Source organism: Rhinatrema bivittatum, chromosome 7, assembly GCF_901001135.1.
Source record: "Rhinatrema bivittatum chromosome 7, aRhiBiv1.1, whole genome shotgun sequence".
In the NCBI taxonomy this organism is placed as follows: Eukaryota; Metazoa; Chordata; class Amphibia; order Gymnophiona; family Rhinatrematidae; genus Rhinatrema; species Rhinatrema bivittatum.
Window position 1 is genome coordinate 268219664 of NC_042621.1, and position 144179 is coordinate 268363842.

Below are 144179 nucleotides of genomic sequence, written 5' to 3' on the forward strand. Positions count from 1 at the left end.
CCTGCCCGGGTCTTCGGGCCGGGGCCGGGGCCGCCGCTGCCGCCGCTCCGGGTCTTCGGGCCGCCGCTCCGGGTCTTCGGGCCAGTGCCGCCGCCGCTCCGGGTCTTCGGGCCGCCGCTCCGGGTCTTCGGGCCGGTGCCGCCACCGCCGCTCCCGGTCTTCGGGCCGCCGCTCCTGCCGCTCCGGGTCTTCGGGCCGGGGCCGCTCCCGCCGCTCCCGCCGCTCCTGCCGCCGCTGCCGCCGCTCCTGCCCGGGTCTTCGGGCCGAGGCCGCCGCTGCCGCCGCTCCGGGTCTTCGGGCCGCCGCTCCGGGTCTTCGGGCCGGTGCCGCCGCCGCTCCGGGTCTTCGGGCCGGTGCCGCCGCCACCGCTCCCGCCGCTCCGGGTCTTCGGGCCGCCGCTCCGGGTCTTCGGGCCGCCGCTCCTGCCGCTCCGGTGCCGCCGCCGCTCCGGGTCTTCGGGCCGGTGCCGCCGCCGCCGCTCCCGCCGCTCCGGGTCTTCGGGCCGCCGCTCCAGGTCTTCGGGCCGCCGCTCCTACAGCGCCATTTTTATTTTTAAGAGGCACACTGTGACCGACGTGCTCGCATGCCCGGTAGAGCTGCTCTCTACTGCGCATTTGCGGCACGTCGGTCAAGCTTCGTTTATTAGGTAGGATACTGCAGAATGATGAGGGGGGTGTGCCTACTCTTATATGAAACCCGTGCTTGCAAGCTCGTGAAATAAACTTCTAAGAGATGTTTCACTGACATTTGTGTTCACTGACTAATTATTCCCAAAGAATGTGTTTGTTTCTTACATAGGGAACATCAGACTCTATCTCTGTATTATATTTATTTCGTTCATTGTATGTTTACAATTCTACCAGCTTACCAGTGTTTGTTAATTTTATGTACTTTTTTTAAACTCACTAACTGCTGCTCAACCAGCCTGATGTCTTCTATAGTACTCTACATCAGACGGTTCTACTTTGTGTGTAGTCATATTAAGGTTAATGGTATAGAAAACTATTACAGAGATATTATGTATAGATGAGACCTTACCTGCACCGGACAGCGTCCAGTTTGATCTTTACACGATAATAGTGCTTTGGTTTTTTTTTTATTCTAATAATACACAAATTCTCTATAAAGGTTCAGCGTGATACTTTTTATGGCAGTATGAATAAATTTTCTGGCAAAGCCTGGTGGCATTTATAAGGCAAGTTATTTGCTTGCTACCTTGTGAAGTAGTTATGAACTGTTTTTTTTTCATCCCTGAAGGTGAAGATGTTGCTAGCCATAACAAAATCAGTTTTAAGAATGTAGAGGTTTTTACTGCTCTACTTCAGTGTTCTCTATTTGGAAGTTAACTTTTAATGTTGGTTCGTGGCACCCTATGTGAAATAAGTTTTGATCTATACTGTTCTCAGTGGCAGGTGTCACGACACTGTTACATTAGAAAATGGCACCGAACAGCATCATTCCCTTGTCTCTTCGTCATACTTATGTGATTTAATTTCTGATTGATTTTACAACTGTAATTTCTGAAAGGTAGCGTATACATATTGAAATTATAAAAACCTTCGGAAGAGAACCTTCAAAGTTAACTCGTGTCCGAACACATAAAGTTCAACGTTACAAAAAAAAAAAAAAAACCAAGCACGTGTGTGGGCAGCCCGTCCTTACGTCTACGGGTGATGTAAGGGGCGGAGTTTAGCCAGTCACAGGTTGGCGGTTGGAGTCGGAACTCGCTGGTTTACTGGTAATGCTGGTGTTGCTCTCGTGCTATGGCTACGTTCGTGGAGCTGGAGAGCCGTGAGCATCCCCGAACCCGGGGTCGGCTCACCACAAGTGCCCATAGCTTTCTTTTCGGTAAGTGCTAAGCTTATGTAGCTAGCGGAGAGCTAGAAGAGGCGCACGTGGGGGCAGCGTGGTGCGGCGGTGTGCGGACCCTCGCACGTGTACCGAGGAGACTTCGCTCTGCACAGACCCCTCCGCTCCCCGTGCTTCGCCCTTGTCTTTTGTTCCCTTTTCTCTGGGTGTGTCGTGTGAGTATAAATAACTAATCTTACTAGTTTACTACAAATGCTTCTGGGTTACTCCAATCATTCAACTTTGTTTTCTTGAGTCCTATTTTTTTGAAGGAACTTAGTAGGACTAGATTAATAACTAGTCTCATAGGGATCGATGAAATAAGATGTGCTGAAGCTACCGCGGGTTTGTACGCACATGTATGCGTGTTTTCCTGCGCAAAGCCCTATATAGGGATGTAATAAGGATTTTGTGCTCATGGAAAAAAGTGCATACAAACACACTTATTGACCCGTGTTTATTTCTGTGCAAGTGGATGCTAATGGCATGCAAAGGAAACCATTATCTAATCATGGCCATGCAGGGAGCTGCGCTAATGCTACTGTGACTTTTTATCCTGTGGCTTTGCCAAAGGATGATAGCAGCAGAAGATTTGGCAGCTGACCGAGGTCAGGGCAGGAGAGAGAAGATCCGGAGGGAGCAGGTGGAGAGGAGGGATTGTGAGGAGCAGGCTGTTCCAGCAATATTTGTGCTTAGCTATGTGCCTTTCGGAGCACCTGTGTCCAGATTCATGCCCAGCTGAGCACCAATCTTGGCACCCATGAAAATATTTGCCATGTTTTCCGCAGCACTCAGTTTCTTAGCCTCCAGTCAGATGAATCCAGAACAAATGGGTTATGTACTCTACTAACAGGTAGAGATGGAGTCTGACGTCACAGTATATATAACCCTGCAGTGACATCAGCCTGCCAGTATTCTCCTTCTCCAGCAGATGGTGGACATGCATCTCCCTACTGGGAAATGCTTCGGTTTAAAAAAAAAAAAAAAAAAAGAGAGAAATAAGGAAAATAAATTTGCATTATGCCTTCCCCGACCCTACCCCTGCAGCCGGAGACCATCTCTGCATTCGGCTGAGGCTGAGCTCCGGGAAGTTAAAAAAAAAAAAATACAGAGACAGAGAGCGAAGGAGGATTTTTTGGCGTAGGGCCTCCTCCCAAAGTAGATCCTATGCTACTGATGCCAGTAATAGCAGTGGCTATTCCCTATGTCAACTTGATTTAATAGCAGTTAATGGACTTCTCCTCCAAGAACTCATCCAAACCTTTTTTAAACCCAATTGCACTAACTGTACTAACCATATCCTTTGGCAACACATTCCAGAGCTTAATTGTGCATTGAGTGAAACATTTTCTCCGATTAGTTTGAAATGTGATACTTGCTAACTTCATGGAGTGCCATGAAGGTGAATGGTAGATCATCCTGATGTGGCTCGTTTTCCTGAAAGGAGTGAAACATCTTCATCCTCCTTTGCAGTTTCCGGTGCCCTTATGGAGTCTTAATTTGTTTTTGGCTTTCTTAGCAAGTCCCACGTTTAGACCAGTGTGTAATCTGACCTTGCGATTACTGACCTTGAAAACAGTTTCTTTTGGCAATTTCTACGCATAGGGTTTCTGAACTGCAGGCCTTGTCTTGCCGGGAGCCATTCCTCCGGGTTACTCCAGGGGTGGTACAGCTGCATACTGTTCCTTTCTTTCTACTGAAGGTGGTCACTGACTTTCACTCGAATCAGTCCATTTCCCTGCCATCTCTGGACAGAGAAAGAGATATAGAGAAATACCAACTGTTGCGACTCTTGGATGTCAAGAGACATATTGTCCAGTATCTGGAGGTTACTAAGCCTGTACGGAAGACGGATCGCCTGTTTGTCCTTCATGGTGGTACTAAGCAGGGAGAGCTGACTTCGCGGGCTACCATAGCTGGCTAAGTTATGGAGTAGTCACGGTTGTAAACATTGATGCTGGGCTCATTCCACTAGGACTCAGGCAGTTTCATGGGCGGAAGTGAAATTGTCTCCCATCGACATTTGCAGAGCTGCAATATCCTTGTTATACGCTTTTTCCAGGTATTATTGTTTGGATGTGCAGGCCCGGGAGGACACAGCCTTTGCATGTGCAGTTTTGACTGGACTGCGGGCAGCCTCCCACTGTATTCGGGAGTAGCTTAGGTACATCCCATTTGTTCTGGATTCATCTGACTGGATGCTGGGAAATGAGAAATTACTCCTTCCTATTAATTACCTGTTCCTTAGGAGTCAGCTGAATCCAGCTTCCCTACCTTGACTGTGGAATGGTTTATTTTGGTTCTCCTCCATGGCTAAGTGTTACATGGATTACTGGTAGTCCTGGGGGAATTCTGCGCTACTGTGAAGCGCAGAATTTGCGCATAATTCCCCCCCCCCCCCCGCGTAGAATTGCCATTTTCTGCACAGAAAATGGCAGAGGAGACCCTGGCATGACGCAAACAGAGCGTGCGAAGATGAAGGCTCCCGGGTGCTGTGGGATGCGCTTCACTCGCGGCGACGACGAAGGCCCCTGTGTGCCGTGAACGGAGTGTGCTCTGCTCGCTGCGAAGATGAAGTCCCTGGTGAGAGTGAATGTGTGTGTGTGTGAGAGAAGAGGCATTCTGAGCATGGAAAGTTGAAAAGGCCGAGGCATTTGACGCATGGCGCATTGGAGCAGGGCGCAAGACATGGCGCATCAAAGCACGACGCAAGGGCGCACGGCGCTGTGGGACACGGCACATCAGGGCAGGCCGTATCACCATCTGGAGCATCACAGCATGACGCACCAAAAATGAGTCAATCAAAACTTCACAGGTCCAAACATAGTGACGCAAAATGTGCGAAACACTCTACTCAACCTAGAACTCCAGCACCTGCCTCAATACAGGATCAACACCATGCTAAGAAGACGCAAAAAACAAAACATATCCAGCTGTCTACATCTCCAAGGTCAGATTCTGAAATAGAGGGAGACCTCGATTCAGACCACTACTGAGGGGGAAAAAAAAAAGTGCGAAACTTGCTGGGTAGACTGGATGGGCCGTTTGGTCTTCTTCTGCCATCATTTCTATATTTCTATGACTCTTCAAGTGCAGAAGGTTCTCATTCTGATTGGTCTTTTCTTTGTCGACCTCATTCTCTCCATCTCCCAGAACTGCGCCGGCCTTCTCCAGACTTGCTTCTAGGAGCACCTTCACAGCATCGCCTCGCATCTAAAGTGATGTCGCAAATTACATTGGGGTTAAATACCTTTTTTCAGGATCTGGAGGCTGCGCATCCTCAGCTTCCAATTCCTTCTCCACCTCTACCACCAGTGGTACCAAGTCCTCTACTTCCACCTCAGTCGGTGGAACCGTCTCCAATTCCAGATCGACATTCACATTGGTCAACATTAGGGATGTGAATCGGATCCGATATTGGATCCGATTCACATCCGATATCGGATCCGATTCACATCTATAGAGATGTGAATCGGAACCAGAATCGGATCCGATATCGGATCCGATTCACATCCCTAGTCAACATCGCCGTCTTCATCCACTGGATTCCCATCAGATCCTCCCGAGGGTCTCCCAGAACCGTACTCCCCTCCCAAAGACTTATCCTATGCAAAGTTCATCGAAAAAGTAGGATCTCTATTAAATATTGTAACGGGAAGGGTCCCCGACCCTCACTCAGAGGTTCTTGGAATTCTCAAAATATTTGAAATGCCACCAGAGCCCACAGCTCTGCCACCTCATGCTGTTCTAGATGCAGTTCTGCATAAAATGTGGGAGAAACCCTTTACCACCACAACTGCATCTAGAAAAACAGACTTACAATACTGGATGAGAAACTCAACGATCTACGAATCCACACAATTACCCCATAACTCCGTCTTCGTGGAATCTGCATTACTACGAGCTAAAAGATCAAAACTTTATGCAAATTCACCACCAGGAAAAGACCACAAATCATTGGATGATTTCGGTCGAAAGGTGTACCACTCCTCCACGCTAGCCACAAAAATCCAACACCATCAATTTTACTTCATTCAATATTTATTTGAATGCCTCCAGAGGTTATGTCCCATAAGTCTAGCTTCAAATAAATCCTTACCACAGCCATTTACAGATATGGAGGAAAGTCTTAGACATTTACTTCGTTCTATTTATGAATCATTTTAATCTTCTGCTAGATCCTCGGCTATGGTAATAGCACGGTGTATGGCATGGTTGAGAGTGAGCTCCATGCGTAATGATGTCCTTGACAAGTTGGTGGATATATCTTGTCTCGGAGACAATCTTTTTGGACATAAGTTTGGGGAAACTGTTACCCTTTTAAAGGAACAGAATACTGCTGTACATCTTTGACATCACCAGTAGACCCCCCTGCCTCCTCTAGGAGATTCTGTTTTTCCTCCAGGAGATGATCTTATGCAAGGGCTCCTTTCAAGCCATACCACACCTATCGGGTGCAGTATTATCCCCACCAGCGTTATCAACTGCAATCTCATCCCTCCCGTGGACGATCTCACCATCCACGCGCTCAAAAGCAGACTCCAGCAGCTCCTCCAAAGCAGACTCCATCTTTTTGAGCTACCCCGAGCCACCTCCACCACTATACATAGAGGGTCGCCTCCAGCATTTTTATGCCAATTGGGAGGCGATTACTTCAGATCGCTGGGTACTGAACATTAGAAAAGAAGGTTACCAAATACATTTTGTAACCCTTCCACCTCTCCCTCATGAACCCCTTCTAAGGAATACATCAAAACCACTCCCTGCACCTTCGGGAACAGTTACTCAGTCTACAGGAACAGAACTCAATTCAAGCGATCCCAAGATCATTGGGAAATCAAGGGTTCTACTCCCACTATTTCCTCATTCCAAAAAAGTCCGGAGGTCTTTGACCAATCTTAGACTTGCTAAACCTCAACAAATACATTCAAAAAGAAAAATTCAAAATGACCTCTCTCAAGAGTATTCTTCCCCTTCTACAACCCAGCAATTGGCTACAATCGCTGGGTTGTAGCAGGAGGAATAGCCTAGTGGTTAGAGCAGTGGGCTACAAACCAGGAGACCAGGGTTAAAGTCCCACTGTCGCTCCTTGTGACCTTGGACAAGTCACTTTACCCTCCATTGCCTCAGGTACAAACTTAGATTGTAAGCCCTCTGGGGATAGGGAAATACCTACAGTACCTGAATGTAAACCGATGTGATATCTCAGATCGAATGTTGATATATAAAAAAAAAAAACCTGAAGGATGCTAAGAAGACTAAAACCTCCTATTAACGATTAACAATTTTCGCACAGTTCTACAAGCAATGATATTCGCTAGCACAGATTATTGTAACTCCCTGCTGTTAGGACTACCTCAATCTACAATTTGGCCTCTGCAAATATTGCAAAATTCCGCTGCCAGAGTTTTGACAGGCAAAAAAAAAGAGTGATCATATTACGGGAACACTTGCTGAACTCCACTGGCTTCCAATTGAACAAAGAATACAATATAAAGCACTTTGTATAATCCATAAACTAATCCACGATGATAAAGCCGACTGGCTTAACACGTCACTGCGCGTGCATGTACCACAAAGAAACCTGAGATCTGCAAATAAAGCTCTACTAACTGTCCCTTCTGTCAAATCAGCACATCTCACACAAGTAAGGGAAAGAGCACTGTCACTGGCTGGTCCTGTACTCTGGAATACCATGCCACTCGAAATAAACTACAGACAAATCTGAAATTATTCAAAACTAATCTGAAAACCTGGCTTTTTAAACAAGCATGTTATAAAGATAAAGAAAAGGAGAAAAATAGTTGAGCGATAAGGATGCACCAAGCTAGAAGTTTTTAGTGACCTACATAAGCATATTAATGTTAAAATCAAACTGCCTAATTTGTTCCTAACAATCAGGTTTAATTTACACACCTAGTTTATTATTTTACATTGTTACCATACTATGATGGCACACGAGTAATTTGTAATCTATACCACCCATATTTCTCTTTATCGTGCCCTTCTGTAAACCGTTGCGATGGTATTTAACTTAACGACGGTATAGAAAATTTTTTAAATAAATAAATAAAAGATGCTTATTCCCATATACCCATGCACCCTTCCTCCTGGCACTACCTTTGTTTCCAAGTTCAAAACAACCACTATCAATTCAAAGTTCTACCCTTTGGCCTATCCTCAGCCCCGAGGGTATTCACAAAATATTTAGCGGTGGTGGTGGCTCACCTCCGACAGCTCTTGATCCAGATTTTTCCCTATTTCGACGACTGGCTTTTGGTAGCCTCAGATCAGACTACCTTGAAGATTCACATGTTCCAAACAATCAATTGTCTTCAGACATTAGGATTTATAATCAATTACGAAAAGTCCAATCCATATCCGACCCAGTCTCTACAATTCAATTGGGTGCTCATCGATACAGCCCAACAAAATGCATACTTTCCACAAGACAAGATTCAAACTCTGTCCTCACTTGCGCAGCATCTATTCAATCAATCACATGCATCGGCACGCAAGATCCTTCAGCTGCTGGGTCATATGGCGGCAGCCATCCATGTTGTTCCCTACATGAGACTGCACATGCGCCGCCTACAATGGGGACTCAAGAATCAATGGTCTCGGTACTGGCAACCACTCTTGACCAGAGTGCATCTTACCACACAAATGCTCACAGACATTCATTGGTGGCTAGATATCAGCCACCTGAACTCAGGAGCACCATTTCAGTTACCTCCTCATCAAATCACACTCACAACGGATGCATCCAGGAAGGGCTCTGGAGCCCATTTAGGCATCTTAAAAACTCAGGGTCGCTGGTCTCCTCATGAGAACAACCATCAAATCGAGCCATTTGGAGAGCACTTCAGACCTTCTCTTTCCAAATTCGGGGAAAATGTCTCATGGTATACATAGACAACCACAGGTGGCCATGTTCTTCGTAAACAAGGAAGGAGGGTCAGGTTCCTGGATACTCTGTTGGGAGGCACTTCGCATACTGACCTGGGCAATATCAAACGAGGTCTTGATACAAGCCACTTACCTTCCCGGGTTAGACAACGTAACGGCGGACCGCCTCAGCAGCATTTTCCATCCCCACGAATGGACCTTGAATTGGGAAGTTGCATCAAGCCTTTTCCAACAGTGGGGCTTCCCAAGCACTCTTTGCCACAGAGAGCAACCGTCAAACACAGATATTTTGCTCCATCTACCCAAGCCAACTTCGTCATGCTCCGGATGCTTTCCTCATTCCAATGACAGAGGGCTTATTATACGCTTACCCTCCCATTCCTCTAATATCCAGAACGATACAAAAATGCATACGAGACACAGCGGATATGATCCTCATAGCCCTATCATGGCCAAGGCAGCCATGGTATGCGTATCTCATGCGACTATCCATTCGCCCACCAATTCTACTGGAGAACCATCCACAACTATTAACCCTGCTTCATCCAATGCATCGATCCCTTCACCTAACTGCATGGCGGTTGAACGGCACGTATTAAACCATCTAAGACTTCCATCTCAACTGGAAGACATTCTCATTGCATCCAGAAAACCTTCTACCAGGCGTAACTACGCAGGAAAGTGTCGTCGTTACTCGGAATGGTGCAAACCAAAAAGGTTGGACCCTTACTCTACAACAGTAAGGCATCTCCTGGAGTATTTCCCTACTCTCTACTTGGCTGGTTTGGCTTCGGTTCGAGTACATATCAGCGCCATTGCAGCTTTTCATCCCTCTCACAATGGACTTCCCATTTCTAACCATCCTTTAATTTCCAGATTCATGCGTGGCATGTTATGTCTTCGACCACCAGTCACAAAACTGCCTATACTATGGAATCTCAATATTGTCCTAGAACAATTAATGCTGCCCCCCTTTGAACCTCTAGATTCCTGCCATGTTAAATACCTTACCTGGAAAATGATATTCCTGGTTGCCGTAACATCAGCAAGGGAGAGTAAGTGAACTTCAAGCCTTGGTTCATTATTCCCCTTACTTATAATTCTACCATAATAAAGTCACGCTTTGTCCTCATCCTGCCTTCCTTCCTAAAGTGGTCTCAGCTTTTCACATCAACCAGTCCATTACACTTCCAGTCTTCAAATCTAAGCCTCATGATAATGACAAGGATAGACTTCTCCATTCCTTAGACTGTAAGTGAGCGCTGGCTTATGACAAGCAAAGAACACATTCTGAATCCAGACCGTCTAAGCTGTTTCTCTCCTTTAATCCAAACTCTCCGAACCAACCCGTCTCCAAGAGAACTCTGGCCAGTTGGTTATCCCAATGCTTAACATTCTGCTACAATAAGCATGATATGCCATTGAACACGATGAAAAGCACACCAAATTCGTGCAACAGCGGTGTCTGTTGCACATTTAAGAAATGTTCCGCTGATAGACCTTTGCAAAGCGGCAACTAGGTCTTCTCTCCACACTGTCTCGAACAGCAAACTTCTTCTGATGCAGCCATGGGTTCGGCAGTCTTGTCAACCCTTGCACCTACGTAAGACTGTCTACCTTTGTTGAAGGGTAGTGTTCTCACCTAAAGAACATAATACCTGGACACCACCCAGGACCTTGGGAGTCCCAGACAGCATGGCTAATTCAGCCTGCTATCGATGGGGGGGAAAAAGCAAGTTTGCTTACCGTAAATGGTGTTTCTATAGGATGAATTAGCCATGTGTTCCCGGCCTTCCTCCCTAGACAGTCTACAACTAAGCAAAACCTATTTCCACGTACATCTCTCTCAGTTACAAGAGACTGAGGTAAAACTGCAGTTGCGTGAGAACCTCACTGCGCAGCCGTTCAGAATTCTCTGTACTATCTGAGAAAACTCCGCCTACTGACCCGGTCGCGACGCACCCAGACAGCATGGCTAATTCATCCTGCTATCTACGGAAACACCGTTTACGGTAGGCAAACTTGCTTATCACGCTTAGGTCCATGCGTTTCTTCATGTGTGCATGGATTTTCGCACGCAAACTTGCATAATTTTTATTTTTTAACATCCTGTGGAGGCACCAGCTTTAGCCGTGTGTGTGTGTGATGATCAAAATCCGTGCTCATAACTAGCGCTTGTTTTGCTGTGGGTCTTATTACATTGGCCCCATAAAGAGGAGACTTTGGCGGCGCTGATCACACTTTTTGTAAGAAGTGTTAAAATATTTAGAAATAAGGGTTAACAAACAAGATATACCTTTTTGCTGGGCTAAGTCATAGAAAGATAACATGAGGCAGATAAATATGCAGTCCATCCAGTCTGCCCAGACAATCTCACCACGCTCAGCTTTAGTTATATTATAACATAATTAATTTGGACACCTAATTTTCGTGTTCATAATGAGAGATTCTATTCAGGTTTTTTTTAAACATTCACAGATGTCTCCGTTTGCAACAAATATTTGTGTTGAAAGTTCCTCTTAGCCACCTCATACTGTTAACAAATCTTAAGTAAATCTAATCAATGCATGACTAGAGGAGAAAACTTGGGAAAGGAGATTTCTAAAAGCTGGACAATAATGCCACATTTTAAAAGGTGCATACCTTTTTATTATGTAATGTGAAAATTTAGAGGTTAATATTCAAAGCATTTATCTATCTAACTTTTTGGCGTTAACCAGAAAAAACACAGCATTTAAAAATTTCTTAGTTCACCAGCTAAATTTTAGACAGATTAAAGGCATGGAGCAATCCATGTTCATGACTAAAATTTATCCAGCTAACTTGGTTGAAAAAATTGTTGTCCTAAAATTAGCTGAATAACTAAAAACCCTATCAGTTGATCAGCAGTCGAATCCCCTATTCCATTCCCTATCATCAAAAAGTGTAGTGAATTTTACCCCCTCCCCTTACAAACAAACCCAAAAATGCCCTCAGAACAGTAGGAGGAGAGGCTCCTACCCTCTACTCTCCTGATGTCTAGTATTTATTTGTTCCCTTCAGAACTCTGTACTGAAAGGAAACTGGCTCCTTCTCTCTGTAAGTTCTGAAGGGGAATTGGTCTGTACATGCTGAAGTGAAAGGAATACATTTTAATACTAAGTACTGGAAGCTGTTGGAGCTAGCCACATTTAGTATTCGGTGGCAAGAGCCTATTCTCTACTTGTTCTGCTTTGGGGACACTTTTCTGGGTTGGGGTTTGTGCCCACACTTTTTTGAAGGATGGAGATGGAGGAACAGTGCCACTTTGCTACTACATTTATTTTGAAGATACATTTTTTGAGGAGTGGGGGGAGACCTGCTACTGCTTACCCACTACTTTTTTCCCCCAAAATATTTAGTAAGACTGTAAGTGGCAAAATTACCCAGATAACTATTCAAAGAAAAAAACATGATGGCAGGTGAAGACCAGACAGCCCATCCAGCCAGCCAGTCCACATTATCTGCTCAGCTTTATAGTCCGTCCTCCCTTTGGAGGTCCTCTGTTTGTCCCATGCTCTATTTAATACTAATATTATCCTTGTCTCCACCACTGCCACAGAGAGGCTGTTTGTGTCCACCACCCTTCTGTAAAGAAGCATTTCCTTATTTAAAATCTTTTCTATACCGTCGTTAAGTGGGTGCCATCAAAACGGTTCACAATAGGGCACAAAAACTATATGTTGTATAAAGTGTCTAGAATTCTAACTCTTAAACAGGTGCCATCAAAATACTGTAATATAATTTCATAATAAATATTATTTGGTGGGTGTTATGTCCAGTTTTTCTTACTCCGCTATAAGATTAGTATTACTTAACTTTAGTTCTTTGTTTAAAATAAAAAGAAGAATTTAGAATATAAAAAAGAGAAAACACACTTTAAGAAGAAAGGTGTGTGTGTGTGTTTGCCTGACCGCAACTAACATTTCCCTGGGTTCTACTCTCAATTCTCTTTGTGGTATGCTTGCTTAAATAGCCATGTTTTAAATTTTTTCCTGAAGGTTTTGTTGTCTCTTTGCAATCTGATTTCCACCGGCATGGTGTTCCATATTATAGGTCCTGCCTTAGATTATTCCGAAGTCCTTCACCTTTTACTCTCATCCCATGATCCCTTATTCTAGTTACCTTTCCCTTGAAAGAGACCCACCTCCTGTCTATTTACTCCTTGGAGGTATTTAAATGTTTATTTCCCCTTTTCCTCCTTTCCTTCAGGGGTATACATGTTTAAATATTTGTTTGTCCCCATATGCTTTATTATGAAGGCCATAGATCATTTTAGTAGGTGCTGTGTGGACAGTCTAGTCTGTTTTATCCTTTTCAAGTTGTGGGCTCCAGACTTGTATACAGTACTCCAAATGAGGTCTCTACAGAGGCATTAATACCACCTTTCCTAGCGTGTAGCAGATGGACTCAGGACCAATGAGTATAGTGTGCTCCTGACAGCAGTTGGAGACGGAGTCAGATTTCAGTCTGACGTCAGTCCTAGTACATATACCTCTGCAGGAAGTTCTGCTCTTCAGTATTTCTCAGTCTCCATAGCAGTTTGGGACTATATACACGCTTGCACAGCAATAGAGTATTCTAACAAAAGAAATCCAAAACTAAGAAGAAATCTTACATCTACAGACGAGCCCTGCTCTCCTGCGGTGATACCTATGGGTCCCTCCCCCAGTTGAGAATTCCTGAGGTGATTTCCGCGATCCTTCAGAGGTAGGCCTCTATCCCCCAGCCGGTTCCCGGTGTGGACTTAGCCCCCGGCAACGGGTGTGGCTGAGAGGCAGCGGGTGCAACTTCGAGCGCGGCAGTGAAGGTACCTTCCCCCCCCCCCCCCCCCCCCACAAGACAAGGTAAGGTAGAAAACTTCCTTAAAAGTCTCCGGCCTCCGAGGCTCGAATAGCCACACAGATCACCCGCCGGCTTCAGTGCTACCGGGTTGATCAGCCCCGTCTGGGCTAGACCCCGGTCCGATACGAGGGTCCTCCCACGTGGAGACCCTCCGTGGTGGTCGCCATATTGCTCGCGTGGTTGCAGGCGCCATTTTCCCTTGATCACCGCCCTGTCCGCCGATTTGATCCGTGCGCACAAATCACTTGTGTGCACATGGGCGTGCGCATAAGTGCCATGCGCACAACGACGTGCACGAGGGTGCTGGGTGCACAGCGACGAGCTCAAGTGTGCTGGGCGCATTCATAAATCTGTGTGCACAGTGGCACACGCATCTTATTGAGGGCGCATCCGACCTACATGCACAACTTCGGCATGGCCGGAGCGTATAACTAAGCCTCCCAACATACACTTGAACGTGCAAACCGGGGGTTTCTGCAATTCTACGCGCACAAGCCATGGTGCCACCAGACAAGAAGCTCAAGGCTCAGGTCTTGGGACCTCAACGTGATATTAGTTCAGCTGATGAAAGCTACTTTTGAGCCACTGCTCACCTGTGACCGGAAGTACTTGACCTGGAAGGTCATATTTTTGGTGGTGGTCACTTCAGCGTGCAGGGTCAGTAAGCTCCAGGCTTTAGTGACTTATCCACCTTACACTAAGTTTTATCATAACAGGGTGGTCTTAAATTCCTGACTAAAGTGGTGACTGATTTCCATCTTTTTTTTTTTTTTTAATTTTTTATTTATGCTGATTTTAACAATCTTACATAGAAGAAAATAAACAATTGGTTACAGATTTTCCATACTGTTATCAATAATAACTGAGGTATATATCTCTAATCTGCAATAAGAAATGTGAGAGGTAATGCTCCAGGATTGAGAAAGAAATTTGAGCGGTTTAAGGAAAACAGGAATACCTTTTACAATTGAAAAAGGAAAAGACAAACCTAGATATATATATATTTTTTTGCTTCGTTCCTGTTGCTAATTTTCACGAGGGGGAAGATTCAAGAAACTTTTTTAACTGTGTTATCTCAAAATAAACATATTTTTGACCATTTCTCCAAACTTCACACCTACATGGATATTTTACAATCATTTTCCTACCTTTACTTTCCACGTCTGTTCTTAATTCTAGGAATTTTTTTCTCCTTAATTGAGTTGTTCTGGAAAGATCTGGGTAAACCCAGATCTTTCCACCGTGGAAGAGTTCTGTTCTTTTCTTCATAAACAATCTGAATATAGCATCCCTATCTGTTGCAAAAACAAAACTAACATGTAGGGTAGTTCTATCCTCAATTTTTGATTCTAAGGTCATTTCTAACACTTCTGATAAATTTAATGGCAATCCCTCCTCTTTCTTTCCCTCGGCTATGTTACTCTTAATATCCACATAGTATATTTTAGATATAGTAGGCATTGATTTCTCAGGCCATTTCAATATACATGATAAATATTCCTTAAACATGTCCAAGGGTGAGACTAGATTGAGCTTAGGGAAATTGAGTACTCTTAGGTTTAAGTACTTTTGTTGATTCTCAATCATCTCTAATCTCTTGTTGTGTGTAATGTCTCTGTTTTTGTAAACCTTTGATGGCAGGTTTCAAGCGCATTCAATCTTAGTTCCACTCCTTGTTTTTCCTTGTTCATTTTTTCTAATGAAGATTCCACATTTTTTGTTTGCAGATTTGCATCTGTAGTTTGCTGTGTTAGTTTTATTATTGCAGTTTCGAGAGAGACAATAGCAGACCATAGGGAATCAAGTGTTATTTCGTTTGGTTTAGGTGGTAAAACTTTCAAATCTATTCCTGTGCCTGATTCTTCTTTCCCCTTATTAGCCAGGACCTCTCCATTGCCTTCAGTTAAAGATAAAGAAACTTTTGATACTTCCAAAGAATTTACTTGTGGCGGTGGAGGGGTACACGGAGCTCCGGGGCTCAAAGATGTTTCGGTCGGTAGATCAGGCGCCCGCTCAGTGCTTTGATCTACAATGACCACCTCCTCCGGCTCTATTCTAGGAGTGGATGAAAAGATTGCTGGTATCTGAGATTGATGTGGCTCAGATAGAGAGGGGGGTGTTGCCTCTCTTATCTTTGCCTTTCTTTTTGTATGCGGCATTTTATTAAGAATTGTATATAGTGATACCAGATATTACTTTTCTCCAAGTCTTCTCCAATTTAAAACTCTAACCTGGGCGGGTTGGGAGCAGGGAGAAAATATAAAGTGATTACTCACTTTACTTGTGTCCAATGAAGCCCAAAAATTCCCTGGTAGCGACACGCGCCGGGATGGCGACAAGCGCCGAGGGAGACTGGCTTTTAAGCTCCAGCCCAGCTGTTAACGTCGACGTGCTGTTCAGTGGGCGTCACCCCAGGAACCAGGAAGCAAACAAACAGTCTTTACCTTCTCCAGGAAAGTTCAGGCTCAGACGAGAGGTAATTGTTACAAAGAAACCTTTTTCCCCCTGCTCCTTCTCCCGACGGATTTCCATCTTAACCAGTCAATCGTTCTGCCAATTTTCTCTCTCAGACCCCACTCGCACCAAGGTGAATAAGCACTACACAGTTTGGACTGCAAGCGAGTCTCAGCCTTCTATCTGGAGCGGACAGAAACCCATAGACAGTCCACCCAACTTTTGTTTCTTTTGATAAGAATAAGTTAGGCGTTACCGTTGCCAAAAAGACAATATCCAATTGGCTAACAGATTTCATCTCCTTCTGTTCTACCCAGGCAGGATTGCATCTTGGGAGTCATGTCACGGCTTTAGAAGTCATCTCGGCGCACTATGGACATGATGAGACTTTGTGTCCGGGGCCGAGGCAAAGAACACATTCGATACGTGGATCGATTGTAGACATAGTACAGTGGCAATTCTGGCATTTTTTAAAATCGGTTGCCATTGTAAAAGGCCGGACAGCCATCCCTGCGGGTACCGAAAAAATAAAGGAACGGTATCGACTGCAAATATAATGTTGTCACCGATCGATTGGAAAAAAGTTACCCGAGACTGGGAGACCCCAATGAGGGGATTTGTTTTGAGAAGTTATTAGATTTTCCATGAGGAAAAATTGTGTGGAGACACACAGGGCTCCTTAACCGTGAGGCTAACTGCAGCGCGGAAAAAAGAAGATTGAAGGGAGACGAGAACCCTGTGGCTTGAGGGATCATGGCATGCTGGGCATGCTCAGTGTGCCAGTCAAACGTTTCTAGAAACTTTGATAGAAAGTTTTCCATGATAGGGCTCCGTCCAGTGATGTCACCCATATGTGAGGACTATCATCCTGCTTGTCCTGGGATAAAACCTGTTACAGGTAAGCAACTCTGCTTTCCTTTGGCATGACCTCAGTTTACTTCTACTCTTTGTAGCCTCCCACTCTACCAGTTTCTGTGACACTTTAGGGCCTATATCTAGACTGCTCTTTTTTTTTTTTTTTTTTTTTATAAGTCGCGTATGCAAAACTATGTCAAAGGTATTGCTAAAATCCACTGCATCAAACACTCTCCCTTGCTCTAACTCTGGTCACCTAGTCAAAGAAATTGATTAGATTCATCTGACAAGATGGATTCCAGAAACTGCCTTATCCTCTGTATTAGCAATGATTCCAGTAACTTACCACCAAGGTCAGACTAATTGGCCTATAGTTTTCAGGCTCTTCCATAGTGAAGCAATGTGACAAACTGGTCGTGCCATAGAGGTGCTGGGCTGCATAGAGAGGCTTAACCAGCAGGAAAAAAGAAAGAAATGCTCTGGTACAAGTCATTGATGAGGACTCACCTGGAGCATTGTGTTCAGGTCTGGAGAGAATATTTCAAAAAAGAACAAACAGGATAGAAGCAGTCCAGAGAGAGGCAACCAAAATGGTATGGGCTCTGCATGGAAAGAGTTTAGAGTTAAGACTACATGACCTAAAATATGTATACCCTAGAGGAGAGGGAGGGACAGGGAGATATACAGACTTTTAAGTACCTGAAAGGTATTAATAATTCACAGGAATCAAATCTTTTCCGATGGAAAAGAAGCTGTAGAATGAGGGATACTCGGAAACAGGAAGTATTTCTTCATGGAGAAAGTTGTGGATGCATGAAATATCCTCCTGGAAGAGGTAGTGAAGACAGGAATGGTAATGGAGTTCAGAAGGGCTTGGAATAAACAGAAGATCCTTATTGGCTGCAAGATAGAAATGAAGAAATAGGGTAACCTGTAATAACTTTAGCGGTAACATTTCCGCATGAGGGCAGTCTGCATGGAGTAACAGTTATGGCTGTAAATATTTTGCTGGGCAGACTGGATGGGACCATTTGGCTTTCTATCTGCTGTCATTTACTATGTTACTTTCACTTTTGTGAAGTAGAATCCCCCCTCCCCCCCCCCTCATATACCTTTCCAGCCACTTTAGAAAACCACTGTGGCCTCTTATCTTTATTTTTCTAGCAAAAAATGTTTTTTTGCCCTTACAATATCGACTTTTTAGTTTTGGCCACTGCAGAGGGAAGGTAGAGTGCCCTTTCCACATGTAGACTTCCTTTCTTTGTATATCAAATGTACATGTTATTAATTTGTGAAAAATATATAGCAATATGTTGATTGTTGAATTCTTAAGGCACTAGCCTTTGCTTTTTCAAATATACATTTTACCCAGTGCTTCTGACTTAAAAGCTGTGCAGAATTGTAGTAACTGTATTCTCCCTGTCTAAACTGGACTCTGCTTAATTCTTGGCCTAAAAAAAATGCTCTAAAATAATCATGCACCAGCCTTCAGGAGCAAAGGAATGCAATATAACACAGTGAAGCTTGTTGCTCGGGTTACTTTTGCACGATATTATTCAGAGCCTAGAGTTCCAGGGTTGATTTCCTAATATATTATCTTTCTTTTAACCAGGCTGTGAGTTGTCAGCCAGCACCACTGCCTTCACTTTTAAAGTAGAAGATGATGATGAGACACTGCACACCCTGGCCCTGCAGATGGTATGTACAGGTCATTCGATGGCAGAAGAAATGTCTCTCAAAAATTGGTTGTCATGCCAGTATATAGAAATAAAGATAAGCTAAAATGTAGGTTACTTTTTTTTTTTTTTTTTACTGTCTCAATGTTTGTAGTTGACTTTTCAGAGTTGTACTGCCTTGTCAAGTTAATCCTCTATTCACAAGTGTAGTAAGTTAGTCCAATAAAAGGATATTGCCTGCAGTATTATACTGATTCCTTTTTCTAAATATAGAAAACAGCCTTCCCTGTTAAGTGTTTTTCATAGTTTTTCAGGTATATTTCATTTGCCTCTCTTCGTGCTTGTGACTCACTGCCGCTTTGGGGAATCCCTACTCTATCGCGGTTCCCTGCCACTTTGGAAGCAGGAAATCCTGGCACAGCTGGCCTCTTTCTTTGTGGCTTGCTGCTGTGTTTAATTTCAGCACTTCCAACCTGTGGCAGCCACAGGGTCGGGTTTCTTTGCTGCCACGGGCCTGGACACTGCCACTCCTCCTAGCCCCCCTCAAACCACCCCACCCCCCGGGCTGTGAGATGCCCCCTTCTTCCTGCCCCACTGGCCAATCAGCAGCTTCCTCCTCCCACTGGCAGGATGAAGGGAAGAGGCTTCCAATTGGCCCGCGGGGGCAAGAAGAAGGGTAAAGGGAAGTATACCTGGGGCTGTAGGACTCCAGGAGCCGCGACACACCAGCTGGTGCTTGGCAAAGAAGTAATCTTACCTCTACAGACGAGCTCCGCTCTCCTGCGGTGATACCTAAGGGTCCCTCCCCCAGTCGAGAATTCGTGAGGTGATTTCTGAGAAACCTCAGAGGTAAGCCTCTGTCCGGTAGCCGGTTCTTGGCGTGGGCTTAGCCCTCAGGAACGGGAGCGTCTGAGAGGCAGTGGGTGCAAGACTACGCGCGGTGATGAAGGTACTTTTCCTTCTCCCCCCGCAGCCGGAGACAGCCCGGCCCAAGACCGGGAAACGCCGAGACAAGGTAAGGTAGAAATCACTTTTAAGGTCTCCGAGGCTCGGATAGCCGCACAGATCACCAGCCGGCATCTGTCCTATCGGGTTGATCAGCCCCGTAAGGGCCAGACCCCGATCCGGTACGAGGGTCCTCCCTTTTCCTGGGTAGAATTCTTCAAAGGACTGCAAACCTTTGTCCAGGCACAATCTGTGCCACCGGTGACACAGCCACAGTCTCCACCAGAAGACCAAAACCTTCCAGGCCCCTCTCTGCCTCCCCGAGACAGGCCCTCTCTGGACAAAAGCCTCCTCTTAGGGGACACGGACACCTCGGAGGAAGAACCAGACTCCCTGGAGGAAGGAGAAATCCCTCCAGGAACGGAATCATACTGTACCATATTGCGTTTCTTCTCCAGAGATGAGTTACCAGACCTCATGTCTCTGAGCCTGCGGGAACTGGCCATCCCGGGCACAAGTGCCACAGCGGAACCAAAGACGAACCCTCTTCTGGTCAGGCTCCGTCAGGCCTCACGCCATTTCCCGTTGCTACAAGCCGTACAACAACTGATCGATCTGGAATGGAATGCTCCGGAGGCCAGTTTCAAAGGAGGATGGGCCCTAGAAGCCCTATAGCCACTGGGATCCCTCAGCCAAAGAACTCCTGGTGTTTCCCAAAGTGGACGCCATGGTCTGAACTGTCGCGAAGCACACTACCATTCCAGTCGAAGGAGGAGCGGCACTCAAGGATGCCCAGGACAGACGTCAGGAATCCATCCTTAAAAAGTAATTTGATGCAGCAGCTTTATCACTACAGATCACTGCCTGCTGTGCCGTGATGACTCGTGCCTGCTTATCACGCGCCAGTAACGCTACCTCGCCCGTCGAAACATTAGAACCAGCGATATCCTTCCTCATGGATGTGACGTCCGACCTGGTGCGCACCTCAGCCAGGGGCGTCTCATCCATTGTGGCAGCCAGAAGGCAACTCTGGCTCCAAGGCTGGTCAGCCGATGCCACCTCCAAGACGAAACTCACGAGAATGCCCTTTAAAGGAGCCCTCCTGTTCGGAAGCGAACTGGAGAAGTTAGCTGACAAATGGGGTGAATCCCCAGTACCTCGGCTACCGGAAGACAAGAACAAAAGAAGTCACCGTCCCTCTCCCCGAACATCCAAGGGCAGAGGATCACAGCACTTTAGACTGTACAAGAATACATACTAAGCACCTCGCCCTGCAGGCAGGGGCCAGTCCTTTCGGAACAAACACAACAAGAGGGGAGCCGGCTCAGGTCCAGGCCCCAGCCGCACCCTGCAATGAGAATCAACAGACCCATCCACAGGAAGAAGCCATAGGGGGCAGGCTTGCCCTATTCTACCAAAGATGGGTCGAGAATAACGTCTGACAAGTGGGTCCTAACCATCATTCGAGAGTGATACTATCTGGACTTCCACAGATGGACTCAGTATCCTGCCCACGGCTGCCTCAAAATACGGAAACCTCGGGTGACAATCCCCGAGAGCAAGAGAAGCATGGGTAAGCCAGACATATCCCCAGTTGAGACACCCATAGTTACAGAGTGTCTGTGTTTCTCGGTTGATGGCCCTGGCGGTCTCCAGTTATAATTCACGTCAACTAGTTTAAGTTAATCAAGTTATCCAAACACACACACATCCACTATTACTTTTCGAGGAGAATACTGAAGAGCAGAGCTTCCTACATGGGTATATGTAGTGCTGACGTCAGATCCAACTGCTATCAGGAGCACACTATACCCATTGGTCCTGAGTCCATCTGTCTACAATAAGGAAAACGAAATTATCAGGTAAGTAATTTCTCCATTGTTTCAGGCCAAAATCACAGGGATGAGTAATACAAGCTGCCGTGCATTGAAGAAGCGGCATCATTCCCTGGGGCCATTGGAGCCAGTGTTGAAGAAGCAGTGGCCTCAGTGTGGCGCATCAGTACAGTCTATACATGGATCATCTGCACTGCCAACGTGACTAGCATTTACACCGTTGGTGTAAAATGGGTCAACAGACTTGGCGCACAACACATTGGAACATGGTGCATTGAAGTACATTTGAGATGTTGCCACAGTTTCTGTATGAACTATTGATGCACAGCACCAGAACACCCAGCATCATGACCTCTTCTAAACTAACAGTCCAGATGCAGTGAGTGCATGCATTGTTGAAACATCCTTGTTCCACATCGTCCTTTTCGACGTAACTTGGCAAAGATCCTTTGTAATGCCCAAAGTAACATTTCTCTGGAGCTTTCAGGCATTCAACTCCATCAGAGCATCAAGCCCTGAATCAGTCATCAAGCTGCATTGCTTACGCAGCTCTATATAGGCCACCCTAGATCAGGGCGGAAAGTGTTATTCCTGTCCCATCCAACTACCAGAGCCCTCACATCTTGTAAATTGCTGGTGGATGGCTTCTAGTTGGAGACTGTAGATCCAGTATGTTCAGTAGTGCTGCTTGCCTCCAGTAAGCATTTGTTGAAGTGCACAAACCTATTTTTGTCTAAGAAGAGGGTGTTCTGCCACCAACATCAGGTCAGAGGACACATCTGTCGCTCAACCAGATTGCAGGTTTGGTGAGAAGCTTTTTTACCACTTTGACTAAAGGGTCAGAGAGAACTATCTGACTGTTCCTCTCTACCATTACTGCAGCGATCCCGCAGAATGGAGGAGCAGTTTCACCTATAGGGCTAAACACAATATGGGAGCCCTTGGTACAGGAGAGTCAAGTCAGAGATGGTTGACCAGGGTATTTCTCTTCAGGGGCATGTGGAACAATCTCTTCAATCGCATTGTCATTGGGGTCCTGGATTAGTGAAGCCTTGCCATTGGGTTCAAAAGAAAGTTCTACAGGCTGTATCTTCTGACCCACCTCCTTATCCTTTGGTCTATATCCCAGAGGCCTTGACATATTCTAAGTTCATGGAAAAGATGGGGATGGTTTCTGGCATCAGTGTACTTGGAGAAAGACCCCTACTCGGAAGTTTTTGGGTTGGCTCTTTCAGAACATAATGTTCTGAACTTATTACAGATGAGAATGTAGGAAAGACCTGTGTCGACTGTTCTTGGAGCTAGGAAACTGGCACTAAAATAGTTTAAAAAAAATCTCTGGGGTTTCAGTTCGGGCAACTGCTGCACCAGTCCATTATTTGGCATCCACCCTTAAAGGTAAGAAAGACTAATTCATTCAAATTCAGGGGAGGACCATAGATTACTAGACCAAAAGAGTGTTTTTCAAGGTTCCATGGTTGCTGCTCGTATTACTACTTAATTTCATATGGTTCATTTCCTTCACGATTGCATTAAAAAAACAAACCTTTTCTACAACCTACAGAGGGTGAGAGTTATTACTCCCAGCCATTCTTGGACATGAAAGAAGATATTTGTTACCTTCCCCATCTGTCTGAGTCATTAGACTCAGTTTATGTACCTCTTCAGCTTCCATCGGTGCTCAACATATAGTGTAATTTAGAGCAAATAAGATATGAGATGACATCCATGACAAGCTGGAGGACCTCCCTTTTCTGGGAGACAAATCTGTTTGACAAGAAGCTCAGAGAAACAGTTGCTCAAATGAAAGAATTAAACAATTAAAAGGGTTTATAGAATCAAGGAAATTACCATCTTCTTCCCCTATCCCGAGTTAGTATAAATGGAAATATAGCAGGGATTATGAGAAGGGCCCTGTTTAAAGTAATTTAAGTGATATACACTCCCTATTGGTTTTCTTATCGTGCAATTAGCCCTCAGGTATTTTTTAATACTAATGAATTGGGGGTTTTTTGTTTTTTTTTTTTCATTAAAGATTTATGCTTATTGTATTTCTTGAGGAATATTTTCTGATTTAAAATAATGAAACCCAGTACATGTATTTCTATGCAAATGTTGATATGTTTATAATAATTGAAAATGAGAAATAAATTAAAAAAAAAAAAAAAAAGAACATATTCTCACAGACATCAGTTCTGGCCTGTTTCAAGAGTACCATCTGCTGCTTCCAGCTCAGTGACCAACCAAGCAGCAGGCACATCCTAAACCCAGGTCCAGTTTTTGATCCCTTAGAATAATCTTCACCCCTTCATTCCAGTGGAGGGCAGAATCCAAGCTGCTTTTGGAGGTGAGGCACTAGATAACCAACTATCTCTGGGTCTTCAGGATTGTGCAGCTGGAAACCATTTGTGTTTTCTCCCTGCTACGGCCTTTCTCATTGCTGAACTCTCAATCCAGATCCATCTCACTTGTCACAATTTTGCCTAGAAGTTCAACCACTAGTGATTTTAGAGCCAGTTCCTCAGTCCCAACATGGACAAGATTTCTGCTCCTAATAACTTCCTCATCCCCAAGAAATCGGGAAGATTGAGGCCCATTCTCAATCTGAGACACTTGAACAAACATCTACTCCAAGAACAATTTCAAAATGAAATCCATCAGCAATATTCTTCCCTACATCCAAAAGGAGGAATGGACGTGTGCTCTTGATTTTGAATTATCATATGCTAATATAGCCATTCATCCTTTCTACTGGCATTACCTTTGCTTCAACATGGATTATTTCTACTACCAATACAAAGTGCTCCCATTTAGCCTTTGGATAATCTTGCTACAAGTGAGCCTTTCTACCATCAGATCAAGCGAACTCCATCATTCACAAACTATTGACTTCTCAGTGCTCCTCAGTCAGAACAATCCTTGTTGCATTAGGTCATAAGGTGGCGGCCATCAATTTGGTCCCACTAACATGCCTTCATATCATTTACCTACAGTGGAGTCTACTCTCTCAATCTATAGTGCAGATTTCTGAGGATGTGTAGCAGGAATTGAGTTGAACTGGTGGTTAAACCTGCATGCTTGGTACGGAGCTCTGCTTCTCTCCCTCCCACCCCTTCCCCATTGAGTAGTGCTAGCAGTGGACTCCTCCACAAATGGGTGAAACACACAGGATCCTTCTAAACTTGGTCTTGCAAAGAGCCACTTTCAGATCAGTCTTCTGGAACTGATCATATATGCTATATCAACATTCACACATCTTTGGGAGAAGAATATCTTGATTCAGACAACCAAGTTGCCATGTTTTATGTGAACAAGCAGGGAGGCACAGGATCATGGCTACTCTGCCAGGAAATGTTGAAAACTTGGAACTGGGCAACCAAGAATTGGGCTGTCCTCTAGTCCACCTATCTTCCAGGAATCTCCAATAAGCTGGAAGATCACATCAAGAGTATTTTGCTCACATGAGTTGTCTTTGCAACAATCAACAGCCAACACTGTTTGGTTTATGGGGGTCTACAGTCGACTGACCTATTTGAGTCTGAGCAGAACCCAAAAACAAAATTAGTTCTGCTCAGTTCTTCCCAGTAACCTGACTGGCTCAAGACACTTTCCTTCTCAGTTGGGGAACAAGCCTCATGTACACTTCTACTGATACCATTGATTACCAGAACAAAACAAACTGCAAAATCACATTTGTGTGAACCTCATAGCTCCAGTGTGCTCTAGACAGACGTGGTTTGTATATCTAGAACAACTGTCCAGCAGTCCCCCCCCATACATCTGCAGACAACCCTATGTTAACTCAAGAAAAAGGAGTACTTTCTTATCTGATCCTTTCATCCCTCAGTCTAACAACTTGGAGATTTAATGCTGTGTAGTTGTGGGTCTTTCTCTGCCTTAAGCAATCGGACATAATGGTTTTGTCCAGAAGCCGCGCCAACAACAAAAACCCTATGCCCTCCAATGAAAGAGATTCCAAGTAGTGCTAGCATGCCTTGGACCCGTTTTTCATGCAAGCCCAAGCATTTGCTGACATACTTGCTCTGCCTTGCTTACTCAGCTCTTGCCATTTCTTCTGTACATCTCCCCACTATAGCAGCCTACCATGTTCTGGTGGATGCTAAATATATATCTACTCATGCAGTGGTATTGAGATTTATGAAAGGGTTATTGCATGTTAAACCTCTGGTACAAAGATTTCCAGTTCCATGGGCTTTTCTCAACTGATGAAGCCATCTTTTGAACTTCTAGACACTGCTTCTCTAACTTTCTTGAAATGGAAAGTAGTATTCCTCATCACAGTTTCCTCATCTAGAAGAGTCTGAGATTGCTAAGCTCCTGTACACTATCAACCATACATGCAGTTCTTCCACAGTGGGTCTTCGTTTTCACTCAACTAAAGTTTCTTCAAAAGATTGTTTTGGCTTTCAAAATCAATCAGTCCATCTTGTTGCCTGTTTCTTTCTAAGAACACATGTGCATGAAGGAGACAAAACCCTTCACACTTTGGATTGTAAAAGAGCCTTGGTTACTAAGAAGAGAACTTGACCACGCGCCAAACTTCACATCTATTTATGTCATACCATCCTAACAGTGTAGCAGTTGCCAAACATTCACTGTCTAACTAGATAGTGGATTGCATTCAACACTGCTACATCTTAGCAAGTTTACAGATCAAACCCAACTCAAGTGAATGCTATGAATTCTTCTGTTGCTCATTTTTGAGACCTCTTGAAGATATCTACAAATTTGCCACCTGGTCAACTGTTAACACCTTTTTGTCCCATTACTGTCTGGGCAATCTAACAGAGTGACAGTTAATTTGGACAGGCAGTTTTGCATAATCTGTTCTCTCAGTAATCTCTCCATAGTGGGGGTTGCTTACTCAGTAAATGTTCTGCTGCAACCCACAGTTTGGGACTCATCACATTTAATGGTTTAATTCAGCCTGCTTATTGACAAAAAAGCAATTTTGTTTTATAGTGTTTTCTATAGTTAGCAGGATGAAATGGCCAAAGAATACCTGCTCACTTCCTTGGAGCTAGAATTTCACTGTTATTGAAGGAGGAGACTTGCAAGGCAATGCCAGCGCAGAAATGCTCAGTAGGGCCTAAAGTTCTACTAGGTAGGAGAGAGAAGACCGTCCAGTGCCACCAGATGTCCCCTTGTGTAATGGCTAATTTATCCTGCTAAGGAATACATCCATTTACGGTAAGCAAATTTACTTTCTAATACGTAAAAACTGGTTTCTCAGGTGATTCAAGCGGCTAGGTCTACTACAGGTTTGTTTTAAAAGGGACAAAGAATTTAATTCTAGGAAGAATTTATTGGATATTAACGTTTGTAGTTTTAGCCTGTGTTTAATCCCTGCTTATAGCCAATATCAGCCTTCATCAAATTTGCTGTTTATTCAAACAGCATAGCCATTAGAATGGGCAGCAATTTAGTTCAGGTCCATTCTGGATTTTTCTGGTGACAGATGGATTGGTTTCCACTCCTGCAGTTACAAGTTATTCAGGGGTGAATAAAAGCCAAGCTTCCCCACTTTGCATCATGTAGCAAGCAAACTCAGCTTGAGCAGCAGCTTCTTGGCCTTCCTCTGCTCCTATATAGTCCTCTGGTTGTTTAAGTTCCGGTAATTAGAATTCAAATCACGTGAAAGTGCTAGAGAAGTTCAGGAACTCTACCCCATGGAGTTATGTCGAGACTTGGCTCATTGCCAACATAATTAAGGCTAGCTCCCAACTTTGCCTTTATCAGTATTGATTAGCTCTATGGGGAGGGTTTTTAAACTTTGTCACAAAGGGAAATTTCATAAAATAGAGATTGTTTGGATGCTATCCTCTATGCAGTCCATTATTTCTTATGTTGAAATCAATCTGGTTTACATTTTACACTAAATCTCATGAAGGAATAGCCCATTATTGGCTACTGTATCCCAGCTGCAGAAGTTACTTGCCTAAACCATTCTTTCATGCCAGCAGAAAAAATTTGTTTTGAAAAAGAGAATAAAATTTAAAGCGAGATTAGTAAATGAGTGGGGAAAGTGATTTAAAATTGATTTTGATTTGTATCTAGAAGAGGTGGAAGCATTCCAAAGACATTCACTGCTTTATTATAGTTCTGCATTTAGCCATATTTTACCCTTGTTTGTTTCTTGTAGGTTTGTCTTGGGGAAGGTGTAAAAGATGAATGTAATGTTGTCGAAGCAGTTGCTCTGAACCACCACAAGGAAATTGCTGTTCCAATTGCCAGCCTAAAGCTGTCCTGCCAGTCTATGGTAAAGTGATCTAGTATATTTCACCTTGTGATTTATGCAGTCCTAGTACTTACCATTTCTGATGGTAAGATATTTGGCATTAGGAAAGACCTGACTAATGCCATCGTTAACATGGAATTTCCATGCAAGGGTGCTAATTTAAATACATCAGTAAATTTTGCATACAAATTGTGTGAACAATTGCATATTAAACCATGTGTTCTGCCGAGCACATCTTAACGCATTGGACCCTTAGCAGGGGACGGTCTTGAGAGGATGTGTTCTATGCCTTTTCAATATGAATAAATTAAACACACCTACTTGCTTTGTAAGCCACACATCCCCAGCTTAACTAATAAGGTTACTTCTCATATAACTTTCTTACTTTCGAAATACAATCGAGAAAAATATCTAATAGCTCCTCTACATTTTGTGTTCCTGGTTGGAAGAAGCTTCTCCCAAAATTGTAGATGTTTCATAAAGTTAATGCATTACTAGGTGGTATGTAAGCTGTTTTTCTGTCGATAAACAGGGCATTTAGCCATGCATGCCAGGTGACGTCATCCGTGATGTCACAAAGGCGGAGCTTACTCTCATAGCTCGACGAGCTTTAAGAACATAAGAACATGCCATACTGGGTCAGACCAAGGGTCCATCAAGCCCAGCATCCTGTTTCCAACAGTGGCCAGTCCAGGCCATAAGAACCTGGCAAGTACCCGAAAACTAAGTCTATTCCATGTTACCGTTGCTAGTAATAGCAGTGACTATTTTCTAAGTCAACTTAATAGCAGGTAATAGACTTCTCCTCCAAGAACTTATCCAATCCTTTTTTAAACACAGTTATACTAACTGCACTAACCACATCCTCTGGCAACAAATTCCAGAGTTTAATTGTGCGTTGAGTAAAAAAGAACTTTCTCAGATTAGTTTTAAATGTGCCACATGCTAACCAGAGGTCCTCGAGCTTCCCTTCAGTTTTAGTTTTCCGCAGTACTACACGGACATGTGGCTACTCTCATCCTTGACAGGAAACAAAAACATCGAAGAAATTTGACGGAAGAAGATCTCCAAGATGCCAAAAAGCCCAGGATTTAAATATTGCTCCTGCGGTAAGATCATGTCTGTGACATATAGCCATAATTATTGTTATTTATGCCTTGGTCCCGACCATGATCAGGTTGCACGCAGGGACTGTGGAAGAATGTCCCCGCGGGTGAGAAGACAAAGGGCAGAAAAAATGGAGAGGCTGAGGCACTCATATGCCCCCTCTCCGGCTGATAAAAGGTCAACCAAGTCTTCCCCGGGCAAACAAAAACCCTGGTCTAAGACTCCTCGATGCGTGCATTTGGCTTCGGAGGGCCGTGCGCTGAAAATTGCGTTGGCAACCATGCATCATGTGTCGTTTAAGCCTGCATCGTTTCAAGCCTCTCTGCCTCATATGATGCAATCGACACATGCGTCGACACCATCAAAAGCGTCGAGATCTACGACGCGCCGCAACACATCTAGGAAGTCCATGATGCAATCCACTCATAAACATAAAAAACCTTCTCATCAACCAGAGAAGTAGACTACAGCACCTAAACTACAGGATAGACTAGTAAATCAACATAAAAAACAAAGCATATTACACCTCCATCTGCAGCACCATCTTTACCAGGATCTGCTCAGGAGCACACTACATCTCCGCTAGGTCATCATCCTCCTTCGTCAATATTATCTGATATTATAGTTGACGACCCAGTGGGCAGCTGGGATTCATCACCAGATCTGGTTTCTCTTCCTAAAACATCAAAGAAGAGGCAAAGATCTCCTCACTTATCACTTCCAAAAACACCAGCTAATCGGGCCAAAAATTCTGCCAGAATACCTGACCAACCTCATTGCCCAACAGCTCAAGAGACAATGTCTCAGATCACTATGCTGTTACACACCTTTATTTCAGATCCTAATCTTTTGCCACCAGATTCACAAGGTTCTGCATCTCCATGAGTTTCTCCTACTCCACCTCATGATCTACCATCTCTGCATCACTCCAATTCTCCTGTATCGTCTGTTCACATGATCTCTCCAGATCTTTCTCCTTTATCATCTCCGGGAAGTTCAACGGGTATTCCATCGGACCCTCCACAAGATCTTCCCCAGTCTACTTCACTGCGTACACTCACATTCCATTTCACAAGAAATTTTGGCGTTACCTCTGTTTTCAGGTGGCGAACCACCACAACCAATACAAAGTACTCCCATTTGGTCTCTCCTCTGCCCCACGCATCTTCTCAAAATGTCTAGCTGTTGTTGTGGCACACTTACGCAAACGGAGAATAAACATATTTCCTTAATTGGATGATTGGCTCATTGTATCTTCCAATGCTCAACTTCTAAAACAGCAGGTGGAATGCATGCTCCTCTGTCTAGAAAGCTTGGGGTGGATAGTAAATTACGAGAAGTCCCAGCTCCACCCCTCCCAAACCATTCAATTCATAGGAGCAGTTATTCAAATCCCACTTTCCAGAGCCTTTCTACCTCCGGACAGAATCAAAACTTTACAATTCCTTTCTCAGGCTCTTCTACATCAGAGGGTGATTCCGGCACGTCACATAATGGTACTCTTGGGTCATATGACTGCAGCAATTCATGTAGTCTAAAATATTCGTCTCCACATACGTCTTAAGTGGGGTCTAAAATCTCACTGGAACCAGCTGACGCAGCAGATATCTCACAAAGTACAAGTTACAAATTCCATGAAAAAAGACATCAGATGGTGGCTTCGTCTGTCCATCCTAAACGAAGGAAGCCCATTCCAGCATCCTCATCAGCTAATAATCACAACAGATGCAGCCACAAAGGGATGGGGGAGCCCATTTCTTATATCTAGAGACTTGACTGTGGTCAGAAACCAAACAGTGTCTCCAAATAAATCTGTTGGAACTCAGAGCAATCAGGAATTCTCTACTAGCATTCCACTCATGGGTACAAGGCAAATCAGTAATGATTCATACTGGCAATCAAGTGGCAATGTTTTATATAAACAAGTTAATGTTAATTCACCTTTGTTGGATGTGAACTGATGTGTGATATGACTGGCGTCATGAACGTCGGTATAGAAAAGAATTAAATAAATAAGCAGGGAGGATCCGGTTCCTTGACTCTCTGCAAAGAAGCGGTTCAAATATGGGAGTGGGCAGAACACAAGATCTTCCTGCAGGCATCCTACCTGCCAGGACTTGAAAACACAAGAGCAGACAAACTCAGCTGAGTTTTCCACCCACATGAATGGTCACTCAAACGGAAGCAGACAAGATAGACCTCTTTGCATCAGAAGAGAATCGGAAGGTAGAGAAATTTTGCTCTCTTCTTCCCAGTATATGCAGGACATCGCAGGAATCTTTTTCCTGATTTCTGTGGGGGAGGGGCCTTCTATATGCATTTCCTCCCATACCACTAATCTCACGCACGTCCAGAAATGTATTGCTGATAGAGCGAATCTAATCCTAATAGCTCCTGCATGGCAGAGACAACCATGGTATGCTTATCTTCTTCGTCTTTCAATCAGTCATCCAATACCACTGCCCAAGGACCCTTTTTCCTTTCACAAGACTGAGGGAGCCTGATTCACCCCATGCAGTCCTCCCTTCACTTGACGGCGTGGAGATTGAATGGCAAATATTGAGTTCCCTGAATCTCTCACCAAACATAATGGAAGTTCTCATAGCATCACGAAAACCTTCCACCAGAAGAAATTATGCTTTCAAATGGAAACAGTACTCGAAATGGTGCACTCTTCAGAAACTTGACCCTCTTTCTTGTCCTCCAGAATCACTATTAACTTATCTCCACAGTTTATCCCTTTCAGGACTAGCAGTGATGTCCATAAGAGTTCACCTTAGTGCTATTGCAGCTTATCATGTCACGGATAAAGGCTTCTCCATCTCATCCCATACTTTGATTTCCAAATTCATGAAGGGCTTGCTTTGGCTACACCTGTCTTTAAAAAAAAAAAAAAAAAAAAAAAAAACCCCAAAAAACAAACAAACACAGTAGTTCCATGGGATATTAATATAGTCCTCGAGGCATTGATGAATCCGCCCTTTGAACCCATGTCATCCTCTGTGCTTAAATTCTTAACCTGGAAAGTTCTTTTCCTAGTGGCCATCACTTCTGCAAGAAGAAGTGAGCTGCAAGCACTGGTAATCAATTTTCCATATCTTCAGTTTCACTATGATAAGGTGGTACTACAAACTCACTCTTCCTTTCTACCAAAGGTAGTATCTGCTTTTCACTTAAAAGAGACAATCTCCCTACCGGTTTTTTGCCCAAAACCACATTCGGACGATAAACAAAAACTACTTCTTCATACCTTGGATTGTAAAAGAGTTTTAGCCTATTAGAAAAACAGGACTGACTCAATCAGGCATTCCTCTCAATTATTTGTCTCCTTCAACCCAAACAATCAGAGTCAACCGGTATCAAAGCGATCACTTTCTAACTGGCTTACTGCCTGTATTCAATACTGCTATTCTACAAGGGCTGTGCCTCTTGCAGGGCCAGTGAAGGCTCATCAAATTAGAGCGACTGCAGCTTCCATTGCGCATATCCAGGGGAGTGCCATTCCAGGACATTTGCAGAGCAGCCACCTTGGTCGTCCATTCATACATTTGTCGCACTACTGCCTCGATCAGCCTTCTGCATCAGATTCCTCATTGGGATCTGCAATTCTAAAAGCTGTTTTAAAACCTTAATGGCTGTCCACCTTCCATAGGTTGCAAAAAAAAAACAACAAAAAAACAAAACTGTTTTCTTACATCATCTCTGCAACCTATGAGCTTGGGACTCCCAGCATGCATTGCTAAATGCCTTGCTTATCGATGGGGGAAAAAAGCAAGTTTGCTTACCGTAAACGGTGTTTTCCGTAGGTAGGGAATTTAGCCATGCATTCCCTCCCACCTCTCTGGACAGCCATCCATCCTAGCAACGACTACACCAGCACTTAGCTTGGAAAACAAGCTGAAGGGAAGCTCGAGGAGTGCAGGAACCAGAGGTCATGCGCACTTCAAAGCTCTTCGAACTATGAGAGTAAGCTCCGCCTTTGTGACATGGATGACATCACCCGGCATGCATGGCTAAATTCCCTGCTATCTACAGAAAACACCATTTACGGTAAGCAGACTTGCTTTTTCAGACAGGCAGAGATGAATTGTCCATTATGGGGTACATTTAAAAAAAAAAAGCAAGAGCGTGTACTTTTGTTCACGCATCAGGCGCAAACAAAAGTGCGCCGGATTTCAATAGATAAGTGCGTAGCTGCGCGTATCTTTTAAAATCTGGGGTCGGCGCGCGCAAGGGGGTGCACATTTGTGCACCTTGCGTGCACCAAGCCCTGCGCGCGCTGCCCATTCCCTCCGAGGCCGCTCCGAAATTGGAGCAGCCTCGGAGGGAACTTTCCTTCTGCCTCCCCCCAGCCCTACCTAAATCCCCCTCCTAACCTTTATCCAGGAAGTTACGCTTGCCTCCGGGCAGTCGAAACTTGCGCACGCCGAATGTCTGCTGGTGCGGCAGGCCCCGACACAGGCCGCTGTGTCGGGGCACTCGGCCATGCCCCCGAACCGCCCCTTTTTGCAAGCCCCAGGACATACGTGCGCCGCTGAGCCTTTGCAAAATAGGCTCGGTGCGCGCAGAGGCAGATTTCCTCAGGTTAAGCGCGTAGCCTTTGAAAATCTGCCCATATGTGTGTGGTGATATCTGACTGCACTGCATGGACTCAGCTCTCAGACTTTACCGATTATGTGCAGGAATTTCCCTGCGTGCAAGCTGATTCATGAGTGTCTTTTTTTTTCATCCCAGAGCTACTACACAAATTTCTGTCTCTGAATTTTTTCTAAGTTGTTGCCTAGTGCTCCTATCTGACTTGCAGTTTTTAAGTGTTTGGAGTGTGTTGTGTTTTTTTGGGATTTTTTGCTGCTGTCAGCAGCCCCTCAAACAGGAATCTTAAGTTCTAAAAAAAAAAATTACAGAAAATTAAAGATGTCAGCATGGAGAAGCCAAAGGCTAAAAAGCCTGAGGGAAACAGGCTTAAGACCATAGAGCACCTTTTTAAACTTGATGATGGGGAAAGCCAGCAGTTGCTCAGAAATGCATGGTTTGGAATGATGTATCTCTGAAGGATTCTAACAGGGCTGTTAAGGCATCCTGAGAGAGGTTTCATTAAATGCTAAAATAACCCAGCAGCCTTTATATAGAGAGCAGACCGAGCAAAACGATCCCAAATTACTCCTATCAGCTGATAAGCAGATTATTAATGCAAACAAAAAACATACTTTGAATTGTTTGAATATAAATGTTAGAAGTATGAAAAAGAAGATGAGACTATATAGTGCTGAATGAAGAGGTAGCTATGTGGCATCTCAGAGACTGTGATACCAGAATATAAATTATATTGCAATGATAGGATGGTTCAAATTAGGGGAGAATTATTTTATTTACTTTCTCTTTTTCCTATCATCAATCTAGGTGGTTTACAAATTTTACATACATAAAATTTTAAAATAAAGTAAAATAAATAATATAAAACATACAACAGGAATAAGCGACTCTTTACCTTTCCCTCTAAGTCCCCTGGCTGCTTGACTCTTCAGCCCTTTCTCTTTACCTTTAGATATCATTATAAGCCTCCTTTAAAAAGCTAGGTTTTTAGTGTTTTCCTAAATAGTTTGTGTTCTCATTAGCCATAACTCCTCCAGCATTGAATTACACTACCACTGTATGCCTTCCCACCATGGCCACTACTGGGCAAGGTCATCCGCAAGATAGAGCACCACAGGGGACTAGTTCTATTAGTGGCCCTGGATTGGCCAAGACTCCCATGGTATGCAAACATGCAAAGACTCCTTGCGGGGAGCCTTCTGTGCCTACCTCCACACAGGGACCTTCTCCAGCAGGGCCCGATTCTTCACAAAGATCCATCTCTATTTTCTCGTACTGTCTGGCCCTTGAGAGGACTCGCCTGAAGAAGCGCGGTTACTCAAAGGCCGTGATTGACACCCTACTCCACGCTCGCAAGTTCTCAACATCTCTGGAGAATATTCGAAGCCTGGTGCGAGGACCGCGAGATACTCCCACGGACGGCCAAGATCCACATGATTCTGGAGTTTCTACAGGACTGTATGAAGAAGGGATTGTCACTCAACTCCCTCAGTCCAAGTAGCAGCCCTCTCCTGCTTCAGAGCCGACGTGAACGGAATCATTTATCAGCTCATCCGGATTTGACCAGTTTCCTAAAAGTGGTTAAGCAACTTCAGCCACCTCTAAAGTGGCCAGTGCCCCTATGGAACCTCAGTCTGTATAAGACTTCCTAGAGGGAGTTTCTTTCAGACCAATTCGCAGTCTATCACCACGCCTCTTAACATTGAAGACGGTATTCCTAGTGGCAATATGTTCAGCTCGTCGTATCCACGAACTACAGGCACTATCCTGCTGGGAACTGTTCCTTAGGTTCTTTCCTGGAACCATAAAGCTGCACACCGTCCCCTCTTTCCTACCGAAAGTGGTTTCCGAGTTTCACTTGAATCAAGCCATCTCCGGATGAACATAAGGACTCAGAAGACTCACGTCTTTTTTGCCATCTAAATATCAGCAGACTGCTGGTGCGATGCCTAGAAAGATTGGAACCGGTGCGCAAAACAGATCGCTTGTTGGTTCTCCACAGCAGGAAGAATCAAGGTGAAGCGGCCTCGCGGGCGACCGTAGCTCGCTGGATCAAGGAAGTAATCAAGGTGGCCTACATAGAGGCAGGAAAGCCCTTACCCCTACATGTTAAGGCTCATTCTGCTAGGGCCCAGGCAGTACTTTGGGCAGAAACCAAGCTGCTGTCGCCCGCCGACCTTCTGTCGGGCGGAGATATGATCCTCCCTACACATCTTCGCAAAGGCAGTACTAAGTGGGCCACAGGCAGCCTCCTGCCCTGTCGGGAGTAGCTTTTGTACATCCCACTGGTCCAGAGTCCATCTGGCTACACGCTAGGAAATGCAGAAATTACTTATCTGATAATTTCGTTTTCCTTAGTGTAGACAGATGGACTCAGCATCCCGCCCACGGCTGCCCTAAAGAAGGAAGACCTCGGGAATCGAACCTCGAGATCAAGCAAATAAGGGTAAGCAGTTGCCTACCCCTGTTCGACACCCGCAGTTTGTCCGATATTGGCGTTAATTGGTTGATTGCACTGGCGGTCTCCAGTTTTTTAAATCAGTTCAATCAAGTTTAAACTATGGAACTCTATACCAAGTGGAATAAGAACTCAAGCATGAAAATGTTCTTATCCCAGGACAAGCAGGATGCTAGTCCTCACATATGGGTGATGTCACTGACGGAGCCCTATCGCGGGAAAAACATCTGTCAAAGTTTCTAGAAACTTTTGACTGGCAGCCTGAGGCTACTGAGCATGCCCAGCATGCCATGATATTCTCTGCCACAGGGTTCTCACTCCAGTCTTCGTTTTTCCGTGCTGCTCTCAGCATCGCGGTGACAGGAGCCCTGTGAGTTTTCCTCACCTTTTTGACTAAAAAAGTCAGTTATTTTTCTCATATTACTCCCCATTTCGGGTCTCACTTCACATTTGTCACCGGACGGTGACAAAACTGATAATGAATTTTCGCTTTTTCATTACTTCTTTTTTTCTCATCGACGGCCTTCGATCCAAACATGGCTTCGGGCTTCAAAAAATGCCCGGTCTGCAACTGAACCATAAGAACATAAGAAAATGCCATACTGGGTCAGACCAAGGGTCCATCAAGCCCAGCATCCTGTTTCCAACAGTGGCCAATCCAGGCCATAAGAACCTGGCAAGTACCCAAAAACTAAGTCTATTCCATGTAACCATTGCTAATGGCAGTGGCTATTCTCTAAGTGAACTTAATAGCAGGTAATGGACTTCTCCTCCAAGAACTTATCCAATCCATTTTTAAACACAGCTATACTAACTGCACGAACCACATTCTCTGGCAACAAATTCCAGAGTTTAATTGTGCGTTGAGTAAAAAAGAACTTTCTCCGATTAGTTTTAAATGTGCCCCATGCTAACTTCATGGAGTGTCCCCTAGTCTTTCTACTATCCGAAAGAGTAAATAACCGATTCACATCTACCAGTGTCGGTAACAGATCCACATCTTGAATGTGTGATCTGTTTAGGAGAGAAGCATGATGTTTCATCATGCCAGCAATGCCAGGAGATGACCCCGAAGGGTTGAAAACTTCGGCAGGAAAAGATGGCTCATCTTTTCCATCTCCAGTTCGTTCCCTCACCATCTACTTCGAAGTCATCTCCAACAGGAGTCACGAAGAAACTCCTGCTTAAAAAACGGCACCTTGAAGGATCCGGAGATGCTTCATCGCCAGCCCCGTTGACAGCATCGACCAGGTCAGTCTCGGAACCGAGGCATAAACATAAACATAGGCATCGTAGAGCCTCGGCGTCCCCGTCGCTCCCCCCCCCCCCGAGAGAACTGACTGCAAAGTGGCATAAACCCACCGATGCTCCGCCAACCTCCGTGTCTACGTTGCCGTCGTCTACACCATCGACACCCACATCGACCACTCAGGATTTAGCCGTTCTTATCAAGCAGATGGTGATGGAGGCCTTACAGGCACAAGTTCCAGCGACATCGCCGATGCCGGCGGTCACACCGATGTCAGTCATCGAGCCGATGCCATCGATAACACCGATAACCACCCCGATACAGTCTTCAGCCATGTCATCGGTACAATTACCATCTCTATCGGTGGTGCCTCTCTCCATATCAGACCTTCCACCGATGACAAGTCCAATTTCGACCCCAATATCGATGTTTTCATTTCTCACATCGACAGTTCTATCAGTTCCACAACCGATATCCATGTACACTATGGCACCCACCATACCTCCTGCAAAGAAAACAACGGTATCGAGACCAAAGTCATCGACTAAGTTGCAACTCTCGATGATTCAACGTCTACCAACATTCTCTGAACGGCCAAGGTCTGAAGAATCAGTACTGCATGGTATCCTTACCAAGAGATACCATGACTTACTGGCCTCCCTTCCATCCAACCCAGTAGAAGAGCAGGTAGAGGACGTTACGCCTGATGACCCTTTACCAGGACCCTCTGGTGTACCTCCCCCTAGTAGGACTACACCTCCTCAGCACTAGCCTACAGATTATGATACTTGGTCTGACACTGATTCAGATGTCTCATCTGAGGCATTTATGTCTGATCCGTCACCGCCTCATGCCAGGAAACAATCACCTCCAGAGGACTTTGCTTTTCCAATCTTCATGCAGGAGATGGCAGATTCCATCCCTTTCAAGCTGCAAGCTGAACAGGACGCCAGACAACAAACTTTGGAAGTCCTCCAATTTGTAGACCCTCCTAAACATACAGTAGCAATTCCTATTCATGAAGTCCTCTTGCAAGTACAGCAACGTCTCTGGGAGCATCCCTGCACGGTTCCTGCGGTGAATAAAAGGGTAGATACCACTTATCTGGTACAATCAACACCAGGATATCAAAAGACACAATTGCCACACCACTCAGTGGTTGTAGAATCGGCTCAGAAGAAATCTAGAAGAACAAGGGCCCATTCATCAACACTTCCCGGAAAAGACAACAGATTCCTGGACCAAATGGGCTGCAAGGTATTTCAAGGAGCAATGCTGAAATCTAGAATTTCAGCATACCACCTATACATGACTCAGTACCAGAGGAACCTCTGGAAACAGAAGAGTTTGTGCCGTCACTTCCCACACAATATCAGGAAGCTGCACAAACTATTATCAACAAGGGATTAGATGCTGGCAAACATGAGGTTAGAGCCGCTTATGATGGTTATGAGACGGCTTCACGAGTTGCTGCATCAGGCATTAGTACCAGAAGTTGGGCCTGGCTCAAGGCCTTGGATCTACGACCAGAGGTGCAGGATAAACTAGTCGATCTTCCTTGCCTTGGGGATAATTTATTTGGCTCCAAGGTGCAGGATGCAGTTTCACAGTTACAAGAACACACGGAAACTTTGTGACAGTTATCCTCCCTTCCACATGACTCTTCCACGCATACTGGCCGCAGGCCCCCACGAAGAGAGACTAGGTGTCCTTTCTACAGGCAAGGCAGATATTATCCCCCTGCATCTAGATCGAAACCTCCTAGATCCTAACAGAGACCACAACAGAGAACAGCTAGGGCCCAACCAGCCCCTCAGACTGGACCTGCTACTGGATTTTGAAAACACATCCAGAGAACAAAGCCGATACGCGAATCCTCAGTCAGCACTACCAGTAGGAGGCAGACTGTCCAACTTTTACATCAATTGGACATCAATAACGTCGGACCAATGGGTCCTATCAATAATACACCGAGGATACCAACTCAAATTTCATCTCAATTCCCACAGATTTTCCACTGAATCATTCTCATCTCAGTGAAAATCACATACTTCCACTACAATTGGAATTATCCACCCTTCTGAGAGCCAGGGCTGTAGAGCTTGTGCCCAGGTCTCAGGAAGGAAGAGGATTCTATTCACATTATTTCCTCATTCCAAAGAAAACTGGAGGCCTACGTCCCATCCTAGACCTCAGAAAGCTCAACAAATTTCTGAAAAAAGAAAAGTTCAGGATGGTTTCTCTAGGCACCATGCTTCCACTTCTGCAAACAGGAGACTGGCTTTGTTCTCTGGACCTTCAAGATGCTTATGCTCACATTCCAATATTCCCTCCTCACTGCAAGTATCTGCGCTTCATGGTGGGTCATCAACATTTCCAGTACAGAGTACTGCCATTCGGACTTGCCTCTGCTCCCAGAGTATTCACAAAATGCCTAGCAGTAATAGCAGCACATTTACGCAAGCAAAGTGTGCATGTCTTTCCATATCTAGACGACTGGCTCATCAGAAGTCACTCTCAAGAGGGAGCACTCACCTCTCTCAGTCGAACAATTTCCCTACTTCACTCCATGGGTTTTCTCATCAATTATCAAAAAACCCACCTTATTCCATCTCAACTACTTCAAGTCATAGGTGCAGTCTTGGACACTATCCTCTCAAGAGCCTTTCTACCCAAGGATCGAGCAGACACATTATCCCTGTTGGCAAGCTCGCTTCGCTCAAACAAACAGGCAACAGCTCATCAGTTTCTCACTTTACTAGGCCACATGGCCTCCACAGTTTATGTCACTCCTATGGCAAGGCTCGCCATGAGAGTAACCCAATGGACATTGCGCTCACAATGGATCCAAGCCATTCAACCACTATATTCTCAAATTCAAGTAACCCACCAGCTACGCTCCTCTCTGCTTTGGTGGGCAAACAGGGACAATCTGCGCAAGGGCCTGCCCTTTCAACAACCAGTCCCACAGATAACATTAACTACAGATGCATTCACCTTGGGTTGGGGAGCTCATATAGACAATCTCCAAACTCAAGGGACTTGGACAAAACTCGAAGCAACATTTCAAATCAATTTCCTAGAGCTTTGAGCTATACGTTATGCGCTTCATGTGTTCAAGGACTGCCTTTCACACAAAACTGTTCTCATCCAAACGGACAACACAGTAGCCATGTGGTACATCAACAAACAGGGAGGTTTGGGCTCGTATCTCCTTTGTCAAGAGGCTGCACAGATTTGGGCTTGGGCCCTGAACCACTCAATGTTCCTCCGAGCCACTTATCTGGCAGGCATTCTAAATGTAGTGGCGGACCGACTCAGTCACCAGTTCCAACTACACGAATGGTCCCTGGATCCCTCAGTAGCGACCAGGATATTTCAACGTTGGGGGACAACTGACAATAGACTTCTTTGCGTCACATCTGAATCACAAAGTAGACAATTTTTGTTCTCTACACAAACAGAAGAACCAGCCAGCCAAGGACGCCTTTGCTCGCCCTTGTAACTCAGGCCTACTATACGCGTATCCTCCAATACCTCTCATAACCAAAACTTTGTTGAAGCTACAACAGGACACAAGGGGTCCATGATACTCATAGCCCCGTATTGGCCTCGACAAGTGTAGTTTCCCATACTTTTAGATCTTTCAGGGTTCTCATTCATCTGGGAATAGCTCCCACTCTCATAACTCAGGATCAGGGCCGGTTGCGCCATCCCAACCTTCAATCCCTGTCCCTGACAGCATGGATGTTGAAAGCTTGATACAACCACTGAATCTTTCAACCAATGTCTCTCAAGTGCTTATAGCTTCATGTAAACCTTCCACACGAAAGTACTATTCTTCAAAATGGAGAAGGTTCACTTTCTGGTGCAGGCAAAAGAATATTGATCCTTTTACTTACCCCATTACTTCTCTACTGGACTATTTATACCATCTCTCAGAATCTGGTCTCCAGACTTCATCTGTAAGAGTACATTTAAGTGCGATCTCAGCTTACCATAACAAAATAAGAGATGCACCAGTCTCCACACAACCTCTTATCAGTAGGTTTATGAGAGGTTTAACTCAACTTAAACCACCAATTCGGCCACCAGTTACAGAATGGGGCCTGAATTTGGTATTAACAAGACTCATGCGTTCTCCTTTCGAACCCATAGATTCCTGGGATCTTAAATTTCTTACATGGAAGACTATTTTCCTCACAGCCATTACATCAGCTAGAAGGGTTAGTGAGTTACAAGCACTTGTAACATACGCACACTACACAAAATTCCTACATGATAGGGTGGTTCTCCGCATACATCCAAAATTCCTTCCCAAGATAGTTATGGAATTCCATTTGAACCAATCCATAGTCTTACCCACATTCTTCCCAAGGCCTCATTCTCACCGAGGAGAACAGGCTTTACATACCTTGAACTGTAAACGTGCTCTATCCTTTTATTTAAACCGCATTGCAGTCCACAGGAAATCCAATCAACTTTTTGTTTCTTATGATCCAAACAAACCAGGGAAAGCAGTGGGTAAACATACTCTATCCAACTGGTTAGCAGATTTCATACAGTTTTGCTATGAAAAAGCAGGCCTTCCACTCCAAGGGCGAGTAAAGGCGCATTCAGTAAGAGCAATGTCAACTTCAGTAGCACACTATCGTTCTGTGCCAATCATAGACATATGTAAAGCAGCAACATGGAGCTCACTTCACACCTTTGCAGTTCATTACTGTTTAGACAAAGAAGGACAACAAGATTCAGCCTATGGACAATCTGTCTTAAAGAACTTGTTTCCAGCTTAAACCCAACTCCTTCTGCAACCAACCTGCTGTGATCTTTGGCTGACTCATTTCAACAACAATACTTCACTGTTGCTTCAATACAAAATGACTCAGCCTCTAGCTTGCTAATCACCCATATCTGAGGACTAGCATCCTGCTTGTTCTGGGATAAAGCAAAATTGCATACCTTGTAATAGGTGTTATCCCAGGTCAGCAGGATGTAGTCCTCACGAAACCCACCCGCCTCCCTGCGGAGTTGGGTACGATACATTTTATTATTTTATTTTTGCTAAAGCTTATTGCTACATACGAGACTGGAGTGAGACCCCTGTGGCAGAGAATATCATGGCATGCTGGGCATGCTCAGTAGCCTCAGGCTGCCAGTCAAAAGTTTCCAGAAACTTTGACAGAAGTTTTTCCCGCGATAGGGCTCAGTCAGTGATGTCACCCATATGTGAGGACTACATCCTGCTGTCCTGGGATAACACCTATTACAAGGTAAGCAATTTTGCTAAAAAAAAGACCTAAAAACCTGGCTGTTCAAGAGAGCCTACACAAATTGCAAATTCACTCAATCAACCAGCATACAAAGCAAACATGCAACCCAACAACATAAAAAAAAGGATACATCCCCAGTTAAGTAACAACAGTGTGTAGGAAATAGCTTTTCAGTAAGAAGTAACTTGCCGTATGTAACTTTGCAGTATTTAATAACTTGATGCGCAATTAATAACTAATAGATGTAACTAACCTACACTACATGATATGATTCTATGATAATGATGTTACAATCTGTTGCATGTTTCTGTAAACCATTCTGATGGCGAAACCGAATGACGGTATACAAAACACATTAAATAAATCAGTTTTAATCAAGTTATTTAAGCAAATATATATCCTCAATAGCTTTACGAAGAGAATACTGAAGAGCTGAGGTCACTGCAGGGGTATATCTAGGGTGACGTCAGCTTTGAAATCTGACTCAGTCTCCCATCTGCTAGCAGAAGAGCACATAACCCACTGGTCCTGAGTCCATCTGTCTACACTAAGGAAAACAAAATTAATCAGGTAAGTAATTTCTCCATTATGAGACTGAAGAGGGACCCCGTGTGGATAGTGGCATGCTAGGCATGCTCAGTGTGCCAGTCAAAATTTCTAGAAACTTTGACAAAAGTTTTCCGTGCCAAGCTCCATCTGATGGTGTCACCCACTTGTGAGGACTAACATCCTACTGTCCTAGGAGAACACCTGTTTCAGGTAAGCTTTATGTGCAGTGCTTTTACTGTATACCATGGTAGTCCCAAAAATTAGTTACAATAATCAATACTTGGCACAATGAGTGCCTCTAGTACGATACGAAAGATGATGGGGCACCCATTTTTATTGGAATGGTTTACAGGCCTCCAAATCAAAAGGAAGAGAATGACAGAGTTCTGGTTGAAGACATCCAAAAGATGGGAAAGAAGGGAGAAAGGGTGATTGTTGGAGACTTTAATCTGCCGGATGTAGACTGGAGAATCCTTTCTGCAGAATCTAACAATAGTAGAGAAATAGTGGATGCCCTGCAAGGGGCTCTGTTTAAACAAATGGTAATGGAACCCACGAGAGAGGGAGCTATACTCTATTTAGTGCTCACTAATGGAGATAATGTCTCTGATGTCCAGGTGGGAGCCCACCTCAGCACCAGTGATCATCAAACTGTATGGTTTCATATCACACAAAGGATAGGGAGAAGAAGCACGAAGACACGAGTTTTGCAGGTCAAAAACATGGACTTTGATGAAATGAGGAAGAACTAGAAGGTGGGAGAACAAGAGAGATGTGGATCAACAGTGGACCAAACTAAAAGGAGCAATTATCATGGTAACTAATCTATATGTTAGAAAAGTAAAGAAAAGCAAAAGAAAAATGAAACCTATCTGGTTCTCAAAGGTTCCTCCTCAGGCTTTTAGCCTTTATTTTGTCAGCCACATGGCTGACAAAATAAAGGCTAAAAGAACAGCGTTCAAGAAATATAAAGGATCCCAAAGGGAGGAGCACAAAGAAGAATATCTGGTACAACTGAGGGAGACAAAGTAATCAAGACGGCAAAAAGTCAAGGGGAGACAGGATTGCCAAAGAGGTAAAAAGAGGTGACAAAACATTTTCAGATACATCAGAGAAAGGAGAAAAGTTCAAAGTGGTATAGGGAAATTGAAAGGTGAAAAGGATCAATGTGTAGAGAGAGAGAGAGACGAAGAAATGGCAGAAATATTAAACACATACTTCAGTTCGGTGTTCACTAAAGAGGACCGGACCCTGGAAAAGGACCGTCGCTAGTTAACAAGAAACTGGAGGGGAGTGGAGTAGATGTATCGCCATTTACGGTAGAGAATGTATGGGAAGAGCTGGGGAAACTGAAAGTGGACAAAGCCATGGGACCTGATGAGGTTCATCCCAGGATACTGAGGGAGCTTAGAGATGTGCTGGCAGGTCCGCTGAGTGACCTGTTCAATAGATCCCTAGAAATGAGAGTGGTGCCGAGGGATTGGAGAAGAGCAGTGATGGTCCCGCTTCACACGAGTGGGAGCAGAGAGGAGGCTGGAAACTACAGGCCGGTTAGCCTCACCTTGGTGGTGGGAAAATTAATGGAGTTGCTGCTGAAAGAAAGAATAGTGAACTATCTTCATTTGGGAGAATTGCTGGACCAGAGGCCGACGACAGCCTCAGGAGGAAGCGGCATAGTCAGATCTCCCTCGGAGCCCCGAGGGAGATTGGCGCCTGGCACCAGAAACTGTGGGGAACGCCTTGGACCCCTGGCGCTGATGGAGGGTGATCCCTCCTCACCGCGGGGTCGCTCTTGGGGTATCACAGCAGAAGCCAATGCCAACCCAAGCCCAGCACCGTTCAAGGATGGAGACTGGTGGCGATGTTTATGGAATTTCCCCACAGTGTTTTGTCCGTTCTTTCTCCGGAAGACCTCGAGTGAGAGGAGACTGAAGGTTGATCTCCGGCACCTCTTTCCACTGGAGGCCCCAGTGGAGGGGTGGACACCGAGGAATCGGTATCCATTGGTTCTCCCCGGCATCGATGACCCCCAATACCGGTGTCTAGGGTTCAGACTTCCTGGACCTGAACAACTTCTCCATCTTGTCCAGGTGGGCACGCTGGCCTTTGGGGGTCATCTGGTTTCAAAAATGACATCTCTGAATGTTGTGTGATGCCCCCAGGCAGAGGATACACACCTCATGTGGATCCATTAGGGACATAGTCAGAGGGCACTGGGGGCACAGACGAAAACCTGATGCCACCATGACAAAAACAGCCGGCGAGTAGTCAATGACAGGTGGACACCGAAGGACACCGCTATCAGGAACAGACCACATAGAAGGCAAAAACTTACCACACCACAGACTAATCTAAAGCCGGGAAGAATGGAGAGGGTCCCTGTGCAGGAAACAAGTGAAAAAAAACGTTTTCCCAAAGAAAGAGCACGAGCTCCACAACCGCAAGATGACAGCTCCGCAGAAAAGAACAGACTGAAAAGGGATCCTACAAGGATGCATGGGTAGTGGCATGCTGGGCTCCATTCGATGTCACCCATGTGTGAGGACTACCATCCTGCTTGCCCTAGGAGAACAGATGTTTTATTTTTCCTTATGGGCGACTGGTTAACACAGAGGCCAGGGCTTAGAACACTCTTCAATTTTTGTCTCGCACAGTAGCCGAGACTGGGAAGACCATGAAAATCCCCCCACCACCACCTTTCAGAAATGGAAGTCTGCAAAGCTTCCATGAAGAGGACCCAGACTTCTGCAATCAATATCCATTTGAAAAGCCAGAACAAAAGCACAAGACCCGCCACTGCATCAAACTAATTCAAAATCAAACCCATTAACCTTTTCATGGCTTCAAAATCATGTGTGAGATACATGCATGCGTGATTGAATTACAAAGTATTGTTTTAAATATTCAACAGATTTTTTTTTTTTTTTGGTTGATTGTCCCCAGTAGAGCTTCACCTACCGCCAGAGGAAATACTACCCACCCGCTCCTTGTACCCGGTCCCAGCAGGTGAGCTCTAGGGCCCGCCCTAGACAGCAGCGGGCCCCCAGACCTCAGCTGGTGCCCCAGACAAGCCCCACTACGGGGTTTTGACTGGCTGCAAGGAAGCATCAGTCAACCTCTCCTGCCCAGTTACGGTTCTTCCTGCACCGTTGGCCCAGTGTTACCTCTGATCGGTGGGTTCTGTACATCATTGAGGGTACTGACTGAACTTCCTGGGTGTTCCTCAGACTCTTCCCCGTGCCCCTCTTGGGGTCAGTCTCACATCAGGAAATACTTTTGGCGGAGCTCGCCACCCATGTAACAGACAGGGCTGTTGAGCCATTCCTCTGAAACAGTGGGGGTGGGAGTTCTACTCCCAATGTTTCCTGATTCCAAAAAGAACAGGGGGGATTCCATCCTATTCTACACTTGAGAGCCTTGAACAAGTTTCTAAAAAGAAGTTCAGGATGGTCTCTCTGGGCCCACTGATTCCCTTCCAACAAAGGGGAGATTGGTTTTGCTCTCTTGACTTAAGACGCCTACACCCACATCGAGATCTTCCAGGGTCGCAGGAAGTATCTTTGGTTTGTGGTGGGCGAGCAACACTTTCAGTTCAGGGTGTTGCAGTTCGGGCTAGCCTCAGCTCCTCGCGTCTTCACCAAGTGTCTGGCCGTAGTGGGTGCGTACCTCCGCAGGTTGGGGGTGCAGGGGTTCCCCTACGTGGATGATTGGCTTGTCAAGAGCCCCACCCAGGAGGGAATGGTACGGTCTCTGAGCTTGACAATTCGGGTGTTAGTCCCTGGAATTTATTATCAGCTACCCGAAGTTCCATCTCGACCTGTTGCCTCAGTTGAACTTCATTGGCACCCTGTTGGACATGGCTCAGGCCTGAGCGTATCAATCCAGCAGTTGGGCTCTCATGTTAGTGTCCATTGCAGGAGTGGTCTAACAGAATCAGCAGATGTCAGCTTGCCACATGTTGCAACTCTTGGGACACATGGCCACAAGCATCCATGTTACTCCCTTAGCTCGCTTGCAATTGCGCAGAGCTCAATGGATCTTGCGGTCCCAGTGGTGGCAGGCCACCCAGGACCTCCACATCTGCATTACTTTACCTCTTTGGGACTCCTTGTCCTGGTGGGAGAGTCTTGCCAATTTGGAGCAGGGGGTGCCCTTTCAGAATCCCCCTGCCCAGATTGTGATCACCATGGATGTGTCCAACCTGGGGTGGGGTGCCCATGTGGAGGGGCTTCACACCCAGAGCCTGTAATCCATCCAGGAAGCTCAGTGTCAGATCAACTTCCTGGAGTTCCGTGTGATCTGTACACACTCTGGGCATTCAGAGATCGGCAGATCAACAAAGTGTTTCTGATCCAGACAGACAACCAAGTGGCGGAGTGATATAATCAGCAAACAAGGAGGTACAAGGTCGTTCCTCCTGTGCCAAGAAGCAGTTCAGATCTGAACTTGGGCTCCGTCTCAGGGTATGGTGCTCCAAACCATGTACCTGGCTGGGACAGAGAATGTGGTGGCGGATAGGCTGAGTTGAGCCTTCTGACTTCACGAGTTGTCCTTGAAACAGGAAGTTATGGATCGGATCTTCCGCCTCTGGTGGACCTCAACATGGATTTATTTGCATCCCTCCTGCAATAGGAAAGTCGATCAGTTCTTCTCCCTGTACAGGGTGGAAGGCAAACCAGGCTCAGATGGCTTTGCCCACTATTGGGGCAAGGGCCTTCTGTACGTGTATCCTCCGCTTCCCCTGTTGATGAAGACTCTCCTGAAGCTTCGACAGGACAAAGGGGGACTATGATCCTCATAGCCTCTCATTGACAGAGGCAGATCTGGTTTCTGCTCCTGCAGGATCTCTCCCACTGGGAACCAATCAACCTGGGGACTTCCCCAGATCTCATCAAGCAGGATTGGGGCAGGCTGTGCCATCCCTACCTCTGGTCTTGGTGCTTGGTGACCTGGATGTTGCAAGGTTAATTCTGCAGCTCCTCAACCTCTCCTATTATGTGTCTCAACTCCTGGTGGCTTACAGCAAGCCTTCCACTAGGAAGTTTTATGGCCTGAAGTGGAAGAGGTTTTCCATGTGGTGTGAACACTGCGGTCTGGTTTCTTTTTCCTGCTCCATACCGAAGCTTCTTAATTACCTCCTGCATCTTTCGGACGCTGGCTTAAAGACAACTCCGTTAGGGTACACCTGAGTGCTATTGGTGCCTACCACTGTGGAGTGGATGGTTCAATCTTTTGTACAACCCATTGTGGGACGCTTCATGCGAGATCTGCTTCAGTTGAAGCCTCCCTTTTGGCCTCCCGCTGTATCATGGGACCTCAGTGTGGTGTTGGCTTAGCTCATGAAAGCTCCTTTTCGCCCCAGTGTATTCTTGTGACCTCAAGTACCTGACTTGGATGGTCATGTTTTTGGTCACAGTCACATCAGTGCACAAGTCAGTGAGCTTCAGGCCTTAGTGACGTGTCCACTCTATACAAAGTTCTTCCATGATAGGGGGTGGTTCTTTGTACACATTTTAAGTTCCTGCCTAAGGTGGTGACAGATTTCCATCTTAATCAGTCAATCATCCTGCCCAACTTCTTTCCCAAGCCTCATTCGCACCAGGGTGAACAGGCTCTGCACAGTCTGGATTGCAAGAGAGCCTTAGCCGCCTTCTTGAAGCAGACAGCAGGCCATAGATCTACGCAACTCTTCAGCTCTTTTGACAGGAATAGATTAGGAGCAGTGGTTGCTAAGCAGACCCTGTCCAACTGGCTAGCAGATTGCATCTCTTTCTGCTATACTCAGGTGGGACTGCAGCTTGGGGGTCTTGTCAAGGCTCATTCTGTCAGAGCCATGGCAAACTTCAGTGGCCACTTGAGAGCAGTCCCCATGGACAAGATCTGCAAGGCTGTGATGTAGAGATCTCTCCACACTTTTGCCGCCTACTACTGTCTGGACAGGGATGGCCGAAGCGATAGTAGCTTCAGCCAGTCTGTTCTTCAAAATCTCTTTGTTATAAAACCCAACTCTGCCTATTGTTCGGATTCAGGCTGTCTCCCTATGTTACTAACAGCAATTGTGGTGGTGTGCCCGTTGGCATTTGGTTAGGTGCCTATTGGTCTTGCTTGTTGTTCAGGAACAGCCTGTAGCTAGGGATTCACCCATGTGTGAGGACTACCATCTTGCTTGACCTAGAAGAAAGCAGAATTGCTTACCTGCAACAGGTGTCCTCCTAGGACAGCAGGATGTTAGTCCTCACGAAACCTGCCCGCCACCCTGCAGAGTTGGGTTTCTCCTATGTTTATTTTATTTTTTCATAACTCTATATTAAGAGACTAAAGAGGGACCCTGCGTGAATAGTGGCATGCTGAGCATGCTCAGTGTGCCATTCAAAGTTTCTAGAAACTTTGACATAAGTTTTCCGTGCCAGGCTTCATCTGATGAATGTTGCCTATGTGTGAGGACTAACATCTGCTGTCCTAGGAGAGCCCCTGTTACAGCTAAGCAACTCTGCTTTTTGTTTAGTTTATCTCTTTTTTTTTTTTCTTTCCTGCTTGCCTGATTCTACAGATGTGAATGTTGGGCAGTTGATGAGGGTGGCCTAAACTTTACAACTTGTTACTTTCTTTACCTGCAGATAGGTACTTAAATCTATTCTGAAACTCTTTCCTAGGTCAATCTTGAAGGCTTTGAACTCCAACCCCCTGTGTCTTTCCGCTTGAAGTCTGGCTCTGGTCCAGTTTATGTCACTGGACATCATCAAATTGGTAAGATGCTAATAGAAGGGTATCTGTGTATACATGACTTATGCACAGAGTTCACAGTATTTTTGATTATTCTTTACACTAGAGAAAACCACAATCACAAATACTATCTGCACGAAAAAAATACCAGAAACCTCTGGCAGTATCAGCAAAGTAATTACACTTGCTGGCCAAATAAATCGAGCCACATCAAAGAAATAGGTATAAAGAATATATGTGAGGTTTTTAATTTTCTATGATGGTAATGCCTTAAAATTCATAGTGCTACTTTTGAGGGAGATAAGAGACTGAATTCCGGTTGAGAGGAGTAATTTCTGGCAGGTCGCAGTCTGATTTTAAATTTCTGTTCTGTCTTTTATGCTGGGCAGCCCGTCCAAAGCAGATTACAAATAAGGGAAGGTTCATGCCCAGTTTAGCAGGACACACTGACTGGCTTGTTGACACCTTTCGACTAACTTTTTTTTTTTTTTTTTTTTAATTTCACTGCTGCCCCCAAATGTCTTTTTGATTCTATAACTTGGTTTCTTGCCATAGTTTTTGATTTTTTTTTCCTTTGGGTTATTTTTGGCTCTTTTTGTGTTTATATATTGGTCTCCCATATAACACCATCAAACCTTTCCAATTAATTCAAAATGCTGCCGCAAGATTATTTGCCAATACACAGAAATATGAGCTCATCACCCCAGCCCTGAAACCTTATATTAGCTTCCTATTAAACCTCTGATCAAAAAAAACTTGCCTTATTAGTCCATAATTACTACACCACGTAAAGTCACCCTGGGTCAGCAGCTCCTTTAAATTCTATGTACTGTCTAGAACACTTAGATCATCTTCCCAGTCTTTACTGAAAATCCACTCCTTGAGATTTGTCATCAACCCATGAAAGCGCATTTTCACTGGCTGGACCTACACTCTGGAACTCCCTCCAACAATACATGAGACTCCTAACAAAGATTTCAAAATAGATTTGAAAATGCATTTCTTAACTGCTTTCTGTTAAACACCTTCCCAAATTCCTCCTCAATCAGGAAGTCTCTGCACAGAATTATAGGATCACTCTTCTTTCCTAAACTATCCTGTACAGATAAGGCCAGAATCCAAGCAGTGAAGAACAGCCATGGTTGCTGATTTAATAATCAGATTGTAACGAAGATCATTATAACGAAAAGATCTTTTACACTTCTGGTATTTCCATTTGTCTCACCTATTGTCCCCCTAAATCGTTGCATACTAATTATTCATCTTTTTTGGAACGGCTTCTTTTAGCTAAAACAAATTTAAACATGATCATTCTAGGTGATTTTAATTTACCCTTTAATGAAGACTTTTTCAGAGTATTTTACACTTTTTCTTGACGTACTCTCCTCTTTAGGATGGACCCAACTAATTCAAAATCCTACTCATAGACAAGAACATATATTGGGCTTTGTTTTTGTTAATAATTCTAGCAAGGAACATAGCTATGATACTTTATCAGTTAGGGAAGTCTCTTATTAGTTTCTCAATTTGCTGGCCAAAAGTCTCTGCCTTGAACTTCACTAATCCACAGATTTGTCGTAAACACATTGAGTGCTCTAAATTTATTGAAAGCCTGCAATCCTTCCTAGATTCTGAACTCTCAGGTGACGTAAATGATTTGATTGTCTATTGAACGGGTAGATGTGAATCGGTTATTTACTCTTTTGGATAATAGACTAGGGGGCACTCCATGAATTAGCATGTGGCTCATTTAAAACTAATCAGAGAAAGTTCTTTTTTACTCAACGCACAATTAAACTCTGGAATTTGTTGCCAGAGGATGTGGTTAGTGCAGTTAGTATAGCTGTGTTTAAAAAAGGATTGGATAAGTTCTTGGAGGAGAAGTCCATTACCTGCTATTAAGTTGACTTAGAAAATAGCCACTGCTATTACTAGCAACGATAACATGGAATAGACTTAGTTTTTGGGTACTTGCCAGGTTCTTACGGCCTGGATTGGCCACTGTTGGAAACAGGATGCTGGGCTTGATGGACCCTTGGTCTGACCCAGCATGGCATGTTCTTATGTTCAGTCATCTCAGTTTTAGATTGTCGCCCCACGCAGACCATTTGTTAACACTAATATGAAACTCCAATCATGGCTTAGTCCTTCGTTGATCCTTTTAAGAAGGTCACTTAGGAAAAGTGAGTATGCATGGCAGAAATCTCCATCTATTACTGCAGTGAAATTAGACTTCTATTGTCTACAGATCAATCACAAACCTTAAAAGCTAAGAAGAATTTTTATGCCCAAAAAATCAGAAATAGTAGCTACAATCCCAAGGCCCTATTTCAGCTAGTTAAAAATCTGATACCTCCAAAATATGTTCATCCATCTCCAACACACTTTCTGCTGACGCGTTCATGACATTTTTCACTCTCAAAATTGAAAATCTTAGTTTGGCTTTTGCCAGTGTCCCAACCTGGTATAATATTTCCCTTTCTGCTCCCAGTTCTTCTTGGTCATCTTTCGATGACGTTTCGCAGTCTGAGATAACCAAGATTATTTCATCAATGAATAATATTTTTTGCCCATCCACTGACTCCCCAATTGCTATTTTTAAAGCAATTAAAGATGCCATTATTCCTTCATTAACTGCTATTTCTAATAAATCATTTCAATCCGGATGTGTTCCTGATTGTCTAAAAAAAAAAAAGCAGTTGTCACACCACTTTTAATAAAGCCTAGTCTAGACTGCACTGACCCTGCAAACTACAGGCCTGTTTCATCTTTGCCATTTATTTCCAAAGTTCTTGAAAGTGCTGTTTTACAGCAATTGATGGAGTTTGTTGAAGAAAAAGAAATACTCGACCCTCATAAGTTTGGATTTCGACATTCCTTGAGCACCGAACTACTTCTGGTATCATTAATAGATACTATAAGAAGAGGCTTGGATTCTGGCCATCAATTTTTGCTTATGTCCTTAGATATTTCCTCAGCCTTTGACACTTGACCACAGCATTCTTAGATTTCAGCTGCAAGAATGTGGTATTTCAGGTACTGTGTTAAACTGGTTCTCAGCATCCCTTAGTAATCAAACACACCAATTCAAATTCTGTAACCATTTTTCTTATTGACAAACACTAAAATCTGATGTCCCACAAGGCTCTGCACTATCAGCAGTTTTATTCAATATTTGACTCCAATTGCCAAACTGCTTGCCAGTGAAACACATGGTTACAAAATGTATGCTGATGACATTCAATTTTTCATCAGATTTACATCCATCCTGGGATAGAACTATTGAACTTCTTCATCTCTGCATCTCCTCTGTTAAACAAGGGCTGCATCAAAATAAACTTTCAAATATGTCTAAAACAGAATTTCTATTGATTCAGAGACCATTTTCCAGCTGCCAGCATAACACTATTGCAATTGACAATTTGACCTTCTCAATTAAGACTCCTGTTAAAAGTTTAGGTGTTTTAATTGACTCTTCGTTTTTTTCCTGCCACAAATTAAGTCCAAAATTAAACTTGGATTTTATAAGTTACATTTATTAGCAGGTCTGAGACATCTTTTGCACAGTAATGACTTTCATACTGTCATTCAAGCAATACTTTTTCCTCATATTGATTACAGTATTCCATATTGATTACAGTATTGCAATTCTTTATTGCTGGGCCTCCCTCTCTCCACTATCAAACCCCTCCAACTTTTACACAATGCCATGGCCAGAATCCTAACAAACGCACGTAAATCGGATCACATTACCCCTATCCTAAAAGACCTCCACTGGTTACCCATAACCACGCATAAAATACAAAACACTCACCATCCTCCACAATTTATTGTACAATCAAAATCACACTTGGTTCGAGAATGCACTTCTTTTCCGATCATCTACCCGCCCCTCCAGATCCAACCTTGCTGGTACTCTATACACCCCCTCCCTAAAAAACTGCTCACCACACCTCAAACAGAGAAAGGGCTTTCTCTATTGCTGGTCCTTCCCTATGGAACACCCTGCCCACGGCCCTCCGTCTAGAACCTAACCTGTCTAAATTTAAAAAAGGGCTCAAAACCTGGCTTTTTACATTAGCATACCCAGACGTTGACCAAACCTAGCTTGCACTCTAACCCCGCAGCCCACCCTTTCCTCTTTCCTCCTCTCTGCCTCTCCTTTTCTCCCCCTTTCTTCACCCCAAGCAAAGACTCCAAAATATAGTGTTTCTCCCCCCTAAGCAATGACGCCTAAATTATGTTATTAGTTTCCCCTCATCCTCCTTTAAGCCTACCCTACCATCCCCCCCCCCCCCCCCCCCCCCACCTCTCCCTGTCACTGCCATCACTGGTCTGGTACCTACCAGCCCACCTGTACATAGTGTCTATTGTTAATTTTATTTTCTTCAAATGTTCCTACCAAATTTCTCTTTCCCTATCCTTCCTACTGCTGTCCTCTCTCCTCTTTCATTACTGCTCCCCATTTCCCTTCCCTGTTTATTGTATTTCTCTCTCTTGTTACTTTGTTACAATGTAAACCGGCATGATGTTCCGACGAATGTCGGTATATAAAAATCAACAAATAAATAATAAAATAAATAGTCTTTATTTAAGTCTTCCATCTAATTCTTTAAAACCATTGCAAATACTTCTGAACTCTGCTACACGATTATTACAGATGATAGACAATATGAACAAATTACTCCAGATTTAAATAAATTGAATTGGTTACCTATTCAGCAACAAATTTTCTACAAAATTGGCATGCCATTGTTCAAATTGTTAATCTCATGGGGGCAGAACCAAGATGGCCGCATGAGAGGATGCTACTCTGCATTGCTCCCTCAAGATTTCTTTTCATTAATTTCTTTCCTCTTTTCTCATGCTGCATAAGAGGAGGGGGAAAGTTAAAGGTTTTCCATCTGAACCCAGCTTTCCCGTGGACCAGCGATTCATTCACGAGTACACAGCCCCCAGCTTGGAATTGAAGTCTTCTAGCCCTGCTGGTGAGGCAGAGAGAGGAGCTCTGCTCTCACCTGGGGAGATATCACTGAGCCCTCCTGATCCTTGGCCACTGCCGTTGGCTTCTTCCTCAAGCATCACTGACCGTGCTGGGGAGCTGAGAAGTTGAATCATTGGAGTTGCCTCGGTTGGATGGAGTTGTCCGCAGTTTGCCTGATCGGGTGCCTATCTCCTCCTGCCCAGCAGTTTGGAGTCTCCGCAATGAGAGGTGCTTTTGGCAGAGCTGCCTCCCCAGTATCATCGGAGGGGGAGTGTCTGTGCTGCAGGAATTGGAGAGAGTGCTGTTCTGCTTCCCCTGGAGGTTTTGAAACCTGCAGTGGTCACTTTAGAGTCCCCTTGGGACCTAATAGCAGGTATGTCCTCTACCTTCAATGAACAAACGCAGCGATTAAAGACTTTCACAAAAATTGGATTCAGTTGCATAGGATCCACCAGCAAATCCTTCAAGAACACTCTTCTGCTATCCAGGCATTGGGGAATGATATAAAAAGTTTACAGGTCTCTAATGCTGCAATCATTCGGGAGCGAATGTCTTCCCTGAGAAGGCTGGAATTTATGGAAAATTTTCTACAACATTTGAACTTAGTTTATTAAATTTCCCCAAAGTTCTTGGTGAATTACCTTTGATTACCTTTAAAAGATATATGGCTGAAGCCTTAAAGATCTCCTCTGATTTAATTCCTGCTGTAAAGAAGAGAGACACTCTTCCATAGAGACAAAGCCTATCTCAGACCAATAATGAGGGAAATCGATCTAATTTGACTTAATACCTAGGAAACTCCAATGCCGAAGTATCTGATAGAATTACTTTGCTAGTGTCCTTTTTCTCTGAGCAAGATTTAAGTATGGTTATGAGATGTTGCTTAAAGAATTTAAATGTTTCCTTTATGGGTGGTATAGTTCGGATATATCCCGACCTTGCCAGGGTAACTGTTATTGTTTGTAAGGTTTTGGGTGGACCCTTGGACACTGTGGCTGCTGACCACGCCCACGGGGGGAAGTCCCGTGAGGGGCCACAGGTCAGGCTCAGCTTAGGACACACAACACAGATCTTTTATTAACAGTATTGAGGAGCCACCAGAGGTGGCAGTAGTGAGCAGAGATGAAGCCCGGCTGGGCTTGTAGTCCCTCAGGGCTCTGGAACAGCGATCCCACAATGGCTGTGCTGTAGTGAAGAGATAGTGAGTACAATGAAGTGTATGCAGGGTTCTGGAATAGAGCCTCGTTGGTTGAGTACTCACACAGTGGTTTCTCTCGGTAGGGAACACAGGAGCTGAAGTAAAGGCAGGCCCTCGAGGAGCGAGTACCTGGTTCCAGGGAACAGCTCTGAGAGAAGTAGATGGAAACTCACTGATGGTGTAGGCAGCGGTATCTTCCAGGCAGAAGTGAAGTCCAGGCAGCAAGTCCGGGAACATGGGCCCTCGAGCGAGTACCGGTTCCAGACAGCAACCTGAAAGAGAAGAGAGAGGCCCCCGAGGAGCGGGTACCCCAAATAGAGTAAGTCCAATAATGGAGAGGCAGAGTAGCAAGGTACGGAGAGCGAATCCCATCTGTAAGGAGTTCACCAGTATGAATACCTGTTGCTAACTCGATTAGCTAGCAGTACTGTAGGCTTTTTGTATCCAGGATGCGTGACGTCATCACAGGGGGACGCCCCTGAAGTTTGCGCCAAAGAAAGTATTTGAAGCAGGGCCGCGCAGTGCGCGCGCCCTAAGGCAGCTGGACAGCATGGCGGGAGGCAGCGCCCAAGCCGGACTGGGTACGCCGGAGAGGATGGCAGGCAGACATCGCGGCAGCCAAACATCCGTCAACCGCGGGAGGAGTCGCCAGAGAGGTAAGGATGGCGGAGTGGAGACGGGCAGCGACCGTCATAACAGTAACTCAGCAACATCGAAAAGCTTTCTTGAAGTTCTTTCATTAGGTGCAAGTTTTCTCTTGCGGTATCCTTGTAAATGTATAATTAAGCTGCGGGATAATACTCGCGGAAGTTTTTGAATGTTTGTTACACTTCCTGCTATTAATTAATAGTATCGGTGGATCTTTTTTATATTGGTGGGTTGTCTTCCGCTGCATTTGATGTTTTTTGGTTATATGTTACTCTTGTTCTCCTCTTTTATTCCTCCTCCCCCCCCCCCCCCCCCCTTTAATTTCCTTGATGATGGATGAGAGATTGATATGTTTTTTTTTTCTCTTTGTAATTTTTCACCATGTAAATTATTTTCTTAATTTGTACTCTCTATTCCTTCTACAAAGTATCGATTTGTTTATAATTTGTAAAGTTCAATAACAATTTTTTTTTTTTTTTTAATTTTTAATCTCAGACTCTTGTCCTCTGTTCAATGCCCTACTAAACATTTATGAACCATCTCAATTGAAATCATCAAGGTTTACTTGATGTGCCCTCGATTTGACAGGCCCGTCTTACCACTACAAGAGACTCCACTTTCTCAGTTATGGAGGCAGTGCGTGCAATTTTTCTCTCATGCATATTCATTGTGGATATCCTGAAAACCCAACTGGCTGGGGGGGTGCCCAGGATAGGGTTGGGAACCATTGGTTTAGAACATCAACAATTTCTGCATTTTAAAGTCTTTGGACATCACCATCAGTTCAAGCGCTGCTTTTTGGTTTGGCCACCATGCCTAGAATCTTTTTCCAAAATTATGGTGGTGGTGGCAGAATTGAGAAAGGAAGGGAATCTAGTTCACCCGTACTTAGACAATTGGCTGATTCGGGCCAAGAGTCTAGAAGAGAGTGTTCGGGTCTCTCCCAAGATGATTTCCTTGTTGCAGGTTGGGTGGTGAACCTGACCAAGAGCAATCTTTGGCCATCCCAGGCCTTAGAGTATCCCGGTGTTCTGTTTGACACGAAGCGGGGCAGGGTGTTCCTTCCAGAAGGCCGTATTCAGAAGTTGATGGTGCAGGTGTGTCTATTGACGAACACTATATGCCCAATAAGCCGGTCTTACCTACAGGTACATGGATTGATGGCATCAACCCTGGAGGTGATTCCTTGGGCAGGGTGTATGTGCACACCTTCAGTGCACTCTGCTGGCTCATTGGAGCCCAGTGTGTCAGGACTATTCAATTCAGCTTCTCCTTCAATGGGGACATGCATACAACTGCAGTGGTGGTTACAAGCGGATCTTTTAAGAAAGAGGGTTTCCCTAAGATCACCAGGCTGGCTAGTACTCACGACAGATGTGACCCTCCAGGGTTGGGGAGCTCACTGTCAGGAGTTGACAGCACAAGAGTGCTGGAGTACTGAAGAGACTCTCTGGAGCATCAATCAGCTGGAAGCCGGTGCTGTCCAGTTAACATGCTTGCTGGTTCGATAACTGCTTGCAGCGTTGAGTTGTCCGGATAATGGCGGGCAATGCGACGACAGTGGCTTACATCAGTCGATGGGGAGTAATCAAGAGCCAGCAATTGTCTCAGGAAATAGCCCAACTTATGGAATGGGTGGAAGTGCATCTTCAGGAGATATAAGCCTCGCACATTGCAGGAAAAGACAATTTAAGAGCCAACTTTCTCAGCAGTTAGTCTGGATCCAGGAGATTGGCAATTGTCAAACAAGGCGTTCCAGCTAATGGTAGATTGCTGGGACCTTCAGTTTCTGGACCTTCTGGCAACGTTTCACAATGCACAGGTTCCTTGCTGCTTCAGTCCAGGAGAGAACAAAAGTTCTTGGGCATAGATGTCCTCGTGCAGCAGGAGTGGCCAGAGTGAAGCTGCTGTATGCCTTTTCTCTGTGGTTCATGTTGGGTAGAATGATTTGGAGGATTGAGAGTAGACGGAAATCGTACTTCTGGTGGTATGCAGTTTTGTGCAGGTTCTGGGTGGACTCTCCTCTCTATTTTACAGCTCACAGGGATCTGCTACGGCAGGGCCCTGTTCTTCACGAAGATCCAACTCTATTTTGTCTTATGGTATGGCCCTTGAGAGGGCTCGGTTGCTGAAGCGTGGATATTCTACTGCGGAGATTACCATCTTGCTACGAGCGAGAATGTTCTTCACTTCCTTAGTCCATGTGCATGTTTGGTGAGTGTTTGAGGCTTGGTGTGAAGATCGAGGGGTTTTTCATTGTTCAGTTAAAACCCTGCTTATTTTGGAATTTTTTGCAGGATAGGTTGAGTTAAGGGTTGGCCCATAATTCATTAAAGGCAAAGGTGGCTGCTCTTGCCTGTTTTGAAGTGAGATGAATGGTGGACCCTTGTCGGCTCATCCATATGTGGCCCGTTTCTTAAAAGGAGTGAAGAATTTTTGTCCTACCTTGCTGTTACCAGTGGCTTTTGTGGAGTCCATCTAGTTTTGGATGTTTTGGTGGACCCCACTTTTCGACCGATGCATAGCCTCTCCTTGAGGTTACTGACCTTGAAGACTTTCTTGTGACAAATTGGTCTGCACGTAGAGTATCAGATATGCAGGCCTTGTTTTGCTGGGAACTCTTCTACAGGTGACTCCAGGGCGATACAGCTGCTTAATCTTCCATCTTTCTTTGGCCAAAAGTTGTCTCAGATTTTCATTCGAGTCAGTCAATTTCCCTGTCGTCTCTGAACAGGGAAAGAGATGCGAAGGAACATCGCATGTTACGAACCTTGGATGTTAAGCATGTTTTGACATATTTTTGGAGGTTTTCAGACACCTCAGGAAGATGGATTACTTGTTTGTTCTCCATGGGGGGAGTAAACAGGGTGAGCCGGTGTCATGGGCTACAGTAGCTGGCTGGGTTAAGGAGGTAGTCATTGCCGCAAATGTGGATGCTGAGCAGCTGTTGCCTGGACAAATTAGAGCTCATATCACTAGGAATCAGGCAGTGTCATGGACAGAAATTAGAATTTTGTCTCCCGTCAACACATGCTGAGCTGCGATGTCTTCCTTACGCATCTTTTCCAAGCATTACCTCATGGATGTGCAGGCCCAGGAGGATACAACCTTTGCGCGTGTGGTGGTGATCGGACCGTAGGCAGCCACCTGCCTTGTTCGGGAATAGCTTTGGTATATCCCGCTGGTTCTGGATCCACCTGTCTGTTTGCTAAGAGAGGAGAAATTAGTATTTACCTGATGATTTCCTTTTCTTTAATGAGGACAGGTGGATCCACCTTCCTGCCCTTGGCTGCCAAGTGGTTGTGCTATTGTCCTCCTGTGTGGCTGCGTGTTCTGGGGGTTACTGGTAAGTGTTAATCCAGTCCCTAAACTAGTGTTACACTTTGTCTGAGCGGTGTTTTCCTGTTGTCTGAGTGCTGGGATGGTTATCTGTTAATCAGATTTTGTTAGTTTGTCCACAGTTAGCTTTTGCAGAGAATACTGGCGGGCTGATGTCCGTGCAGGGGTATATATACTGTGATGTTAGCTTTGATCCGTCTCCATCTGCTGGTAGAGGTGCATAACCCACTGATTCTGGATCCACCTGTCCTTAAAGAAAAGGAAATTATCAGGTAAATAGTATTATCCCAGGACAAGCAGGATGCTGGTCCTCACATATGGGTGACATCACTGACGGAGCCCTATCGCGGGAAAAAACTTCTGTCAAAGTTTCTAGAAACTTTTGACTGGCAGCGTGAGGCTACTGAGCATGCCCAGCATGCCATGATATTCTCTGCCACAGGGGTCTCACTCCAGTCTTTGTTTTTCCGCGCTGCCATCAGCATCGCGGTGACAAGAGCCCTGTGAGTTGTCTCATGATTTTGACTAAAAAAAGTCACTTATTTTTCTCATATTTTTCGCATTCGGGTCTCACTTCACATTTGCCACTGGACGGTGACAAAACTAATAGCGATTTTCGCTTTCTCATTAATTTTTTTTCCACAGAAGTTTTTCATCGGCTGTCGATACAGACATGGCTTCCGGCTTCATAAAATGCCCGGTCTGTAACCGAACAATGTCGGTAACAGATCCACATCTTGAATGTGTGATCTGTTTAGGTGAGAAGCATGATGTTTCATCATGCCAACAATGCCAAGAGATGACCCCGAAGGGTCGGAAGCTCCGGCAGGAAAAGATGGCTCATCTTTTCCATCTCCAGCTCGTTCCCTCACCATCTACTTCGAAGTCATCTCCAACAGGAGTCACGAAGAAACTCCTGCTCCTGTTCCTCCTCTTGGAACCGAGGCGTAAACATAAACATTGGCATCGTCGATCCTTGCCGGCCCTGTCACTCCCCCCCCCCGGGAGAACAGACTGCAAAGCGGCATAAACACACAGGTGTACCGCTAACCTCCGTGTCTACGGTGCCATCGTCTACACCATCGACATCGACACCCACATCAACATCACAATTGCCATCGACTACTCAGGACTTAGCCGTCCTTATCAAGCCAAATGGTAATGGAGGCCTTGCAGGCGCAAGTTCCGGTGACATCGCCAATGCCAGTGACATCGCTGATGCCGGCCCTCATGCCGATGCCATCAATAACATCGATGCCGGAAACTCCGATGCCGATGCCATCTTCGACTACGTCATCGGTGCCATTACCATGCATATCGGTGCCTCTCTCAATGTCAGAACTGCCATCGATGCCAAGATCTTCGAACCACCGACATCTTCGATTACTACTCCAATATCAATGTTTTCATTTCTCTCTACATCGATATCGACCGTTCCATCGATTCCACAACCGATATCAGTGTACACTACGGCACCCACCATACCTCTGGCTAAGAAAGCAACGGTATCAAGACCGAAGTCATCGACTAAGTTAAAGCCTTCGATGACTCAACGCCTACCAACAGTTTCTGACCTTCCAAGGTCTGAAGAATCAGCACTGCATGGTATCTTTACCAAGAGATACCATGAATTACTAGCCTCCTTGCCATCTAACCCAGTAGAAGAGCAGGTAGAGGACATTTCAGCTGCTGACCCTTTACCAGGACCCTCTGGTGTACCTCCTCCTCGTAGGACTACACCTCCTCATCAGCCTACAGACTACGATACTTGGTCTGACACAGACTCGGATGTCTCATCTGAAGCATTTAGGTCTGATCCATCACCACTTCATGCCAGGAAACAATCACCTCCAGAGGACTTTTCTTTTCCAATTTTTGTGCAGGAAATGGCAGATTCCATCCCTTTCAAGCTGCAAGCTGAACAGGACGCCAGACAACAAACTTTGGAAGTCCTCCAATTTGTAGACCCCCCTAAACACACAGTTGCAATTCCTATTCATGAAGTCCTCTTGCAACTACAGCAACGTCTCTGGGAGCATCCTTGCACGGTTCCTGCGGTGAATAAAAGGGTAGATACCACTTATCTGGTACAATCCACACCAGGATATCAAAAAACACAACTGCCACACCACTCAGTGGTTGTAGAATCGGCACAGAAAAAAATCTAGAAGAACAAGGGCCCATTCATCAACACCTCCCGGGAAAGACAACAGATTCCTGGATCAAATGGGCCGTAAGGTATTTCAAGGGGCAATGCTGAACTCTAGAATTTCAGCATACCACCTTTACATGACCCAGTACCAGAGGAAACATTTGGAAACAAATAGAGGAATTTGTGCCGTCACTGCCCACACAATACCAGGAAGCTGCACAAATTATTATCAACAAGGGGTTAGATCCCGGCAAGCATGAGGTTCGAGCCGCCTATGATGGTTATGAGACGGCTTCACGAGTTGCTGCATCAGGCATTAGTGCCAGGAGGTGGGCCTGGCTCAAGGCCTCAGATCTAAGACCAGAGGTGCAGGATAAACTGGTTGATCTTCCTTGCCTTGGGGATAATTTATTTGGCTCCAAGGTGCAGGATGCAGTTTCACAGTTACAAGAACATACGGAAACTTTGAGACAGTTATCTTCCCTTCCACATGACTCTTCCACACATACTGGCCACAGGCCCACACGAAGAGAGACCAGGCGGCCTTTCTACAGGCAACGCAGATATTATCCCCCTGCATCTAGACCGAGACCTCCTAGATCCCAGCAAAGACCACAACAGAGACAACCGAGAACAACTAGGCCCCAACCAGTTCCTCAAACTGGACCTGCTACTGGATTTTGAAAACACATCCAGAGAACAAAGCCTTTACTCGAATACTCAGTCAGAACTACAAGTAGGAGGCAGACTATCCAACTTTTACAACAATTGGACCAATGGGTCCTATCAATAATACACAGAGGATATCAACTCAATTTCATCTCAATTCCCACAGATTTTCCACAGAGTCACTCTCATCTCAGCGAAAATCACATGCTTCAACTACAAATAGAATTATCCACCCTTCTGAGAGCCAGAGCTGTAGAGCTAGTGCCCAGGTCTCAGACAGGAAGAGGATTCTATTCACGTTATTTCCTCATTCCAAAGAAAACCGGAGGCCTACGTCCCATCCTAGACTTCAGAAATCTCAACAAGTTTCTGAAAAAAGAAAAGTTCAGGATGGTTTCTCTAGGCACCATGCTTCCATTTCTGCAAACAGGAGACTGGCTTTGTTCTCTGGACCTTCAAGACGCTTATGCTCACATTCCAATATTCCCTCCTCACCACAAGTATCTGCGCTTCATGGTGGGTCATCAACATTTCCAGTACAGAGTACTGCCATTCGGACTTGCCTCTGCTCCCAGAGTATTCACAAAATGCCTAGCAGTAATAGCAGCACATTTACGCAAGCAAAGTGTGCATATCTTTCCATATCTAGATGACTGGCTCATCAGAAGTCACTCTCAAGAGGGAGCTCTCACCTCTCTGTCGAACCATTTCCCTACTTCACTCCATGGGTTTTCTCATCAATTATCAAAAATCCCACCTTTCTCCATCTCTCCTACTTCAATTCATCGGTGCAGACGTGGACACTATCCTATCCAGAGCCTTTCTACCCAAGGATCGAGCAGAGACATTATCCCTGTTGGCAAACTCGATTCGTTCAAAGAAACAAGCAACAGCTCATCAGTTTCTCACCTTAATAGGCCACATGGCCTCCACAGTTCATGTCACTCCTGTGGCAAGGCTCGCCATGAGAGTAACCCAATGGACATTGCGATCACAATGGATTCAAGCCATTCAACCACTACATTCTCCAATTCAAGTAACCCACCAGCTACGCTCTTCTCTACTTTGGTGGGCAAACAAGGACAATCTGCGCAAGGGCCTACCCTTCCAACAACCAGTCCCACAGATAACATTAACTACAGATGCATCCACCTTGGGTTGGGGAGCTCACATAGACACTCTCCAAACTCAAGGGACTTGGACAGAACTCGAGGCAACATTTCAAGTCAATTTCCTGGAGCTTCGAGCTATACATTATGCGCTGCATGCGTTCAAGGACTGCCTTTCACACAAGACTGTTCTCATCCAAACGGACAACACAGTTGCCATGTGGTACATCAACAAACAGGGAGGTACAGGTTTGTATCTCCTTTGTCAAGAAGCTGCACAGATTTGGGCTTGGGCCCTGAACCACTCAATGTTCCTCCGGGCCACTTATCTAGCAGGCATACACAATGTAGTGGCAGATCGACTCAGTCGTCAGTTCCAACCACACGAGTGGTCCCTGGATCCCGCAGTAGCGACCAGGATATTCCAACGTTGGGGACAACAGACAATAGACCTCTTTGTGTCACATTTGAATCACAAAGTGGACAACTTCTGTTCTCTACACAAACAGAAGAACCAGCCAGCCAAGGACGCTTTTGATCGCCCTTGGAACTCAGGCCTACTATACGCGTATCCTCCAATACCGCTTATAACCAAAACTCTAGTGAAGCTACAACAGGACAAGGGGACCATGATCCTCATAGCCTCGTATTGGCCTCGACAAGTATGGTTTCCCACACTTCTAGACCTTTCAGTCAGGGATCCCATTCGCCTGGGAATAGCTCCCACTCTCATAGCTCAGGATCAGGGTCGGTTGCGCCATCCCAACCTTCAATCTCTATCCCTGACAGCATGGATGTTGAAAGCTTGATCTTACAACCACTCAATCTTTCAACCAGTGTATCTCAAGTGCTTATAGCTTCACATAAACCTTCCACACGAAAGAACTATTCTTCGAAATGGAGAAGGTTCACTTTCTGGTGAAGGCAAAAGAATATTGATCCTTTTACTTGCCCCATTACTTCTTTACTAGACTATTTATACCATCTTTCAGAATCTGGTCTCCAGACTTCATCTGTAAGAGTACATTTAAGTGCAATCTCAGCTTACCATAACAAGATGGGAGATGCACCGATTTCCATGCAACCTCTTATCAGTAGGTTTATGAGAGGTTTAACATTGTACATTTGTATATAATTAACCCTCTCTATCTCTCTTTATTTCTTACAATCCCATTGTACATTTGTACAATTTGTACATTTGTACATTTGTACATTTCTTACAATCCCATTGTACATTTGCAACCTCTTATCAGTAGGTTTATGAGAGGTTTAACATTGTACATTTGTATATAATTAACCCTCTCTATCTCTCTTTATTTCTTACAATCCCAGTTCATTAGCCCTTGTTAATTGTAACTGCTTCTTTTCATCACGTTTTATTATGTTTTTTGGTTGTATTCTTCGCACCCCTGTTTTCTGTAAACCGACATGATGTGAACGAGTTCATGAATGCCGGTATAAAAAAAACCTTAAATAAATAAATAAATAAACTTAAACCACCAATTTGGCCACCAGTCACAGAAAGGGACCTGAATTTGGTACTAGCAAGACTCATGCATTCTCCTTTCGAACCCATAGATTCCTGTGATCTTAAATCCTCACATGGAAGACTATCTTCCTCATCGCCATTACATCAACTAGAAGGGTTAGTAAGTTACAAGCACTTGTAACATACGCACCCTACACAAAATTCCTACATGATAGGGTGGTTCTCCGTACACATCCAAAATTCCTTCCCAAGGTAGTTACGGAATTCCACTTGAACCAGTCCATAGTTTTACCCACATTCTTCCCAAGGCCTCATTCTCACCGAGGAGAACAGGCTTTACATACCTTGGACTGTAAACGTGCTCTATCCTTTTATTTAAACCGCACTGCAGTCCACAGGAAATCCAATCAACTTTTTGTTTCTTATGATCCAAACAAACCAGGGAAAGCAGTGGGTAAACATACTCTATCCAATTGGCTAGCAGATTGCATACAGTTTTGCTATGAAAAAGCAGGCCTTCCTCTTCAAGGGCGAGTAAAGGCGCACTCAGTAAGAGCAATGTCAACCTCAGTAGCACACTATCGTTCTGTGCCAATCATAGACATATGTAAAGCAGCAACATGGAGCTCACTTCACACCTTTGCAGCTCATTACTGTTTGGACAAACAAGGACAACAAGATTCAGCCTATGGGACAATCTGTCTTAAAGAACTTGTTTCCAGTTTAAACCCAACTCCTCCTACAACCAACCTGCTGTGATCTTCGGCTGACTCATTTCAACAACAATACTTCTGTTGCCTCAATACAAAATGACTCAGCCTCTAGCTTGCTAATCACCCATATGTGAGGACTAGCATCCTGCTTGTCCTGGGATAAAGCAAAATTGCTTACCTTGTAATAGGTGTTATCCCAGGACAGCAGGATGTAGTCCTCACGAAACCCAGCCGCCACCCCGCGGAGTTAGGTCTCAGATTTTTTCTTAATTTATTTTTTGCTAAAGCTTATTGCTACATACGAGACTGGAGTGAGACCCCTGTGGCAGAGAATATCATGGCATGCTGGGCATGCTCAGTAGCCTCACGCTGCCAGTCAAAAGTTTCTAGAAACTTTGACAGAAGTTTTTTCCCGCGATAGGGCTCCGTCAGTGACGTCACCCATATATGAGGACTACATCCTGCTGTCCTGGGATAACACCTATTACAAGGTAAGCAATTTTGCTATTTCTCCTTAAAAAAAAAAAAAAAAAAAAAACTACACAGATACTAAGAAGTCAGAAAAACTACTTTATAAAATTATTGAATATGAGAATCTATGCAAATGTGCTGCAGCATTTCAGAAACATTTCCCCAGAATTTTGGCACAGAATCTGCCATTGAGCTCCTGTTGTAAACTGGGGACTGTCGGGGTTTAAGTTTAGATCTGTTGGAAGCATTCTTGGAAAAGATGGAAGAAGTATAACTAGCACACTTAATGTCGCACCATTAGTCCTTTGATGCTGTTCTATGCTTTTCTTTCCCTACTTCTTTGGCTGAAAGCAACTTGTCTGGTTTGTTTCCTGCAGTGTACTGTGATCGTGAAGAAGAATCTGATTATGAAGATGAGGAAGTAATCACTCCTATCAAACCAGCCAAAAAGAAGCAGGGGAAGAATTGACTTGGCTTTCTTGAAAGAGGTGCGTATCTATCACAAACTACAGAAATAGTATAGGAGTAGAGTGGAAAGCTTGGCAGCAGGTTTTTAAACTTGGTTTGGTTCTGGTTTCAGTATTTCAGACATCTACAAATGGCAAGGTGGAATTTGGCTCCTATGCTAATATGGATTCCTTATCCCGCTAAACCAGGTCTGATGTGTGTATTTATACTACCTGCTAGCAGATGGAGACAGGGGAGAAGGATACCTTTTCCAGTGACATTGTTACCTGGTATATAGGATAGTGCAATGCGGGTAAAGGCCAGTATTCTCTGATGGTTGTATACTGGACTAATGCAGCAGGATTACAGCTTCCAGGGTTCAGCCTATGGCCTCAATTGGTGAAGCTCCCCTCGCACACTACTTCTGAGTTTCGGTGGTTTATCTTCCTCAGTTGAACTGGGGTGATTCCTAGGGCAGTAGTGTTTTTTGTGGAACTGTTTCCCTGGTGGAGTGACTTATTTTTGAGGACAGGCTACCTGGCTGAGTGAGACCAGATGTTCTGCTTCCAGGTCCTTCAGGGCCTGATTGAGTTCAGAGAGCAATAAAGTTTACCAGGACCCCTCCTCGGTCAGGACACACACAAACTGCCCTTTCCTTTCTACCATCTTCTTTTACACTTTTCCCTTGCATTTGGGTAAAGTTTTTTTCATTTAATAAAAGAAAAAAGGGGGGTGGGGGCTGAGAGTCGTGGCAGAGGAAGAGAAAGGGCTGTTCTTGGAGTGAGCTTGGAGACCTTGGAGAAGATTCTAAACCTGGTACAGGGGCTAATATTTTGGGGACCTCATCACAGAATGGCTGAGAGGGGCTGCTGATGTGAAGACTGTGGGAATTGGTGCAGAAGTAGCAGGGCTGGCTTCTCCTGTCTTGTATGCAATGAGGGCAGTAGTTTTACTGGGCTTGTATATGCTCTGGCTGCTTCCCTAACAAATGTAGGACCAGAGAACTGACCAGGTATGAATTCTTCAGTGATCCCCTCAGTCTGTGACAGCTGTGTCAGTGGAAATATCCAATGTTTTTTGGCCTGGGTGTGTCCTTGGTTTTGGCCCCACAGGTTGAGATGGTTAAGGATTCAAACTAGGATTTCCTAGCGTGTAGCAGATGGACTCAGGACCAATGAGTATAGTGTGCTCCTGATAGCAGTTGGAGACGGATCAGATTTCAATCTGACATCAGCCCTAGTACATATACCCCTGCGAGACGCCATGCTCTTCAGTATTTTCCGTCTCCATAGCAGTTCAGGACTCTATACACGCTTGCACAGCATTAGTATTCTAACCAAAGAAATCCAAAACCAAGAAGAAAACTTACCTCTACAGACGAGCCCCGCTCTCCTGTGGTGATACCTAGTCAAGATTTCTGAGGTGATTTCCGCAATCCCTCAGAGGTAGGCCTCGATCTGGCAGCCGGTTCCCGGCATGGACTTAGCCCCCGGCATCGGGTGCGGCTGAGAGGCAGCGGGTGCAAATTCGAGCGCGGCGATGAAGGTATTTTTTCCCTCTCCCCCTGCAGCCAGAGACCGCACGGAACGAGACTGGGAAACACCGAGACAAGGCAAGGTAGAAAACTTCTTAAAAGTCTCCGGTCTCCGAGGCTCGAATAGCCGCACAGATAGCCAGCCGGCGTAAGTGCTACCGGGTTGATCAGCCTTACTAGGGCTAGACCCTGGTTCGATTATGAGGGCCCTCCCACGTGGAGACCCTCCGAGGTGGTAGCCATATTGCCCGTGTGGTCGCTGTCGCCATTTTCATTGATCGCCTCCCTGTCCGCCGATTCGTTCTGTGCGCATAGAGGTGAGCCGTAAGGGCACCGGGCGCTCAGCCACGCGCTCAACTGTGCCGGGCGCATAAGTAAAGCCCCATGCGCAGAGCGGCATGCGCACGCATCCGACCTACACGCACAACTTCGGCACACCTGGAGCATATATCTCAACCTCCCGGCGTATGCTTGAACGCACAAACAGGAGTTTCTTTCGGCGCACACAAACCATGGCACCACCGGACAAGAAGCTTAAGGCCCAGGGCCTCTGCCCAGCTTGCCATATTAGAGCGGCGCAGCACGAAGAGGCCACGGTCTTGTGTATACGGTGCGAGGAGGCCCTGGGTGATCCAGCCCAAGGTCCTCCCCAGCCAATACAGGGATACGGTTCCACCGACAGTACACCGGACCTCGCTACTCCCAGCGGGAGCCTCCCTCAAATGGGTCTTCCCGGGGACTCAGTGCCTCTCAATTTAGACCCAGCATCTTTCTCCTGGGTAGAATTCTTCAAAGGCCTACATACCTTTGTCCACATGCAACCAGTGCCTACGATGACACAGCCACAGCCTTCCCCAGTGGACCCTAACGTCCCGGGACCCTCTAAACCCAGAGAAGTGCCTTGCCTGCCCCAAAGCCCCAGCTTTGGGGACACAGTCACCTCGGATGAAGGTCAAGACTCCCTGGAGGAAGGAGAAATCCCTCTAGGAACGGAACCCTACCGACCCATGAGGCGGTTCTTCGCCAAAGACTAGCTTTCAGACCTCATGGCGGACAGCTTGAAAAAGCTTGCTATCCCAGGCACAAGTGATACAGGGGACCCGAAGACTAATCCCCTCCTCGAGGGACTCAGTCAGGCCTCCCGCCATTTCCCTTTGCTGCAAGCTGTCCAACTGCTGATTGACCTGGAATGGGACTCTCCGGAGGCCATGTTCAAAGGGGGGCGGACCCTGGCAGCCACGTACCCCCTGGACCCTGCGGCAAAAGATCTCCTGGCATTCCCCAAAGTGGATGCCATGGTCTGCACGGTCACTAAGCGCACTACCATCCCAGTCAAGAGAGGAGCGGCACTCAAGGATGCCCAGGACAGACGTCTGGAATCCATCCTCAAACAGTCATTCGACATATCAGCTATGTCGCTACAGATCGCGGCCTGCTGCGTTGTGGTGACAGGCGCCTGTTTATCAAAGCTCAGGAACGCCACCACACCCGTCAAAGCACTAAAACCAGGAGTATCATTCCTCACGGATGCAATCTCCGACCTGGTGCGCACTGCAGCCAGAGGCATCTCGTCCGTGGTGGCAGCCAGAAGCCAACTCTGGCTCTGAAGCTGGTCAGCCAACGCAACTTCCAAGACGAGACTCATGAGAATGCCCTTTAAGGGAACCCTCCTGTTCGGAAGCAAACTGGAAAAGTTAGCCGACAAATGGGGCGAATCCCCAGTACCGTGGCTGCCGGAGGACAAGAACAAGAGAAGCCTGCGCCCCTCCCCCCCGAACAATAAAAGGACAGGGGATTACAGCGTTTCAAATCATACAAAAATACATATCAAGCATCTCGCCCCGCAGGCAGGGGCCAGTCCTTTTGGAACAAACACAGAAGGGGAGCAGGCTCTGGCCCAGGCCCTAGCCGCACCCCACAATGAAAATCAGCTGGCCCATCCACAGGAAGAAGCCATAGGGGGCAGGCTTGCCCTCTTCTACCAAAGATGGGTCGAGATAACTTCGGACAAGTGGGTCCTAACCATCATTCAAGAGGGATATTATCTGGACTTCCACAACATTCCTCCGGACAAATTTGTGAAATCTCCCTGCCACGACCTCTCCAAAAGAAGGGCAGTGGAAACCACGCTGACCAAATTGCTCGCCTTAAAGGCCATAACACCGGTGCCCATGCAACAACAAAATACTGGGCACTATTCCATCTATTTTATCGTTCCCAAGAAAAGGGTACGTTCCGATCCATCCTGGATCTCAAGTCTGTCAACCGCCACCTTGAAGGTACCTCACTTCCGCATGGAAACCCTACGCTCTGTCATAAGAGCGATAGAGCCAGGAGAATTCCTTACATCCCTGGATCTGTCAGAAGCCTAACTGCACATCCTGGTCCACTTTGAGCATCAGCATTTTCTACGCTTCGCGATCCTGGACCACCACATCCAGTTCCAGGCACTACCCTTTGGGCTAGCCACAGCTCCCCAAACTCACCAAAATCATGGTTGTAGTGACGGCGACACCGCGGAAAGAAGGAATCCTCGTACACCCATGTCTGGACGATTGGCTGATCAGAGCAAAATCCCCAGAGGAAAGCCATCAGGCAACCAACAGAGTCAAAACTCTACTGGAGAACCTCGGGTGGTGGTCAACACAAACGAGCTGTCTGCTGCCCTCCCAATCTCTGGAATACCTGGGAGTCAGGTTCAACCCCAGACAAGACAAGGTTATTCTGACTCCTACAAGGAGAACAAAACTGATGAACCAGTTGCGAAACCTGTTAATCAGTCTTCGCCCCAAGGTATGGGACTACCTCCAAGTCCTTGGCCTCATGTCATCCACACTGGAAGTGGTCCCATGGGCAAGAGCGCACATGTGCCCCCTACAGTGTTCCCTGCTGTCAACGATGGAATCAGATGTCCCAGAACTACTATGTTCGACTACAGCTCCCCGAGGAGGTTCGAACCCAGCTACAATGGTGGCTACAAGAAAACCACCTGAGCAAGGGAGTAAGGCTGTCCCCAACGACCTGGATCCTGTTCACCACGGATGCGAGTCTATGAGGGTGGGGAGCCCACTGCCAAGAACTGACCGCCCAGGGGCAATGGGACAAGGAAGAGTCGGCATGGGCAGTTAGGCTAGCCTGCCTGCGGTTCAGTCACAGACTCCGGGGCAAATCGATCAGTCATGTCAGGCAACGCCACAACAGTGGCTTAACATCAACCGACAGGGAGGAACCAGAAGCCAACAGGTGTACCTGGAAATAAAACCCCTAATGGAGTGGGCGGAATCAAACCTACAAGAGATCTCAGCCGCCCACATCGCGGGAAAAGACATCATCACTGCAGATTACTTCAGCAGAGAAAGTCTAGATCCAGGGGAGTGGAGGCTGTCGGCCACAGCCTTCCAGTTGATAGTAAACTGCTGGGGAACACCAGCCATGGACCTCCTGGTAACCCGATCCAACGCCCAAGTTCCCAACTTCTTCAGTCGCAGACTGGACCCACAATCCCAAGGGATCGATGCCCTTGTCCAGATCTGGCCACAGGAAGTCCTGCTATACGCCTTCCCTCCGTGGCCACTACTAGGCGGGATCATTCGCAGGATAGAACACCACAGGGGTCCAGTACTTCTAGTGGCTCCGGACTGGCCAAGAAGGCCGTGGTACGCAGACATGCGAAGACTACTGACAGGGAGCCCTCTCCCTCTACCTCCACTCAGGGATCTGCTCCAACAAGGGCCGATCCTCCACGAAGACCCAACTCTATTCTCTCTTACGGTCTGGCCATTGAGAGGACATGCCTGAAGAAGAGCAGATACTCGGGGGCAGTGATTGACACTCTGCTCCGAGCATGCAAGGTTTCCACATCTCTAACCTACATACGAATATGGAGAATATTCGAAGCCTGGTGTGAAGACCGCGACATCCTCCCGCGGACAGTCAAAATCCCCACGATTCTGGAATTCCTGCAGAACGACCTACAGAAGGGGTTCTCTCTCAACTCCTTCAAAGTACAGGTGGCCGCGGTGGCCTGCTACAGAGCCAAGGTGGAGGGCGGAAGCCTAACATCTCACCCGGACGTCTCCCACTTCCTGAAAGGGGTCAAGTAGATCAGACCACCCCTAAAGTGGCTGGTACCCTTATGGAATCTCAATCTAGTCTTAGATTTCCTAGCAGGAGCCTCCTTCAGACCCACCCGCGGCCTGTCCCTCCGACTACTAACTTTGAAGACTGCATTTCTAGTGGTAGTCTGTTCGGCCCATCGCATCTCCGAGCTCCAAGCACTGTCCTCTTGAGAACCGTTCCTCAGGTTCACACCGGGATCCATACAGCTACGTACGGTCCCTCCTTCCTACCAAAAGTGGCTTCTCACTTCCATCTAAACCAAACCATCTCGCTACCATCGCCAGACGAGCATAAGGACTCTGAGGAATCTCACCGCCTTCGCCATCTTAACGTCAGCAGATTCCTAATCAGATATCTGGAAAAGTCGGAATCCGTATGAAAGATGGACCACCTCTTCGTCCTTCACAGCGGGAAGAAACAAGGGGAAGCAGCCTTACGGGCAACCCTAGCCCGCTGGATCAAAGAAGTTATCAAGAAGGCCTACATAGAGGCAGGCAAGCCTCCACCTCTGCAAGTCAAGGCCCATTCCACTAGAGCCCAGGCAGTGTCTTGGGCGGAAACCAAGATGCTGTCACCCGCCGAGATCTGTCGGGCGGCGACATGGTCCTCCATTTATACCTTCTCTAGGTTCTATCGCCTGGATGTTCAGGCTTGGGAGGACACAGCATTCGTAAGGGCAGTACTAAGTGGGCCACGGGCAGCCTCCCCTCTTTCCTACCGAAAGTGGTTTCCGAGTTTCACTTGAATCAAGCCATCTCCGGATGAACATAAGGACTCAGAAGACTCACGTCTTTTTTGCCATCTAAATATCAGCAGACTGCTGGTGCGATGCCTAGAAAGATTGGAACCGGTGCGCAAAACAGATCGCTTGTTGGTTCTCCACAGCAGGAAGAATCAAGGAGAAGCGGCCTCGCGGGAGACCGTAGCTCGCTGGATCAAGGAAGTAATCAAGGTGGCCTACATAGAGGCAGGAAAGCCCTTACCCCTACATGTTAAGGCTCATTCTGCTAGGGCCCAGGCAGTACTTTGGGCAGAAACCAAGCTGCTGTCGCCCGCCGACCTTCTGTCGGGCGGAGATATGATCCTCCCTACACATCTTCGCAAAGGCAGTACTAAGTGGGCCACAGGCAGCCTCCCGCCCTGTCGGGAGTAGTTTTTGTACATCCCATTGGTCCTGAGTCCATCTGCTACACGCTAGGAAATGGAGAAATTACTTACCTGATAATTTCGTTTTCCTTAGTGTAGACAGATGGACTCAACATCCCACCCACGGCTGCCGACAATCACGGAACACTCAGGGGTCAATCCCCGAGAACAAGACAAACACGGGTAAGCCAAGCTTTCCTCTAATTAGGACACCCATACCCACCGGGTGTCTGCGTTTTTCGGTTGAGTGCACTGGCGGTCTCCAGCTATAAACACATCAACCTGTTCAAGTTAACCAAGTAATGCAAGTTATTCAGTCACACATATATCCACAATTGCTTTTCGAAGAGAATACTAAAGAGCATGGCGTCTCGCAGGGGTATATGTACTAGGGCTGACGTCAGATTGAAATCTGATCTGCCTCCAACTGCTATCAGGAGCACACTATACCCATTGGTCCTGAGTCCATATATCTACACTAAGGAAAACGAAATTATCAGGTAAGTAATTTCTCCATTCTTTTCTTCCTTCTCGGGTCTCTTTTTTTTTTAATTCTTTAGATTTCTTCAAGCTTTCTAGGCAATGAAGGTGGCTGCCCCCATTCTTTTCCACTGTATGGGAGCTGCCACTGAACTCCCTCACATTATCTAGCAAGGCATTCAGTGTTGTAGAGAGGAGTCCCCGATATCATGTGAGTTCAGGGGTAGAGGAGGAGTTGGATACAGAAGGAGATGTATCCTCTAAGGGAGAGAGGCCTCCTTGGTTATTTGTTTATTCCATAGGAATGAGAGAATCTTGCTGATATCTCAAATAGTGATGTCTCTTTGGATGTCAGATTCTATGGTTGAGGAGCCTCTAATAGGTGATCCTATTTTGCCTGGGCTCCATAAGCCATCTAAAGCAGAACTTCCCAAACCCGTCCTGGGGACCACCACAGCCAGTCAGATTTTCAGGATATCTGCAATGAATATGCATGAGTAAACTTGGAGACTTGGTATATGCAAATTTATCATGCATATTCATTGTGGATATTCCTAAAGGTCGACTGGCTGTGGGGTCACCAAGATGGGTTTGGGAAGCCCTGATCTAAAGTCATTCTTCTTCATAAGGCAGTGGAGGGCATAGTTATATCTGAATGAGATTCCCCTGAAGGAGATCTCAAGCGCGTCAAGACTTTGAATAAGTTATATCCACTGCCAGGGGAGATCAGACAGCTTTTTTTTTTTTGAATGCCTCAGGTTGATGCCTTTGTCTTGGCTATAAATCATAAGGCAACTATCCCTAGGGAAGGGAGACATAGCCCTTGAGGACCCACATGATAGGATAAGTGAGACTCTTTTAAAGCATTCCTTTGCTTCCTCTGCTTATCTATTCAGATCTACATTTGTGGAAGTAGGGTAGCTCAGGTTCTTTTGTACAGGGTACAGCAGCTACCAGAAAGGAGTTGGTTCAACTGGAACTGGGGCTGTCTTTCTGGCAGATAACTTTAATGATCTTACTAGAATTTTCTCTAGGTCCCCTATTTTTTGTTATAGCCAGGAGGCTGCTGTGGTAATGTCACTGACTGGCAGATACAGCATCCAAGGTTTGCCTCAGCACATTTCCTTTAAGGGGAATTTATTTGGAGAGAACTTGGGAAAAAAAAAGTTAGTTGAAGATCTGGGGGAGGCTAAGCCTCAAACTTCTGGAGGACAAGGAACAGTTGGCTTCCTGGATCAGAGGGGACTACAGTTCATTCAGGGAAGTTAGAAAGGTACAAACTGGAGTAGCAGTCTCAAGTGAGTAAAATTATAGGAAGGAATTTGTACTTTCATGTTGCGAGAAAATCAAGAACTGAGAAAACCCAGTCTCCCGATCTTTCATTTTTTGTAACTTTATTGATGCAACACATCAACAGGGTAGTATCTGACATGAGCTTGTCATTGTTACACAGAAAATGCATCAATATTGTTCCCTCAAACATCATAGATCTCAGGATCAACAAAGAAAATATTTTCCATTTTTAACTTTGTCCCTCCCCCTCTCCTATATCCCTGCCATCCTATCTTAGTCAATTTAAAGGAGCGAGATGATATAAGGCTAGCATAATGCAATAAGATAATAGTACAATCCTTGTCCCTAGCTGTCATAAGATCAAGCAGTCATTTCACACCATTGGAGAAAGGGGTCCAAAAGACTGAAATATGCAGGCAATCTGTTGCACAAAGCAGTTGATTTTTTTTCCTAGTGTGTAGCCAGATGGACTCAGGACCAGTGATTATGTGCTCTTCTGCTAGCAGATGGGAGACTGAGTCAGATTTCAAAGCTGACGTCACCCTGGATATAACCCTGCAATGGCTTCAGCTCCTCAGTATCTCTCCATCTCCTAGCGCAGAGCTTTCCAAAGTGTGTGTCGCGACACTTTAGTGTGTCGCCTGCAGTGTGCCGGTGTGTCGTGCAAGCCCAGTGCACGTGACACACCGGCAAGTGGGAGCCAATGCGGCTGCCGGTGGACCTCATCCCACTGGCGGCTGAGCAGTGAAGTATCGCTGTGCTGTGTGCCGGAGACCCACAGCAGGAAGATCGACAGGGCCGTGGTGGAGTTCACGTCACCATGGCCCGAAGAAAAAGGTCACGTCTAAACGTGCAGGAGCTCCTCCTCCTTCCTGCCCACGCAGCCCCAGAAGAAAAATGTTGCCGGAGCCGCACGGGCAGGAAGGAGGAGGAGCATCAGCCGTGTGCAGAAGAGGAGCAGCATTGTTGCAGCAGGCTGAGAAGAGGAGGAGGCCCGGTAGCAGGGTCCCCACCGCGGATTGGCTTGAAGATCAGGGCCGCTGCAGAGCCCATCCTGCAGCGACCCGTGAAGAGGAGGCCCAGAGGTAAGAGAGAGGCTGAGGGCCCACAGAGTGTGTGTATGAGATGAGTTGAGAGATTGTGTGTCTGTGCGTGTATTAGATGAGTTGAGAGATTGTGTGTGGGAGTGAGGACCTGAATGTTTGCAGAGACAGCATGTGAGAGCCTGTGTGTGTGTGAGAGAGACAGCATGTGACAGTGAGAGCCTGTGTGTATGAATGATTGTATGAGAGAGAGCATGTGACAGTGAGAGCCTGTGCTTGAGCAAGACAGCATGTGGGAGTGAGAGAGAGCCTGGGTGTGAGAGTCAGACAGCATGTGCAAGAGAGAGACTGTGTATGAATGATTGTATATGAGAGAGCATGTGAGAGTGAAAGCCTGTGTGTATGTGAGAGAGAAAGCACGTGAGAATGAGAACCTGACTATGTTTGAGGGAAGAAGATAGATGGAGAGAAAAGAAATAGAAAAAAGACAATATGAAAGGAATTGGCAAAAAAATAAGAAAGGGGAGGTGGAACAAAAAAGACCAACTGATTAGAAAACTAAGATCAGACAGCAAAGGTAAAAAAAAAAAATTACTGATTGGCACATGTAATCTTTGGTAATGTGCAAGAGTAGCACTTTTTCTGTGCGGATCTCATAATGTCCGAGATCAACATGGAGGAAGTGGAAACCCACGGGGCCTGCACAGAGGAGGCAGCCGAATGGGCTTCAGTGCCAATAGCAGCAATCAGCGCCTCTCCAATAGCCATGCGGCATCAGTGGCAGCAGAGGAATGAGAGAGGCTCCGAGGTTCCTGGCAAAAGAAAGAGAGGGGGTCTGCCTTTAGTGTGTGCATGGGTATGAATGGGAGTCTGCCTGGGGGTGTATGTGTGTGAATGCATGGGTGCCTGCCTGAGGGTGTGTCTGTGTATGAGAATGTATGGGTCTCTTCCTGGGGTTTGTATGTGTGAGAATAGGTGCCTGCCTGTGTGGTGTGTGTGTGTGTGTGAGAATGAATGTGTGCATGCCTGGGGGATGGTGAGGGAGTGGTGTGAAAATGAATGAGAGCCTGCCTGGGGGTCAGTTTCAGTGTGTGAGTGACTGGGAGCTTGCCTGGATGTGTGCGTTTGTGTGTATGTGAGGGAGCCAGAGAGAGTGAGAGCATGAGTGTGTGTGAGAAAATCCAGGGGAGTAAGAGTTTGTGTGTGGGGTATGTGTGGAGGGGGAGAGAGTGTCTTAGAGCCTGAGAGTGTGTCAGTGCCTGTGAGATCGAGAGGTTATGGTGGGTATAAAAGCATGAATGTGTGTGTATGTGACAGTGTATGTGTGAGAGAGAATGGACATGTGAGTATGTGTGAGAGAGAGAGGATAACCTCCTAATCCTTGACAATATCAGGGTGACTGGAAATCAAGAGCTCCCACAATTGGACAGCAGGGACTTTTAAAAATCCTTATTAGTTTTAATTATTGGGTGTTTGATATATGTGCTGTTTTGAAACATTTTATTGGTGTTTGGGAAATTGTAAAAAATGTAAATGATTTTAATTAATAGAAATTCTATTTATTAGTAGTTTTAAAATATTCATTTATTAGTATGGTTTTACTATTATAACTGATGCTTTTATGTTTCTTGATTTTATTTGTTTATGAGGAATGGTGGTTCTGTTTTTCCATTGTTAATACAGAGTCTGGCTTCTTGGAGTTTCCATTTCAGTTTTTGTCTAATTTGTGCTCCTTTATTTTGTATTCTGTATTTGGTGAGGGTCTGTCTCTGCTCTGTGTGTGTGTCCATGATGAGAGATTCTGCTAGCATAGGGATCTATAGCAATCTGGTTTGTTTTGTTTCCTCAGTAGGTGGTGTATTGGTATTCTAGGGTAATATTTACCCTTGCTTTTTCACAGGTAGGGTTATTGTTGTTTGAGTCCTTGGTGTTATTACTGTTATGTTACAATGGGATTGCAGTATAGATTTTGAGTGTCTTTTTTGCGAGGTTTTGTTAGTTCACAATGTGCCTGGCAGTGGAAGGTGTTTGTGCTGCTGTTACTGTGAGGTGACACCAGAATTTGAATATCTTTTAGTATGATGAGCTGTAAGGGAAACATCCAAGCTCCATTGTTTGGGGGAATTTCAGTGGATGCACAGTTACAGAACTGGAGGTGCAGGATTTATATTGACATTCTGTCCCTTCCTATAAATTCCAGACTTCACTCTCATAGCCATATAGAATTAGTTGAATGAGGCTATCAAATAATTATATAGTGTGAAACTGGCCAGCTTTTTAAAATTACGCAGAAGACCCTTTGGACTTTTTTATTAACACCAAATATTCAAAAGCTGTGTTCATCCCATCAAGCTCATACATCTCATTAAAGAGGTAAATTGAATAACACAATAACTTTGTTTTATTATTGTTACTCATAAATTATAACAATAACATTAATCTTGGAATATTATATATTTTTTAATATAAAGGTTTTCACAAGATAGGTTGTGTCGTGAAACATTTTATTATGTATATATTTAAGGAAACATACATAAATTGTTGAAATTCATTTCGTTCGTTTAACCTTTAACCTCTGGTTTGCTAGTAGACTGAATTACTGTGTCCTGAAATTGTTTGTCTAAAAAGTGTGTCATCAACATGAAAAGTTTGGAAAGCTCTGTCCTAGCGGATGCGGACACTATCCCACACACTAGCACAGTGTTAGGAAAATTACAGCAAGAAGACAAAATTACCTTAAAGAAGACTGAGCCCCGTGCTCCTGCGGTGATACCTAAGGGTCCCTCCCCCAGTTGAGAATTCCTGAGGTGATTTCAGATGACCTTCAGAGGTGTGCCTTGGTCTGGTAGCCGGTTCCCGGCGTGGACTTAGCCCCCAGAGTGGCTGAAAGGCAGCGGGTGCATAGCCAAGCGCGGCGGTGAAGGTAAAACCCTCTTCCCCCGCAGCTGGAGACCGACTGGCACACGATCTGTAAGCACCAAGACCAGGTAAGCAGAAAACTTTAAATTCAGGTCTCTGTTCTCCAGAGGCTCGGATTGCCGTACCAATTCCTCCTTCTTCCGGCAAGGTAAAAAGGGAGCACCGATCGGGTTGAGCAGCCTTGGTTGGGCTAGGCCCCGATCCGGTGCAAGGGTCCACACACGTGGAGACCCTCGGGGGCGCCATTTACGCGTGGGGGGCGTTGGCGCCATCTTCCCTTCTTGACCAGTGGTACGCACGGGGCAGGCCAGACGGCCAATGCACCTAACTTGTGCGCGTCAAATATAGCTGCGCGCACAACTACACACATAGCCGCGCTTACAACTACATACGTGCATTGAAGCAAATTACCTGTGTGCCTAGACATAGAGGCAATGGCACCGGCATCCAAGAAGTCCAGAAGGCACTCTTTGAACAGCCTGCCACATAAGAGCCGCGCAGCCTGAACTGGAGTCCTGCCTATGTCAGCATTGCGAAGAAGCCCAGGGGAGGACCAAAGCCTGGTCTCTCACTGTCGGAGGATGAGTCCAGAACTAATACATACGATAGCTCCCCCGATCTATGCAACTCTGAGATGGCTTCTCCACAAGAGGGCACCTTAGGGGCCCCTACTCTGACTTCCCCTGGGATTAACATGGACCCAGGGACCTTCTCCTGGTTAGAATTTTTCCAAGGGCTGCAAGCCTTCGTTCAGGCGCAATCAGCCCCAGCTGTGTCCCGGGCTCAACCCCTGCCAGAAGCACAAGATCCTCCCGGCCCTACTCGGATGCCTCGAGACATTCCTTGCCTAACCAAGAATTTCCCTGACAGGGACCTGGACACCACAGATGATGGCGGCTCCCTGGAAGAAGGAGAAATCCCTCCAGGTCTGGAGCCATACTGAACCATGCTTCGCTTCTTCCACAGGGATGAATTACCAGCCCTCGTTTCCCAGACACTGAAGACTCTGGTGTCCCTTCGTAAAGCCTCATGCTACTTCCCAAAGATGGAAGCCATCCAGGAACTGATTAATCTGGCGTGGGATGCCCCGGAGGCCAGCTTTAAAGGAGGTTGGGCCTTGGAAGCCTTATACACTCTGGAACCAGCGACCAAGGAACGCTTGCGTTTTCCAAAAGTGGATGCCATGGTCTATGCCGTCTCAAAGCGAACAACCATTCCCGTTGAGGGGAGGGGCTGCATTGAAGGACACTCAGGATAGACAATTCGAATCCATTCTTAAGCAGGCCTTTGACGTAACAGCAATAACACTACAGATTGCTTCCTGCTGCGCACTGGTGGCACATTCCTGCTTGCTCCTCTCGAGAGAGGGGCAAATAACTCGAACGTATGCCAGTGAGACGATGGAACCTGCAGCAGCCTTCCTGATAGATGCAAACTCAGATCTGGTGTGTACCTCAGCCAGAGGAGTGTAGCCTCGGTAGTGGCAGCCAGAAGACAACTATGGCTGCAGAATTGGTCTGCTGATGCGAACTCTAAAGCGAATCTCACAAGAATGCCCTTTAAAGGATCTCTCTTATTCGGAAGTGAATTGGAGAAGTTAGCCAACAAGTGGGGTGAATCTCCAGTGCCTCTGCTACCAGAAGACGGGTAAAAGATCCCAGCGCCTCTCCCCCAGAAGAACCAGGGGCAGAGGCTCGCAATGCTTTAGACCCTACAGGAACTCGCAGTTTCAGGCACCTCGTCCCTCCAGAAGGTCCCAGCCCTTTCGGGACTGACAGACCAAGAGAAGAACAGACCCGGAGGCAGGCTCCAGCTGTGCTCCCCAATGAGAATGGGCCGACTCGTTCATAGGAATAGGAAATAGGGGGTCGACTTTCCCTCTTCTACCAAAGATGGGTCGAGATCACGTCGGACAAATAGGTACTAAACATCAATTGAGAAGGTTACTCTTTGGAGTTCCGCAGCATCTCTCGGGACAAATTTATGATGTCACCCTGCCACTCCCACACCAAGAGACTGGCAGTGGAAGCCACTCTGACAAGACTACTCAGTCTGAAGGCAATAACTCCGGTTCCTACGCCCCAACAAAATATGGAGCGCTATTCCATCTATTTTATTGTTCCCAAGAAGGAAGGATCATTCTGACCCAACTTGGATCTCAAAAACATCAACCATACACTTCTGCATGGAGACTCTTCACTCCGTAATAATGGCAGTACAACCAGGAGAGTTCCTAACCTCCCTGGACCTCTGCGAAGCCTACCTTCACATTCCAGTCCATCAAGATCACCAGCGTTTTCTACACTTTGTGATACTGGGTCACCATTACAAGTTCCGAGCTCTACACTTTGGCCTAGCAACCACCCCCAGAACATTCTCCAAAATTATGGTGGTCATGGTGGCAATACTGAGGAAAGAAGGGATCTTGGTACACCCTTACCTGGATTACTGGCTGATCAGGGCAAATTCTTCGAAAGAAAGCCGGCAGGTGACCAGCAAGAATCTACTGCAGGAACTTGGTTGGGTCGTGAACACGGGCAAGAGCAGTCTGCAGCCCTCTGTCTCTAGAATACCTGGGGGCCCGTTTCAACACACAGTCTTTCTTCCTCCCCCGAGGAGAAGGAAGCTGATGGAACAATTACAATGATTGATAACCAATGCACGCCCCAAGGTATGGAACTATCTTCAAGTCCTCAGCCTCTTGGCATCAACCCTGGAGATCGTCCAGTGGGCAAGAGCCCACATGCGACTGCTTCAGCGCTCCTTACTGTCATGCTAGAACCCACTGTCCCAGGTCTACTCAATTCGCCTCCAACTACTCACAGAGATAGGTTCTCAGCTTCAGTGGTGGCTACAGGAAGACCACCTAAGCAGAGGAGTAAGCCTATCCCCAACCAAAACTGATAGTGTTCACCACTGATGCGAGCCAGCGAGGATGGGGAGCCCACTGTCAGGAACTGATGGCCCAGGGACAATGGAACATAAACAGCCTAGAAGCTCGAGTAGTCAGACTAGGTTGCCTGCGATTCAGCCACGGACTCCGGGGCAAAGCGATTCGAGTAATGCTACAACGGTTGCCTACATCAACTGCCAGGGAGGAACCAGAAGCCAGCAGGTGTCTCTGGAGATAGATCCTCTCATGGCATGGCGGAGATAAACCTACAATGGATCTCTGCCTCCCACATCACAGGAAAAGACAGCGTCTCAGCAGACTTCCTCAGCATAGCCTGGACCCGGGGGAATGGATGCTGTCGACCACAGCCTTCCAACTGATAGTAAATCGCTGGGGCCTCCCAGCCATGGACCTACTGGCCATCTCTCTGTGCCCAAGTCCCCAGGTTCTTCAGCCGCAGACGAGAACCACACTCCCAAGGGATTGACGCTTTCGTCCAGACTGGCCAGAGGAAGACTTACTGTACGCCTTCCCCCCATGGCCACTACTGGGCAAGGTCATCTGCAAGATAGAACACCACAGGGGACTAATTCTACTAGTGGCCCTGGATTGGCCAAGATGCCCTGGTACGCAGACATGCAAAGACTCCTTGCCGGGAGCCCTCTGTGCCTACCTCCACACAGGGACCTTCTCTCCTGAAAAAGCACGGTTACTCGAAGCCCATAATTGACACTCTGCTCCGAGCGTGCAAGTTCTCAACATCCCTGGCATACGTACAGATCTGGAGAACATTTGAAGTCTGGTGTGAGGACTGTGAGATACTCCCGCAGACGGCCAAGATCCCCATGATTCTGGAGTTTCTGCAGGATGGTATGAAGAAGGGATTGTCACTTAACTCCCTCAAGGTACAAGTAGCCTCTTACATTGAAGACTGTATTCCTGGTGGCAATATGTTCAGCTCGTCGCATCTCCAAACTACAGGCACTATCCTATCGGGAACAATTCCTTAGGTTCACCCCTGGAACCATATAGGTGTGCACTGTCCCCTCCTTCCTACCGAAAGTGGTTTCCAAGTTTCATTTCAACCAGGCCATTTCCCTACCATCTCCAGATGAACATAAGGACTCGGAAGACTCCCGCCTTCTTCGCCATCTAAATATCGGCAGACTTCTGGTGCGATACCTGGAAAGATCAGAACCGGTGCACAAAACGGATCGCCTGTTCGTTCTTCACAGCGAGAAGAAACAAGGAGAAGCGGCCTCAGGGGCAACCATAGCCTGCTGGATCAAGGAAGTAATCAAGGCAGCCTACATAGAGGCAGGAAAGCCTTTACCACTGCAGGTTGATGCTCATTCTACTAGAGCCCAGGCAGTATCTTGGGCAGAAACTAAGCTGCTATCGCCCATCTATTGGGCGCGACGTGGTCCTCCCTACACACCTCCAGGCTCTACCGCCTGGATGTTCACACCCGAGAAGACGCAGCCTTCGCAAGGGCAGTACTAAGTGGGCCACAGGCAGCCTCCCGCCCTGTCCGGGAGTAGCTTTTGTACATCCCACTGGTCCTGAGTTCATCTGGCTACATTTTAGGAAATGGAGAAATTACTTACCTGATAATTTCGTTTTCCTTAGTGTAGAAAAGAAAACAAAGAAAAATAGATGCCTTGATCTTTTTCAAATATTTATTAAAGTAGAGATGTGTTCTTAAAAATGCCAGACTCAGGCCGAGTTTCACAGCTCAACAGCCGCTGCCTCAGGGGCTACAAATAAATCATACAATAAAATACAGTCGGTAAACCCAAAGCTTCCAGTATCAAATAGAATGACTTGTGAAACAATTAAAATTATGAAATGGTGACATCTATATTCAAACAGAAAAAATAAATTACATAAGGAACAACTGTTCCTTTACTTATACAGACAGAAAATATACTTTGTCACTATATAATGACCAATATTCTTTTCTCTCTTTACCTTAGACAATCATGAGTCTCGAATGAATTAAAGTGGTGTGGAATCATCAGGGAACAAATTAGTGTGAATCAGCGATGCAAAGCATCAATACGATTTCGAATCACTGTTTTTAATATTTTAAAACTTTTTTTGTGATTGCACTTTGTTCAGTATTCATTTTTATGCCTTCACCACAAGTTTCTTGGTTTACACTAATTGGAGTTTATCAGTCTGGCTGTATTTAATTTCATAGATCATGTAAATATACATAACACATTCTGTTCAGCACTAAGTGTTCTTAAATTACGTTTCAAACACTGTGCTGGTTTCAATATGTTGCAAGTTTCGTTTCTCAACTAAGATATAGAGGGAAGTTACATTGTAACACAAGGACTAAAAGATCTGTACAGATGGAAAGTGTTTACTTGTTTCAGTTTTGTAGATAGTTACAACAAAGGCTAGCATTAAAGATATCAAAGTTTTATTAATGGCTTGTACATCTTTTGTAGTTGCTTTGCATTGCTGATTCACAAAATGGTAACATGATTTAATTATAAAATCATAAGATTACTACTTATTTGAACCCAGCTAGTATGCTAAGAGTTAAACCTTGACCTTGGCTGACTGCATCAGTGAACCTAGCTTAGTTTCAGTAAAACTTTTTATATATTTGAATTTAAAGAATATTTTGAACTCTAGTCACATAATATCACACATGAGAAATAGCGAATAATCACAGAACATAAGAATTTTATCATTTGAGTGGTCCAAGGCATACGCAGTTAGTTTTTCTTATCAGTAATTCGGCAATATATCAAGAAAAGCTGCACAAAGAAATTGACCACGCATGTCCTATCCCAAAAGGTATAAAAACCCAGCCCATTATACCCCAGGCAGATTCCCTGCTGAGAACCAAGGTTAGGGATCTCCAGCACTGATGGGCCTCCAAAACGAGAACTCACTTGGCTGATTCACCCATCTGGAGGCAAGGAGACACTTGATTTCAGGTAAAGGTGACAGCATTTGCTAGGCTTCTGTATATAATTATACTCTTTTAGTTGGGGTAATTACTTTTGCATTGTGCTGACATTGTATATATATATTTTGTTTTGTGATTTGTTTCAGGTTTTCTCATAAGAACCTTTTTTGTACATATACAAAAAATAGCTTTTCATTATTTCACAGAAGACAGTGTCTTGTTGTTTTTCTTAGTAAGTTCAGTAATACAGACCACATGGCAAATACAAATACTAGCAGACCCTGAAAGAACCCACAACAAACCTCATCACCAAAGCTTTTGTAAAGATTTTTAAATCTAAGTTCAACAATGAAATAGGTCTGTATGATCCACTGACTGCAGGGTCCTTGCCTGGTTTTGCTCCTGCTATATTCATAGAGCTGTGTAAGGTTGGTGCTTGAAGTGTATTAAACAGGTATGTTAGAATCAGAGTTAGATATAACTAATTTTTTTTTATAGAATAACCCAGAAAACCCATTCAATTCTGGTGCCTTATTAACTTTAATTGAAGATATATCTGTCAAGATTTCCTGACCCACTATTTTTGTCCAGTCGGGCTGAACTCCCATCATCTAAACTCAGTAATGAAATTGTTTGTAAGTACTGATTTATCTCCAGCTCCCCTGCTGAATCCTCAGCAGCATAAAGATCTTTATAAAATCTGTCAAATTGATTTCTAATTAAATCATCCTCAAATACTATATTACCAGATTCCTCTTTCATTTTAGGCATCATGTTAATAGAAATTGCCGAATTCACTAGATCTAGTTTATACTGTATCTTCTCAATATCCAGCTATCTCAGCTTCCCTCTGTCTCCATCTGCTTAAGCCAATTAAGATTCCCCCCAGCTGTTTATACAACTTTTCTAGTTTCTGAATGGATTCAGCAAGTATATCCCTACCTTTCTGTTTTGTTCTCTTTTTAGCTACTGCCCACAAGATGAATTTCCCTCTGACATCTTTCAGGCAATCCCAGAGAGTCTGCACTGATATTTCCTCTCTTCTCGAGTATGAAAGATGCACTTTAGAAAAGAAAGTATAATCCCTCATGTTTGGGTGTGATGAATGCCAGATAACGATCAATCCCTGGGATGAAACTATACGCTTAGGATACATTTTATGTACTCTTTGGGTCAGATTATTACCCACAAAATTGTCCAAGCACTGAGCAGTAGTGAGGTTAAAATCCCCCCTCCACTATAATACAACCTTCCAACTACCCACTTAACTGCCCCTCTAAATGGGTAAAGAATGCTCCCTGCCCACTATTGGGAGCATAAATATTCACCAGAGAAATAAGCAAGGACCCTTTTCGAACTTTCAATATCAAATATCTCTCCTTCCTGTCCCATTTCTGCTGCAAAATTTCTAGCTGTCCCAATGCCCACCCCTCCATGCTTCTTTTGTAGTTTATTAGAAGCGAAAAATGTGGAAACTGGGAACTGGACAAGTCACTCATCCATTGTTGTAAAACGAATTTCTGAAATCATGAAGATTTGTGCTCTAAAGGACTGGACCTCCTTAAGCAGCAATTGTGTCTTCATAGACAAATTGCGCCCCTTCATGTTCAATGAAAATTCTCTTAAATAAGACATTAACTGATGCATCCACCCATCCATCCAGTAAGACTCTGATAAGGCCTCCCCCTAGCAACCTGTACTATGCTTTCCGTATTAGAACATAAGAGCATGCCATTCTGGGTCAGACCAAGGGTCCATCAAGCCCAGCATCCTGTTTCCAACAGTGGCCAATCCAGGCCATAAGAACCTGGCAAGTACCCAAAAACTAAGTCTATTCCATGTTACCATTGCTAATGGCAGTGACTATTCTCTAGGTGAACTTAATAGCAGGTAATGGACTTCTCCTCCAAGAACTTATCCAATCCTTTTTTAAACACAGCTATACTAACTTCACTAACCACATCCTCTGGCAACAAATTCCAGAGTTTAATTTGTGTTGAGTAAAAAAGAACTTTCTCCGATTAGTTTTAAATGTGCCACATGCTAACTTCATGGAGTGCCCCCTTAGTCTTTCTATTATCCGAAAGAGTAAATAACCAATTCACATCTACCTGTTCTAGACCTCTCATGATTTTAAACACCCCTATCTTTTCCCCTCTCAGCCGTCTCTTCTCCAAGCTGAAAAGTCCTAACCTCTTTAGTCTTTCCTCATAGGGGAGCTGTTCCATTCCCCTTATCATTTTGGTAGCCTTTCTCTGTACCTTCTCCATTGCAATTATATCTTTTTTGAGATGCGGCAACCAGAATTGTACACAGTATTCAAGGTGCGGTCTCAACATGGAGCGATACAGAGCATTATGACATTTTCCGTTTTATTCACCATTCCCTTTCTAATAATTCCCAACATTTTGTTTGCTTTTTTGACTGCTGTAGCACACTGAACCGATTTCAATGTGTTATCCACTATGACGCCTAGATCTCTTTCTTGGGTTGTAGCACCTAATATGGAACCTAACATTGTGTAACTATGGCATAGGTTATTTTTCCCTATATGCATCACCTTGCACTTATCCACATTAAATTTCATCTGCCATTTGGATGCCCAATTTTCCAGTCTGACAAGGTCTTCCTGCAATTTATCACAATCTGCTTGTGATTTAACTACTCTGAACAATTTTGTATCATCTGCAAATTTGATTCTCACTCATCGTATTTCTTTCCAGGTCATTTATAAATATATTGAAAAGTAAGGGTCCCAATACAGATCCCTGAGGCACTCCACTGAGAAAATTGTCCAAGAACATCACCACCTATCCCATGACTTTTTACTTTTCCTAGAAGCCTCTCATGAGGAACTTTGTCAAACGCCTTCTGAAAATCCAAGTATACTACATCTACCGGTTCACCTTTATCTACATGTTTATTAACTCCTTCAAAAAAGTGAAGCAGATTTGTGAGGCAAGCCTTGCCTTGGGTAAAGCCATGCTGACTTTGTTCCATTAAACCATGTCTTTCTGTATGTTCTGTGATTTTGATGTTTAGAACACTTTCCACTATTTTTCTTGGCACTGAAGTCATTTCCCTTATATAGCTCCCTTTCATTTGACCACTCCCCATGGTTCATTCACCATCCCCCGCCCCCAAGATATATTTATTTGCCTTCTCCCACACACTCCTCTAGAAGAATGACAATTCACCATATAGCCCTCCCTTAAATATACCACAGCTTTAATTATAATGAATCAGCAAATCTTCATCTTAAAACATTTATCCATTGAAGCATGGGGATAAACATTGCTACTGAAATACAGCATGAACAATATAAAAAATCTCAGACAAATGAAACCATAGTGTTGCCGCCACACAGCTCACAGGCTATCAAGTAACTAATTGGGTAATATTGCTTCCTTCTTCAACTACATTTTTCACAGCATTCTCACAGCTGAGCTTCTAGCATATGCGCTTGCCATGTCATTTGACTCTGTCCCTTGCTTGTACATCACTATCAAAATTCTTAAGCAATCTCTTTCCACCCTTGGTCACCCTTTGCCACTTTGAAGTTTCTTGCTGGCTTAGGGGCTTTGACCCTCCTTTATATTAATTCCGACCTTCACAATGCTGGCCGCCTCCTCTACAGTGTAAACAAGGCCAGTGGGATAGAGCCACTTGATCGTGTATATCCTGAACCTAGAGCATCTGTTATGTGTGTTAATTCCTTATGCTGTTTTGGTCATAGGGGATAGATCGTTTATAGTGTTCTATACACTCTTCCTGCCACTGAATACCCCCATGGGTCTTGCTTTTCACATAACCAAATCCTTTAGATAAAAGTGGTGTAGACATGCCACAATGTCCCGCAGCTTATTGTGATGAACTGGACCCAACGCTCAATGTTCTCTGTCTCCTGAGATCTCCTGTGCCACCGCTCTTCCCCCCCCCCCCCCCCCCCCCTCCTTTGTCCAGAATGAATCTGCAGATAGATTTCACCACATGTTATCGCATTAGAAAAGACCTCATTCTCAGGTACCTCTCAGATCCCAATATTATACCTGTGGCTTCGGTTTTCAGTATCCTCGAATATTATTTTTTTTTGTTAGCAAGCTCTCCAGTAGCAGCTTTCATGGCTTGTAGTTCAGTTTGTAGCTGTGCCACCACCTCTCCATGCTCATATAAATGTACCTCTGCATCCACCCTGTGACCCAGATCATTTAAGCCTCTGCATATCTCACAGATACACTCAGGAATTTCTCCTTTGCCTAGCATATGAACTTCAGGTCTTGAAAGCACTGAAACAAATCTGCTTTAGTCAGTGTGTCTTTAGCGCTCCCTATCACCTCATCTGCTTGTTCAGGGAGCGTCTCCACATGGGCCATGCCATCTTCGGCCCACGCTTCCTTCTGACTGCTCGTATTGCTGGGGAAAGTAAACTCCCAGTGGTCGACCACTTTCTCTTTCTGAGCCTCTCCGAGTCTCAGGCCCTCTAGTTTCTGATGTCTACCTCCCACACTAGCTGCTGATTCAGACTATTTTAATTACTGGCTCTGCTCTCAGGCAGTCATCTCAGGATGGAGACATCACTTCCAATATCCCAGTCTTGCAATTTCTCACTTGTCTGACCCAGTATGTCAGATCATATACTCCTGTGTACCAGATTGACTTAGTGTGATGGTCTGCAGGACCTCTGCACGATGGGTTTGTTAGGTGGTCACCTCAGGAGTATTGTTTTTCTTTTACACCAGGTAGAGCCACTTTACCTCAGATCAGCGGATTCTGGATATTGAACAGAGATTATTCCCTAGATATAGTTATTGCTGTCTTTTGATGTTTTTATCATGTCTCCTTGTGACAGCTTTCAAAAATCTGGTGGTGCAGGTCACTCTGGAAGATTATAGTGCTTACAGGCCATGGTTCTGGTAGTCTCTGGGTCAGGGCAGGTATCCCATATATTTTTGTGATTAGAAAGAAGGCACCTTCCATCCAGTTCTCCATCTGAAAGAAGTCAACAGTGGTGTCGGAGTCTACATTTTTTTTTTTTTATTTTCTTTTTATTGAATTTCAACCAATTTTACATTAAGATAATGTTACATCAATCTCAAGAAGAAATATTACTAACAAGAAGCCCTTTTATTGGGCACTCAGTAACAATCATCTATGTATTATAAGAACATGAGGGGGAGCAAGATAATTAAAGCAGATTATGCAGTAATAATTACTAACAAATGCTACATAGCCACATGCACCTATATTTATTAACCAACTACTTCTTGAGGTTCCTTAGGAGTATGAATCCAAATTCTGTCTTAACTGCTTGACTTCAGAAAAAACATATCTATTATTTTGAAAAATAAGTAAACATCTGCATGGAAATCTCAGATAGAATTTAGCTCCTCTTGCAATAACTTTGTTTTTCATGCTTAGAAAAAGTTTTCTCTCTTCTTGCATCATTTTTGTTATGTCTGGAAATATTCTAATTTGTTTCCCATAAAATTGAAGTTATTTTTCCGAAAATTTAATTGCAGTATCATATCTCTATCCGAGACCCAAGTGAAAGTCACTAACAAAGCTGCTCTTGTTTCTATATTGGTTTCAAAGGATTTTTCTATTATATCTGATAAATTGTTACTTTCCTGGCGTGTAGCCAGATGGACTCAGAACAAATGGGTATAGTATGCTCGTGCTAGCAGTTGGAGACGGATCTGACGTCAGCACGGGTATATATATATACCCCCACAGGAACCGTAGCAACTCAGTAATTTCCGTCTCCAAAGCAGTTTGGAGAGCCTGTGGAACCTCAACATAATTTTGGATTTCCTCGCGGGATCCACTTTCAGACCCCTTCGGGGCCTGTCTCTCCGTTCTCTCACTTTGAAGATGGTGTTCTTGCTGGCTGTATGTTCAGCACGCCGCATCTCAGAGCTACAAGCATTGTCCTGCCGTGATCCATTTCTCAGAATCACTCCTGAGGCTATCCATCTTCGTACAGTTCCCTCCTTTCTACCTAAAGTGGTTTCACAGTTTCATCTTAACCAAACCATATCCTTGCCTACCACGGCGGGTTTGAAGAAATCTGAAGAAGGGTGTTTATTACGCCATCTCGACATTGGCAGATTGCTGCCCAGATATCTGGAAGTGACACAAGAAGTTCGTCCTGCACAGCGGAAAGAAACAAGGTGAAGCGGCCTCGCGGCCCACCATCGCCCGCTGGATCAAAGAAGTTATCCGAGCAGCTTACGTAGAGGCTGGGAAGTCTCCGCCTCTACAGGTCAAGGCTCATTCTACCAGAGCACAAGCGGCATCCTGGGCAGAATCCAGGATGCTGTCACCTGCAGAAATATGTAAAGCGGCGACATGGTCCTCCCTCCATACCTTTTCCAGGTTCTACCGTCTGGATGTCCAGGCCAGGGAGGACACAGCATTTGCGAGGGCGGTCCTACATGGACCTCAGGCAGCCTCCCGCCCAGGCTGGGAGTAAAGCTTTTGTACATCCCATTTGTTCTGAGTCCATCTGGCTACACGCCAGGAAATGTTGAGATTACTTACCTGATAATCTCCTTTTCCTTAGTGTAGACAGATGGACTCAGCATCCCACCCAGCTGCCTGTGTACATGGGTTTCACCGATTCAAGGTAAGCCATGACATCTGTTTCCATACGAGCGCCCCCTTTGCCAGGTGTCAACGCCTTCCGGTTGGGAATACTGGCGGTCTCCAGCTACTATCAATCGGTCAGGGGAATCATGTTTCTCTATTTCTCTATTTCTCTGAGCATCAGTACACACATCCATAACAGCTTTTGCAAGGAAGATTACTGAGTTGCTACGCTTCCTGTGGGGGTATATATACCCGTGCTGACGTCAGATCCGTCTCCAACTGCTAGCATGAGCATACTATACCCATTTGTTCTGAGTCCATCTGTCTACACTAAGGAAAAGGAGATTATCAGGTAAGTAATCTCAACATTGGCTCCTGGTCTTGATCTTTGAAATCTACTTTTGATGATACATATAAAATTTTTGATACCATTGGAATCGTCACTTCAGAAAATCCCAATATGTTTAGGAAGTAGCTTTTTAACAAATCTTTAGCAGATATCCATTTTGTCCTTGGGAAATTAAGGAGCCTTAAATTAGGTCTCCTTAGTTCATTTTCAAAAAAGTCCATTTTCCTTATCGTATTGGAGTCAGATTTTATTAACTCACATTGTACTTCTTTAACTTTTTTTTACTTCCTTATCAGTTTCTTTCACTTTTTCCTCGATAAGTGTAATCATATTCTCTTGATTTTGAACTTTCCTTAAATTTTCTTTAACTGTATTAGTTCAGTTACCGCATTATTTAGCGTTATTGCCTTCCATATCAACTCTGTTATTTTCTCTGCATTTCCAAATGCAGAGGTAGTAAGACTTGTAATTCGGATTTTTCTCTCCCTACCTCAGAAGGTCACCTCACTCTGATCCCTGGAACCCTGCACCAGCAGGCTCTCCGGCATTACTTCTCTGGTGTATCAGGGTCCTTAGGGAAAGTTGTTCCGTCGACGTTCCTCGATGTATCTCCCCCATTCCTTCTGGAGGGCCTGTCGGGTAGTTGGCGCTCCGGGACTGAGGGATGTTTCGCTGGGCCTAGAGTCCAACGGCTGCCCTCCGGTGGAATCTCCTGCGGCCCCTCCTACCGGTTCCGGGTGCATGGCTCTCTCGAAGGCCTCCTCAATTCTGGGTTGTCTCGGCGTAGAAATTGGTGTAGAGGTCGTAGTCTCCCGTAACCTAGCCTTACGATTCGTGTGAGGCATTTTTAAAGGTAATAATCGCAAACAAAAAGCAAAGTTTGTTAGGAGTTCACAGGAGCTGAGCGACCTACGTCTTGCTATGCGGCGGCCATCATGCCCCTCAGAATCTACATTTTCATATGGAAAATTCTCCATTCTGTCATTGTGAAGAGTTCTTGTCTTCTCTGGATATCTTGAAAGCATATTTTCAATCTTTATTGGAGAGGATCATCAAAAATGTCTTTGCTTCTGTGTTCTTAGAAAATATAGCTAGTTCAGAACACATCCCTTTAGCCTCGTCACAGTGCCAAGAACATTTACCAAGGTAGTAGTGTTTGCAGCTTTCTTGAGCAAAGAAGGTGATATGATTTATTCTTATTTGGATGGTGGCTCATGAGGGCCAAGTTGTTTGAGGAAGGACAGTTCTTGAGTAGGGCTGTGCAAGTCTTTTCTGACCTAGATTGGGTAGTGAACATCAGAATAATATGCTTTCTTCTCCATCGCTGGGTATTTTGGTTTGAAACAAAAGCGGGCTGTGTAGGTTTAATGCAGGAACAAGTAGTAAAAATTCAGGCACTGGTCTGAATCTTTCTGTCTCTGAAAGCCTCCAGAGCTTGGGACTACCTTTAGCTCTTGGCCTACGGCAGCTACCTTACATCTGGCCAACAGGCCCAGTACTCAGGCCAGGCTTATATGCATTCATTCCAGGCATTTCTTCTATCTCGTTGGTTCTTGTAGTCTCAGCACTTAGTTCACCTTGCCCTCTCGCATGGAGAGTCTCATGGTAGAAGGGTTTCTTAAACCTCATGAGGGGAATGAAACTGGGACCTCCTGTATGGATGGTGATATCTTAAGATGTCACAGGCAATCAGCTCAAACTTGAGAGTCCCGCAAGGTTCCTCACTCTCCCCAACCCTCTTCAACATTTATCTTCTACCTCTCTGCTTCCTCCTATCTAAGCTGAAAATCAAACATCTTGTATACGCGGATGACGTACAAATCCTCATCCCTATTAGGAAGTCACTTCAAAAATCTTTAATCTTCTGGGAATATTGCTTTCAAGAAATTAGCTCGCTCCTCACCAAACTCAATTTAGTCATCAACAAGGACAAAACAGAATACCTCATCATCTCCCAGGATGACAACTTCATCCCCAGAGAGATCTCCTCCATTATAATTGATCAACCACAAAAAGACATCATCTCTACTCCCAATCCACTTACAACCATTCTAGACAACCTCAAAAATACATCCCACGTAAGAGACTTAGGCGTGCTTCTGGACAATCAGCTGAACCTCAAAAGATTTGTAAATAACACAACTAAAAAATGCTTTTTCAAATTACAAGTTCTGAAAAAGCTAAAACCCTTACTACACGCACACGATTTCCGCCTCGTCCTGCAATCAATCATTCTTACAAAAATTGACTACTGTAACGCGTTGCTACTCTGTCTACCAGCTACCACCATTAAGCCTCTTCAGATGTTACAGAACTCTGCAGCTAGGGTCTTGACCAACTCTAATAAGAGAGACCACATCTCGCCCATCCTCTGCAATCTCCACTGGCTTCCGATTAAATACAGAATCCTCTACAAAGTCCTGACCCTCATACACAAATCCTTAAACAATTTAGCTCCAATCGATCTTACCCATCAGCTACATACCATTAAATCAACAAGACCAATCAGAAAAGCCTACCAAGGCACCCTGTTCATCCCCCAAGCCAAACCTCCGCTAAGGAATAGGGCTTTTTCCACCGCAAGTCCTTCTCTTTGGAACTCGCTTCCACCAGACCTCAGACAAGACCCCTGCCACCTGTCATTCAAGAAAAAACTGAAAACTTGGCTTTTCAGCCAAGCATTTCCCTGATTACTCACAAGCCACTTTCAACTTGCAATTATGTTCTGCTTCGCTCTAATTGTATAACTCCACCCCCCTTAAAGCTTTAATCTTCCCTTCCCTTTAAACTCCACCCCCTTTCCCTCCCCATTAAACCCACCATCTTCTAGACCCCTTGTTTATCCCTTTCCTCCCTCCACCCCCGTGTCCTCCCTTTGCTTATCCTCCCTGCACCCTAGCACAATTTCGTTCGATACATCCACATGTAAGTTAATTATTATAAGGTTTTTTCATCAGCCTCTTGCAAGGCATCTGTATAAAAGGAATATTTTTCTAATACCATGTTACTTATTGTTCTTATATGTTTTCTCTTATATTTATTTGTTACTTAAAAGTTCTTCATTATATGTAATGCTACCAAGCAAGTTTTAATTGTTCTCTGTAAACCGATTTGATTTGCATACAATGTAAGAAGATCGGTATATAAAAACCCAAAAATAAATAAATAAAATAAAGTAGCTCAAGGAGAAAGCCTTGCAGTCCAACAGGTTGGAAACTAGGACAGTCGGGCTGGGTCTGCATTTTCTTCCACTGGTGAAAGGGACAGCAGTTTGAGTCCTCTTGGACAATGCCACAGGGGAGGGATGGGGGGTACTCTGTATACAGCAGTTGCCCAGGAGGTGGCACCCTTCTGTTGGGCAAAGAAGAATCTTCTGCAAGTTTTAGCATCTCACATTGTGGGAGTGGAGAAATTTTAGGCAGACTTCCTCAGCAGAAACATGTTGGATCCCAGAGAGTAGGAGATTAGCTTGGCATCATTTCAAAGAATAAGGCTGCTGAGGCTTTACTCCTATGGATCTGATGGCTTCTTGCAGGAATTCAAAGGCCGCCTGAATTCAATAATCGGAAAGATTGGGGATCCAGCAGTCTCAGTGCTTTGTTTTATTAGTGGCCAAAGAATGAGCTGCAGTATGTTTTTCCTTCATGGTCTGTAGGAGGCTGGACTGATACACAGAAGATAGATCACCGATCTTTGGTCATCCTGGTAGCTGTGAATTGGCCGCCGAGACAGTGGTTTGCAGGTCAGACCTCATTTTCGATGGTAAGGGTTTTTGGGACATATTATCTCAAGGTCCAGTCTTCATGGAAGATCCAGCTCCATTGTATCTTACAGCCTGGCTCTTGAAAGGTCATGATCATGGAGGAAGAGACACTTTTCAAAGATCTCCACTGAAGGTCCAGAAGAATTTACTATACTAGTCTATGTTCAGATATGGCATGTTTTCAAAGATTGTTGCAAGGATCCTTTGTTTTGCCCTGGAAGGCAAATATTCTGACCATTTTAACATTCCAAAAGGGCTTGAGCAAGGTTATTGATATGAATTTTCTAATGGTTCAGGCAGCAGCAGTTTCTTGCTACAGGGGGTCTATTCAGGGAGCTTTGGTTGCTTCTCATGGAGATGTTTATTTCCTCCTTGGAGTAGCATATTCATCCACCCTTTAAGGTTTTGATCCCACTGTAGGATCTTAATCTAGTTCTCAAGGCTCTGGGGGGTTCCCCTTTGAATTATTAAACTTGCTTTCTTAAAGAATATCTCCTTAAAGATGGTGTTTTGGTGGCCATTTGTTCTGCTAGGTGTGTATTTCAATGGTACTTTTTTTTTTTTTGGGGGGGGGTGGTTGCTTTGACATAAGATACTAGCTTTTACTCATGCTGCACCATCCTTTATACCGGTGAGGATGTCACTGGAAAGGTGTGTCCTCTGTTTCCATCTGCTTCAGGCAGTGCAAGCCTACACTCCTGAACTGGTCTAGCTGGATTCAAGGTAAAGCCAAATTTTTCTGTGGTGTTCTACCATACCTCTACCCTTCTTTTCTCTTCTGACTCATTCAAAGAACTTCATGGTTTTTGTTTTTTAGCACTTCAAAAAAAAATGTGTATTCACTTTGTGTACATATTATTTCTCAAGCCATTCAACCTATAGCAACCAAATTTTCAGGATAAGTTTATCCATGTAAAAGCTGGAAGACTTATGGCCTAGCTCAAAATTGAAAACAATGAAAAGAAAAAATATAATTGTCCAGCATCAGTGGACTTTCTAAATATGGAGAGCAAGAATATCTTATTTACAAAAGCTCTTATGTAATCTTTCACTTTAGTTCTGGACCAGGACTGTGCCTTGGGGCAAAGCTGACCTGAGGGAGATGTGCAGGGTCTTGGGGCAGTTAAGCCCCAGTGGGCTGCCATCTCACTCCCTGTGAGATATTGAAGAGCAGGTGTAGAGTGAATACTGTACCTTCTGGCCTAGCACAGATGTTTCCTCAAGGGCCACTGCAGCTCCTGCACTATTGGTGTTCTGAGGAACAGGAAGTGATGTGGGGGGGGGGGGGGGGTGGGGGAAGGCTACCGTAAGGCTTCCAAAAGCTATGATTGGACCCTTGCTAAGCATGGCCTTGCCCATGGGTGGTGATGGGACCAAACTTAAACCTACTTCTAATTTGGTTTGCAGTCACTTGTTTTAGGGGAAAAAAAGCTTTGATGTGAATTGCATTACAATACTCTTCTCTTGTTACACTTTTTTTTTATTTTTACTTGGTACACAGAGTTCCTATGTGATATAAACAGCAACTATCAACCTAAAAAAAAACAAAACAAACTTGCAGTAGAATCAGCGAGACGACAAAACATTGGAGGAAGTGCAGCAAGTTTGGGTTGTTTTTTTTTTACTACTAAAGACCATGGTTGCAATCTGACTTGTCACAAGTGAAGACTTTCATGTTAGATCTTACTGCCCCATCTCCAAAACCACCCCCATCCAGGCCTTTTCTGGATTGAGACCTGTGCAGTAGATGCTAGTTGCCATGAACGGAATCTTGCAAACAATAGAAAACTGAAAATATGACAATTATAAACTATAGATTACTAAATAGCCAGATATCTCAGGAAATGATTAGTTGCCGTTTATAAGACCTCATAAGATTTCGGGTAGTGATATTTAGAGACAAAATGAATGTCGTTACAAGTGAATTAAATACCTGTGATGTTTTCTAATCATTGGTCTTTGTACAAAATAATTTTTTTTTTTTTTTTTTTTGTGAATCTGTCTTTTCTTTTGTAAATCTTTTTCCTTTTAAAGACCTACTTTTCTTACTCTTCACATATTAATATTTTCAAGGTTCTGTGCGGTCTGACTTTTCAGTGTCCATCGCAAAATCAAGAAATGTCTTTTTTTTGTCTCTTGAAAATATTAATATGTAAAGAATAAGTGATTTTACCAAAATCTTATGAGGTCTTATAAACAGCAGCTAATTATTTCCTGAGATATATGGCTGTCATCAATTTCAATTTCCTACTTATCTAACTGACCTCAGATTAAGGAAGAACCTGGAACACTGTCTAATCACATTGTCTTAATTTTTTTGGTCTTTGTTTTATAGTGTTCATGTTGGAATTGTTGTGAAGACCGTCTTTTCCTGGAAATGAAGATAATTTTTAGCAATTGGGTTTTTAAAATATTTTAAAGACTGTTTAGAGTACATGTTTTTCTTTTCATTTTCATTTTACAGTTGAGTATGTTCCTGAAAATTCTTGTCTGTTTTTCTTCTGCTTTTAATCAAAAGGACTTTGGAGATCCATGCATACAAATCAAGCTCAATTTTGCACACACAAGAGAATTCTATATTTTCTAGTGCCATTAAATGTGTGTGTATGCTGCTGGAGTGCTTATTTCCTGAAGAGATGCCATAAAGTGCCTTTTTAAATTCATTTTATAGCATACTTCATTACTAATTTTGTTTGGTTTTTAAATATGCTGTCATTTTAAGCAAACACTAAATGTTTGGTCTGTAACTTGCAATAGGCCAGTTGTGTTTCTGGGCTGTTGCCTTGCATCCCCTGAAGTAACCTTTTCATCTTTATTATAAGAGGTGCTATTTTGATTGGATGTATATGATATGTGTTTTGTTTTAATTAGATTTAAGATTGTAATTCACATTGAATGTTCAATGTCTAAAAGTTGCATATAAAATAAACAAGTTGCTACCTCCTTGTATGATTCATAATCAAAACAAGCTTCAGAATGTATTAGTAAAGTCCAGAGAGAGAGAGGCTGGCTAAATAAAACAGATCTGCATTACAAAGTATGGGCATCACTAGATCCTGGGCACATGGGGTTGGTGCTCTCATTCTATTAATAGTATCCCAAATGTATTCGGGCTGTCCTCCCATAATGAAAGCATCTATCTCCTAGCACCTCACCACTTCATGTACCAGCAGGCCAGTGCTTCTATCCTGATCATTCCTCCTGCCACCAGCATTACAACATATTGTACTGATTTAGGTAAAATTAGGGAGTTCTTGTGTTTTGAAACCAAAATACTTTGTGTTCTAAAGAAAATGTAAGGAACCACCCTTGTTTGCTCTATTTTGGTTGGTATTCTTATGCTTTTGACTTTGGCTCTTGATAGATTTAGCCTGAGAACTGAATATGCTCAGTTGATGATATCTTTATACTGTTCTGGCACCTTTTGGGGTATATAAGGATACCTATTTTCTTAGTTGATGGAGTTCATTCCAGAGACTGAGTCAAGAGCTCTTGCGGTTGCATCTAGTTTAGAATTAAGAATATTTCAGGGAAGGGTTAGAGAGCAGGAGAGTTGATTATCTTTTGGCAAAGGGGCCAGAAGATTAGTGAAGATAACACTACAGTTCCTGTTGGATGGTTTTGCTGGTAACCTAAAGGAAGTGGATTACCTAGAAGTCAGCAACAAAATTGGAGCATAGCGAAGTAATCGGGATCCCTTTGCAGTTTTCTGTAGGTTTGTAGTATGCAGCAAAATTGCTCCTACCTGGCAAGGAAATCTTCTTAGAATGCCGGGAATTCTTTGATAATACAGAATGAATGATTTGTCAGTACTCTATACTGTATGAACTAAAAGTATTTTATTGTATCCATCTGTCTTTCTTCATTCAAATAAATAGTGCATCTAGACTGCTGTGCAAATGAAAAAAAATCAAAATATCAAATGTAGAAATGCCTATATATGATCATATCTTTTGAGAGCTGAATAGCAAGGTGGTATGTATTGCATTTTCTTCAGTAGCTCACAACTGGAAAAGACCATGCCTTATAAGCTGAGCAATATAATCTGTACCATGTGAAACCAACATTTTTAAATGCAGTGTTATGTTTGTCTGATGATATGGAATTATAGAGCAGTCAGATGCTATATGTAACACCTGTAATCTTTTTTTTTTTCATCATTTTTATTTAAACACCTGTATTAATAAAATGTCAGTTTTAACATGTTGTATAATTTTATACAGGCAATAAATTTTTTTAATTTGAATGTTTTTGGATTTTTCTTCACCTCAGATATGCCTAGAACTGAAATCTTGTGGTTTTCAACTTGACTTGGACTCAAAGGAATTGCAAAGCCCATAGAAGCCTTCTATTCTTCCTCAATTAGTACTTATAATTAATAATTTTCCTGAATATTTTCAGAACTGTGCAGGAAAGCCTTGTTTACACTGAACAGCTCAATGTCCCAATAAAATTTCATAGTTTGCTACATGATAAATTTTACCATAGATTGATAGTGTTGAGGCATAGCAGATCCAAATCAGATATGACATCAAATTGAAGGAACACATGCACAAGGTTAAATTAGCAGAAGTTGGAAATGAGCAGTAGCATCAACCAAGACTTCAGCCTTAGCTACTACCATTTGCATATCTTTCATAAACATTCTTTTTTTCTTATTTTAAGGCAATTGAAATAAGTACAAAAAAAAAATCTTCCACTCACTTTGGGGCCGATGCAATACCATGCGCTAGCTGCTGCGCACGTCTTAAGCGGTTGGCTGCTCGTTTTGGGTGTGCATCCATAACCCTCCATCCAATATGGGGATTAGCATGTCCAAATCATCGCATAGCTAATAGCGCTCATCACATGTAAATTCACATAGATGAGGCCATTAGCTAATCCCCGCAATCCGATAAATTCTCAGCGCCCGCTTTCTTAACTCATGCATGGGGCGTGCCATGCAATATGTAAATTAGGGGGGTCACGCTAGGAAGGAGGTGCTAGGGTCGCTTGCGTGACCTTAGCGCCTCCTTGCTAACGCGACCCGCTGCGGCTGCCGGTTATGAAGACCAATGCCGGTAAACTCTGCCTCTGTTTTCATAACATGAGTTTAGGATCATGAAGTGAAGTGGGAGGTGAACTGGAAGTATCCTGAGCAGACAGGCCCCTGCACCCCTAAAATTGCTTAGGCAATGCTATAGAGTGCCACCCACCACCATGCCATGCCAGGTGCACCAATGGTACTGGGGACACAGTCTTAACACTCTTTTGTTCACTCTACTATGAGTTATTGTGACAGTGGAGCGCAACATACGTGGTTGGGTACAGCAAGACATCTGCTCCGGGCACCTTGGGCGATGGCAGGTGGCATTCTCCCTATCTGTGCAGTTCTCAGCCAATCCAGGGTTCTGCCATCATCACTTCATGGTCTCTGCTTCCTCATCAGTTCTGCACCGCAAAGTGCTGGGGAGCACTGATGGGTAAGGCATCATCACACACACTCTGCCTTTTGGCAACATGTAGCCACCTACTCCAGCAAGTGGATACCACTGTATGAGTACTGGTCAGCATGTTTTTACAGCTGAAGGCTGCTTTTTTTACAGTTACCCTCTACTGAATGGGTGTGTCTGTGGGTTTCCCTTGTGGCAAGCACATCAGGTTGTGCACCACGGCTACAGGACTGACCTAGGATTGCGTTCCTGCTCAAACCCTAAGGGGAGTAGACACTGGAAGGGTAGTGTCAGGAGTCCTTTCCTTCCTCAGAAGAATATCTCTTTTGACCCCTCCTGTGTCACAGACCCCTTTTGTGAGGAAGCCCCTGAAGCTCCGTCCCAGGCACGTTTATCTCTTAACTGGAGCCCTGATTCTTTACATCGGTGCATCTCCTGGGAGGCTAGGGCCAGGGAATAGGAGTGGCAGTCGTTGGACTATTTTTGCTGGGGTTCCTCAGTTAATTATGTGGTGGCTTACCCCTTCTGAGGGTAGCTGCCAATGGTGGATTGGTCGCTTCTGAACTTCAGCATCAGTAATTGTAACTCAAATCTCAATTGGAGAGTTGTAAAGTTTTTGGGATCGGGAGGCCCCGATTGCCATTACTCCTCTCTCTTCAGGAAGGGGAGATTTGTCTGGGGTGTCTCCACTTCTGATTGGCAGATGCCCTCGGTTCCTCACAAGCTTCGCAGCCAGTCCAGTGGTAGCACTCTCCTTCAATTGCTCTAAGGCACAGCAGGTCTATTTTACGAGGGAGCCTTTCCAGAGTAGCTCCCAGGTGAACCTTAAGGGTTTCTCCCATCCGGGAATCACCTTGATACCTGCTGAGCTCAACGGGCCACTATGGCCAGTCATTCTCGCCTGTGGGACCTTACCTCAGTGAGAAGGGTTCTAGTACATCTAATTGGCGAGAATGCCTTTCAACCTATCACCATATCCTTGACTGAGGGAGTTGGGGGATGAGGATCCCCACAACAGAGGTGCTGCTCTTGGTTGCAGTGGCTTGCAAGCTATACTTCCCCATTTTAGAGATTAACCCTGTCTGTGGACAAGAGAGTCCTGGTTCATGCAACGATTGTTCCATTACTAGACTGCATGCTTCCTTGGGGGAAGTATTTGTAATCATGCTGAGGTATTAATATCTAAGCCAGGTACTTAATCTGCTCTGAGATCCCCCTGGCCTTGCCCTGGTATCCTTAGGGTTCCCAGGCCGGTGAAAAATTCCTGTTCAACAGGGGTTTGCACTTGTGGCATCCCAGCTTCCAGTCTCTTAGTAGAGTAGAGTATTTTCTGGATTTCTTCCCTGGGGAATTTGCTCTCAGTTTCAGCTGTTCCAAACAAGCTGAGAACTCTTATCTTGGTGGGTAACTCCCTACTGGAATCGGCAGTGAGTTACTCACTTGGGGTTGGGATATGCAACCTAGTGACTTGTGCTTCAGGCCTAATTTCTCTCCCTGCTCAGGAGTTGGGTTAACTATCTTATTTAGGTTGATGCTATTCTGCATGGTCAGCTAGGTCTGGTGCTTTGGCCCTGCCACTGTTGCTGATTATTCTCCAAGTGTTGCTTGGGCTTTTCTGCCCATTGTGCCTATCAGTCACAGGGGTCCACTTCTGCAGAGATATTCTGTCCTTCAGATATCAGTGGACCGCAGTTTCTTTCTGGGGAGTTCTTAGGCCCCAGTTGGGTTTTCGGTTGACTTCTAATAACGAAGGAAACTGTAAAAACTTAAGAAATTGCCATAGTGGGTCAGACCAAGGGTCCATCAAGCCCAGCATCCTGTTTCCAACAGTGGCCAATCCAGGCTACAAGAACCTGGCAAGTACCAAAAAACCAAGTATATCCCATGCTACTGATGTTAATAATAGCAGTGGTTATTTTCTAAGTCAACTTAGAAAAACTCCAAGAACTTTTTTAAAACTCAGCTACACTAACTGTACCAACCACATCTCCTGGCAACAAATTCCAGAGTTTAATTGTGCATTGAGTGAAAGAATTTTCTCAGATTACCCTTTCTAGATCTCTCATGATTTTAAAGATCTCTATCATATCCCCCCTCAGCCGGGCCTTCTCCAAGCGGAATAGCCCTAACCTCTTTAGTCTTTCCTCATAGGGGAGCTGTTCCACCCCCTTTATCATTTTGATCACCCTTCTCTATACCTTCTCCATCGCAACTATATCTTTCTTGAGATGCAGCAACCAGAATTGTACACAGTATTCAAGGTGTGGTCTCACCATGAAGCGGTACAGAGGCATTATGACATCTTCCATTTTGTTCACCATTCCCTTCCTAATAATTCCTAACATTCTGTTTGCTTTTTTGACTGTCACAGCACACTGGGACGACAACTATGTTATCTTTGTCCAAGAGTCCTTCTTTTGTTTACATCTCTAGACTTTTTCCTGTACCCAGGAGGTTCTAGACCTACTTCATTGTCCAAGGTTACTGCTGGTTATATGTTCCATGATGCGGAGTATGCTTCTGCTCGCACTCGCATCACTCCTTTGCCTTTAGGTGCCCCCTGCTAGGCATGAGGGTTTTGTGTCTCAGTCATTTCTATATTTTTTTCTTTATAGAACCCAACTCTTCTCAAGCCTGGACCCCTTGTGGGTTGGCTGCCTCACAGGCAAAAGGGAGACAGGTAGTGCTTCTGCACTGTGCAATTTCCTGCTTTGTCCTGCTGAGACAGCCTACAGCTAGGGATTCACCCATGTGTGAGGACTACCATCCTGCTTGTCCTCAGAGAAGGCAAAGTTGCTTACCTGTAACAGGTGTTCTCCGCGAACAGCAGGATGTTAATCCTCACAAAATCCACCCGCATCCCCTAGGAGTTGGTTTCTCCATTATTAGCTATATCATGGACTGAAGGACTCTACCTAGGGCGCAGGGTGATAACAGCTGCACATGCTCAGTAGGCCATGTTTGAAAGTTCTAGATTCTTTGGGATCAAAGTTTCATGCTGGGCTCCATCCAATGATGTCACCCATGTGTGAGGACTAACATCCCGCTGTCCTTGGAGAACACCTGTTACAGGCAAGCAACTCTGCTATACATTCTCACACACCTCATAAACCTTTTAACCTTTTGAAAAGTAGGCCAAAATAGGAGAAAAAAAATTAGATATAGAACGTTATGCTCTGTGCAAAATGGAAAGTAAAGTTAATATCAATGAGGGTTGAGACACTGATGTCCATAAAGCAGCGAAAAGATGCTTAGGGTGATCATATCTGATTTCAAGGTGGTAGTCGGAGTGGAAGGAATGTGAGGGTACCTAGAGAGAAGTATAAGTAGTAGAAAAGAGAAGGCAGTTATGGAGTTGTACTGGTCATTAGTGTGACTTCGCATGGAGCATTATGTTAATTTCTGGAGGCCATACCTCCAAAAGGATATAGACTAGCAGAGATGGTCCAGAGCAGAGCTACCAAAATGTAGGATCTGTATTAGAAGCCCTGTCCGAAATCTAAACGTTCACGCTGGAGGAGCGGTAAGGGGGGGGGGAGGAGATATGATGAATGTGTTAAAATATCTCAAAGATATTGATGCAGTGAAAGTAAACTTTCAAGGGAAAGCTTTTAAAATTTAAATCAAAGGGGTCTGATGAGGCTCTGAGGTGGAAGACTAAGGAGCAAAGTCAAGAAATTTTTTTTCACAGGGTGGTGGATGCATGGAAGGCCCAGTGTGGGTGATGGAGGCTATAACAGTACCATTTTAAGAAGGAATGGGATAAGCACAGAGAATCCTTGGTGCTTTTCATGAAAGTGGAAGTGAGGAGGCTTGGAACTACAGGCCTGTTATTCTGACCTCTGTGGTGAGCAAACTAATGGAATGGTTGCTAAAATGGAGGATAATGCAACTTTTGGAATCCAGTGGATTGCAAGATCCAAGGCAGTGTGGTTTTACCAGAGTTAAATCTTGTCAGATGAATCTGATCAATTTCTTTGATTGGGTGGCCAGAGAATTGGATTAAGGGAGAGTGCTAGATGTAGTGTACTTGGATTTCAGCAAGGCCTTTGACAGGGATCCGCACAGAAGACTTTTATAAATTGTGTGCCCTTGGTATGGATCCTAGAGGGACTGACTGACTAGGTTACAAACTGCCTGAGTGGGAGGCGACAATGGGTAGTGGTAAATGTTTTCTGTGAGGAGGGGGTTATTACTAGCAGTGTGCCTCAGGGATGAGGGGTTTTATCAGGGAAAGGTTTCTTTAAAAAAAAAAAAAATCAGCCTTATGTCCCCTCCCCCCATATCCTTCTGATTCATCTCCCATAACTCCTCTTATGTTGATATTCTTCATGGGCATTTCAACCAAAATATGGTGGAACTAACTTTACAGCATCCCTTCTTTATAAGTTTTTCACACAGAAAAGTGAAGCATTTTGTAAATTTTAAATTTTACACGTGTGATTTTGGAGTTTTGCACAAAGGGAAAAGGAATCTTTAATTGCACATTTCAAAAATTCTTTAAAAATATTTTCAAGAATGATTGATGATTAAAACCAAGGCACTATAAAAGGGCAGCACTTTGAGCCTGGATGATATCTATGACAGTGCAACATGATGGTCATTCTTTCTCATTTGTAAATTTTCTTATGAACAATTATATATGTTTTAGTTAAGTTACACATCTTTATATTTGGTGAGATTTAGTCGGTTTGCAGATACTCTTCATGGGGCAGGAGCAATCCTTAGTTGCTCCTGCCCCATTAGTACTACTATAAAAAATGGCATTGGCCAATTGAGGCCAGCATCATTTTTAATTTCTTCTGTAGAAAATGTCACCGGCTTGGGCCTGGGTAGAGCCCTAGTCTACAGGCACCATGGTTAATTTTGCCATACAAAATGACTTCCCTCCTCCCTCACCCCCAAGCCAGCACCATTTCGTAAGGAAGAAATGAAAAATCAGTGTCAGCGGGGTACAGCCAGGAGTTTATATTTGTTTTTTGTGGCATTTTTTTTTTAATGAAAGAATTGTTCTCATATGTTTTTTGTTTCATTTTAAAAATGAATTTAAGCAAAATGTTAAAATCTGCCATTTTTTGTTTCAAACATATGCCATATCCCTAATCGGTATAAATTCCTAAAGATACACATGCACAAAAGTCACATGCAGAGAATGTAATAAAAACTCGTTATTTGATTAAATATAGTAGGGAGTGGTGGGAGTTGGGTGGTGAAGTGTTTTTAGAAGAAGAAAATGGACAAAGTATTCATAGATAATATGAAGATGAAACTATGTAGAGTACAAATTTTACATACTATACTGTACAGGTTTATTTTCTATTAAAAGTGTTATGAGGTACCAGAATAATGTACATGCACTTCTGTTTTATAGGACCACTAAATAATATTAAAAATAATAGCCCTATACATGGTGTTTCTGGTCCTTCACTTGTGTAGCGCAAGGTTCTATATAAAATAAATCTTTTGTTCTGCCACAAGATGGCAATGTGATAGTATAAAAGCAAAATATGGGACCTTGAGTGGTCTGGTTAAATGTTAAATTATATACAGTTGTCTATACAATTCACCTCTTACAAATTAGGAATGCTCAACTAACTATAATCCAAAATATGTTACCCTAGGACACAGACCTATGAGCAAAGGAAGAAATGTCCTAGAAACAATCATCTATGGTGGAAAGTTACCTGAAGTTCTCATTAGCATTTTTTCAGTGCCTAGAGGGAGGAAAACCTGGGATAATATTACTTGGCCTTTTCTGCTATAGGTTGTTCCACCTGAAAATGCCTAATAGGAGGTGCTCCTTACTAGCATCGCCACCTAGGTAACAGAGGTGCCTGAGATTGGCAGAACCCTGCCCTGTTTGTAGTACCAGTGAGTTTATTCTAGTGTCATTGAGCATTCAGACCATCCTTTGAAGTAGTGTTTCCCACCCCTTATGAAAGAAGAAATTTCATACAAGTGATTTAGCTGTTTTTGCCCACATCTTGGAGAAACTGTATGTAGTTGACCCACACAGCACACCATATAGATGGTGCACATTATTTCCAAACATAGGAGTGGCCTAGTGATTAAAGCAGCAGGCAGAAAACCAGGAAAGCTAGGCCTCAAATCCCACTGACACTCCTTGTGACATTGTGCAACTCATTTCACTTTCTGTTACCTCAGATTCTAGCAGGGTTGGCTTTTGGGCTGTGCAACCTGTACAGTTGTAGAGGGCTACGCATGAGAGGGGGAGAAGCGCTGCCAAACTGACACCTCCTCCCCCCATATACCCTTCCATTACATGTAGCCAGAGGGAACAAGAGAGGGGGGGGGATCAGGGAGAATATGCGGCTGACAAATAGTGGGAGGGGGAAAGGGATGCTGGGTAGAAAAGAGAAGGGGTGCTGTGCTGGAACTACCACTACTACTGCTGAAGGAGGGAGAAGCGGGGCATTAATTTTACTTTTTGCACAGGGTGCCAGTTAACCTAGAGCCAGCCCTGGGTACAAACTATGTCCTCTGGGGAAGGGACCTACCAACTGTACTTATTATTTACTTTGAGTTCAGGTTTGGAAAATCAAGCGACTAAATCAGCCATGTTCAGTTTGAGTCCTCGAGGACCATAAATAAGTCTCTTTTCTCCCAAGACAAGCAGGATGGTAGTCCTCACATGTGGGTGACGTCACTGGACAGAGCCCTATCACGGAAACATTTTCTCAGCATGCCATAATCCCTATAGCCACAGGGGTCTCCCTTCAGTCTCTTTTTTTTCTGCGCTGCAGTTTGCCTGTGAGAACTCTCTCACAAAATTTTCCTCACGGAAAAACTTGAAGATTACTTCAGTAAAAAGTTCCCTCATAGGGATCTCCCATCACAATATTGTTTTTCATAGCTTGGTGAGTAAACATTCACTGTCCCTGGTCGGTTCCTACCCCTACCTTTTTTCGGTGTCCGCAGGCCAGCGACCGTTTTTGGGCCTCAACCTCTGCCATGATGGCAAAAGGTTTCAGAAAATGTCCGGAGTGCCCCCGTACCATGTTGATTACTGACCCACATGATATCTGTGTGCTGTGCCTCGGCTCATCACACGACGTTTCTCACTGCCTAAGTTGTGCCCAGATGACTCCGAAGGGTAAGCGGGCTCGCCTCGACAAGATGGAGACCCTGTTTAAAATCAAGTTGACTCCATTGACGTCCACCCAATCGTCACCAGCAGGAGCATCAAAGAAATTAGTCATCAAACCTCGCCAGGAGCACCAGGGCAGCGGTGACCATCTGTCACCGACTCCGTGCCAGAGAAAGACCGGACCAAGCACCGAGGGAAGCACCGACACCGGCACTGACACCGCATCGGCCTCGATTGCGAAGAGGACACGGGTAGAGGAGCCTTTAACCCCCTCTCCACCCGATCCCCACCGATATCTGTGCCGGGTACTGAGCCCCCACAAGTCCCTGTGGAGGTGCCAGTAGCGCCTAGCCTGCCTTCCCCTGTAGCTGCGATTTCTACTCCAGCTTTCAGGGAGGATCTGGACGGTTTCATCCACCAGGCAGTACTTGATGCTCTCTGAGACCTACAGCTGTCGATGCCGGCCCTCATACCGACACCAGAGCCATCGATATTTGCACCGTTGCTAACCAAACTGGATACACTCATCGGTGCCCTTCCGACACAACCCAGGCCACAGATGCCAAAGCAACCCACAAAGTCTCTGAAAGCCCCGATTTCCATTCCGGGTTCTTCAGAAGACGAAGGCACGGACTCCAGCCCCTTTCAACACAGATTCCACCGATGCCAGAACCGATGCCTGGTCCATCATGGCTCTCAGGACCGAGAGGCCCATGTTTCCCTTTGGTGCCGCCGAAGCCCACATCGGTGCCACTGCATCTTCCATCGAGGCCATTGAAGGCTCCATCAGTGCCAACATGTCCTACAGTACCAACCTTCTTCCCTCCCTCAGGATCTCCACTAAGACCTTTTCTGACACATGGGAAGATGTTGACACAGACACATCCACGGAGGACATCTTATCAGAACCATTTCCTCCAGAAGAAAGGAGAAAATCTCCCCCAGAAGATCTCGCCTTTGCTAATTTTGTAAGGGAGATGTCAGAGACAATCCCCTTTGACCCGATTACAGAGGAGAACACACACCATAAAACATTGGAAGTTCTCCAATTTGTTGATGCTCTGAAAGAAGTTATGGCTATCCCTGTCCACGAAGTGCTAGTGGATCTCCAACATCGTCTCTGGGAGTATCCTTGTGCTGTCCAACCAGTGAATAAGAGGACAGATGCAATTTATCTGGTCCAACATATTCCTAGATTCCAAAAGCCACAACTACCCCATCACTCTGTGGTAGTTGAATCCACACAGAAGAAGGCCAGAAGACTGTGACCTCACTCTTCAACACCTCCTGGCAAAGACCAAACATTCCTTGATATTTTGGGTCACAAGGTATTTCAGGGCTCTATGCTAGTGTCATGCATAGCTGCATACCAACTTTACATGACACAGTATCAAAGGAGTCTCTGGAAGCAGGTTCATAGAATAGCCGACTCTCTTCCCCAACAACAGCAAGATAGTCTCAATGCCATACTACAGAAAGGCCTTGAGGCTGGGAAACATGAGGTTCGTGCTGCTTACAACTCCTTTGAAACAGCCTCTTGCTGTCGGCAACGGGAATCAGCGACAGGAGCAGGGCCTGGCTTAAAGCATCTGACTTGAGACCTGAAGTCCAAGACAAATTTGCTGATTTGCCATTTACTGGTGAAAACCTATTCGGAGACAAGATACAAGACGCAGTGGCTCACTAAAAGACCATAATGAGACCCTGCAGCAATTATCCAGTTACTACCGAGGCCCCTTCCTCTGCAAGTAGATCCACCAGAAGGGACCCTAGAAAACCATTTTATCGCCCATGCAGATACTACCCACCTACATCTCGCGTGAGGCCAACCAGGCCGTCTCAGAGAGTACATCCTCGACAGCCCAAAACTTCCAGACCTCAGCCACCACCACCACAATCTGGCCAAGCCTCTGGATTTTGAGACCTATCTAGAGAACAGCAGCCGCTCCACAAATCCAGATCCAGATTTGCCAGTCGGAGGTCAAATTCACTACTTCATAACCAACTGGCTCAACATTACCACAGCCCAATGGGTTATATCCATCATAACTCAGGGATACCATCTAAACTTCCTCATGGTACCCCCGGATTCACCACCCAATCCACTGTGGATGCAAAAAGATCACACAAGTCTTCTAGAGTCAGAACTGTTCACTCTTCTGGGTGCCAGGGCTGTGGAACCTGTTCCCTGGGCACAGCAGGGCAGAGGGTTCTACTCCTGCTATTTTCTCATTCCAAAGAAATCAGGTGGCCTCCACCCCATCTTAGATCTCCGCAATCTCAACAAATTTCTAAGAAAAGAAAAATTCGGGAAGGTGTCCTTGGGCACCATGCTTCCCCTTCTGCAAAAAGGAGATTGGCTCTGTTCTCTGGATCCTCAAGACGCTTACGCTCACATTCCAATATTCCCACATCACTGCAAGTACCTGAGTTTCCTAGTGGGACATCAACACTTTCAGTACCGGGTCCTGCCTTTTGGACTTGCCTCGGCACCCTATGTATTTACAAAGTGCCTAGCAGTGGCTGCAGCCCATCTACGCAAGAAAAGCATATATGTCCTTCTTTACCTGGACGACTGGCTCATCCAATCCAAGCAAGGAGCTCTCAACGCTCTCAAGCCCACTATCAATCTGCTACACTCTTTGGGATTTCTCATCAACTACCAAAAATCCCACCTGACTCCATCTCACCTCCTTAGTTTCATCAGAGCAGATTTGGACACCACAGTCGCAAAGGCCTTCCTGCCCAACGACTGCGCAGTCACACTCTCCAAGCTAGCTTCGTCTCTGCGCACAAAAGTAACAGCCTCAGCCCATCAATCCCTAACGTTGCTGGGCCACATGGCTTCCACAGTCCACGTCACTCCTATGGCCAGGCTGGCCATGAGAATAACTCAATGGACTTTGAAATCTCAGTGGCTCCAAGCCAGTCAACCACTTTCACCCCAGATTCAAGTAACCCACCAGTTACGTTTATTGCTTCTCTGGTGGACAAACAAAGCCAACTTGCTAATAGGTCTATCCTTCCAGCAACCAGTTCTGCAAGTAACTTTAACCACAGACACATCCAACTTGGGTTGGGGAGCTCATGTGAACAATCTTCAAACTCAAGGTACTTGGACATGGCTCAAAGCAATTTTTCAGATCAACTTCCTAGAGCTTTGAGCTATACGTTATGCTCTATACGCATTCAAGGACTGCCTTTCACACAAGACTGTTCTCATTCAAACAGACAACACAGTTGCAAAGTGGTACTTGAACAAGCAGGGCGGCACAGGCTCTTATCTCCTCTGCCAAGAAGCTGTGCAGATCTGGGCCTGGGCCCTTGCACACCCCATGTATCTCCGGGCCATTTATCTGGCAGGCATACAGAACGTAGTAGCAGATCACCTCAGCCGACGGTTCCATCTCCACAAGTGGTCTCGTGATCCTGTGGTAACGACCAGAATCTTCCAACGCTGGGGTCAACCAACAATAGACCTCTTTGTATCCAAACTGAATCACAAAGTGGACAGATTCTGCTCCCTGCACAGGCAACAAAACAAGTTAGCCATGGACACCTTTGCTCGCCCCTGGAACAGAGTCCTCCTATACGAGTATCCCCCGATACTACTGATAGCCAAAACTCTAGTGAAACTAGGGTCAATGATACTCATAACCCTGTATTAGCCTCGACAAGTATGGTTTCCCATGCTTCTCGACCTCTCGATCACACAACCCATTCGCCTGGGCACAGCGCCCACTCTGATAACTCAGAACCAAGGCATGTTACCCCATCCGAACATTCAGATCCTATCCCTCACAGCCTGGATGTTGAAAGCTTGACCCTGCAACCGCTCAATCTTTCAACTGATGTCTCTCAAGTGCTTGTAGCCTTACGAAAGCCTTCCACACGAAAATCTTATCGTTCTAAGTGGAATAGGTTTACCATATGGTGCACGCAAAAAGGTATCGACCCCTTTTCCTGTCCCACTCTGTCTCTATTAGACTATCTCTGGCACCTTTCAGACTCTGGTCTCCAGACTTCTTCGGTGAGGGTACACCTAAGTGCCATCTCAGCATACCACAAGGGAGTTGGGGCTGCCCTGGTAACAGCGCAACCACTTGTGAGTAGGTTTATGAGGGGCCTACTACAACTCAAGCCCCCTCTATGGCCACCAGTCACTGAGTGGGACCTGAATGTAGTACTTACAAGGCTCATGCGCTCCCCATTTGAGCCTTTGCACTCCTGCGATGTTAAATTTCTTACATGGAAAGCACTCTTCCTAGTAGCCATTACATCTGCTTGAAGGGTTAGTGAGTTACAAGCACTTATCACATATTCACCCTATACAAGGTTCCTACATGACCGAGTGGTCCTCTGTACTCACCCTAAATTCCTTCCCAATGTAGTTACTGACTTCCACTTAAAATCAGTCTATAGTCTTGCCCACATTTTTCCCAAGGCCCCACTCTCACCAGGGCGAGAGGGTTTTACATACTTTGGACTATAAACGTGCACTTGCATTTTACCTAGACCAGACTGCAGACCATAGGAAATCCACCCAACTCTTTGTTTCTTTCGATAAAATCAAACCAGGAGTTGCAGTGGGCAAACAAACTCTCGCCAATTGGCTAGCAGACTGTATTGAATTCTGCTATGACAAAGCAGGCCTTACTCTCCAGGGTTGACTGAAGGCGCACTCAGTGAGAGCCATGGCAACCTCAGTAGCACACTATCGTTCAGTACCGATTGCTGACATCTGTAAAGCTGCAACATGGAGCTCTCTTCACACTTTTGCAGCAAATTACTGCCTGGACAAGGAAGGATGCCAAGACCCTGCCTTTGGCCAATCCGTCTTGAAAAACTTATTTCCAGTATAATCCCTACTCCTTCCACATCTAATCTGCTGTGATTTTCAGGCTGCCTCATTTTTACCAACAGAACACAAGTTGTATGCTGTTGGTCCAAGTTAAATATGAGTCAGCCTGTAGCTTGCTAATCACCCACATGTGAGGACTAGCATCCTGCTTGTCCTGGGAGAAAGCAGAGTTGCTTACCTGTGACAGGTGTTCTCCCAGGACAGCAGGATGTAGTCCTCACGAAACCCACTCGCCACCTCGCGGAGTTGGGTCCAAAGCATTTTATTATTTTATTTTTTCGCTCTCACCTTTTGCTACAAACGAGACTGAAGGGAGACCCCTTCAGGCTTTGACAGAAAAATTTTCCATGATATGGCTCCGTACAGTGACGTCACCCACATGTGAGGACTACATCCTGCTGTCCTGGGAGAACACCTGTTACAGGTAAGCAACTCTGCTTTCAGGATACCCCTAATCAATATGCATGAGATAGATTTGCATTTGCATGGCCTCCATTGTATGCAAATCTATCTCATGCATATTCATTAGGGAATCCTAAAAGCAGACCTGTTTGCAGCCCTTAGGGACTGAAAGTGAAAAAAGCTGACTAAATCTAAAATCCAAAGATATGTTATCTGACCAGAGCTAGTCCTTTAATTACTATCTCAATTAATTTTAGCATCTGTATCTTACATCTTTTTTTGTGGGGGAGAGAATGTGGCCTTGCAAAAGAACAAACAAGGTCACAAATCCCATTACTTTTTAAACCGAGAGTTAAAAAAAAAATAAAAAAGAATGCCCTGGGGCTCATGGAGCCATCTGGATGCACCCTTTCCATGGTAGTGAATTTGGTTACAACAGACATGGCATTTCTGTAGCAAAAAGAGAAAACTGAATATGTGAAGATCTTTAATGAGCAGCAGTTCTTATAAAAGAAATACAGACAGCCTGTTTGATAAAAGAAAAATGACATTGTGGCAACATTTACAGTGATGCAGTTTGCATGAGTGGCAGTGTCTCCTAAAAGCAGGGGTAGCTTGGGGTTGGATAGTTGACTGTTGCCAGCTTTCTACACGTAAACTAGATCTGTGATCTGGTTCTTTTGAAAAAAGACCATTTTTTACAGTGTTTATAAAAAACCAAAAAACAGGGAGTCACTTAAGCGTACTCACTTGACTGGGAAATCTTCTTGGCAGTGCCACGAGCCTTTTCTCATGTGCTGATTTCTCAGTGTCTCGATTGCTGCAGCTCTGTCTCTCTCTTTCTAGAAAGCTCCTATCTGTCCCTTCCAGTAGGCTCTGAAATTGGAGTACTGCCTCACTCACTGGAAATAACTGGAGATGTGCCCTACAGCCCCTCAGGAGGTTCAGAGTTCTGTTTAAAATGACTTCTCTTGTTCTTAAATTTTGTCAATTGATCATGCTTACATGTCTGTCCTTATTTTGGTCCATTATTTGGGGCTATCAGAGCACTATACTATAGCTAATCTCTAGGGAACTATTCCTTTGCTCACTACTCAGGGTATGACCTTCAGCAAATCACTTAACCTCCTTTTGCTTGGCATTCAATTGTAAGCTCTTTGTAGTAGGAAAATTATCCTAGGGAGCAGTGTCCTGGTGTTAAGAGCATGGTGATGGTGCTGAAGAAATACCATATTACAGTCACTGCTCTTACCTTATTAGTTAATTCTCATAGATCAACTCTGGTTTGCACCAATTAAAAATATATGGGCATAAGTCAGGTAGGTTACAATTATATGTTATTGGGATAAATATCTCCTAGTTATGTGGCAGGTATCCAGCAGTACTGCTTTCTGTATTGATGTCTGCATACAGTGAATATCTTCAACACGTTTGACAAGGGTGGGAGGGACTACTGCCATGGTCCATGAAATGATGATTAAAGTCCAGCAAAGTCAAGCCAATCTCCCCATTTGCTTCTATTCTTCTGACAGTTCCACCGTTGTATTTATCTTTTCTGTGTATATCCTTTGAATATTGCTGCCTAATGGTACTGCACTATCTAGTGCCATCTGAACATGTCCTGGAGTTTTAGAACTGGAAAATTTTGAAGGGCCCTCTCCAACACTAACAAGAATGAGGAGAGAAGAGGAGAAAGCACTCCCCAGGAGATTTGGTGAGCGAGAGGGCTAGGGCCTATCCCCCAGGAGATCTAAAGAGGAGCTGAGTAACAGTGTGAACAAGCAAGCCAAAATCCCTCCATCCTTGCATCGGCTGCAGCATAAGAAAAAAAAAAAACAAACTAGCAACGGGCCTGTGAGCTGGTGCATGTTTGCAAATGCTACTGTGGTTCCACTCCTATCTTCCATATAGGCTTTCTATTACTTAGTCAATCCATGCAAGCAGTGAGGAACTGCACGGCCAGTAAACACATGCCAGCTCGCAGGCTCTGTGCTGTTATTTATGTACTGTAGGATGTTGCCAATGCTCAGATCTCTAGGTCAAGATGATTTTGGCACCTCTGGTCAAGATCGAGGAATATGGGGCCAGCTACAGATGCCCCAATGGTCCATACTTTAAGCTAGCCTTAGCAATAGCAGTTATGGTTGCCAATTGCCTGCTTTTGGACCAGACAGCCTTTTTTTTTTTTTTTAAATGATCTGTTATTGTGAAATTGAACAAAATATATAATGCAGAAAGAATGAGCAACCATTATTCCCATAACCCTCAAACTATACGTAGTATAACAGAGTTCACCCATAAAGTGAAATCTTGGTCTGAAGCCATTAGTTACATAACATCCAGCCAAGAAGTGCAAGAAACTAATCCAGCCAGCTATAGACACTTGGAAGTAGCAGGGGAGGCCCAGAGTTTGTGATATGTTTGAAAAGTAACAGGCAGTGTCCACATGAAGAGTCCCCAAAACTTACAAAAGAGGGCCTTGGCTTTATCCAGTTTACAAGCTCCACTTACTCTACCACTTCTCTCTGCCATCCACCTCCTATTTAGAGGCCAGGAGGGCAGAGCTGGCACTTCAGCAGATAGCTGTGCTGTGCCCCTTGCTTCCCTTCCCAGGCTATGATTGGATGCCATGGGGAGAGGATGTGAGTCCCCGCACAGCCTTATACAGCACCCAGTGACTCCACAGCTTTCCGGAAGCAATGGCCCTCTTGTTCCCACCCACCTCCCTCACTGTGTGCTGGATCAAAATCAGAAACAGCTGCAGGAATGAGCCCTGGGAGATAGAGAGAGGAAGGGAGAGTGGAAAGAGATACACAAATGGGGGGCATAGAAGGACAGAAGAGGTACAAGGGAGGGAGAAGAGAGAGAAGGGTGGGGCTATGTGAGGGACAGGATGTTGGTGGCTGTGTATATATATTAGAGAGGCTTTAGCTGTGAGAGAACAAAACTATGCGAGAGCGAGATTAGGGCAGATGTGTTTATGAGGACTATTGAAATAATAACATTTTATAAAATGGAGGTGGGTGTTTGGAGCCCAAGTGATGAAAGAACTGTAGATCAACAAGTGACCAGCAGTCCTCCCATCCTCAGTCCTCAAACTCAGAAGGTAACAGCTCCCTCCTGTCTTCATGGTTGGTGGGGTGTCCAGTTACAGTCCATGGAAAAGGTGGCTACTCTAATATCAATGAATTTCATTATTTCTTTCATTTTATATCAGTTCTTGTCCAAGGTGTGAGAGGCTGTGTAGGAGAGATCAGGCATGATGGTTCCCTGAAGAAAGCCAGATAGGAGAATCATCACAATGAATGGAAAATGTGAAGAGAAAAAAAAAAAAAAAAAGAAATCCAAACCAAACTGAAATTTTTCAATTTAAAAGAAGAGAAATTAGGTTTTGATGTTGAGCAGAACAAACTAATCCTAAAAGCAGGGGAGCCGGGCCTGCCCCAGGGAGGGTGTCAATAAACTCCTTTTCCACTTTGTCAAATTAAGTGCCAGTAAAGCCACCCTTTGTGTTTCCTTAGCAGCTTCTGGTCCTTATTGTCATTGTGAAATCGGTGATGAGCCCCCCTTCCCACGTAGAGTTCAGTAGAAGCTACCTGGGCAATAAATAGAAAAGGCCTTCCCTGGCATGGGGTAGCCTTGTGTACCAGGAGGGGTTAACGCCCACCCAGTAGGAGGCAGTCACACACGGCCCATGTTAAGATGCCGACGGGAGGGAACAAAAAACCCCTCAGAAATGCTTCAGCTAATGGGAGATCCTTGAGAAATCCAAGACAAAAGGGACCGGTTCACAATTACCTGAAACCTAGCAGACAACCTCGAAGTTCCCCTGGGTGACCATAAAGCTGAAGAAAAGCTTGGAATTAGAATGAGCCCCACTTGTCCTCCTCTTTTAACATCCCACTTTCCTGCCGCCTCCCAGACTCCAGTTCTGTGGTTCCCCCAAACCATTTTCACTAATTGCACTATCCCTGCCTGCCTTTTTAACTCTTCTTCTTGTGTCGTAGGGTTAAAGGTAGTAGTATTTATTTTTTTTTTTTTTGTGGGGGGGTGGGGATGCTTTCCAAAGATGAAACAACACTTTTCTTTTTAACAGCAGCAGGTAATTATCCATAACCTTTTAACCTTTACTTGAGAATTAAAAAAAAAAAAAAAAAAGTTCCTTCTTCGAGTCGCTCAAACTCGTGCAGCCAGAAGAAACGCGCTGCCCAGCTTATTAAAAGGACAGTGGCACGTCTCTTTTATGGATAACGATTCAAAGCAAGGTTGCTGCCGGCCATAGTGTGGCTTCAGTAGCCAGCTTAGTATCGATCATATTTACCAAGTTGCTGTATGGTCTTCCCCGAAGTCAAGTCAGCAGCTTGCCACTCCGGAGTGGCGTGAAGCTCTGCTTGCATTTTTTTTTTTTTGGTGTTATGACTTTCTTTGGGTATTTCTTATTAATGAGAGCAAAGCAAAAGAGTCTTAAATCTAGTTCAGCATGGATCTCGGGAGCCAGGGCCTGTATTAGAGACCGGGGAGGGGGGAGAGAGAAGAGGGGGCCAGCGAGCAAGGCGATCGCCTGGGGTCCCAGCACTATAAGGAATCCTGCCGGCAAACGTAAATGATGTCTCTGAGGCTCAGCTTTAGGGTGCCTGGAGTTGGTTGGGCCCACTTCTTAAGGTTCTGTAGGGCCCCGGTGTGTCTAATACTGGCCTTGAGCAGGGGGAGTCTGTGTGTACTTGACTCATGCAAGACAATTTAGGGTAAAAACATCATGTAGGAAAAATTTAAGGGTTGAGGAAAATGTCATTTAGCGAGACGGAAACAACAGTAAAATCTACCATCAAAGCTGAAACTCACCAAAGGATGGGCAGGGAATTGCTTTCCTCTTTATTTTCGAATGGGAACGATGCCGCCCCAGAAAAAAAAACCATTTTTTTTAACCAAGTCTTTTTCCTTCGTCAGGTTTCTCTTGTAACAGTGGAGCTGCCAGTACCAGTTTCAGGAGAGAGACTTGTTCGTTTCTGCTTTATAATTTAAAGGCCTGTACATTCTGGAGTTAGTAATTTGGTTTCTGCTGTTTGAAAGGAGCAGTATGGGTACTGCTGATGCCTTGCTTCAGCAAGAAACAACGCCAGTCACCCTCCAACCTCTGGGGTTCTGGGCAGCTTTGCAGTGCATTTGAAACAAATACAGCTGAAACCTGTTTGGGGGTGAAAATATGTTTCCCCCTCTACCTCGGGGTGGGCCCTCTCATCTGGAAGGCTTAATTATTATTGCATCTAGTTAGCAGAGTGAAACCAGTCTTCCAGGGCCTGCACCGATTATCTGCTTTCTCTCTCTTCATGCAACCTCTCTTCAGTCGTTTTTATACGTTGGGGAGGAGGAGGCGCGGAATGTTGTATCGGTCCGCATAAATTAGACAGCAAAAATGCGCATAAGTTGCACCAGTCTTCAAAGGGAAAGTTACATGCATGCTTTCTCTTTTGAAAATTAGCCCAGGAAAACTTCCTGCACACAATTGCACTTCCTGCACACTGTGCGCAGAAGGTTTTCGTGAAATTGTACTCCTATACGTTTAAAAATATGCACATAAGTGCAAATTCCTTCCTAACCCTGTCTCCAGAAACTCCTCTGCTCAGTCCGGGTAAATTTAAGTGCAAACATGACAGAATGCATACATTTCCCTGCATATTTGGGTGTGCAATTTTGTAAAATGCCATTTCTATGTGTAAAACGCTGCTTTATGTGGAGAAGTCCCTTTGACAATTGCCCTCCCTATGCATAAGACCCATTTCATGCAATCATGTCCAATGGACACATTGAAAAAACAGAGGTTAGTTTCAGAGCTCTCCTTTTGTAGTTACTGTTATTCTTTTAAACACTGAATGGGTATTTAAATGTTTGAATGCAAATTATAATAGAAGAATTTATTTGGTAAGTTGACATGAGGCAGTAAATAGATAATTTGTCCTGTGCTCCTTGGAGCCCATATTTTCTGCAAAACTTTGGGCTAGATGTATGAAGCATTTTTTCTTTCCAGTAGACACAAAAACTTATGAGAAACCCATGACCACATCTGGATCCATGAGCTTTTAATTACAAGCAGACACCACCTAGCACCTTCTTTAGCCCATCTCAGTCATCTGGGAGTGTTCCTGTACAAAGGTTTGGCCATACAGGCACATCTCTGAGAGGGAGGGGACTGCAGGACCAGAGACAGAAGGAAAAGCCATGGTGCATTGTACACATCTTTGCAATCGTAGTACTAAAAGGCACAGTTCTTCATGATTGTATTTTGTTGCTTTTTCACTAGGCTGTTTGCATTTCTTGTGAAATGAGAGGATTTATTTGAATTTTAACAATACAATGATGTTCAAAATACCATGCTTACTTGCTGTGCTAATAGTGCAATTTTGAATCTTGGCTGCTTATCCTAATCAAAATGGGAGTCGGTCATTTCATTTTATCTTAATATTGTTTAAAAGTCATCATGGGTAGAGCTGGGTTATAAATTGCAGTAACACGGTTGGATTGGGAGAGCTTCTTTAGATCTAGTACTCAGTGAAATGCAGAACATTGTGCAATGGGTTAATGGTGATAGAGCCACTTGGCAATAGTGATCATATCAAAATCAAATTAGACATAATCACCCTCGACATCCTGAAATGGGTGCAAAGAAAACAGGAACAACAAGAAGAGCAATAACTGGAAAAAGAATAAAAGGGAAATGACAAAATTTGGAAATTTGTTCAAAGGAAACTAAAAACCAGTTGTGAAGGTTAAAAGTTTTCATGAGGCATGAAGATTGTTTAAAAATACCACCTTGGAAATCCAGATATAATGTATTCCACAGGTTTTGAAAGGTGAAAAGAAGAGGAAATGACTGACAGCATGGCTAAATGGTGTGAAATAAGCTATTAAAGTAAAAAAAAATAAAAAGCATCCTTTAAAAAATGGAAGCAGGTTCTAATAAGGAAAATAGAAAAGTGCATAAGCACTGGCAAAGTCAATGTAAAATATTAATAAGAGAGGCTAAGAAAGTATTTGAGAAGAAACTTGCTAAAAAGACAAAAATTAATAATGAAAACTTTTTCAAGTACATCAATAGCAAGAAACCTGTAAGAGAGTCAGTTGGACATTAGATGAACATGGGGTTAAAAGAGATGCTCAAGGAGGATAAGACCACTGCAAAAGTTGTTAGGCCAGAACCATTCCTTGCAAGTGATTATTCAGAAGAACTGAAGAGCAAATCACTGTGAATTTGGAGAAGGTGCTAGAGCACACCTACAAACTTAATAGCAGCAGGTCATCAAGATCTAAAGGTATTCACCTCCAGAGTTCTGAAGGAACTGAGATATGAAATTGCAGACCTGCTACTGGTAATCTGTAACTTGTAATTAAACTCTGCCACTGTATCTTAGGACTGGAGAGGGCCCAACATAACGCCAGTTTTCAAAAGGGCTCTTAATGAAAGACTAATAGGTTAAGAGAAAAGGAGATGGAAGCCTAGGAGGTATGGAGAAAGAGATAGAGAGAAAGGGAAATGGATGATGGGAGAGAATCAGAGCGAGAAAGATTGAAGGTTGGGAGGTGTAAGGGGGAATAAAAGGGACAGAGAGCTGGAGGACTGACAAGCATGGGGAAAAGGAAGGGGAGACTGAGAGCATGAGATGGAGAAAGAGAGGGCTGAGAGCCAGCTTAGAAGAAATGGAGGACTTGGAGGAAGTGACAGGGAAGTGGAAGGGTAATAAACTGAAGAGATGAAGGAAGAGAAAGAGGAGGCAGATACAGATAGTTGGAGAAGAAAGATGGAGAGAATTGAGATTAAAGAAAGATCTGAGAGACAGGTGAGAGAGATAGATGCAGAAAGGAGACAAGCATAAAAGGAAAGAGAAAATGGAAAGGAGAACCAGGAAACAAAGTTAGAAGACAGACAAGATGAAAGCAGAGGAGACCAAGGGGAAACTTACCCTTATAATCAAGTTAGGAAAAAAGAGAATAGTATTTACTATAAATTTTGAATTTTTTTGAACTGGTAGGGCACACAAGACATCTCAAATGCTTGAAAGGGGTACAGTAGTCATGAAAGGTTGAGACCCACTACACTAGAGTGACTTTGCATGCCCACAATTGAATGAGGCTTATGCACAGGGTAATGAGCATTTCATGGCTCAAAGCAGGCAGACCTGACATGCCTCATTAAATGCCCATATTTGCCCAAAATGCTGTTGCTTGGGCCTCCTCAAAATGAGTGAATTGACCCTTGAAGCATTAACATTTCATACAGATCAAAACATTTTCCACTGTCTTCGTTGCAGTTGTACTGAATTCCATCTCCTGCCAGCATGAGAGGTGGGGGGAGATAGAAAATAAGACAAATAATTAGCTATGATGCGACAATCAAGATGTTTTGCATGGAATCACATGACTTATCGCAAATGAAAGTTAGAAAAGAAGGGTGTGAGCAGGAGGAAAACACAGTGGTCTAGATGTCGTTAAGATTCACTGAAATCAATATTGAGAGACCAGGCATCTGAGTAACAGCTCGATCCAGTGTCGTCCGGTCGAAGATTGCCCGTCTGTAACGTGCTCGTAGCGCACAATTCGGGCGCGCAAAGCAATTAAGCGATCCAGTCTCCAGTTTCACGCGTCCGTATCGCTTCTGAAAACAGACGCATAACCCTTTCCGCACCCGGCATGTAAATGAGCGAAATAGCTGTATAATGCTGTATAATGAAGGAATTAGCTCTTCCTCTCCGATACCGTAAAGCGCGCTCAGATTATCTCCTTTGTAACCCACTGTTTAGCCGCGGCCTTAACACGCTCGTTTAGCGCCTACCTCTACGTGGTGTTAGTGTGGTGTTCGAACAGTTAGGTACCGGACTGCACCAGTTAGTTAGATAAACATCCGGCTAAGTTATATCAGGTATTCAGCTGTACGGATGCACCGCTGAATTTATCTGGCTATTGGTAAATTAGCTGGATAAGTTTAACCAGCCAACTTTAGGCCTGTTTTTGAGAGAGAGAGAGAGAGAGAGAGAGAGAGAGAGAGAGAGAGAGACTAGCTAAAGGCCCTCATACTAGGTAGGTATTTATACCTCTATAGGAGGCCCACCTAGCTACTCGAGGTGAGGTTTAGGTATTAGTGTAGGGGTTAGGGGCCACTTTGACATGCAGAGTGTGACCTACGAACAGAACAGTGCTTTCTTGTGAAGATTTGATGAGATTTGTGCAGTGTTCTCGCAACCTAGCTTGATGGACTCTCTACCTGTTTCATGGGTCTGTTCTCTGTTCATATGTGGCATGATATTACTATAAAGGACAGGTCTATGTAGGAATTTCAATAGGAGGACCCCTATGGCCATAGGTTGTTATGGATCTGGTAAGTAACATCTATTGGCTGTTATAGGGAGTGGGTTCTTTTACGAGTTTGAGTCAGGACAACTATCTTCTTTTTTTTTTTTTTATTTTATGACCTAAAGGGGTAAACTTGTAGGGTTTTATTACTGTATTATCAGTTATTATTTTTGCAATATATTAGTTGTTTTGTATGTGTCTGAATATGTTGTATGTCTAGAGGCTGGTTAGCATTTTGCCTATATTTGTGTTAAATGTGGCTAGTTATCTTTATGGGATATTCCTAGGTCATGATGCATATGATTATGTATATTTTAGTTAGTGATGAATTTTATTATCCTTTATTGTAATTCATGTTGAGTACTGGACATGTAATAACTCAAGTAGAGCCCTGGGTGAGAAATAGATTAAATAATTAGATATAAATAGTATGTTTAGAAAATTGTTTGGGGGGGAGGAAGTGGGGAGGTCCCTGAATATTACAATATTATATTCCATAGGTAGCAGCAATGGTGATCTTTAAGCGATTGGACAAGGCATTTAGGACTAATAATGCTCTGTCAGATTAGGAGGAAGTGAAAGTCTCAGGCAAAGCTGAGCACCTTAATCCAGATAGAGTTTTATCTGACAAATGGTGTTCTTACAGGTAAATAATAGGTGGAAAAAAGGTAGAAATGCTCAGGAAACTGATATATTTAACTCAATGTAAAACTTCCTTAGGTAGACCCACACCCCCAGCCTCTAAAACTCATCAAAATTAAAATCGGGTGCCTCTGTTGGTTACTGTATATAACACTGATTTTACTAGAGATAACTGCTACCCTACGAAAAGGAGATCTTTGTATTAAATATATCTCATGCAAGCACTGTACAGTATGTGTTGCTTATTCTACCACTTTACCCTGCAGCAGGGAATTAATTGAGGTGTACACTAATGAAAGCAAATACCTGCTAATGGTTTGTTGGAAGTAAACCACAACCCCCCCAGTTTACTATGCTTATGTCGAAGGCGTGTTCAAGATGGGCCAGGTTGGGGGAAGGGATGCTGCACATCAAGAAAGAATCAACTGGAGCTATGTACCCGATGGTGTGTATAACGCATACCTGCTGTACACAGCACCGCACAGAGACACACATGATGGACAGTCTCTTCTCCCCGGAGCTTTCAGTGATTGGGCCCATAGCCTCCGCCACTCCTTCTCTTTCATCACATCCAGAACTCACATCGCACAATGCAAGGACTGGAAAACATGGTGAAGACGCAAGATAAATGGACAAAAAAAAAAAGAGTAAAATGAAGCAAGCCTTGTGGGAAAGCTGTCAACATGAATAGGAACCCCCTGTGACCTTAACAGAATCAAAGGCCTTGTTTGGAAGTGCTCACACCTAATGAAGCCTGCCCTGCAGCCCAGGACATTCTGCTGGAGGAAGTCCCGATGATGTTACAGATGCTTGCATTTGGAATTCTTCATCCAGCGAACTTTGAACAAGTGGTTTAGTCTCCCCGTTTTTGGGTGACTTTTCAAGCTATCCTCTTTCCTGTTTGCTTAGTTCCAACTGCTGGTTCTGGGAAGCTGATTTTTATCTCTCATGTTGATTCTTCAAGGAGAAGATCAACGTTATCGTGTGAAACGCACCATACCCTATTGTTTTTTTTATTGTTAAAACATGAAGAGAAGAAACATGTCATCAGCAGATAAATGTGCAATGTCTGCTGCATTCTTCTTAATTTTCAGTTAGACAAAGACGTAAATGTATTGCACGGCATAGCACTGAAGGAGGAGGGGGCGCGAGATATTGTTCCAGTATCCATGACTATTTTGTTCTTATGGATATACCTGAACAAAGTATGAACAATAATTTGCTTTCCCTCTCTCTGTGAGTAGAGCAGAATAAATAGTTTGTAGAATTGTCTTTTTCTTATGAACAAGGGGGCTCTGTTGGATGCAACGTAGATGCCCTTGTTAAAATGCCTAGTAGTACATTTCCTTTTAGTCAATTGCTCCCATGCACTTCTCATATTCCTTCAACCTCGCTTAGCTTTATATATAACTTTGAACTTTTCCTGCCGCAGTGAGCTCAGGGAACATGTACACAGCACATAAACATGCAGATGTGCTTTATAAGATGTGTGCTGCCTATCTGAATTTGGATAACAACGGTTAAGTCAAAGATATAAACAATGCACAAGAAGTAAATCTTTCAGTAGAGAAAATATTCTTAAGGAAAAGGTCATGGCATGAGGCTCAACATGGCTAGGCTCAGGAATAACATAAGGGAATATTTATTCACAGAAAGAGAGGTGGATGCATGTAACAGTGGAGGTGATGGAGGCCAAAACAGTAACAGAATTCAAGAAGGCAAGAGGTAAAAAGGTAGAGGATCCGTACTTGTAAGAAAACAAAGGGAAAGCCAATGGCATTGCAACAGGACGTAAACTGGGCAGACTTGATAGGACTTACGGTCCTTAGCTGCCGTCATAGTCTATGTTTCTACGTCCAAAGGGGAGCGTTCTTGTTTTCCTTCTCTCAAATCTGTGGTCTTTGGTTCTCATCTTTCTTCTTAATAAGAACTGTAGTCTCCGGTGTACATCAGAGAAGATATCTTTCCTTCCCTGCAACTATCTGACCTAAAGGATCCAGCTGGAACCTTTTAGAGACTGTGGTGCATATAGAAACAGAGAAACGTGAAGATGGAAAAATAACGTTATTTCTAATTTTAGTCCTTCTAGAGGTAGTGCATAATTATTTCTTTTTTTCTTTAATATTGCACCATTTATTCAAACAATATGTCAACATGCAAAACAGCCACAGTACTTCAGGAATTAACATATTGCCTTCCCTGGAGTGGATCTCACATTTGTGGTCACTGCAGTCAGCCCCTGAAAGAGGAGAGTGGGAAAGAAACCATAATGTCACCATTATCCGGTTGGGTAAAGAGAAGTATGTGAAAGTTAAGAACCTGGCCCAAGGTCCCAGAGATAGTGGCAGAGAGAGGACTGAGGTCTTTGACTTTCTGACTTCCACTTTCATTGTGAACATGTATTATCCTTTCCATTATTTTCTGTTTTATTTTCTAGCCCATACCGTCACCTTCTGTCATCCTCGTAACCTTTTCCAGTGCTCACTGTGATATCACCAAAGAGCCTTGATGCAATCAACAGTATAGAGAGAAAACCAAGCGTACCACTTTATTTTTAATTTGTTTATTTGGATTTGATTATCCACTTTGTAGAAACACCCTCAAAGCGGTTACAATAAACCAATAAAAAATATATAGTAAATGCAACATCAATAAACTTATAAAAACCGAAAATCCACCCCCCTCCAAAACCAAAAGCCACCACTCGACCTAGTATCTTATCATGCAATAATAAAATAAATCCTACCCTAACTAATATACCAATGGCAATTCCCTTGGAAGACCAGACCTCTAGGAGATTCATGTTCCAAAGGCAAAATCAAACAGCCAGGACTTTAACATTTTTCTAAACTTCAAATAAGATGGAAACTGAAGCCCGGATTTTAAATGCCCCTGTGCACGTAAAATCCGGGCTTTTTGCGCATGGCCGGGCCTTGCGCACGCCGAGCCAATTTTCGAAGGGGCCCGGCCGCGCATGTAAAGCTCGGTACACGCACAAGTGCTGGGCTTCTTCGAAGGGCGGGCCGGGACAGCGCCATTGTTCACTGTCCCGAAGACCCGGCTGCCGGCACGCGCAACTTACTTCAGCTCGGGAGCTGAATTAAGTTGTACAACAAAGAAAAAAAAAAAAAGGTAGGGATTGGGGGTGGAGAGGAGAGGGGAAGGGAGGTAGGGGGGGGGGGGTAGGGAAGTTTCCTCCCGTTCCGCTCCTTAATTGGAGCGGATTGGGAGGGAACAGGGGAAGGACGGAATGCGTCGCTGCACGGAAATTGCAGAAGTCCTCCCGCCCCTTGCGCGTGCCGCACGCACACAAGCGCCTGCGGCCCACGTATTTTATAACATGCCCGCGCATGTTATACAACTGGCGCGCACACTTTATAAAATCTGCCCCTGAGTGAATCTCACAGGGAACTGAATTCCATAAATGAGGAGCCACAAAACTAAAACGCATGCTAAAAAGAGTCTTAATACAATAATACGTTCTTTTCTGCATTCTTGCAGTCCTTCTATAGCCAAACGGTACAATTATTATTACCCAGTTATAAGCAGCAATAATTATTTTTTTTTACCATAGAGGAATGAAAGATTGAGTTGACCAGGTCTGCAGGCGAACCTCTTAGATAGCAGAAAGCTGCCTCTACTACTACTTAACATTTCTACAGCGCTACACGACACTCGCAGCCTCTCTGGACAGTCACTAAATAACTTTAAAAATGGGCATCATTCATTTAGCAGCCCTGTACGCTGGCAACACAACTATCATTTTTTTTTTGTGCGCACAGCGGATGCAGAGTCTTGGAGGTGAATGCTGACATTGCGTGCAAGCAGTTCATTAGGACGGGTCGTGCCGTCAGCAGGCCTCCTGTCCCTTCAGTAAGTCTTCCTTCAGTTCAGATTCACACCAAATGCTTATTTTTTAGAACAAAAGGCAGAACGATGAGGTAACAAAAGAAACAAAAGAGTAATTTGTCAGACAGGGAAGCTGGTAATTCCACCCTCCGCTCCCTCCTCTCCCCCTATGGCTCTCTCTGAATGGCCACCTCGGTGACTTTGCTCTCCTTTCATACATTCTGCTATCAACTTCAAAGTTTGTTTTTTTGTGTCAGGGAATTCTCCAAATAGTTTTTCTAATGCCTTTAATGTCATTAGGTGCTTTTTCTTTTCTCGCTACAATAATTAGAAAAAAAAAAAAGTAGCAAGTTTTACAAAGATCAATTACCTCGGAATTGGAAAGCATAACCCTACAGTGACCTGCAGTTCAGTCTTTTGTAGTTTGGAACTGATGCATACGAGGCCAGTGGGAAAACAAAACCTCATTTGGGATAAACAGCATCCTGGCTGTTTTTGCTGCCCAGTTGTCATCCATAAAGGAAAATCTAGCCCTTTTCTTCTCTTTCTCCTTCTAATGCCCACCTTCCTCTTCCTTAGCAGTGGAATCCAGCCTACTGCAAAATGCAATAAGCAAAGCAGCTTTAGTGTGCATGTGGCATCCTAGTTTAACCTATTGCTCTCATCTTTCAAAGTCCCTCCTAAGTCGCAAGATGTGCCGGAGGCATAGGATATTTCATGCAGAGATACACAGCACACACATTTGCTAGAATGAAGACCATGACAGCCGGATGACAATCTAGTTCTCATATTTGTTTACTAGGAAAAGATTACTAATATGTGGTATCCTACCCATAGTCTGAACCCACTGGTGAATCTATACAGTGCACATTTTGTAAAGGTTTAACGCTCTCTGTGATTCTGCAGCAGGCGAGTACCACCAAACTTGACCTTTGCTGCTGAATCTAGCCTTGGCCATGGAATGATAGAAAATTGTTTGTGACTTACTGTTGCTGCACCAGGCCACTCCTCTTCATGCTGTGGTGGGAGGACCTGCCTTCCCTCAGTTGCTGCTGGTATTTGCGGAGCCCACTGCCTTCCTCTCTCAATAATTACTCCAAGCTGGCATGCCACCCTACCTCCCAATGGCACCGCTGCAGGCTGGCCCTTCCATTGGTGCTCGCAGACTAGGTCACCCCCCATCTTCTTCTCCTTTAGTGCTGTTGTGGCCTGACCAACCCAACTCTCTCCCTCCCATCCACCAATGTTACTACAGGTGGGCCAGGCCAAGCCAGCCTGTTGGTGCTGGTGTGGACCCGGCCATTCTGCCTCGCTTTCTTCTACCGGTGTTTGCCAGTCCACCCCTCCCTCTGCCAGGCCAGCCACATCCCCCCTGCCCATCTGCCAGTTTGCCTGGCTTCCTCCCTTATAATGCCTCGGTATTAAGCTCTGGTGTGAGTACACCTTGAATATCGTGTGTGGTTCTGGTGGCCCCCAACTTAAATATAGCAGAACTAGAAAAGGTACAGACAAGGGTGACAAAAATAATAAAGGGGATGAAATGGCTCTCCTCTGAAGAAAGGCTAAACCGGTTAGAGCTCTTTAGTCTGGAGAAGAGACAACTGAGAGGGAATATGGTAGAGATCTATAAAATCATGAGTGCAGTGGATTATTAATATGAATTCTAAGACTAAGGAATGCCCCATGAAGTAACAGGTAGCATATTTAAAACAAATCAGAGAAAATATTTTTCTCTTAATGCACAATCAAGCTGTAGAATGTGGACAGAGCATCTAGCATAGCTGGGTTCAAAAAGGTTTTGTTTATTTATTTATTATTTGCATTTTTATTCTGTCGTTCAAAAAGCTCAGAGTGGCACACAATAAAAAAAATGCAAACAGATATCAGCAATAAAATATAGAAACATCAGTAAATAATAAATACAATAAAACCATAGAAAATAAGTTCATTTTATATCTTAAGTATATAATCCCTTAACTCAAACTGTTCTAGATGAATAAATAATAAAAAAATTCAGCCTGCCTAGTGACTATTCCAAGCCTTGCATAAATAACCATGCTTTACACATTTTATAAAATAATGTGATTTCCTTTATATTCTTAAATTCAAAGGAGGAGGGAATTCCATAGTTTTGGACCAATACAGGAAAATGATCTTTTCTCTGTGTTCATTAACTTGCTTTTATAGGAAGAACAATGAGCTCAAGTGGGGACATAATAGTCAAGACAAGATGCCAAATATTGAGGGTTCATTTTGTTCAAAGCTTTAAAAACTAAATAAATTAGTTTGAATGGAATTCTAAAGGGCCACTGGTAGCCACTGTAAAGGGTGATATGATCCTGCAGCATGGTGCCTAATATTAGTTGGATGACTATGCTTTGAACCAACTGGAGTCTTCTTAGCTGGTGGTAAGCTAAAGCTTATTACAGTAGTTTAAATGTGCTATAATCAGGGACAACCTCCTTAACCAAACATGGTGAGGAGGGGCCTGAGAGAGGGGCAGGCCCAAGGATCCACTGCAGAGACTGAACGTGATGAGGGAAAGGGGGATGAGGCAAGAGTAGGCACAGGAAATCGCTGCTGCCACCAGGGAAACTAAACATGGGGGAACTGGAGAGAGGAGCAGACCCAGGGATCCTCTGCATAGACTGAACGGGATGAGGGAGGAGCAAGAGCAGGCCAAGGAAGCAGCCACTGCCGCCACGCAGACTGAACATGGTGAGAGTGAAGAGGAAGGTGGGGGGGGGGGGGGGCAGAGAGATAGGAGCAGTCCAGGGAGCCACCATTGTAGGGAAAATAAAAAAAACTTAGGCATGAACAGAGAGCCTGGGGGGGGGGGGGGGGAGGCTCCTACTCTAGGAGAAGAGATGCTGCAGGGCCTTGAGTTGATGACAGTGTCTCCGCACAAATGGGGCTGTTGCAACCAACACAAGACCACATGACTGAATCGAAGGACCCACCGAGGCAGGCGTGAATCCCCGAGAGGCCAATCCACCCCGGTGAAGCAATAGTGTGAAAAGAAATGGAAATCCCAAAACAATGTGAAACTACCTGTGCCAGTCTGGTTAAAATGATCGTGCACAGAAACCAAGAATATGAAGACAGGTGAGGGCTGTCTAGTCTGCGACATTTCCTTCTCAGCATTCCTGCTGGCAAAAGTCTAATGAGAGCAACATCATGCCTACGACTGCACCACCAAGCAGAACGACGCCGATTATTTCCAAATGATCTAATTTATCTGTACTTTTGTAGTCAGGCCTTTGGCCTAAGTCAAAGTTACAGCCCTAGTCTCTTCTTATTAAATTATAATTGTAAATTTTGCTAGTCATCTCTTTCTGTAAAAAAAGAATATATATATCCTATTTCATAAACTTTCCAGTTCAAAACTGTTTAGGACTTCTGCACCTGTTTCATTTGTGTATTCTGTTTTATAACTCCCTCTGGGCAAGGCAAGTATTGCTCTTTAATATGGTACGTGGGTTAAAGGTCAGGACTGCTAACAGTCACTTCACTACATAAATGGACCAGCTTTAATCCACAGAGCATCCTTAAATTTATCCTCTTTTTTTTTTTTTTTTATGCCTAGGCTGATGAGACACTTTTTCATCTGGGACCCATTTCCTTGGAAACTGACCTGTGTGGCCTCCTCGCAGCTAGCCTTGTTCAAAGCCCTATGTTGTATTCTCTAAGCTTCAGTTGACGGAGTCAGACGTGGTGCTCGTGACAGCACATTGGGGATGGAGTCTCCTGTCGGTGACGGCGTGCGAGTTTTCAGCGGCTTCACCGTGACTGAGCTTATTGATGGGGCCCTTGTGACGCTGAGAACCAATCTTCAGCCTGCAAACGAGAGCGCAGGTGAAACCTGCAGTTGATGGAGTTGCAGAGCCGGCCTTTCTCTTCTCATTTTTTTCCTTCTACGCGGCTGCTCCTCCTCGCTTGCTTTCCCAAGCTTTGAACAGCCCAAGTGGCAGAGCTGCCTCCCTCTGGCCCTGTCCTCACTACAGTCGGCTGAGGGCTGCCTGTCGGCTTTTAAAGGCTGTGCTTGGATGGGAGGGGTCCTGGAATCTAAGGTGCGATCCTTCTTGTGATCCGTGCCCTCCCTATTCATGGTTATCCTAACCCCTCCCCGTGAAAGCTGGGCTTTCAGCACCAGGCCTTTCACACAGGAAATCTGGCACCTTGCAAGGACTTCTCTAATGCACTTCCTGTTCTGCCACCTTGTATTGCAGATGGATCTCGGAGAGCACTGATTGAATTAATGGGTGGCCCCCCCAGCACGGATATGCGAGTGTTGCTAATAATGGGCACCCGATGCACCTGTGTGAGCGGCCGCCCCCACCCCGTTGTGGCTCACTTACCTGTGACACGGGGATCCCCTCCCCATGATGGTGCTGGCATTGCGCACTCCAGGAGGTGCCTTCTCCGACAGGGGGCTGCACTGCTCATTGATGCCGCTCCTCCTGGTTGGTCCTGACGTCGGGCACGGTGACATCATCATAACGTGCCCCGACGCCAACTACCTGATTGGACCGGAGGAGCGGCGCAAAGCCGTTGCTGGGTGGTGAGCAGGCTGGTGGGGGAATTTAAAACCCGCCGACTTCGTTGTTCGGCCTCTTCCTGCTCGGCCGCGATGCAGCGCTGTTCAGGGAGCCCAATCCACGCGATCACGCTGCAGGTTCAAGCCCCGTTTGGATCACTTCCTCTAAATTGTGAGTCTTGCTAAAGAGCGCTTGTTAAATTTAAAAAAAAAAAATCTTTTAATTTAACTTGGCTTGGCAGCTCCAGCCGGCCCAATTAATTCTGCTGCCGCAGATGAGGAGGGTTAACTTTCTATGTTAGGGCATCTTTTTTGCTGGGCTAGACAAATCAGGCCGTTGCCCGGGTTTGAATTCACTGTTTGCTTAAGGCCTCCCTAGCGTTCCCAGCCTGTCCTAGCCTTCTCTTTTCTACGTGCCAAAAAAAACCAAAACATGGTGGGGGGGGGGGGGGTGAGTGGTTTCCTCGCTATTACCGCAGTTTGGCCAATTCGAAACAGGCTAATGCCTATTCTAAGTGCAGGTGCTGCCAGCATTTGAAACAGATGTCCCTGAGGTGCAACTCCTCGGCTGTGGCTCGGCAGACCCCAGCACAATGCGCTAGGGGGGTTTTAGGTGCCCTCCCCGTCAATGAGGTGGCCCATTGGGCTGGAACCTTTAGGGCCCGATCCTACGGCTCTCCTTCCTGCTGGCATTTCTGACCAGAAGGGGTGCTAGAAGCCAATTGGGAGGAGGTAGGGCATCTGCTACCTTGGGGAGGAAAGCTGGTGCGAACAGATCTGGAAAAGGCGGGGAAGTGGGCGGTAACCTCCAAAAGAGAAATAGACTTTGGCTGATGTAACTAAGTGAGGGGCCGAGGTGGAAAAGCGCGGGCCAGGTCTGGTGCGCTTAATATACAGAGATGCCGCAGCTCCCATCTGACACGACCAAGGACCAAGCGATTCTCCCGCCCGAAATTGTTCTGCCACTCAGTCCTACCCCAGTACTGCAAGCAGGTGTGCAAACCTCCTCCAGCTGCCCTTGCACCTTCTTGCGAACCTAGCGTTAGGCGTATCTGCAGCCCCAGAGAAGAAATGCGGTACAGATCCCCATCTTGGCCGGCTTCCCGTTCGTCTTCCAAATATTTTCATGGAAGCCCTAGTTCACTGAATAGACACTATAGGAGGCCAGATTATGGTGGTTATTCCCCAAGGGACCCGTATGGTTTTTGGCATTACTGGAGGGATAGTCCTTCCAGCTTTGATTCCTGGTCCATGTGGAAAAAACGGGCCTCATTATTCCCCATCAGCATTCAGCTCTCCCCGTTACCACTACCGGAAGTACTCACTGTATGTCGGTAGTGGTAGGGACTTTGGAGAGCGCGGTTACTACTCTCTGTACTACCCAAAGCGCAGGCACAGTGGCTGTAGAGATGACCTTTCAACAGCACCAAGCAGCTCACACTGAGCCGTATTGGATGAGACACACGATCGGCGTCGGTATACATCACGTGAGCACTCAGCCGAGCTCCATGGCAACAACGCTGGCAGCAGACCCCAGGCACCAGCACCGACATCAGAGCCTCCCACACCAGTATCCCTGCCAACCGAGGAGCATGGTAAGTCTGCTTCGCGGAGTGCTGATAGAGGGGGGGGACGCAGGAAAAGGGATATGCGCAAGCGCAGTCTTCTTCTTTCTCATGCAGCAGGTTGTCCAGGTCTTCCTCCTCTTCCAGAAGTTCTTGTCTTCCTCTTCGGCAAGTAGATTAGACCAGGAGGATGCCACACGGCCTACAGAGCCTTCTGGAGCAGAGCATGAACTATGGGAATCAGTGCCCAAGACCCTCAGACATTGCATCGGACATAAGCATTATATTGATTTATTCTGGATGCTAGAGGGGCATAGGAAGCCTAAGACTAACGTTCACATTGTTTTTTCTGTTACACAAGTGCTAAGAAAAATGTATATTTTATGTAAACCGTTATGATGGCTCTACCGAATGACGGTATATAAAACTCAACAAATAAATAAGAGGAAGAGGAAGAGGGAACTGGATGCATCTAAGTCTATATAAGTCAATGGTATACCACCTTCACGGAGCGGAAGGATGGAGGGCTGCCATTTCTCAAATAATTAAAAAAAACCCAAAAAAACAGGAGTGGATAAGAGTATGTAAAATTACCGGTGAGGTCATAGGCTATAGGTATTACCAATTACTAGGCTTGTTCAATATTTGTTTGTTAATGTGGCTCGCGGAAATGGGGGCTACTACCTGGAGATAATATCCTTGTTCAGTGTACATATACATGGTTGTGACTCCATCATTGCTCTGGGCTTCAACGGCAAGAGGTAATGTGGAAGAAAAAAAAAATGTATTCACAGGGAAGCGAGGTGTAGCTGGGCAGATACTTTACTTTCAATGCATGTCCAGCGTAGCTCTCTGCTTCAAAGGCAGGGGGAATGAGGAAGGGAGGTTCTGAATGTGGATTGCATAGTCTGGGTGGACAGGGGCAGGGGTGTGGCCTGCTTATTGCGGCAGTTACTACCCCTAATTGAGCCGGATATTCACTTGATGCAGTTCCAGCGCTGCTCTCTACATTGATAGTGGGGTGGAGGGGAAATAGAACTAGAGAGTACTAGAAGCCAAGCGTAACAAGTATGAGAGAGAGAGGAAATAAAATTTAAAAAATAAATAAATACATGGCTTGCTGGGCAGACTGGATGGGCCGTTTGGTCTTCTTCTGCCGTCATTTCTATGTTTCTATGTTGCTATACAGAGAGAGATTGTTAACTGGGTACGCACATTCGCACAAATGGCCTCCGTAATTGCTCGTGCAGAACCCACTTCCGTTCAACCCTTGTTTACGTACTTGAATGATATCTTGGGTGCTTATAGAGAACATGGGCAGGTATTCATCTTCCAAGCCTAACGAACCACACTCGTAAAGGTAGAGAAATGATGCCCCGCATTAGGACAAAGGAAGGAAAAGCTAAAGTCCTGAAAAGGGAAACGGCTGGGGGAGACAAACCCCTCTCACGACAATCCAGATGTCCAGCAGTAAGCTGCGGTTATCCCACTGTTTGCAGGGACACCTTAAGCCTGCAGTTTGGTGGTGGTGGTGGGGGGGGGCTATTTATTTATCCAGGCAGGTTCAGTTTTATGATACATGTGTACAAACACAACCATCCTGGCTTTGTTTGCACTCCCACCTCTTGGCCATTTCACACCAAAGCTGACTGTTGTAGGTCGAGTGCTCGGTGAAACCCCACTTCCCCCTCCCCCCACTCAAAAAAATCACACACAGTAAAAAAAAAAAAAAATAAAATAAAATAAAATATATATATATATATATATATATATATATATATATAATATATATATATATATATATATATATGTTGGGAAACTTTCTTTTCTTAGAACAGCAATACCAGGAAATAGAAAATAAACACCTGTGCAGAGTAAGCCATCAAAGTCATATAGAAGCGCTTTCTTCCCTCTCTTATCACCCCTAATTTATAATTCCAACCCCTCCTAACCTGTCCCTACTCTCATACCTAATTTCCTAATATCCCTTTACTTTCCAGTCCTGTTTAATTCAGCTCAGTTAAACCTAAATGATAGTTCGGTTTTAAAAGATTCTACTTGTTTTATGTTTAAATATATATATTCTTACTTTTGTTATATGTATAATGTTTATTTAACCCTGTTAAATGTATAACGCTCCGGCGTAAGTTCCTGTTCATTGTACACCGACGTGATATCTTTGATGAGCGGCGGTATATAAAAAACTTTAAATAAATAATAAAATAAATAAATATATAAAGATGAGGTTTTTATGCAGATTTTAATGGTAAGGCCTCCCTGATCAAATTCTCAATTGAGAAATTTGTGAGCAGGAGTAATGCCTAGCCAGCCTAAATTGAATAAGTCTCATATGGAGAACAATTCTTTTTTTTTTAGTCTGAGATTTGTTCTCTCTCCTGTAAAATCGTTTTTCCTTGATATTCTCCAACAACTACAGGATAGTCATGGCCATCTATAGAGAAATTGATTATTACTGCTCGGGTATTTCACTTATAAAGAATTTCAATATCTCGGAAGTTCTGGCAAGACAAAAAAAAAAGAAGTAAAGACGCTTCTTTCCTAAATTCATGTTTGGGCAGCTGAGAAGAAACCTGAAAGCTTCATTCAGCACTGTCCATTTGACGGTTATTTTCTTCCATGTGCTTCTCCTTCTTGACAGAGCAGAGAAGCTGTTTATAGAAATGCTCACCTATTAACCCCCTGTTTACTACAGGTGATAGATTTAACCCCTTGATCATTGTACACCGCTTCGGAGGAACATTTACTTTCAAAAGAGACGGTCAATAAATCATAACAAAATAAATAAAATATATAAAAACTAAAAACAGTGCAGTGAGGAACCTCAGGGGCTATGTAGGAAGACGGCATTTGAGTAAATCTGCTTACCATTTCCGTCTGAGCTTTGATGGGCGTGAATGTTTTCCTAGAATTTCGGAAGCTGGCACGATAGTCTTGACAGTAAGGAATACAATCATACACTTAAGGAACAGTAGCACCATTTGAAGTACTGATCAGGGTGGTGAGCACCAAACGAAACGGGTTCTCCAGGCAGTCTTCTTCTAGGGCAGTGATGGCGAACTCCAGTCCTTGAGTGCCACAAACAGGCCAGGTTTTCAGGATATCTACAATGAATATGCATGAGAAAAACTTGCATGTACTGCTGCCATTGGGGTAGATTTTTAAAAAAAAGCACGTTCGCGTAATTTTGTTTGCGCACCAGGCGCAAACAAAAGAACGTTGGATTTTATAAGATATGCGTGTAGCCACGCGTATCTTCTAAAATCCTGGATCAGCGTGCGCAAGGCTGCCGATTTTGGGCAGCCGGCGCGCGCCAAGCCGCGCAGCCTGTCTCCGTTCCCTCCGAGGCCGCTCCGAAATCGGAGCGGCCTCGGAGGGAACTTTCTTTCGCCCTCCCCTCACCTTCCCCTACCTAACCCACCCCCCCCCCTACCTTTATCCACGGATTTACACCTCCCGGAGGGAGACGTAAATCCATGCGCGCCAGCGGGCTGCTGGCGCGCTGAGACTCGACCCGGGGGCGGTTCCGGAGGGTGCGGCCACGCCCCCGGAATGCCCCGGGCCGAAACCGCGCCCCCGGGCCCGCCCCCAAAACGCCGCGTCGTTCGGCCCCTGCCCTCCGACACGCCCCCTTCAGAAAACCCTGGGACCTACGCGCGTCCCGGATCTCTGCGCACGCCGGTGGCCTATGCAAAATAGGCGCGCAAGGCCCTGCTCGCATAAATCCGGGCGGATTTACGCGAGCAGGGCTTTTAAAATCCGCCCGATTGTATGCAAATCTGACTCCCACACAGGTTTTCTGCTTCGGATATATTTTAAAAAGTTTTTACTGTGAGTTTTTGCCTCTATGGCAACCCCTTAAACCTCTGAATGGGATAAAGGATTGGGGGGAGCAGTCTGGCACAGTCCGAGGTAGGAGTAGTTTGGGGAGCTTTGGTGGTGGCAATGGTGGCTGTTTCAAAACAAAATGAAATGAAAACAAATTTTCATTTGTTCGTGTTCCCATTCCCTCACCCCTCCACCCTGCTCTATCACTCTCCCCTCCCCTCTCTCACACCCCTCCCCTTTCTCACACCCCTCTCCCTCTCCTCTCATGCACGCAATTTGCTAAAAGTTGCTTTATGTCACATGTACTAAATACATTGTAAGGTACATTAATTTTGAAGCAATATGAAAAATACAGCAAAACACTCTGCTTCATGACCTGTTTCAAAGTGAACAAATCACAACAAAGGGGGTCATTTACTATGATTTGGTATTTTATCATGGGAGGGGACAAATACAAGGATCTCAGCACTTCAAAACCCTAGGACAGCAGAAAGAGCATGCTGCAGAAAGAATGAACAATCCAAAGCCACCTATCCAGTTTGGAAATAGGATCGATTCTGATGATCTTGGATCAGTCTCATGAGCCATCTTCAGAGCCACAAATAGGACAATCATGAAAGATGATCATCCTTATCTGCAAGGGATGCACTGCAAGGGTCAGTGCTGATGGTGATGGTCATATTGAATTTTGGGGAACCAAACCATGATGTTTTGGATTAAATTTGTGCTTCCTGAATTTGGAGTTATTTGTGGCATTCCTACCCCTTGGGCAGTGGTTCTCCACCCAGTCCTCGGGGTACACCTAGCCAGTCAGGATTTCAGGATATCCACATTGAATATGCATGAGATAGAGTTGCATGCACTGCCTCCAATGTATGCAAATGATTCTCATGCATATTCACATAGTAACATAGTAATGATGGCAGATAAAGACCAGATGGTCCATCCAGTCTGCCCAGCAATTTGCTTATAATAGTAACTGCCACTCCATGCAGGTTACCCCCATGTGTTCTGTTAAGGGTAGTAACTGCTGCTCCATGTAGATTACCCCCATGCAGAAATATTACACCACCCCTTTCTTCAAGCCTTTAGGGATCCGCAGTGTTTGTCCCATACCCTTTTGAATTAATTAACTGTTCTCATATTCACCACCTTTTCTGGGAGAGCATTCCAGGCATCTACTACCCTCTCCATGAAGAAATATTTCCTGATATTGGTTCTGAGTCACCCCCACTTGGAGTTTTCATATTGTGACTCCTAGTTCTACTGTTTCATTTCTAATGGAAAAGGTTTGAAGTTTGTGCATCGTTAATACCTGTCAGGTATCTGAAGGTCTGCACCTCCTTTCCTCCAGTTTATATATATATAGATCCTTCACCCTCTCTTGAAACAGACCGCACACCATTTTGATCGCCTTCCTCTGGACCGCCTCCTTCCTGTCTTTATCCTTTTTGAGATACGGTCTCCAGAATTGAACACAGTCCTCCAGGTGAGGCCTCACCAAGGACCTGTACAAGGACATTATCACTTCGCTTTTCTTCTGGTTAGATCTCTTTTACTCCTGGGGGAATTCTGTGCAAAAAACTTAAAATTCTGCGCACAAAAACGCAAAATTCTGCAAACTTTATATAGGTCAAAATAACACAATTTACATGACAGTCTTTATGTAATTACATTTTAAATTAATACAGAAAAAAGCTATTACTTAGAGTTGCAGAATTTTAAATATTTTGAGCAGAATTTCCCTCACATACACACGATCCCTTTTTCATTGACACAAGCTCCCAATCTCTCAAGCACATACACATTCCTTCACAATCTCCTCATATAGGCTCCCTCTCTTTGGCACCCACACTCAAGTATCCCCACCCACACCTTCCTGCTCAACCCCCTGCTCTCTCACCCCCCCCCCCCCCGCTCTCTCTCATACCCCCTCCCCCCACTCTCTCACCCTCCCCTCCTTCACACCCCTCCCCCTGCTTTCTCACCATTCCCTCACCCCTCCACCCTGCTCTATCACTATCCCCTCCCCTCTCTCACACCCCTCCCCTTTCTCACACCCCTCTTCCTCTCCTCTCATACACACACAACACACACATTCACTCTCACCACGAGCAGAGTGCGTCCAATGGCATGAGGGAACCGTCATCTTCGCTGCAAATGGCACACACTCTGTTTGTGGCACATGGAGGCCTTCACTTTCACCTCAAATGGCACACCAAGGCCTTCTTCACCACGAGCGGAGCATGTCCTGTGGCACACGGGGGCCTTCATCTTCAACACAAACGGCGTGCCAGGGCCTTCATCTTCGCGCGCTCTGTTCGTGGCATGCCAGGGTCTTCTCTGCCATTTTCTGCACAGAATTTGGCAATTCTGCACTGGCAGGCAGGAGGTCCACGGAGCACTGGAGCAGGTAGGGGGGACCAGCCACTGATTGCCTCAGCCGGGAGCCCCAACAGTACCCCCCTTTACGCCCCCTCAGAGAAGGACCAGGCTTGTTGGGGTGAGTGTGATGGAAATGCTGAAGCAAAGACTTGTCCAAGATGTTTAAGGCCGGCTCCCAGGAGTTTTCCTCAGGACCAAATCCTTCCCAGGATATCAGGTACTTCCAACGCCTGTGATTCCGTCTTACATCCAAAATCTCTCTAACTTGATAGACTGGATCTTCTTCAGAGGAGACCTCCGGGTCTTGGGAGATGTAGAGTGGAACGTGGAGAGCACCAACAGTTTTAACAGGGACACATGGAAGGAGTTGTGTATCTTTAAGCAGGCAGGAGTAGGCGATAAGAAACTGGTCCCAGTTGTTCGCTGATGGAAAATGATTCAATATATTTAGGGGCAAGTCTCATGGAGGACACCCAAAGGCGTATATGGTGCAGGCTTAGCCATACCTGGTCTCCAGGTCTGAACAGAGGAGCCGGACAAAGGTGTTTGTCTGTCGTCTGCTTGGCAGCATTGGCGGCTCTTTGGAGGTTGGCCTGGGTGTTATTCCACAGGGTGTGGAGTTGCTGAGCCATGAGTTGGGCCGCCAGGGAGGGCACAGCCAAAGGCAGAGGCAGTGGAGGTCTTGACTGTTTACCGAAAAATACCTGGAAAGGAGAAGTCCCCGTGGCCGAGTGCACATGCATATTGTGCGAGAATTGTGCCCACGGTAACAAAGATGCCTAGTCATCTTGACGGCTCCCAGCGAAAGAGCGGATGAAAGTTTTCAGGCCCCGATTGACATATTCAGCTTGGCCATTTCCCTGAGGATGGAAAGCAGATGTGAAATCTAGTTGTACTCCAAATTTCTTGCATATAGACCGCCAATATTTTGCCGTGAACTGGGGACCATGATGAGACGTGATGTGCTGTGGAAGACCGTGGAAGCGGAAGACGTGTCGGGTGAACAGTTGCGCTAACTCGGGTGCTGAAGGCAACTTGGGCAGATGAATTAAATGTGCCATTTTGGAGAACCTATCGACCACAACCCAGATCACCTGGTTCCCATTGGACAAAGGCAAGTCCACCACAAAGTCTGTGGAGATGTGTGTCCAAGGTTCTTGAGGCACTGGAAGAGGCTGCAGGAGCCCCCACAGGTGACCCGGAAGCAGCTTCTGTTGGACACAGGTCGGGCAGGAGTTAACGTAAGCCTGAACGTCCTGGGTCATCCGGGGCCACCAATAGAAGCGAGACAAGAGTTCCAGGGTACAGGCTCTGCCCGGGTGTCTGGCAGTGAGAGAATTGTGGCCCCAGGATTAAACCTTCTACCGAAGGCAGAGAGGGACTATCGCCTTTCCCAGAGGTACCGTGCTGGTGGCAGCAAGGAGGATCCTGGCAGGATCCAGGATATACCGAGGTGAATCAGGTACATCTTCCATCTCGTGAAGTCTGGACAGGGCATCTGCCCTCGCATTCTTTGATGCTGGTCGCTAGCGTAGTACAAAGTCAAACTGAATGAAGAAGAGGGACCAGCGGGCCTGGCGAGGGTTCAAAGGTTGTGCCTTGCTAAGATATTCTAAGTTTTTGTGGTCAGTGTATACTGTGATGGGATGTTGCGATCCCTCCAGCCATTGTCTCCACTTTTCCAATGCCATCTTAATGGCCAGGAGTTATTTATCTCTGATTCCGTAGTTTCTCTCAGCCAAGGAGAATTTGCAGGAGAAGAATGAGCATGGTAAGAGGGCTCTTTGACTGGAGTACTGGCTGAGAACTGCTCCCACTGCGATATCCGAAGCATCAACCTCTACAATGAATGGTCGTGACGGATCCGGGTGACGGAGGCAGGGTTCAAGCAGGAAAGCCTGCTTCAGCTCCTCAAAGACCTGAATGGCCTCTGGAGGCCAGTGTCTGGTGTTAGAGCCCTTCTTTGTGAGGGCGGAGAGAGGTGCCATATTGTGGGAATATCGCGGGATGAAGTTCCTGTAGAAGTTAGCGAAACCCAAAAAACATTGTAGTGAGCGAAGTCCCACGGGTTGAGGCCAATCCTGAATGCTGGCCAGTTTCTCCGGGTCCATACGAAATCCTGATGTGGAAACTGTGAACTTCAGGAAAGGCAGGGACTCCCGCTCAAAGAAGCATTTTTCTAACTTGGCATGCAGCTGATGCTCTCTTAGATGCTGGAGAACACGGCGGACCTCCGAACGATGGGAAGTCAAATCTCTTGAATAGATCAGGATGTCATCTAGATAGACAATCATGTTGGCATGAAACATGTCTCTGAAGACCTCATTCATAAGATTTTGGAAGACCGCCAGCGCGTTACACAGGCCAAAAGGCATTACTAGGTATTCGTAATGGCTGTCACGCTTGTTAAAGGTGGTCTTCCATTTGTCCCTGGGCTTAATGCGGACCAGGTTGTAGGCCTCATGAAGATCTTAGCCCCTTGGAGGCAGTCCAAAAGCTCTGGGATGAGTGGGAGAGGGTACCTGTCCCAGCAAGTGATTGCATTGAGCCCATGATAGTCAATGCATGGCCTTAATGAACCATCCTTTTTGGCTACGAAAAAGAAACCTGCTCCACCTGGGGAAGTAGAAGGACGGATGAATCCTCTCTCTAGGTTTTCACGAATGTATTGGGACATCGCCTGGGTTTCGGGTAGCGACAGGGGATAGACCCGACCACATGGTGGCACCGTGTTGGGCAGAAGATCAATCGCACAGTCAAAAGGGCGGTGCTCCGGGAGAGTCTCAGCCTTCTCCTTCGAAAAGACATCAACATAGTCCTCATACTGAGCCGGCAAAGACAGGGCGGTGGTAGCTAGCAGGAGTTGAGGACGAGGTAAGTCCAGAAGACAGGAAGAGAAGCAGTTGGGACCCCAGGAAGCCACTTGCAGGGTCTCCCAGTTGATATGAGGGGAGTGTTTCTGCAGCCATGGGAGTCCTAATACCACCAGGTGGATAGCATTTTCAAGTATGAAGAAGATCTCTTCCTCGTGAAGCATCCCGGTACGGAAAATCACTGGAGCAGTGCAAGAGGTGATTTGACTTGGCAGAGGATCTCCCTGGATGGAAGAGGCTAGCAGCGGAGGAGTGCGAGGAACCACGGGAAGTTGTAGCTGTTTCACTAGTTCAGCTAGGATAAAGTTCCCTCCGGCCCCAGAGTCGATGAAGGCCAGAGTTGTAAAGGGCCCACCGGAGTACTGGAGTGACACGGGAACTATACATTGGGGAGCGGGGCTGTTGCAGCCTAGGGTCAGCTCCCCTGTGATGCCTAGGCTCGAGAGTTTCCGGACGCTCAGGGCATTGAGCCAGTAGGTGTCCCTTGCTGGCACAATAAAGGCAAAGACTGAGGGATCTGCATCGCTGCTTTTCCTCCGTTGACAGGTGACTTTGGCCGAGTTGCATGGGCTCTTCGTTGCGAGCAGGTGTAGACCCTGAGGTTGCTGGGGTGACCAAGAGTTGAGAGAAGGAGGGTGCCAAAGGAACCATCCGGCGCCCAGGCTTCAGCTCCCTCATCTGCTGCTGAAGACACCAATCAATTTGGCCTGATAGATCAATGAGCACCTCCAGATCCTTGGGTAACTCCCGAGCGGCCAACTCATCTTTTATTCTGGAGGCCAGGCCCTCAAGGAAAATGTTCCGCAGGCTGTCCTTGTGCCAGCCCAATTCAGAGGCCAGGGTACGGAATTCCACAGCATACTCGGCCAGAGTTCAGGATCCCTGGCGGAGGTGAAGAAGCTCGGAAGATGCAGTAGACTGACGCCCTGGTTCATCAAATACTTATCTGAAAGTCCGGACAAAACGGGAAAGCCCAGGCCAGGGCCTTGCCATCCAACAACGAGAGGATGAACGTTGTCCTGACCTGGTCGCTGAGGAATTGCGTGGGCTGGAGAGAGAACCTCATGAAGCAGTGGTTCAGAAACCCACGACACTGCTTTGTATCCCCAGAGTAGCAAGGAGGTGCTAGAAGATGCAATGGTGTGGACGTTTGCGGTGAGATCGCTGGAGGTGAAGAGGCCCCAGGCATGGAAGGGGAATCCAGACGGTTGGCCAAGCATTCAACCGTGGCCGCCAAGATGTCCAGGCACTGCTGTTGCTGCTGCAAATGTTGAGCCAGGCCTGGAATGGCCTGAAGGCCAGACAGGTCCGCTAGGTCCATGGCCTTGGCAAACTGTTGGGATTGTGGACCCTTGGACTGGGACAAGAGTTGGTGCTACCACTGAGGGGTGGTCCCCAATGGTCCTCGTTGCCGGAAGACGGTGCAGGTGAGGATGACCCGGCTAGAGCTTCACCTTTACCAGCCC

The 144179-nt window shown here is 45.0% G+C and overlaps 1 protein-coding gene across 1 annotated transcript; it reads left to right on the top strand.

Moving 5' to 3' along the window:
* Nucleotides 1-1681: 1681 nt before the first annotated feature.
* Nucleotides 1682-100117, top strand: NPM3 (nucleophosmin/nucleoplasmin 3). The gene is made up of 6 exons (XM_029610212.1): nt 1682-1848; nt 18542-18627; nt 27549-27665; nt 49527-49620; nt 66746-66856; nt 98207-100117. The coding sequence occupies exons 1-5, from the start codon at nt 1764-1766 to the stop codon at nt 66835-66837; spliced, it is 474 nt and encodes a 157-aa protein (XP_029466072.1). The 5' UTR covers nt 1682-1763; the 3' UTR covers nt 66838-66856; nt 98207-100117.
* The last annotated feature ends 44062 nt before the right edge of the window (nt 100118-144179 follow it).

What these genes read in the sequence shown, in the direction of transcription:
- NPM3 (XM_029610212.1), top strand. Translation starts at nt 1,764, where the DNA reads ATGGCTACGTTCGTGGAGCTGGAGAGCCGTGAGCATCCCCGAACCCGG. An exon ending in ACACCCTGGCCCTGCAGATG is followed by an intron (nt 18,628 to 27,548) that starts GTATGTACAGGT and finishes TGTTTCTTGTAG; the next exon opens with GTTTGTCTTGGGGAAGGTGT. An exon ending in CACTGGACATCATCAAATTG is followed by an intron (nt 49,621 to 66,745) that starts GTAAGATGCTAA and finishes TGTTTCCTGCAG; the next exon opens with TGTACTGTGATCGTGAAGAA.